Consider the following 143,055-nt stretch of genomic DNA (forward strand, 5'->3'; position numbering starts at 1 on the left):
TTTACATATTTTGAAGCCATGGAAGTGAATAGGATATAGCTGCAGCTATCTCCTAGTACTGCAGCAAAATAAAGATTATCCTTTTCATTGTAAATATGATGCATAGCACTGTTTTCACCTTTTATCATCTATGGAGTTACATATAAAAGCTGTATTTTCAGGGCACAATGCAAGGCATCCAAGCAGAAACACCTCTTGTCCCAACTTAAGTTCTATGCCAAAAAAGGGCTTCAGCCTTCAGAATCCTACATTAAAGCTTATGCTCGGATGGCTTTTAAACAATCCATTTTCCCTGGCCTGGATTCCCAGTCTCTCATCATGAAGTACCACTTACAGCACTAATTGGAATTAGAGAATGCATCATTCAATTATGCTGTCATACAAAAACTATCTGTCTTCTGAGGGTTTTCTTTTAAATAGCTATGGTGGGTGTTCCTAGCACTAATGCAGACGTGGAGTGATTCTACTCTTCAGATATACAGTGAGGCTATTCTCACATTAATCTCAAAAGTGCTTTTACACTTCATGAGTCATACCCATAATTACAAATAGCTGAGTAAAAAACCCAACAGATGCTTTCTTAAGCAGAAGGCTAAGGAAAGCTGGTAGGGTTCCACAGCAGAAGAATGCAAGAAAAGATTTGGGGGCATGTCCAGCATACTCTGGTAGAGGAAGCAAATCCTGGTTTAGTATTACCCTGAGGTTTTGCAAAACTTAAAAATAATTAAACTTCGACCCATACAAACTATTCATATACTTCCATTTCTCTTCATGCACAGAGCTGGATTAATAATTTCTTGTGCATTTTTTTTCCCAGGTGAAATAAGAAAATATAAAACCTGCTCAAGTTGCTGGAGAGGGTCAGCTTGGTCCTATTTTCTGTGTATGTGCTCTCCAGTGACCTGTAAGTAAAGGTGCAAGATGTTATTTACACCTCCTCAAATACAGACAGCAGCAGTTTGTCCTTTTTAACAATCTCCCTACAGACCTGCAAAACTGTTCTGTGTGGTCTCTTTCCCTGATAAACTTTCTAGAGTGCACAGTGATTACTGAACACGTTTTGCACCAAGGAGTGCTACAGAACAGCAGGAAATGGAACAGATATTATGGGTGTAATATGCATCTGCTGTATATTCTCTGTGTTTCCCAGGGGAAATAGAGGGAGTAGAAATAGATGATTTATTTTACTGGCCACCATCTCAGAAGTAATACAACATATGCCCCTAATTAAAGGAACAAATATTGACAGTAATTGTTCAAAATTTAAGCATAATGAATATACAAAGAATATACTTAGAGGGACAGGGTATAACTGACAGAAGGAAACTCCAAAAACAAGTACTTTTAAAATTGCCACATTAGCAGACAAGGAGTGTGTGATGTAAATTTGCAACAATGGAAACAATTTATTTCTAACAAAAAAAAAATACAGGTGTATCATAATCTAGTCATTTATTTCTCTGACAGTGGTATAGTCCCTGAAGAGAAACAAAGAATCTCTATAATTAGTAACACTTAAAATCAACACTGCTGGAAACTATGCTTGGGTCAGAGTAGCTGTCACAGTGGCAACCACAAGTGACCCCAGAATTGTTCTGTGGATAATTCCCAGTGAAATCTACAAGCACACGTAATGTTTAAACTCTTGAGTGCTTGTGATATGAAAACATCAAAGCAGAAGGGTGTGCTTTAAATGACAGCATAAATTCAGAAAAGTGTCAAATCTCTTTATGTAAGTTATGAATATTGAGGAAGAAATTGTATTGATAAACTTGTAATTCTTCTCCAAGGAAGAGAAAAAATATCTCCTGTAGTAGCATGTTGCATGTTTACAGTTGTACATTAGTTGTGCACAGCCAAGGAGCAGCATTAAATAAATGAGAGAAAACTCTTAATTTTTTCATCCTTAGCACAGATGAAAATCAAATTACTCAATTGCTTTAACTGAGTATGCTTCAGCAGCTCCTGGTGAAGCATATAGTGGGTTCTTTGCTCCCCAGGTGTGGATCTGAGATCATTAGAGCCTTGCCCCTGCTAAAAGCCTTAAATGTTAACTGGGGATGGGTGAAGGTAACAAAGTAAGAGGAGCTTTTAAGCAATTTTGAAGGATTAACAGCCCTGCACTTTCTCCACAACAGACTGGAAATTTCCCATCCAAGCCTGCACAGAGCAAGCAGCTCATTTACAAAGATAAGAAACTGATGTGAATGAACCCACTTTGTTCTCCATGCCATTTACTAAATATGAGATACAAAATGACTATTAAAACTTTCTCAAAGGCAAAAAGTTTTCAAATTATACCAAAAGAGATTGCCAGTCTTCTTCTCTTAAGGCTGTGCTATAATTGGATGGCTTTTACCAGTCAGCTTTGTCATAATTGCATTCATGATTTTTGTACAAAAGGGCATGACCCTTCTCCCTGGAATGGATTGGGACACTTACATACAGTGGAGATTCCATCCATGGTTATGTAAGTACAGCAGGCATCTCTGGGGAGATTCAAGTAACAAAATGAGATTTAGCTATCTTAGTAAATTACTGGCCCAAAGGCTACCTCTGCATCTGCTCCCCTCACAGAAGGTTACAGCCATGGCCAATGGTACTTTGCCAGACTATTGAGACCATTAGCTACCGACAGGGGAAGTAAACAGTGTCTGCTTACTCTTACACTTCTTTCAAAAAAGATTATGAGCTTTTAAGGTTTAGTAGTGTTTTATCATCTTTTCTATGGTAGTTCAGTCATAAAGACAGTAGAAACTGATGCTGTACTACACTTATTAGATCCAAAGCTTAAACCATTATTCTTACATTAAACAATGACTTCTATAAAAATGTTCTTAACTGGCTGTGGTATCTCAGATATTCCATGCCACCATACATTTCTGATTAACCAAAATACAGGATGGTGTGCTTGGGGCAGTGTGTACCATGAAACAGCTGCTCTGCTAATGCAGTAAACTGGCTAGATGGGATTTGAGAGCAGTCCAGAGTTACCTGTCATCTTAGGAACGTCTCCTGACACACCAACATATGTAAGGGGCTGTACAGCTCCCAGGCAAAAGATGACTTGTGTCTGGATGGCTTAGAGAGCAAGTAGAGGAGGTGAGACATCCATGGGGGTACTGGGCCATATTTAGCTTTCCCGTGAACGAGAATGGAAAAGAGACCACGCACCTTGTTTCATGCTTATGGTGGACACTGCATTTAAGGAAGGAAAAATTAGTTTTACCCCATAGAAAATTTTGCAGTCAGGCTGGTTTTGATTAGAATAGAGTGAGTTTTCTTCATAGTAGCTAGTGCAGGGCTATGTTTTCAATCTTCCTTGAAAGCAGGGTTGATAATTAAAAGAGAATAATAAAATGAAGTAATCTGATTCTTTCCCTCATCCTGCTAATGGGAAGCTTGTTTGCTGACTGGGGTTAAACCACACTATAAACTGTGTGTAAAACAAGTTTTTTCTGGAAGTTATAGTGACTCCCAAACTTGATCTTCTGTCACAGTCTATTTCTTCAAAACTCATTCTTCAAAACTCAGAGGAGCCTCAAACAAGTTGGGATCTCTGTTACCAATAACTATACCACATCAGAGAAGTCGCAATATTCTTTTTTACTCCAGTAACGACCAACCTCAGCCGAAGGGTGACAAATCCCTGTATTGAGCAATTTCCTAACTGCAGCACCATGGCATGAATTACCGAGTAAAGCTGGTATAGTGGGAATGCGACCTTTCTGCAGGTTTGAGGCAGACGCCCTCAGGGAGGCCGGCGCTGTCTGCTCGGGGCCACGGAACGAGGGCTGGCCGGGCCCTCAGTGCCGCCAACACCGCGGCGGCTCAGGCGTGGCCTCCGCTAACAGCGCCCCGTCCTGTTGCTGCCCGGTGAAACCAGAAGGCGCCTCTTGCAGGATCACAGAGGTGTCTGAGGGCTTATAGCCCGGCGGGGATGGCGAGAAGAGCGCTGGGGCTGGGTCAGCGACGTCCAACGCCCTCAGTGCCTGGCGGGGGCGGCTGTGCCCTCACGCCCTCGCCTTGATGCCGCGCGGGGCTCAGGGCTGAGGGCTGAGCCGCCGCGGGGAAGGAGCGCGGCCCTTCAAGGGAGCCCTTCAGCCTTCCGCAGGCCGCCGGCCCCGAGACCCACCAAGCAACGTCTGGAAAACATGTCCTATGGAAAGTGGCTGAGGGAGCTGGGTTTGTATAGTCCCGACGAGATTCCGGGCGGACCTCATCACTCTCTACAACTGCCTGAAAGGATGTTGTAGTGGGCTGGGGGCCGCTCTCTTCTGTCGTGCCCACAGTGAGGGGAGCAGAGGAAATGGCTTTAAGCTGGCACGGCGGCTGTTTGGGTAGCCAGGCAATGGAACAGGTTGCCCAGGGCGGTGGTGGCGGCACTATCCCCGGTGGTGTTTAAGAGGAAGAGGCGTCTGGATGTGGCGCTGGTTGATGTGGTTTAGAGATTTTGGGGTGATTCTGAAAGTGCTAGATTGACGGTTCGACTGAACAGTATTAAAGATCTTTTCCAACCTCGATGATTCCACGATTCCATGCCTCTATGATTCTCCGACTCTGTGATTCTCTTCTGTGATTCCATCCTCACCCCTCGCGGCGTGGGGCGGGACCCACGGCGGCTGTCACGGAAAGGGAGGGAAGGGCCGCGGGCGCCCCGCCCGTCAGCTGTTGCTGCCCGGGCCCCGATTGGTGCCGCGCGGCGCCGCCCGGCCCCCGCTATAAGGCGGAGGCGCGGGCGGGGAAGGAGCTGCCGCGGCCGCGGCGAGGCTGGCGGGTGCGTGGGGCTGCTGCGGGATGGTGACCGCGGGCGAGCGATCCGGGGGCGGGAGAGGCGCGGCTCGGTTCCTTGCGGGGCGGGGGTGGGCGGGCTCGCCGTGCTGTGAGCCGGGGCGGGGGGTCGGTGAGGCGGGCGGGGACCCGCGCTGGGGTCGGGGCCGCCAGAGTTCCCCCCGAGTTCCCCCGCCCTGGGCCGGGGCCGCCCCTTCTCGCTCTTTGTGTCCGCGCCCGGCCCTGCCGGGTTCCGAGCGGTGCTGAGCGCCCCGCAGGCCTCGCGTGGGCCCCGTGGGTGACTCGGGGCTCCACCGGCCCGCGCTGCCTCGCCCGGGGCTCGGCCCCGTCTCCCGGCGCTTTGCAGCCGCCCTGCCGTGCTGCAGTCACAAGGCGATGCCTCACGGATCGTCGGCGCCTGCTCGGGGTGGGCGCCGGGCTCCTCTCGGCTGGAGAGGCTCGTCCCTGCTCGCCCAGTGCGAGGAGTTCGGTACGTGCTGCAGGGTTATGTCCAAAGCGACCTTTGCAATGACAATCCGGGAGTTTTCGGTAACGCAAGTTGCTCAAACTGAGTCTTGTTCCTTCCTCTGAGTATCTGCAGTGTACCGTGCCGTCTCGTGCTCTTCCTTTTCCTGACACAAGTGTAGGTGTAGACATTACACTTGTCAGTAGAAATTGCTTTTGAATAAAACCTAAAGAACTTGAAACCGCTTGTGAGACTGTTACCTTGATTAGCAGGTAAGTGGAACAGTAAGGGATCTTTCCCTGAAAGCTTGTGCCAGACTGGTTAGTAGTTAAACATGATTATGTCACTGGAAAGCTAAAAGTGAAAGGCACTCAGGATGCAGAGCAGCTAGAGACCAATGTGATCACTCTCCACAGGGGAAGAGCAAGAAGGAAGACTTGCCAGACAAGATCCAAAACCAGTGTGACCTTCGCCTTTAATAAGGTGATTCAGAAACTGTGTGCGTAGAGGACTCCTAGCCAGAGCTGCTTCCTGCAGGTATGTGACTGACTCCCGGCATACTTGCTGTCTAAAGTTTTGAGCTGTGTGTAAAAATGGTTTGACTGTCAGAAACATCAGGTGCTGTGTGTAGTTGCTGTTACACAAAGCCATTTAAAAAAACCCCAAAATTACACATTTGGAGAGCTACCTTGAATCTAAGTAAAAAAAACCCTGGTTTTATGAGCAAACTTAATGTTGGCATCTCAGTAATTTTTTAATATATCAAGAACTAAGCTATGCCAGGGGATATATGCAACGTAATACTTCTGGTAATCGAATGTCAGAAATTACTCTTGCCATGTCAGGACAGACTCTTCATTAGAGCACCATGTGGATGTGATACTGACAGATAAAATCTGGAGTCTGACAGATGTTTTGGCAGCCATGCAATTGCCTCTGAAGTCAACATAGTCTTAACACTGTAAGCCTGTTTCCAGTTCTGCATTAACTGGCTGACTTGCCTGTCAGGCAGTTACAGCATAAACCTCCTCCACTTACTGTGCTGCTGAGAGCCTGTCTGCTCTTTCAACTGTTGTCATGTCTGGAAAACATCTTAGACTACTGCTTTCTCATCTCTCCATCTTGCTGTCTTCTGTAAACTACCAACTTCTGTGTGGTTTAGCTTGGTGCAAAGCTTTAAAGTGACTCTTGATTAAGTCTAAGGTACCACTACACCTCATGTGGGAACTAACTGCTGTTCCAGCCAATGCTGATAGGTATTGGCTTTTGTTCCAGAGTGTCTAACAATTGCCTGAATGCTAAGTTCTTGGAATTCTGTCCACAGCTAATTAGCCACAGAAAAGCCCCGTTCTTCTATTCCTCATCAAAGCTATAGCAAGGGTGGGAAGAGATGATTTGCATTGAAACGTTCTACTAAACAGCTCCCTACTTCTAAAATAGCCTCTGGCCAAGCCCCAGCTTGTGCAAGGTAACTTGGCATTATCACAAGGAGGTGGTATTAACTGGAGTTAATGAGGAATAACAGTGATGCCATTTTTTTATGTGCAAGTGGTGAAGCCTGAGCACTCCTGTATTGTAAAGCCCTTGATTTCTATGGGTAGTGTGGGTGCTATACACACTTGTGTGCCAGTGGTAAGTGTACAGCACTGATCTTCCCAGTGGGTTCTCCCCTTGTCTTCCATTGGCAAGAGGTGTGTTACTGTGATGGGTATGCAGCATTCCTCTAGAGGGATTTTACTAGAGAAGCAGGAGAAAGCATTTTTCACAATTAGAAGCATGTTGATTTAGAAGCTGTTGTTGGAGGCTTTTTAAGGAAACCATTCTGATTCTTTTAAAAAAATTGAGCTGAAGGTCACTCTGATTAGTTTTATTCTCACTTCTTTACTGTGCCCCATTTAACTTACTTTAGGTGGAATACTGTAATACAGTAGTTTCCACCTCCTCCCCTTCCTGCCACCTCCCTCCCCAAAAAAGCCAAAATACTTAAACCTTGAACATAACTCCTTGATGAGGACTTCAGTATATCTGGTGAACTATAGTAAACTTGCTTTTGAAGCCTCTCCCTACAGCTTTGGCTTGAATGGTAGCAGTGAAACATGCCTGTGGGCATTAAAAATAGTGACCTTAGCAGCATAATGCCTGTAATAATGAAAAACTTGGTTTAGGAACTAATTTCAGTCTTGCACTGCATTTGTCCCCTAGCAGCTTTCTGCAGTTCTGACTGCCTTTTTGTTTTTCCTTTAGTTACAGCTTCTGAATTGGATAATAAATCTTCACAAATGAATTTCTGAGTAGAAGCTGATATTAAGCAAAAAAGAAAAGCAAGTTAATTATGGAAAAATGGTTTCTAGCTGATGTTTTCACTGCTTGATTGCTGTAAGAACTAAAATAGGCTATTTGCAGTTCACACCAGTCATCTGACTAATCTTGCTAATGAGTAAATATGCTTAGATGCTTAATTTGATAGCAATTGTGGTGGGAAGGGACATAGCTCTACAAGTGCCACCAAATATATGGATGGTGATGGCAATCCCTTTGAAGATCAGAATTTTACAGCCTCTAAGTGATGAACAAAGGCAGTGCTGCTCCTGGCATGCTCAGAGGGCCTTTTTAGCTCAGGTAGGCTTTAAGGGGAAAGTGAGTCTGAACAATTTGTAGCCTTTAAATCAATTTAAGGGGATCTACAAAATACAGTGTTTCCCCTATCAAGGAGAGTACAGAGACAGCTTAATCTGGATTCCAGTTAGTTGCTGGTGGAAAGAATGGTTGCAAGGTTGGAGCTGTCTGTCCAGAAAACAACACAATCCCAAGGCTTCTCCAGAAGTTCTTGCTGATGTAGTTACAACACGCAAATGTACCGTGCTAACACTGCAGGAGAGCTTTAGTTCCAGCTGTACAATGACCTAAAGCCAGAAAAATAGCAGTGTGAGCTAGCAACAACACTGTAGCTTCCAAACTATCTAAAGCTACTGTCACACACTTCTAACTAGTTGTTTGTGCCATCTGTACAGATGCTTAATACCTGACTTTACATAAGGTGCTGGCTCTCAAATCCCTGAGTGGGAAGAGGATATGCCTGAAGGAAGGATGCCTGCACTTTGTCATTGAGAGGTGAAGTTATTTGAATTCTAAATCAAATAGAAAACATTCAGAATTTTAAAGGTAACCTATGGATTTGACCAAGAAAGGCCTTGAAGAGGAATCTGTAAGTTGCTGTGTTGGACTCAAAATTGTCAAGTCATCATAAATCAATCTTGTGCATCCTGAAATAAGATTGCCAGAAAATCCTGGTGATGTGAAGTTTCATACTTTATATGGTTGATGCTGTCTAGTCACAGACTGGTGGAGGGGTAGCATCTGCAATAGTTTCCACTATGAAAAACTATTTTCTAGGTGACAGTAACTGCTTAATGTAAGGCTATATGCTGACCCAAAGTGCTGTAGAGGAACAGTAGGCTGTCACAATAGTGCAAGCTGCAGAAGAAGCCTCAGTGTGGCTGTGCAGTGTCTGCATGTGAAGCAATGTAAACTATCTTTTATGCTGATGCTGTACTGTTTTGGCTGGATCAAACAGTGCTGCTCTTCAGACATGCCCTGAGGAAAATGAACTACATGAAAGTCACTCTTAATCACCCTCAGCTGATCACCCTGTGTTGAATAAGCATTGCAGAACCAAGGTGATTATTGCAAATCATAGAATACTTGGGCTGCAGTGGGCACACAGCCCTGCTGAGGGTGTGTAGTGTGGTCAGGTTTGGTTTTACTATTTAGGCAAAACTGAGTCTGCAGAACTTGGCTGGTTGTATCAGATACACTACAAGCTATTGATTGCTGTAGTTTACAGGGCTGGAAATGTAACCAGAGTGCAAGCTATGTGACACTGGATTCTAATGGCACCTGCTGAACTCTATAGTGGTGTCCTTGCTGAAATGGTGATACACATGGGTCTGTTATTCCATGACACATCAAGGAGCAAACTTGGTCTGTGGCTTGAGCTGTCTTGGTAAGGATCCTGCACTGTAATTGCCTTGATTTGTGTTGAAATGCAGGTGAGACGTGGTGCAGTTGGGTGTCACTCACTGTGACCCAGTGGTCCTGGGTCAGGGTGGGTTAAGACTGACTCCTGAGGGGTTTTTTATGAAGATGCTGTACTTGCACAGCAGTGATGGTGAGGAGGAGCCTTTCCTGGATAAGGGTATGTGACCCTCATCAGACAGCAGCCAGAAGAGACTTGTGTTACTGCCAGTCAGTGGGAACAGGTCCAGAGACAGGCACATGTGCACTTGGAGCTGGCCTTAGAGCCTCTAAGGATTGCACCTTTGTACCTGAAATGGCAGCATTGAGCCCCAACCTGATTTTTACAGTAGTACAGAGGTAAGAGATGTTCCTGGCTAGGACTGGTCTGGTCTCTCTATAGTCTTGCATGAGTTTGTGTTTTGTTGAAGAGCTAGGGTAGTAGGAAAGAAACAAGCTATTCATTCATTACCTTTTATGTCCTAGTTGAAGGAAGGAAAGTGAAGCTGTCATCTTTATACACAGTAACTTTGAAACTAAAGACAAGGCTCACATGACTTTTAAAAATAGGGTTGTGAATTTGGAAGAAGTAACAAAAGACATTTACCTGTATATTTTTTCCTGCAAACACTATAGCAAACTAAGGTAGTCTTGGAGCTCTTCCAGTTTCCTGCTGCTGCCTCTCTCCCAATTCCAGCTGCAGTCCTAATGGACTATGTTTCTCTTGTAGTTTTAAAGCCACCAAGAGGAGCAGAAGCTTCCATTGTGCTTTGTTAGTTTTAAATACAGCTCTACCTGCTTTTTGTGAAAATAGCAACAGATGTTTTATGTGCTCAATGAACAAACAATTACCACGTACCCAGCCCTTGTAAGCAGATCAGTGTTATAGAAAGACTTGTAGTAATGCATTAGCACTGCAATTACCTTCACAATTGGCTTACCAGTCCTGGAATTGTTAGTATATAAGAAGGATGTTATTAAATTTTAAAAAAGGCCAGACACTCAAATGTATCTATAGAATTCCTTGAGGAAAATTAAAGGTAGCTGAATTGCTACCTTGTCACAGATTTGAGATTTCACTTGTGATACAGCATTTGTATGAACAGTCTTGAATCTCCCTGTGCTAAATCGTAATTCCATAGAGCTTTCAGTCTTGTCTTGTACCTCCTAGTGAAAATTGTTACCTCTTAGTAGGTTGACCATGTGCTATCTTAAGCATGTCAGGAGCCAAAACATGGTTCTGTGATTCTGTGATGAAGCAGCATAAAGCACTGGAGTGCAAGAGGCTCACATGCCCTTGTGGACAATACCAGCCATGAATATAATATTGCTGAATGCAGTAAAACTGCACAAATTCATTATTTATTTTTAAACCTGCAGGAGTTTGAAGATGCATCAAGACTGATAGTGAGGATAGAAAAATCTCCTGAAGAAGAGCAGAGCCTGAACTATTGGCCATGTCCATCACAGATCACAGCCCCAGCACGGGAGTGGTGACTGTCATCGTTACCCTGATCGCTATTGCGGCTCTGGGAGCGCTGATTCTGGGCTGCTGGTGCTACCTGCGCCTGCAGAAGCTCAGCCAGTCTGAGGATGAGGAAAGCATTGTGGGTGAGGGAGAAACCAAAGAGCCCTTTCTGCTGGTGCAGTACTCTGCTAAAGGACCCTGTGTGGAGAGGAAAGCTAAGCTAACTCCAAATGGCCCAGAAGCACACAGCTAACTCAGAGCAACACCTGCAGATGGGCTGTGATTATGATGTGTAACCAGCAGAAGCATCTCAATACTGTGAAGAACCTGGTCTCCTGCACAGTACTCATCAGAAAACATCCTGATGAGCATTAAATAAGCTTTGTTTGCAACTGCATGCACTGAGAAGTTGCATTTTGCATCAGCTGTGTATCCTAATTCCTCTGTGGCAGGAGCTGACTGGCCTGGTGTAATGTCCATTGCCGGCAATGGGCACAGGGATATACTGGTGTGAAGAGACTACTACTGTATTTTGTTACTTGAATGTTCAGCTGAGCCTATTTTGATGGAGCTACTACTGTAATGTGAACTACTTTACAACTGTGAACTGTAAATAGGCTGTCAAAACTTCTTGCTTTGTGTTCTGTAGCATATGATGCAACTGTATATAATACACTGGGACTCCTGAACCACTACCATGGATGGGACTCCAGACCTTCCAAACCAGATCTGCAGTTCCAGCTTGCTTCTGCTGCTAGATGGAGTGTGCAGCCAGAACTCCTTCTTTGAACAGTTTATTGGATGATGCAGAGTACTTCATTTAAAAAGAAAGGATAAGCCTTCAGTAATATACTGAAGTAGGAAACACAGGAGCAAGAAAGGAAAAGTTGCTTTAGCTGCAGCTATGTTGGGTAAACTTTTGGCTGCCAGGACTGAGTTCTCTATGTAGCTACTGCTAGGAAACTGCCATTTTGATGGATTCCAGCCTGGGAACTTGTGATGGATACTGAACCCTCAGGGGAAGTCCAGATGGTTTCCAGGTGTTTGAAATGGCAGTAGAGCAGGCTTCTGTCTTCCATAGGTCTGTGTGCTGAAACTGCTTAGTGGTTACTTAGCAGAACTGGCTTAAGTGCAACTAGTATAAATTCTTCCTAGAACAATGGTTTGTGTACTTAGAGTGTATGTTAACAGCCTGTTAAAAAAAGGCATTTTGTAATACATGCAGACTCTAGAATTCAGTTAATGCATCTTGTATGTAACTTTTGATGGAACTGTACTACAACAGGAGAAGTTTCAGTCTTTTCTACTATTGACAGGGGCAAGAGTTATTGCTGGTCAGTTTGTAGAAGTTTTTAGCAAGCAATGGCCAAGTCCTTTGAGATAACACATTTCCTGCTCTGTGCTGGAGTTCAGCTATAGGAACTGTAAAAAGATGTTAAATGGGAAGTTCTGGACTGCAAAGGTTTTGGGGAGAGAAGAAGGAACAACACTGAGCAGCCACTGGCAGCTTACGTATTCTAAAATTCTTCCTGTAGGGACACATGCTTTGAGGTCACTGGCCTGTTTTCTATTACTTTATACATGGCCTCCTTTGCATACTGATGTTTTTAAACACTTAATTACCTAGCCTTAATTCAGCTCCAGAGGAAGCATTAGACTTGCTTCTTGTACTTGTACATATGGAATAACTTAAGGCCTAGCAAGCTTGCTTGAGAATTTCAACTATATGCAAGGCAAGAATGGCCTAGACAAAAAGTTGTCCCCTTCTTCTACACTAAGATGTTGAATTGCTTTGTTAGTGCTACATTTGCCTTTTTAAAATTGAAAGCTGTAATTTGAAGCAAAAAATTGCTGTCAGTAGTAAAAAGCTCCTGCTGTTGCCTCTTGAGTACAACATATGGGGTACAGCTGATAATGTTCTTACCCTGACACATGCTTTTAAAAATACTGCTCTCAACAGACCTGCATGTACAGTCAGACCACTCCACTTAAATAGCTGTACTTGAGACCTCTAAAAAGCAAAGAAAAAAAGGATTCATTCAGTAAGACTTCCTCTAGTTTTCAGTAGAGGACAGTTCACACATGGCTCTTGTGGTTTCCAGACAATCAGAATACCTGTATACAAAAGTGATACAAAGTGCTGAAGTTTGAGAACAGAACAGTTGTAGCAAGATGACTTTGTCCATTCAAGTTTACTGATTACACAGATAAAGTGTCTATTTTAATTCAGCAAAGAGAATGCAGTGTAAAGGGCAAATTTCAGAAATTATGGAAAAGTATAAATCAAAGGTCTGATTTCCTTTCTAGCAGCCATAAGAGAAAGCCAGTGAAAACTAACTGGTCCTTAGTCAGAGGTGCTGCACACTGCTGCCCCTACAAACCAGTATCTTTCATTTAAATGGATAGGCGTTTGCAAGTTAGTGCAATAGTAAAGTGCAGAAAGTGTTTTCCATTCTCCTCTTCTCTTAAGATGGGGTATCTAATAAGTTGTTCAAGTATACAAAAATATTCCATTTGATTTTTCTTTTTCTAGATCATGTGGGGGGAAGTCTTTATTTACAATGAATGTCAATAAAATTTGCATAAATACCTACCCAATACTGCATCACTTGACTTTGTGTAAGCAATTATTCTGTCCTATTTCCACTACTGTGCTCTGTCTCTATGGTATCAATATTATCAATCCTTTTTTCCTCTAAAGCAGCAGTAGCTGTTGAAAGTGATATATCATTATCTTCAGGAAGTGTTTGCTCAGATTGAAGGGGTTCTTCAATTTCATCTTTGCTCTGTAGCTTTCCTCCTCTTGATGCCACCAGAATTCTCAGTAAAGCATTTTCTTTAAGGAGGTTTTCTGATGCATCAGCTAATTCTTGAAGCTTTTCAGCCATTTCTAACAATTCTTGATTCTTCTGGTCATATGTGGCCTGTAATTGCTCACTGTGGAGCTGCAGAGTCTTGTGCTGCTTTTCCAGTGTGTGTTTTTGCTGCTGCAGTCTCTGCTCCTCTCTCCTGGCTTCAGAGAGCTGTGCTTCAAGCTGGTCATGGGCCTGATGAAGGGCACTGATTTCTGATCTCAACTTCTGAATTTCTCTCTCCAAGTGTGAGATGTGTCCTTGCTGTAGAACTGACTCTCTATGTAGGCATTCTTTGGTACAGGGCTCTGATGGAGAAAGACTTGAATGATGTAAAATGAATTTCAGGAGATTGGGAAGGTTAACTGAAAAGTCTTCAGGGAACTTCACACTTTGCTCCTTCCTAGAAGGACATAACAAGTTAATAGTAAAGTACTCTGGAAGGTTAAGCATAATTTTACCTAAGCATCTGCTGTTTAACTCCAACTTGATACCTTATTTTTTATCAAGTATGGTTAGTACAGCAGCTAAGAGAAAACCTAAACTCATGTAATAGAGATAGATCACACAGATTTTCTTTTGATGTTCATTTTTCCCTGTGTTCCATCTGAGTGCTCTAAGCATCTCTGCATGGGACTGGTATTTGAAGAAAAATTCTGTTAAATCTCAGAACAGATTTAATTCTTAAAAAAGAAATATTCATGATCATGGGTTATGAGCTTCAAGTACATATTAAAGCATCACCGTATGATCAGAGTACAGTGCCATTAGTATTTGTAAGTTGAAGGATGATGTTTAAATGTTCTTAAGTGTACGTATATTAATTAGACTCTAAGTCCAGATATATAAAGCTACACAATGGGAAATCACTATTTTGATTAGAAAAAGCAGTAGCTTAGTGAGTTCCAGCACCTGAAAGCCATGGCAAGGGAGCAGTTTGCTTTTAAACAGTAAGTCACTTTAGTCAGCAGTAAGGCCTGTCAAAAAATAAATCTCTTCACTTGTTCCTTTTACTGCTTTGTCTTTATGTCATAAGTAATGAGGAAGCAAACCAAACAAGGTTTTTCTGTTGGTGTTTTTCCCCCCCTGAAGCTGTGAATACTAAGCCCAGCATATGGAGCAGGTAAGCCTCCTGGCCTTCTGCAACAGCACAAACTGTTAGAACAAGAAAGGCCAAGAACAGCAAGTACTGAATTTCTTCCTCAAGACTATCAGCCACTAAAAACCAGTTCCAGCTGTGACAAATGTTACAATTACTGCCCTTTGTGAACCCTATGCACACATATAAAGCCAACTATCCTCTAAGGACTAGACTGGAAGTCACTCCTGCTCTTCTCTTCCTGAACCAGTTCCACCTTCAGCCTTTCACTCAGCATGTTCCAGTGTAACACAATTTCTCTTCCTCCTGCAGCACAGCCACTTCCACCTCACCCTGTACAACTGGGAAACCACCTAATAGTTTATCACTTTGGGTCTGCTCCAGCTTTGCCTGTTGGCAGTGTATTCTCTCTTTCCTGAGGCAGCCATCAAAACAAGGAAGAAAAGCTTAGTTTGCTTCCATCTGGCTGTCAAACTGATGACTAGAGTAATGGTAAGTAGCATACATTCAGATATGGGTTAATTATTTAAGTGAGAAGAAGGACAGAGAATAAGCCCAAACAAAAATGATTGCAAAGCAAGAAAGCCAGATTCAACTACAAAGCCTAAAGGCTCATGGTGCTCTTGAACAACACAAACCAGATAACTCTTTATGTCCCCTTGTGTTTAACATCATGTCCTGAATTGGTTACAATGTGCATCTGGAACAGGGGAGTTCCTTCCTTACCAATTACACTTCCCTCAAAAATGCCTTCTGTAAAATCCAACTCATAAACATGTGGGATATAAAAACATTTCATTTCATTTACTGAAAACCACTTACTGTACAGCAGGTAGAAGACAGATACCATCTTTTATCAATAATTCAAGAACTTCAGTCAGATGAGGCTCCTGCTCATCAAGATTAAGCTATTTCTGGCAGAGTGAGCACCATGAGTGTTCCTCCCCTGCAGATTCCTGATGATGGACCAAGTTACTCTTGTAATTACCATCAGCAGTTGCTCAGCTGACTATCAGCTCCCATCCCAGATTAAAGAATCACAACATAATTTAAGCAAAAAATAGTCTATGCTAAATCAAAATTGACTCTCTATATTGTGGCAATGTTTTATTACATCATCATCTATTTTTATTGATCAAAACCACAGCATGTATCAAAGAAGCTAAAAGGCTATTTAAAACAAATAGCAGAACAAAACAATAACAGCATGTCGTGGAAAGAAATTGAGAACAGAGTTAATTTGCAAAAATTGTCTCATAAGGCAAATGGATAAGAAGCTGCATTAAAAAGCCCTAGTATGAGGCACCTTTATATCCAAAATGAATATGTGGCTACTCTAGTAGTCCTCCAGGTACTACAAATACTATCAGATCCTAATTTTCTTGATTACTCACATGCAGCAAAATATAAAAAACATTGGAGAGGAAAAGCAGGAGTGAAAGAGGTAAGGTACCTGTATAAAGCCAGTTGGAACATTATAAAAATAATAATAATCTTAATAAAATAATCTTAATAAAAGTACTCAGTCTGTCCCTCCAGAGACTGTCTAGAGCATTACAGAGACAGAGACCAAACAAGTACCTATGAAAAGAATCAGGGAACTGATCAGTTGGGGTGGCTCAGAACTGATATAAACAAAACTCACTCTGTATTGGATTAAAACATCTATGGCAAAACTTAAGGCACAAATTCAGAGTTTTTGTGGTACATAGCTGCCCAGTACCAGTAGACTGAATTCCCATTTGCTGATGGTAAGAGCCTTTGAGGGAGAAGGGTGGAAATCTGGGAGTGTTGGTTGGGTTATTTTGTTGTTTTCCTGGTGGTTTTTTTCCTTAGAATATGAATGTGGTAAGAATGCATCTACAGAAATGAATTAATCTTTGGCTTTTTTCTCTACTAAGACACGTAACCAGATAATTACTGCAGCTCAGTAAAATAGAAGTTAAAAAACCACAGGCACAAGAATTACTTTACCTCTGATGAGGAAAAAATAAAATGGTTGGGAGACGGTCTGTCATAAATTCCCAGGGAAGGTCATTTCGAGTCACATCAATTCTGTGAGGAAAAGACACACTGATGAAGAGAACAGGCAGATGAACAATCTGCATTTCCTTGTAAAACGCCATTTTAGGGATTGGGAAGAAGGAAATCTTAAGTATCTGTGAAAGAAGTCTAAATGTGTTCTGCCAGAAATACATTGTGCATGAGTCAGCAGAATTAATCACCAATATTCAAGCTGCTGACTCTCAGTTTAACAAATATCTGTGTGGGTTTTTCTCTTGAATAGTATGTTCAATTCTGCAACTGCTCTCAGCCAGCAATTAAACCCCAGTTGCTCTCTGTGTACACACAGTGCACACATTGTGTACACATCTTCCTTCTGAGACAGACACACCAAACATGAGACAAGTTATTTTTAGTCCCTAATTTGTTCCTCAAGTACATCTCTTAATATTGTCCCCTCGAGTAGTTTTGGGAGTAAATTATTTTGCTTCTTCCAAGGATAAGCACATGCTTAAAGGCACTTTTTTCCCTAAAGCTCTGAGTAGAAAGGAACCCATGGTTCAACTGTTTGTTACTGTTTTCTTCAGAATTTTAGGGCTTCTTTTCACAAATAAATTTCTTATTAATTACAAATAATTATAGAATAAAACAGACAATCACATCAGTAATACTGCTATGAAAATAATGGAGCAAAAGAGAGAACTTCAAAGTCAGGCAAGAGAATGGATGTAGCCTTGGGAACAGCATCACATCTGTGGCAATAAAGCCACAATTACAAACAGGGATAAAACCCCAGATTTTTAATTGATTTATTTTTTCTCTACATCTCATGCTGTCTCCTGGAGTAAGTTCAGTCAGAATCAAATAAAGATGCAATCAGAGCAGATGTTTTAAGTATTTAGGTATTATTATCACATACATGAACAAGAATGTTTCAGTTGCACCGAAATATTAATAACCCTGGAAACACCAAAGAAAACAATAGGGTTTTTAACATATAAATATATTTCTGTAAACTGGTTTGGCTGGGGTAAAGTTAATTTTGTTTACCACAGGATGTAGATTGCCATTTTAGATTTGTGATGCAAATGATGTTGCTAACAAATACATATACACACACACACACACACAAATAGCATATTACTATTTGCTACAAATCACCACAAAGTTATGGATTCACTTCCTGAAATTAGGAAGTTTCAAGGTTAATTGCACAGTTTAAAAATTAATTTTAATGAAAGTGGATAACTACTGCAGTGAGATTGAAAATCACCAAATATATACAAAGTAAAACAAAACAATGCATTCAAAGAAAAATGAAGCAGATGACATTCACATCTATATTGCATGGTTGTAGAGAAAAAAAAGTATTTATTTTCTAGGCTGATGACCTCAGTGATCTTAAATTATTCTGGAAAGATGAAATTAGAATCTTTTTACCTTGCCACAGTGAAACTGTCAGGAGGCAAAAGCCGAGCAAGTTGAATAAAGATGTGATTAAGAGAAGCACAGAATCCACACCACTGTGCATAATACAGCAGCAAGACATTCTGGAAAATGAAATGGAGAAGAGTTTGATTAGTTGTTGGAGGTAATCTGCAGAAAGGAAGACTAGCTTTCACACCATCTAGCATGGGAACTGTTGAAATATGAAAGCAATTTTTTCCTAATATTAATGAACTTTATTGTAAATTATTCACTGCTGCTCTCTGACCACTGAGTTAATACACAAAAATTATTGGGGAATTCTCTTTCCATAAAGTCAAAATGAAAAGATTTAGTTTAGGATCATTCCCTTTAAGTGAAAATGCACCAAACTTTACTACACTTCCCAAGATTCTTTTGCGATCTTAAATTCTATATATCTAACACTGACTGTACACTTCATATGGAGGGAAAAATAATGTCCAGACTTCTGCTTTCTGCCTCTGACTGGCAAAGCAGGGCTGGGGCTGCTGGAAACCAACTGGAGATGCATTCACTGCAGACTTGAATGACAATGGATTTTCCTTACTATCACGTATTTTACAAAATCAAGGCAATTTAACTGTACTCAGGATGACATCTGTTCTCATGGCACGCAACTGGAAAGCTTTTGAATTCTTACAAAACACTGTATTTTATGTTATAAGTAAGAAAAGCATGTCAATATTAAACATGCCCTTCCTAAAATCCATGCCCTGATCTGTGAGAAGCTGCAGGGTGACTTGGGGCTACCTTGGCACTCAGGAACACGGTCTGGTGGAAGGTGCTCGTGGTCACTTCAGTCACCACATGCTCCTCATCAAAATGGACTGAAGGGTCATCAACCAGATGCCTTTTCAAGGGACTGTAGAGAACGCTGAAGTTTTTAATGAAGGTCTCTGAAATGAAATTGATACATATCAAAGTTATTGCGGTTTTGCAGAGGTGATTTTGGTACTTTTTGCTTTAGAACTCAGAAGAACTAACAGAGAAAATACAGACTGAAATCTGGTTTCATGTCATTAATTTCTGACAGTTTGGTAACCACAACTGATGTGAAAACAGGATAAACCTTCACTGTTTGTTTTTTATTTTGCTCATTACAGTCTTGTCAGTTGCCACACTGGATTTTAATCTTGTGTCAATGTGCCATAATAATAATATTGTATTCTCCTAATGACACACCTGCTAAATCATAAACAGTAACCTCTCAATTTTTTGAACTTATATATATATATATTGAAAGGTTCCACTTAGTTCCACATTTATTTGCATTTTTTCTTCCATTTTTAATTACTTTCTCTGTAATTCTTTTCTTTTGACCTTTAAACATCTGCTATTTCCATGCCAATATCACCCATCCCCTTTGTCTACCAGTGACCACCTTCCTCTTTGTTCTACTTTCTCCTTAATTTTAAGATATTTAGCAAGTAGCTGGCAACTGGTAAAAATTTAAAATAAGCTCCAAACCCTCAATTACCTTCAGCTACACTACTCTGAGCCTGAACTACATTCTCAAAATTGCTGCAAGGCATCAGCAATATCCTTCTTTTCAACTTGGATAGAGAAGAATTATTCTGTGCATTAAGAAATAAGTATATTTAATAATCAAGAAAAAAAGGTAAAATATGAAAAAACATTTAAAAGAATTGTTTTATCAAACAGAAACGACTTTGTGCTTGTGTTTCCAGCATAAAAACTAGGCCCAAGTAAAAGTGGCACTTTTGTACAGACATACAAAATACCAGATCAGCAAGTTTATCTCTGAAATGTGATCAGCAGTACATTTAGTTCCTTATTTACTATTCAGCATTCCATTTAAATCTCACACTAGGCCAAAAGAGGATTTTTTTTCTTTTCAGATCTCCAGACTTGGAATACTTATTTTATTTTAATTAACGCCTTTCTTTCATTACTCTTTTATCATGCTTACATATTCCCGAATTTCTAGAAACCATCTATAAAGACTGAGATCTGACAAAAGTATTAAGCACCCAATGATTTGTTTTGATATTATGAAATATTAAGTCAAAATCTTAAGGAATTAAAATAAAAAGCACCAAACCCAATCATAAATCAGAGACTCCTTGATAAAATATGAAGAAGCAAAAGTTTTCTGGATGTTCAAATGATGGAACAGCAATGTACTGAATATTACTCTGCAGAGAAACCCTCATCATGCTCAGGAAATCCTGTGACCTAAAAAATGTTTGAGACACAAAGTACTGGGAGCACAAAGGGGAAGGAAATTTCTATGTCCTCATTCTGATCTTAATATTTCCTAAGCATCCTTTTATGGTCACTGAGGTTTTTGTTTGTTTTTGCAGAGTCTTTTCCTGGGTTGGGATAGAGACAGGATACAGGGCTGCATGTGATCCTTAATAAGAACATGGCTATTTATTCTATGTTGTGCATCTTTTTGTACTTAGATTTATGGCAAAAAGGAAATGTAATTGGTGCTATAAGAATTATAGAGATATATGTTCTTGAGCAATTTATTTTAATAGCTGAATTTTCTTCCATGTTTACTTACATAGCCAACATTAGGAAACTCAGTATTTTCTGAAGGTACACTCAGTTTTGCACATCAGCATGACAAGCAAATGCACACAGTTAGGAATATTGTGTCTTATTCACAAACTTGCAAATAAATCAGAACTGCAATCCTTGAGTTGTTTTGTCAGGTTTTTTTTGCTTTGTTTGTTTTTCTGGGTGTCTTTTTTCCCCTCCTCCAATTCAGACAGGAAATAACAATAACTGGCAGATTTGGCCACAACCACTTCAGAGCTCTACCTTGTTACCTTGAAAACAGACACACTTTTCAACATAAATTTAAAGCAAGTTGGTTTCAGAGGACAAGAGGATGGGGAAGTCTCTGCTGCTAAGTGGTCAGTATGTCCCAAAATTCTGTGATATTTCAGAACAGTTGAGCAAACACCAACACCATTATTAATATACAAGCATCTTCTGTAATCAGTTATTTTAGATGAACAGAAATTTTTTTCCACACACAAGTTAATTTAGATTTTACCAATTCCACCAATGCATGCAGTCAAGAATCACACATTTTAAGGTGAATTCTTATAAAGCAAATTACTTATGGTATAAGGAACTTAGCTCTTATGCCACCTAGAATATGATTCTATTCTAGCCAACAGAATCATTCATAAATGCTTAGTTAACTACTAAATAGAATAAAACAAATTACAATTTACAGTGTTAACTTCACAAAGTAGTCTCACTTTTACAATGGCATTAAATTTTCCATTCCTGCTTGGAAATACAATTTTCTGAATGCAAACATTTGTATAGTGAATACTGTACCTAGGGTAGGTCCAACAAGTGACTGATTCTGGTCCAGAACATAGTGCACTTCTTCTTTCAGGTCAACAATGGCAGCAAATTCCTTAAGATGAGTAGATCTTGATGCTCCTAGTCTCTCTGCATATATCCAAAAAAGATTTGAATCCAGTAGATAGAGATTCAAGGTTTTGTTGGTCCTGCAGCTCAGACCAGTAATGTTCATGCTACTAATATTAAGGTCAGGAATAAAACAATTCCTATCCTCAATGTGAGGAATAGAAAATTGAGTGTTATCTTTCTTCCCATGGGAAGAAAATGCTACTTTGGGGGTCTCAAAGATGGTCTTTTCAGAACTCATGAGACTTAAAAAATGCCTGTTTACTGTCCTGCAACATGCAGTGTAATAGCTAAAGGGACTATAGAAACTTAAGAAATTGCTGCATTCTATGGTATTTGATATTACTTGGAAAAAAGTATGTTCCTGGAGGTAGAAAGAGTCCAAAGCTGCTTCTATCTCTAAAAAGTTACAGTGTGGCACATGGACTTTATTTGGTTTGACACCAAGAGTCTGGTTAACACAGAGCTCACAGACATTGTGGGTTCTGGAGATGGAGTGCCACTGTGGAAGCACCACCGTGTTACAGCACGGGTACTTGGCTATGGGAAACGTTTCAGAGAACTTCAGCTGTGCATCTGTCACTGAGGAATCAAAAGCTGGTGAATCAGAGTCTCCTGCAGGCTGAATGTCTGCCTCAGCTGCCTGGCTTTTATTACACTTGTGGTATTCCAAGGCCACTTTGGTAATCTTAAAAGAGAGAGAAAAAAAAAAATCAAGATTAACTGTACATAGTTCATCCAAATGCAGTTATCTTTTGCAGGTTTAACAACATTATATGCAATTAGAGATGGAACTTCAGAAACACTAAGCTGACTAATCTTTGCTCTTTCAAAAAATTACAGGGGGCTCTGACTTAACAACAAAGTTGAATTTTCATATATTTCAGCATATAAACATTGCATATATAGAACAACAAAGTCAATTTAAAATATTATTCAGTTCATCACACTGACTGCAAGGTCCTCCATACAACAGATTTACTACAGTGCAGTAACACTACATGTTATGGCTAAACCCCACTACACAAAGCATTACTGAGTAGAGGTTCCTGAATTTCATTCATTTTCCAATAGGAGGAGAAAATACATGAAAGCATTCTCATATGAAAAGGGAATAGAGATTTCTTCTGGCACAGGTGGTAAATGGATTTTGTAACAATCACTGAGAGTGCTGAAGCAATGTTTGTATTCTCCCAACCATGGGCAGATAGTTGTAATACTCCAAGTGTATTCTGTACATTGTAACTTACTGGGAGAAGAAAGAAAATAAGAAAAAAACCAACCTGTTCCTCCAGGCAAACATTTCTATACTACATCACCAGTTTGCTTTTCATAACCAAGGGTAAACAAGCAGAGAAAAAGGGACATGTATGGACCATATAAGGAATTCCCTTTCTGGGAGACAAGTAACAGCACACGCAAGGAAGAAAAATGAGAGAAGAAGTTTCCTATCATTCTTATTAGCACACTAAACAAAATACAGAGCACCACACACTGCTTACAGGAGAACACTTTGACAGAAACCATTTAAATTATCAAAGGTATGTTGAAATGTCACATCCTGGAGGGCTGTTGTATCACAAGACCCTCAATATTAATGTGGTCTACAGCAATGCTTTGTTACAGTCTTCTAGAATTAGCTGTTAGAAATTTTCATCCTGAAAAGGCTTAACTGAATACTTGAAAAAAACTTGGCCCCTCACACTGTAACCTAGCCTGGAGATCTGGACTACCTAAAGAAGCTTGAGAAGAGATTATGAACAGAAAACCAGATGCGCAGTAAGAAATCTCATTTCAGCGAGCTGTAATCAGAAAAAAATTTTTGCTGTGAGATTTTTCAACACTCAACTTGAGAGCCTTGTTCTCTGCAACTGCCTTTCAGTCAAGTGGTTTCACTGCTTGATGAAACCCACAGGCTGGCTGCAGTAAACAGCTCTTCCCAGGGCAAACAAGTTGCATAATATCTCCCTGTCAAAGTGAAGCTATACAAGGACAACGGGATTATTTTGTATCTCATTTCATATTTTGATAAACACTGTTATTTAGCAGAATGAAATCTGAAATGGAACATCCACCTTCTGCTGCACTGATTTGGTAGAAATAAGTGGTAGCTGTTACTAGAATGTGTCATCTGTGACAAGCCCCACTGAACAAAGCCTGCCAAACAGAAGACAGGTTACTACAAGAGTAATGGCAGCTCTTCTCCAGGCATACACTTCCCCAATCCTATTTCATAGCAGTCTAGTGTACCTTTTATTGTGTCTATTTAGCTTAGCTAAATATTGTTTAATAAGTTACTTGAATTTTTTCCTTATTGTTTCAGACACTGCAATATTAATTAGGCCTCCTTGTGGAAACTGCACATTCCTGGACACAGATGCCAGGTAAGTCAGCACTGTCACAAAAACTCAGCCCTGCTTTTGGTCTTTCACAAATGATTGTCTGTTCCACACTGCTTAGAGCTACATGATCACACTGGGATGTGCAGCTTTGTGTTATACTAAATGGGATGATGGGTTCCAGCCAGAAAATAGCCCAGGGACAAAAAACTAGTTTTCATCCAAGTTAGTTTCCCTATCTCATTTCTCCACAGCCCCACAAACTCCTGTCTTAGGCAGTTCAGAGGAAGAGAAAATTGGTAGGTGATTAAGGAACACCCAGGATATAAAAATCAGATTGGCTCTGAGTAGTTTGATTGGTTATTTCAAATAACACTGTCTGGTTTTACAAAAGATCCACTCTTCATTGCACAAGCACCTCTGGAAGGACAAGAGAGGAGAAATAGAATGGGGTGGACAAAACACTCAAGTCTTCAGTTCTAGCTGGGAAAGATCTGCATCTCTTATGTTGCACCCACCACAAAAAGTAGGAGGTCAAGGAAGAGTTAGATACCTTTGTTCTGAACAGCTGTTGAGTCAGGCAAAGGCACACTGTGTGAGATGCAAACCAGTGTAAGGGAGTTGTGATAATAGAGCTTGAAAAAGTGCTTCTAAACAAAACCAGATACTTGGAACAGTGAGCTGAAATGAGGTATGTGTCACAATTAACCTCAGACCCCTGACCACAGCTCTCATGTTTTAGTATTTTTGAAGTAAAACAAAAAAGATTTCACTTACTTCATCTAAAAGAGGATGAATTTCTGCTAGGGGGTTATAAGGTATAAATATGAGAAGTGCTGGTCCTTTCTTCAGCTCATTGTTTAGAAGAAGGCTTTTCCCACCATGAGGTCTCAGCCAGCGGATGAGCATCTCCCGATTTTCCAGAGCCCACTTGCAAATGTTCTCAGCAGTGAAGTTCATGATATCTTTTGGATAGATCTAGGAGGGGGGAAAAACAGTTTTGTTCTCACTTGATTTAGTAACAAATGCAGTTCTTCAGTATGGTATGAGTTGTTACTGTGGTGATTAGAACTTTCTTTCTAAATGCAAAAGTATCATCAAACTGCAGCATTTCATACAAGCTTTCCCTTTGGGAAAGCTTTCCAAATGCTCATCAGATTACAGTAACATCCACAAGCAAAAAGGATTCTATCAGGGAAGCTCCTCCTTCTTTTACTACATCTTTGTAATCTTGACTTTTCTCAATACTATACATTTTCTTTGTAAGCAAAAGAGCTTTAAGCTGGTACCATCATTTATTTTAATTCATGTAAAGTTAGAACATTCTTCCCACTATTCAGTCACCATATTAACTCATTTTAAATTAGCCTTTTAAGACTCAAACATCAAGGCTGCATTTAAAACTGGTATTTCTCATTCCTGAATGCAAAGGAAAGAAGTATATACTAAAAGGTGCTCACAGGTTCTAGGATCAATTTTAATATAGTCAGGTAAGTTTATCTTAAGTAATTAGCAAAAAAAATATTTTAATGTATTTTATGCTATTTCGCCCAAAGCCCTGTTTTCCATAGTCTCAATTGAATAAAATACACATCACAATACCTGCTTTACACTCATGGTGCCAGTGTGGCTAGGTAGTGTCTCTATGCCAAATAGTAAATCTGAAAGTTAGTATTTTCAGCCTTAACTTTTCAAATGCAAGGCACATGGATTAAGAGTTATTATAAATTAATTTAATTTAATTTGGGTGATTTGTCTAATCAGTGCCATGTTATACCTTTAAGCCAAAATGGAAGTTTTCACCGTTCCTATTATTCCTCCACAAAATCATTGTCAATATCCTCATTCAAGTAGTTTTCTAATTCTGATCCCTGAGCATGCCTATACCACATCAGAGTCCCTACAGCACACAGCAATACTCACAAGAGATGTGTTGGCATGTCTGTGCAAATACACACTGCCAGAGTGCACCAGGGAGATCTCCTCTGCCACACGCTTATCCGTGACCACGCCAAAGCGCATTGTGCCAAGGTAATCTGAAAGGTTTGCAATCTTTGAAAACAATTACACACACTGAACTCCCCTGGAACACCACCCCCAAACCAGAACACACAACAGTGCTGGGTAAAGGCACAGAAATCTTTGAAGAGCTACTGCCAACATTGGTGATTACAGCAGAAGAAAGATGGCAAGAAGCACAAACGTGTTCCCCTCCTGCACTCCAGGTACAGAGACCTGTCTGTGTAACCTCAATTGTCCAAATTTGAGATGCCATAAACCACAGCAAGGTGCATCTGTGGTACCAGATTCTGTATTTCCTAAGCAAATAGTAAATTGTCTTAGGAAATAAAGAATCTGGTACCACAGATGCACCTTGCTGTGGTTTATGGCATCTCAAAAGCCAAGATGATACACATGCATGAACATTAGGTGATGCACATTTACAGTAAATATGTATCATTTATAAATATATATTCTACACTTATAAATATGTACACATGAAGAAAGACTGCTTATCTTTATGTTGCAAAGAACTAATACCATGTACAAATGTGAAAATCACAGAGCAAAATATAGAACAGGCTCTTTATCACATCAGTGGCACAGTAAAAAATAAGAATGAGTAAGTACAAATAATAAAAAATAAGTATGAATCTCCTTCATTGCTGACAGGAAGAAAAATTCAAAAAATATGTTAATTTTCAACTTTAAGAAGGGTCTATCTCAAATTGATGACCTAAAAATGAGGTATCAATCATCACAAAGTTTGCATGTTTAAACACAATCAAGAGGGTTTGTATTTTAGATTATCAGTGGGAGAGAATTTAGATTATAAGAGGGAGAGAAAGGCCCTTCTCAGGCTGCCTTGCAGCAGCTCTGTAACTCCACCCATCACTGAATTCAGTTTCCAAGGGCTGACACAGCCCAGTCCATCCCAGTGCCTGTGACACAGGACAAAGACTCCTGGATTCACTCTGACTATGGCCCTGCAGCTACACGTGGGGGTCTGAGGGAACTCTCTCCTGGTGTAAACCAGGCTGATCACATTGCAAACTTTTTATGTAAGCAATCCTCAACTGTAATAAGACAGTCCCACAGTTAGAACACCAAGAAACACTCAGAAGGGATTAATTCCTAAGTTAGAAAATATTGTAGAAAACTACTGAAGCACTTAGACATAACCCATTCACAGACACCTTAAATTATGAAAATAGAGCTTTTACCTTTCTTTAATGAATGTAATGCTGATGTGAAGAATGTTAAATAACCAGGCGGTTGAGGTGAAGCATTGAACTCAAAAAATCCCACAACTCCAGGCTGAAACAATAAGAATTAGAGTTAATTAAGCCATTTTCAAGTATAAATATATGAGACTACAATAAACACAACAGACTCTTAAAAGACAACAACGTTTACTGAAGAGCAGTCACTTTATGCTGCAACAAAAATTTTAATATTAAAAGACTGAATGGGAATCAGTTCTCATTGAAAGAATGAAGCTGTCATTCAAAAGCTCATGTAAGAGAGAGGGGCTTTATGGATGCTACATTTCTAATGGTGTTTCCCATGTTGAAGTTCACCAAAAACAATTACTATTTTCTTTGCAACTATATTTTAAACCAGTTCCAGCACCAAGGTAAGAAGCATAAACATCATAAAGGTTTTTTTAGAACTGGAATATCAAATACAATTTTTCAGAGTATAAAAGGCTTAAGCAATAACACTTTAATTGTTTATGTTGCACATAATTAGTATTTACACATGAATTCACACATTCAGTGTGTCAATACTTGACCTGCTAAGGTAAGTGATTATCCCATCTTTATGCTACAGTCACTGTAAATCCTTTCAGTATATCCTAAAGAGTCAGTGAGAGACCAACTGCACAAAAATCTTGAGAACTCCATATCCCACCTGCATATCCATAAAGCTCTTCAAATTGCCAGACAGACAAATTCCAAATTTAAAAGACTCATCCCAGAACAGGCCTACTGATTTTCCAGGTGAATGACTTCCTAATTAACTCAGGAGAGAATCTGGGAGAGGCTGACTTGGAAAAAAGAGGTACACACTAGATTTTTTTCATTCCAATATTTCAGTTAAGCTTTGGTTTTAAATTTTTAGAAATATAATCCATTAAAAATTATGGTTAATTATATTTTTTGACTCATTGCTCAAATGGGCTTAACTAACTTTCAGGACAGACTAAGTGATGGCATTTGGTTATTTGGTGTTATTTGTCCCTCATTTCCAGCAGTGCATACAGAAGGTATTTGACACACAAAGCAAGAGCACTCCAGGGACTGCTGTGGAACAGAAGATTCCAGACTCACCTGGCACCCATTTGTGTGGCAAATACATCCTCACACGAGGATTTTCATTTGGTACTTCAGAGACTGCCTTTTTTTTTTTTTGAGCTCTATATATAAAATTTTAAATTTCTTTTAAAAACATGAACGTACATTTACCTGTTATTATTAATATGAATTCAGTGATTCATATCAGCCTAAGACACTGATCTAATTCAATACAATTAGCAATCTTGAAAATGTTCACCAATGACAACATTTCCCATTCCAGCTCATGATTTCTCTTTTTAGGCATGAATGCTAACCATAAACCCCCTGTTCATAAGGATTCTTTGCAAGGTACCCCAAAAAATTATCAATAACAAAAATGAGTTACAAGCAATTAAGGAAATTTCTGCAACAATAATTACCAAGAAGAAAATAAAAACAGAAATAACATAGTAGCGAAAAAACACAATAAAATAATAGCACTCAGTGTTCTTTTTTAAACAACATACAGGTTAGTAATTAATGATCATCTTTTTCTCTTAGTTCCAAAACTAAGACAGTAAAAAGAAACAATCCCTTCTAAAAGACTTTGAAAGCATTCAACTGAATGAAAATAAGGAGACAGATAAAATAATCAAAATTTTCACGTCCCATTTCCCAGGACCATTTTTGAATACTAATCTTGTACCAAGTGAATTCAGGACACCAACTAGTGAAAGAAAGGAGAGTCAAAAGTGACAGTAAAGTGTGGCAAGAAGCCAGAAGTCAGATGCAGAAGTATTTATAATGTTATTTAAAAGGTAACATTCTGATTCAGAGTGACAGTTCTGCTTTACACTAACAGAAGCTTAAGATTTCCAGATTGTGAATAATGTTTCCCAAAAGATAATTTTTGTAAATTGTTTTTTCAATTAAAATATGTGTAGTTGGAGAATATATGCCACTATACACTACTATATATACTAGTATTTACTAATGCTCTATGCCTAATCAGTAATCTGGTTAAATAAAGTCCTTTTAATCATCATCCCAGACCAGTGAAAGTTTTTGCCCTGTTACAGGTGCAATTATACACAGGAGTAAAGGGACTAAATTACTGTATTTTTTCTCAAGTACCAAGAAAGTTTTCCTGTCTGTAAGAGTGAAATTTTTAGTAAGACTGAATGCTTTCAGGTATTGCAACTGTTAACAATTCTTGCTCTGTACAAGTGAGGTTCAAGTCTCACAGAACAGGTATCTCAATGTGAACAAGAAGTTCTTGGTTTGGAATACAAGTAGGCCAAGAAGAGCTGAACAGCAACAACTCCCACCTTCTTCCATGTAAGAGCCTCCAAAACTCAGGAACAGCTGGAGCAAACAGTTCAGGAGGAATCTACACCCAATGTGTTACTGAGGAGCAGCTGCTCCCAGCAGTGTGCAGCTCTGGGTACCCACCTTCATGTGAGCACTCAGGAGCCATCAGCTGAAGCTGCTGCTGACTAAGCCAGAGGAATAAACACTGACATGTCCAAGGGTGCTTAGGAGCATTAGGAGCATGGGCACTGCTAGAGTGGAGCTTGCTGCAGCTCTTCTTTCCAGGAAATGATTTTTCAGTCCCTGTCTCAAACCAAATGTCTGTAGGAAAGGCTTTGGAGCAAACCTGAGGATGTCCATTAGTGAATAGTTCTTAGTGCTATTTCCTAATGAAACTCACATATGGAAATACAAAATCATAAGTTGTAGGGAAGCCTATTTCTTGCTTGGTCCCTACACCACAGGAATGGAAAGTGATGTGGGATACAATTAAATCAAGTAACAGACTTACCAAGCATCTCAACAATTACCAAACAGCAAGTGCATGGAAACTTTAGGAATGAACAGAGATTTTCAGATGATTAATTTCTACTGGGAAAAGCTAGCAGTGTTATTACTGAACCATGCCTCAAACCTATCACAACTTGTAGAAGGAATAAGCAAGCATGCAGATGACTCCATGCAGCAGGCTGTAATTCCCTGAAGTCTAGAAGAAGTTACCAACCACTCCTGAAGAAACTAAGATGATAAGAAATAACATGAAAGGTCCTTTTCCAGCTTAGGAAAGTAGGAAAGACAAAAAACATTTAGAAATTATTGTTTTTCAGCAGTCAAAGATAGCCAGCCAGGATGTGTACTGATACTCAAGCACTTCAATATTTCCATAAGCACTTTAGAAAAGGGAGGAAAGGGTGAGTAACAACACTTGCAAAGGTTGATGGGAGTCACTGAAACTACAACTGCCTTGAAGAGTTTTAGAAAGGCAGCATTAAATGACTGTGAGGAAAAAGCTCTGAAATTTAAAAGCCAAAAAGAGTGAAATGATGGGAATGGAAGATATGAAGAAAACCCCATGATTAGTTTACAACTGCATAAATGTCTTTAGTACTGCAGTTACTTCTATATCAATTTGTAATTTTAAAAAAATGTTTTGGCTATATTGCATTGAAGTAAGGGAGGCGATTTTTTTCAGACTCTCAGGCTTGTGCAGGCAGACAATTCCTGCCTCATTTTATCTGTGAACATGGGAAGGCCAACAGCAAGAGGAAAGGAATGTGTCTTCTCTGGGGTACAGAAGAACCAATATTACATACCACTATATCTGTACTACAGAAATGCAAAGAAACTGTTGACCGATACTAGATTAAATTTACATTTAACATCATTTTCCAATGATGTTAAAATCATTGTGTACCCAGACCTGAAAGCAAATTTTCCCACCATCATTTAACATAGGCACCACATGAAAGCCAGCTGAATCTCTATCTGTGTCAGATCTACCCAGCTGCTGATGCTCAGGAAGCATTCCTACACAAAGAGAGCAAAGCAGGAAGCTGGCATGTTAAGAGACACAGCAGCCACCTCCCAGAGAGACCAACTCCTCCCTACTGCTCCTGAAGCCAGAAAATGATGGATTCCCTGAGCACATTTAATATTCATAAATGAGTGAAGCTTTTTGTCTAACTGCAGTGGCTTCCTGTTTCCTCCTCTGTGCCTCAGGAGGCCGAGGCCATTTCTAGCAGCTGGGGCAGTCAGATGAGCAATGAGACGTGCCAGTTTGGATTAAAATGAAACTGTTACATCTCTGCAGTTAAGAAAACAAAAGAAATTTGATTACAGGTATTCACAGGTACCTTGAGTTATGGCAGAAACTGCACATCTTCCTGCTCAAGATTTTAACTGCTTTCCAAATGGCACATTTTCCTTGCTCTCAAAAATTAATTCGTATCCATTTCTAGTTTTACACTAGTATCATTCCACAACCCCCAGAGAATGCAGGAGCTCAACTTTCGAGTCCTCAACCAGGTTTTTTCCATGAGGATTGAGCGCCCTCTAGTGAGAGCAAGTGGCATGTCACGACAGTCGTGATTCGGTCGAGGAAGGAACCAAAGACCGAATAACAAACACCATCGGTTCTTACATTTAACTGGATTCTGTTCATCAGGATCTCTTCTGGTCTACAGAATCCTTTTGCTACCAGAACACAGGACTGAAAATTAGATAGTGATGATGAAAAATCTTGCAAATTATTTTGAGCTTGAAATGAATTAGCTTTTCAGTGAAATCACAAAAACACGATCAACCAGCAGAGAGTTGCCAAAGTGCCCAACAGCAATCCTTGACAATCCTCTGTCCTTTCCCTTCTGCTAAAAATTAGTATTTTTTATACAGAGAAGATCAAAAGTCAAAAGAAGACACTAGCCAAGGGTCTCAAAATAGCAATTAGTTTGTGCCATACATGTCCCAACTGCCCATAATCTACTCCATTCCCCAAACTTTCTCACTTCTTAAACACAGGACTAACCCCTGGATTGTATCTTCTCCTACAAAAGGTATCAATTCCTAAACTCATAGGAAAAACATTGTAAAACATTCTCATTTCTGACTGAAGTGATGAAACAACCTGTTTATTTCCAGTTTAAAACTAACTTTTCCTTTGTGTCTACGGCTTTCTCTGCGTCCACCTTCATAAACAATTATGTTTCTTTCATCTTATCTGTATCTGTTACTTTTGTATCCCCTCCTTCCTGTCTTGCATAAATTTACAGAGGCAAGAAAGACATTGAGCACCTTGAGCTGTGGTCTGGGACAGAACCTCAGGCAGAAATGACTGTGGGGCAACATGAGCAGAAACAGCCTCTACCAAAAAACCAACAAATACTGAGCATAAACAGCAACTCAGCACTTGGAGCCACAGAATTTCAAGCACAGGAAGGGGGTAAGGCCTGAATGCAGAAACAAAAATATCCGTTCAACTGCTAAGCAGTATTTAAAAGTATCTTTGTTGCTCCTAAATTTGTCTTTTATCTTAGTCTTTTTCCAGTGGAAGTGCACCTCTAACTGCAAAGCAAATTTAAGCTTAATGACAATACGCTCATTGGTAACCTTCTGCAGTCTACCAAGAAATAACATAACACAAACCAAAAACCAAGCATGGCTTTCTTCAAATCTCTGTAAGAGGCAAAGAAATGTTTCAGAATTTTAGAACAGCAAAACGGAAGCGATGGAAGGACAAGAGAATTGCTTGTGATCACAGGAAGTACCAGCATTCAGAGACAGGCCACAACTCACGACTCCCAACTCACAGTCCCCACTTAAAACACTGGAAAACCAAAGCCAGTGGCAGCTCCTGGTATGAACAGCACAGCCCCTACCCAGAGGAACTCCCAGCGTGCGTCCCCTGGGCTGTGGCAGCTGCCACTGAGCAGCACAGGCCAGGCCCCATCCTGCAGCACAGGCAGGCACTGCAGTGAGCAGCACTCTCACAGACTCTGCTCCAGCCCCAGACACTGCAGGGTCCCTCCCATGCTCTGCCCACTGCCACAGCACTGATTTGTTGATCAGTTTTCCACACTGCTCTCACAGCTTGGGCTTTAGTAAGATTATGGCACTTCTGCACTCTGCACTGCGAGAATCAACAGTTATAAAGGGATTTTAAATGGCTCTGTTGTAAGCATATTTTGTCTGACTGGAAGTTATTATTCCACCAGTATTGCTACTAATCTCATCACCCCTGAACACAAGAGACAAAAATGAATAAAACAACATGTACCAGTGGATTAAAATCATCAAATTACCACATACAAAGTGACTAGGAGCCCTTGCTTCAACTGGTTTCATATTTGTTTTCAGTTAAAAGACTTATCCTACTAGAAAAGCTTACTATTCTTTAAAAATTAATGATTATATATTTCTCAAATGCTGTGCCAACTTAGACCACAAGATTTTTGTGAAAAGATTTCTCCCTTCTTTCTTGTTCGTACTTAACAGTTTGGTGAGATAACAACTTTGTTGTCTCTACATACTAAAGTAATGTAAATTAAGAGCATCACTAGATCATAATAGTAACTATACAGGGAATCAACATTATGAATTTGTCATTTCATATTTTAATGATTTTAACAAATTTATAGGGCACTGATTTCAGGATCCTGAAAATAAACTAGTATTTTGGAGCAGATCAAATTTAATCCTTAAACAAGTCAAACTCTTTCTGAACCACAGTGGTAAAGCTAGAGAAGAGAGACAAGTACCTCATAATTTGAGAGGAAATCTAGTAATTTTGATCGAGACGAGATGTAGAGTAGTGGTGTCATCACCCGGCGAACAAACTTTTCAATATAAACAGCACTCATAGGGCCTTTGTATTCAATTGGTCCAAAACTAGTACCAAAAAAAATAATAGAACATTAAGACTTAAATTAACAGTAGAGAGTCCCTCCTGGGGGTGGCAGATAGGAGTTATACAGACAGCATGCTCAGCCTCTAGGGAACTGCTCTCTGTTGTACCAGTGGCTGCTGTAAGTGATGAGGGAGTTGTGTTACCAGAGGGAAGCTCCAGAGTATCTGTGGAAGGGGCAGAGTGTTGGTGATATGGAGGGATGGAAATCACTTCTGAGTCCCATTAAAGAACTTGGTAAAACTCAGATATAAATTACATGACCATATACATATCTTTCCACTTCTTCTGAAGTAAACACACGAGACTTAAAAATATAGATCTGAAAAATGTCACTATTTTCCCTTGTTTTTCAGCAGTAAAAACAGTATCAGTCTGAAAAGTTGCAATGTTTTTACACAGCCTTTTATGAGCAGCAATCAGTAAAGCAGGGACAAATTCAGTTGCACTGCTGATGAAGAGACTCAGCAAAGCTCCAGTTTCCCCTTCAGCCATATGATAAAACAGCTCACACAACGTTAGTGCTAAAACAAGGTGGGCTGGAGCTTGCAGCTGTGAATTCCAGAGGATTTCCTCCTAATTATAAATGGACTGGGCACAGAATCATTGTCCCACATGAAATCAAACACAAAGAGCATAAAAAATTAGTCCATTTCCACTGAAGAATTTAATGTGATGCATTTTTAATATAGCTTGTACATACAGATACACTGGAAAATACCCAACTCACACTGAGATACCTGTATTGAGGTGCTTCAAAATGGTCTCCTAGAGCCCACTAGATCATTCTACATTCTACATCAGTTTATTACAAACCTCTGTGTTCACTGCAATACTCACTGCTCAGCATGTCACATGCCCAGGGCACCACATGTGAGGTTTAGTATCTGAGGCATGAGGGGTGCACTGCCCTTCAGGATTTTATGAAGTATCAATAGGGATTTACACCTCATCTTGTTACAGCTCTGTTTAAGGTTACTGATGATACCAAGTGCATCCATTTACTGTGTTGTAATTTCAAGGTCAAGTAAGTTTCAGTCAAAGTACATCCAAGTGGGATTGTAGGGTTCTTTTATTACAGCTTGAATTATGCCAGTGTCTCGTGTCTATTACACGGTCAGCTAACAAAGACCAGGACTGTTCCTCCTCAATGCATAAATTCCACCCAAAAAACAAAATCAGCCTCTCTAATGAAAGAGAGATGCAGTTCAAGACTAGTAAAATAAAAGGTAAAATACAAAGGATAAACACGTTTATGTAGTGTTAGAAACTGTGTTTCCTTACCTTCTGCTCCACACCGAGGAAAAAAAACAGATAATACACACAAATACTAAAAAATAAAAGTGAGGGTATGTAAATTTTTATACAATGATATCTTGGCTTTGGGGGAATAAAAAAGTGAGTGCAAAGTTCAAAATTAGAACAAGGTCTTCACTATGTAGTACAATTTAAATATGCACTTAAATTCCACTAACTTCAACAACCCTTAGGTACATTCTTTAATGCTGTCATAAATTAGGACCAGTTGTTATAATCCATCCAGAGAGCAAGCAGACATCTGAAATTAATATGTAACAGTGAATTCTTTTCATTGGAGGCAGAAGTTCCAGGAGATGCACAGGCAACCCAAAATTTCCATAAGGATGACGAATTGCCCAGTGTGCCATTTAACTGACAATTACAGCCCTACCTGGCACTTGAGCAGCATACAGGATGAGCTCACCTAGAATCTACCCAAAAACTATTTACTGAAGCCAGAAATGTAACATTTTCACAATGCAGCACTTTATATGATACCTCTGTTTCCCAAAACAATAAAAAACCTAGAATTGTATATATGAAATCTTACCTTTGATGGTACAAGTGTATCACAGGAAAATAAAAGAAATGCTTCTGCTTCCTGCATTTCCCTTGGTTCCACCAGCAATTTACAGCCACAAACAGCACCTGCAAAGCAGGTAAAAATTCACAGCTAACAAAGTACTTTACTGTGACCTACTTTATCCAAGATGTACTTCATGTACTTTTTCCGATCCATTTCATCTGATATTTCCAGGGCCTTTTCAACTCAGTATTCCATATCTGTCACAGACAGACTTTTTAAAATTCTTTTTGTCATTTTGCAACAGCAATCCTTTTGGTCACCGTTCTTCTTAGCTCTTAAACTAAATTCTTCAAATTTATTAATTTAATCATAACCCACATTAATTACTTTTTCTGCAGAGTGGAGCTCAACAAGTGGAGGTTTAGGACAGCTGTGCCTTTGAAATATTCACAGGCACTCAACGGTCTGAAAGCACTGTTATGGTTACAATATTTAAATGATTACCAGTGTCTCCAAGGATCCCAGAACTGGAAGCAAACTCCAGGGAATTTCTGTCTGAAGGTAGGTGAACAAATCTGAAAACACTTTACAACAAGAAAGTTGTAGCCTTCCCCCTTTAAAAGCAGAAATAACAGACAACTGAGCAGGAACCACAGGCTGTCTCCATTTATTGTACCACTCTGTATGCTAAATTAAATTTAAGATGACTGATGAGTTTCCCTAAAATGTGAGTGTTCAAGTCCTACTGTTTCTCATGAGAAGACAGACAACACCATCAGCTTGGACACTGAAAAGCTCCCAGGTGGTGTTCAAGATTGGTACTTTCTCTGGAGTTACCTGGTCTGACAACCTGCTGGCCACGTGTTCTATCTCCTCTCTGGCTGCGATGGACTGCCCGCACCAGGGCGCGTAGAAGAAGTAGAGCACAATTTCTGAGTCCTGCCGGAGCTGCTCCGCGTAGTCCAACTGCCCCCGGAACAGATCAATCACTGCAGATCTCGGGGAGAAAAAATTCACTGGAAGCTTCGCTGGCATTGTTACATCTTTTGCTCGGCTGCAGGAAGAAAATTGAGTGGTTATTGAGACTGTACAGCAGCAGTTAAAAAAGGGGGCCCAAAGCCCTAAGTTTTACTCTTAGCAAAAGTCACACAATTACAAGATTGATGCAGAACGACTACAGTTTATGTTATCTGAGTTAGTTTCATGAAATACTATAAAAATCTAAAGATCACCCTTCACAAGCTTTAGAAAGTCACACTCTGATACCATGCACTGTGCTTATGGGTATGTTAGCTCACACTCTAATGACTGGTTGCTGTAGAGCATAAAATTACCAGGAAGAGTGATTTCTTTTGATTTCTTCCCTGGCCTCATCCTCTTTTAACACTTGTACCTTAGGTAACAGCAGCCTGATAAGAAAAGAGATACTGGTCATAAAGTTTTGTGATGTGTTGTTTATATAAACAGAGCCTATTACCCTGCCTTATGCTTTGTTTTACAGTATATGATACTCCTTTGCTTTATATTCTGTTAGGAAAAGATATATAAATGTGCACTGGTTTATTTTACTGATCAGAGCAGGGACTGCAAACTGCTCAGGGCACATCACAGTATAAACAAATAGTCTAAATTTAAAGAGATTATGAGATGGAGTTTTTTACGAAAAATCAGATTGGCCACTAAGTAATACAAAGAAATAAACCAAATACTCAGGAAACCCTTTCTATCCAATCAGCAACCAAACAATCCACAATTTGGGATTTCCCCGGTGTTCAGAAGTTGCCATGGTATAATCTGCCTTAAACACAAATGAATGTGTGACTCTCTTTTTATACAGTCTTCATTTTAAAATTTTTCCCTAGCTATATTTACACTAAAGTAAGCCAGACTGAAAACTGGACAACACTGTCATGCTCAATTTTGCCATGGTTCATAACAAGACTGGAAGTTTTAGGAAAGACTGTGTACTTCTTTACTTTGTGTGCATTTCTTTTACTTTCTTGCAATAAAAAGCTACTATAAAAATCTTATTATCTGATATTTGATCCTTGTGAGGTTAAAATTTTATTAATTGTGATAAAATTATTGAGCCCTGAACACTGTCAACCTCATATATTAAGCAACCTCCTAAAAACTCTGCCACACTTTCAAACTTTACAATCTATCTAATTTTTAAGAAGTATCTTTGTCTTTATAATACAGCAAAAAACTGTATTGTAGCTTGTCTCTCATTTCCAGGCTACTCACTTAAGCTTTAACATTTTAGAATTGCCCTCAGTACATATCACAAATTATAAAAATTCTTAATTTGTATATAAAATTTCTTCAAAATCAAATCTTCAAAATCAGAATTCTGAAAATTTTAAATGGTTCCTCCTGTTTATAATTCATTAATTCATCCAGTCACAACATTATGTTTTTACACAGATTATCAAAAATCTACTTTGTTCTATGGACTTCTGCCTGTGTTCCTTCCCTTCTCCCCCAGCCACCATCTCAGCACCTCCTTCCCAACCCTCAAGTTCTTCAGACACCTCAGAACCAACACCTCTGGTTCCCTGCCATTCCTGCACCCATGCTTATGCAAACTGCAGCTTCTTGCCATGATTTCTGCCTGCCAGCTGGACAGGACACAGCTCAGGTGTGAGCTCTGGCACTCACAGGCTGATCAGCTGCTGAAAGCACGACACTTCTTGAGAGACAGCAGCTAGAACTTCTCCTCTCCATCTAGTTTAATGAAAACAGACAACCTCAATATGTTTAAAACCTCTGCTTCCTCTACTGAATTAAATAGAAAGAGGATGATTGGTTCAAGAATTACAGCCTAAGACCTAAAAATTAGATAATGAATTGGCTCCAAATTTTAAGAATGGGTAGAACACATCAGCAGAAATCCCATGACATGAGTGAGTCAGAAACTGCACGACTACCTTCAAATATGACAAAAACTCCAGTAACTATTAAAATGAAAACATAATAAATCAATAGCTAACAGCTGCTTAAGGAGATTTGCTAAGCAGTGTCCTCCTCGGCAATACCAAACATATAATAGAATACCTTGACTAATTTCCCTAAGAAAACCCCTAAAATTTACACACATGTAAACTGAGGATTACATAAGAAACAATTACATAATAAGCACAAACTGTTTATTAAAACACTGATTGTGTTATTGAGCTGCTGCAAAATAGAAAAAATAGAGCCTACAAAAACTTAAGCTTTCTATGAGAACACCATGGTAATAAAGAGAAGCATATGCAAGTGCCAACAGGACCAGCAGCCCCTTTGATTGCACAATCCTGAGAGTGGGCTTGTTTTAAAGACATTTGCATAGTGCCAGAAATAATTCAGGTTCTAGACCACAGGCTTTCATACCAACCTATGCTAGGTAAGGTCTCATTTGGCTATTCCTTGAGTCACTCTAAACTTGCAAGACATCAAATCCCACTAATGGACTGCCTTGCAGTATAGGAATTTTCCCTTTCTGTACTTTTTATCCATTGATATCGAAAGCTATATATTGTAAGAACCAATGCCCTGGTGCTGTGTCTTGCTAGTAAATCATACTGACATGTGGTGAAAAACTATGTCCTGTACTTATAGTTAACATGTGCAATTAACCATGCTCCAAACTTCACAAGGAATGTTTACACCTAATTTTCTATATTTCTGACAGCAACCAAATAGGGAATACCTAACTGATATTAGTCTATTTAACCACAATCTGAAAAGCTGAACCCCATTAACGAAACTTCTAGACTACAAGGTAGTGAGAACCACATTCCAATCACATTCCATCGGTGAGCTTTCAAACACAACTAGCAGTAAAATGAAAGGAATATGCAGGTTTTGAATACAGGAGAGCAGGAAGCATCATTGTAAGTACAAAAAAAAGTATTATTTTCTTAGTAATGTAACACCAGGGAGGTCATTATGTTCAGAAATCCTTCACCACACATTGTGAAATACGGCAAGAGCTTTGCAATTTCATCTACATTATCAGGTCACTGTGAAATACAGCCTCCTGGAATGGAGGCACAGCTCCTCTGAGGCACTTATTACTTAAAATTCCCTCTGATTCAAGTAACACACCCTTTGTGGACAGGTAAGCAAAGAAAGCCTTAGCATTTTTCAGATGCATTACCTGTGAGTCAAGTGTTTTGTGGAACAAAATTTGTCAGATACTGGGGAATAGGGACATAATCAGCACCTCGTAGCCTTCTCCTAATCTCAAAATTAAACCCCAAGTGCAGTAGATGTTCTTAATATAGTGTGACCTGGAGCACATAACAGTCACATTGACCTAAAACCCATGCAGAATATTTAGAGCCTGGTTTAGGCTCCAGAACCGAGCAGCCTGTGCCCACCGCTCACTGCCGCTGCTCCCCGCCCTCCAGTACAAACATCCCCTGGCTCCACGTGCACCAGCTCCGGGCAAACAGGAACTGCAGAGCCCTTTGCAAAGAAGGAAGTTCCAGCTCCCAAGAGGAGCACCACCAGACTGGGAGGGAAACCACGAAACATCTTCGTGTCCGAAGCAAGTGCAGGCAAAGGGATGATGTGACAGCAACACCTGAGCCAGGACAGACTCGTTTGGCCCCGCCGATGCCGAGAGCGCTGAGAGCAGGGCAGCGGCCCAGAGCCCGCTCGGCGGCAGCGCGAGGTCCCAGCTACCTCCGGAGATGAGCAGAAGCAGCTCCATCTCAACAACGTGCCTGTCACAGGGCCTCAGCACGGGGCAGGCTGGAAGAGACCACAGTAGGTCCTTTGGTTCCACCTCCCCGCTCAGAGAGGGTCATTCCAGAGCACATGGCAGAGGATTATGTCCAAATGGTTCCGGAATATCTCCAGAGAGGGAGACTCCACAGCCTCACTGTACAATCTGTCCTAGTGCCCTGTCACTAACGAAAGAAGTTCTTCAGGTTCAAGTGGAATTTCCTGGGCATCAGTTCCTGCCCATTGCCTCCTGTCACATTCCTGAGCCCCACGGAGCAGAGCCTGGTTCACCCCCTGACACCGCCCTGCATACCCTGATGCTGCCCTCAGAAGTGGGTGCCCCGCGAATCTGCCGCCACAGCACGACACCCGCGGTGGGGCAGATGTCTCTAAAACACTCCGCTCCCTCCCCACCCACGTTCTTATCGCCCCTGCCCGCCCCGCTGCCATCCTGCTGAGGGAGACATGGCTGTCCCCCCGACACGCGACCGGTCCCAGCCGCCCTGAGGACCGCACGTGGTGGGGCCCGGGAGGAGGATCTGTCCCCCAGCCCGGGGATGCCTGTGCCCGACGCGGCCCGGCCGCAGCGGGTACACGGCGCCGCTGGGCGACCCCGGCCCTCCAGGCCCCGCCGGCGGCTCTGCCCCAGGCCCCGGAGCGGCATCGCCTCTGGGAACGGCGGCGGACCGGCGGCCGCTCCCCCCTGGCCAAGCCCCGGGTCCGCCCGCTCCCCCGCCGGTACCTGCAGGTGACTTTGAGGGCGATGAGGAAGGCGCAGCCCAGCACGATGGCCGCGCCGCACAGCAGCTCGGGCCGCCGCGCCATCAGGGCGGCGCGGGGCCGCAGTCGCGGGGCCGCCGCGTCGCCGGGGCCGCCGCACACCGACATGGCCCGGCCGAGGGGGGCAGGGCCGCGGGGCCCGAGCCGCTCCCGCTCGCACACGTCTCCCACCGCCCGCCCGTGAGGCGCGCCGGGCCGGGCGGGGCGGCCGCTCCCCCCACCAACCCGCCGCCGCCACGTCCGCCCGCCCGAGCAGGCGCACAGCCCGCCCGGCGCTCCAGGTCCTGCTCGCGGCGCCGGGAAAAGCGGGACGGGGATTGCTGTGCTCGCCTCCTGCGCTCGGCAGCGGGAGGAACGGGACGGCGATTGCCGTGCTCGCTTCCTGCTCTCGAAATCGGCACCGTTACCAGGCTCCCGGCCGGGATCAGCCCGTGGATAATCCCCGACCCCCCAGCAGCTATTCCCCAACAGCCCCCCCCCCGCAGCAGGAAAGATTTCACACCGGCCTTAGAGAACAAGGGTGTCATGTTTAGTTTTGTCTAGAATTACTTCCAATGATTTACAGAGCATTTACATTAAACAATGAAAGCATAAAATTGAGAAAACAATTCAGAAAGGCACACGATACAATCAGGTTTTGTCACACAAATAACAGTGTCCACAGTACTCTGTCTCACACTCGCTTTATTACAAACAATGTAAAAAATCAGCACTGCAGCAGGTGGCATTTCCAGCACCAAGCTCGTGTCCTACTCCAGTGTCCCGAACCAAGCCTGGGAGGCGCAGTCACTTCGCAAGAGCCCCAAGCTAAGGCTGAAGCACACGAGGGGTTGGTTTCAAAGTTGTTGTGCTTTTGTGAAGTGAAAGGGAGACAGCATCCATGTCATGTATGGATGAACTTGATTCAACATGATGTTGAACTTTGGTTCAACACTTTACACAGCCAATATATGCCCAATGACTACGTTCGAACTACTGAGGTCATTGTTAAAGCTCTTCTAATTATGTAAGGAACAGAGAAAAGTAACCTGGGTGGGGAGAATGAAGGGAAGAAACCTAGTTTTAGTTATTTTGAAGGAATGGCTGAAAGTAACTTAGTTGGGGAAAAAAAAGGAAATAAGTAAACCCAAAGAAAGCAGAAAGCAGGATCTGCAGAGAAGCCAAAACACAACACAAGCTCCAGGGACTGGAAAGCCCAAAGGCTCAGCAGTCAGGAGTCACCTCAGCCTGCAACTTGTTTTCCATTTCCTGTGCTCTGCAGGAAAGGCAATGGGAAGCACCATCCACCGTGCAGCTGAGGCAGTGGTTCATGTGTTCATGTCCATGTCCAAGGCTGAAAACGTGTCCCAGCACCAGGTAGCTCCAAACTGCTTGCCCATATCACAACTTACTGGCCATTTCTGTTACTTCAGCGATGCCATGAGCTAATGACAATACAGAACTGCAAACGAGCCACTAGCGACACAAATACCAACTCAGTGAATGTTTAGCTACAGGTGCTCAAGCTTTTGCTAACTGGCAAATCATTGTTTTTACAAAATCTCAATCCTGAGAGGCTACATGCAGAAAACAGCTTTGTGTAAAGTTCTCTTTATTACAGGCAACATTAGTCCATACAATAATACACAATACTGACATACAAGTGTAATCTTTCAAAATCATCATTTAAACAGCAAAGACCAAGAAACAGAATTTTAACTACTTCATTTCAAAAATTAATACTTTTTTCCTCTCAAGATCCTTTTTCAGTAAATTATATTGAAACATACAAATAGAGAAAAAATACCCATTCAACGTATATTGTAGTTAAATGGTTATTTTGTTTAAAATCTTTAATAAGAAAATCATTTTTAGCAACCTACATATAGATAAGTAGCAAACTTTGTTTTAAACAAATCCTCTCCATTAAAAGATCTGAAGAATTTTCATCCATCATTTTCTTAGCCCACTAACACTCTCTTTTGCAATACCTTGATACCTTGAAGTTTTTCAACTGAAGGTCTGAGACTAGGGGGCTTCCTAGATATTATAACCACTCTTCCCCCTTCTATTTCCTAACTTTCTGTCCAACAGGAGGTGAGTAAGCACATAATACTTCAGATTTTTTTAATCACCACTCTGTTTCATGAGAGCATAGACAGGTCTGCTCCATCCCCCTAAATCTACCATACTTTGCTGTTCAGGAGGAACAATGTATGCCAATAAAAGCAGAAAACCTGCAGCTTTTCTGTCACATGCTTTTGATTATTGTCAAATTTTCTGGTTTATGCTTCCAGCTGATAACATGTATGTGTCATCTCAGTATTAGTTTAAATCTTTAAACAAAAAACTATATTTTCCAAAGTCATTATCACTGGGAGCAATCAAGTGGTCTTTTCTTGCTTTGCTGAGTTTCATTCTTAAAACTTGTCTTCGTTCTTCCCACTCACGGAGTTCAGCATTTCCATGGGCAAATTTACAGTTGTTTCCTTCAGTGCAAGTACCAGCCATATATCTGTTAAGACAGATTTTGAACAGTGTTTTCACAGAACTACCATGATCTCTACTGTGTCTATCTTTTCTTCAGGTCAAGTTTTTCAAATAAACTGCATAGGAAGGACCAAAAAAAAAAAAAATGGAAGCGTATATACTTTTAAAAGTTAGATGACACTAACTCTGTTTAGCATTTGGTTGTATTTTTGTTTCCCAGCTGACAAATATATACAGAGGGTAACAGATGGCTCTTTTCTTTCTATTCTTCATGTTCCTACTTAGATTGAGACACTTAATGCTTGAAATCATCAAGTTCATCATGTTAATGAATACCTCATCATTTAACTTACTAAAGAACGACTATTGTTTAAAAAATCCAACTAATTAATTACCTTTGTTAACTAAATTTGAGGTTAGAATATTCAGAGCACCTTAACATGCCAGTTTGTATTCACTTGATGCTGCATATCCAAGGTCTGTTACGTTCAAAGCAAATACATTTAGAATGCTACTTAAAAATTTAGTAAAGGGACATGTAAGTTTCCATGCAAAGACTGCAAATAAAAAATAACTTGTTTTCTCTGCTATGCAATTTCTCAAGATATACCAGACACTCAAAATCTTCAACTGAAAATGGAATAACAAAGGCATCTGTACCAGCAAACTGAACCTTAAACTCCAGAATTCTTGATTCAAAAGTTTTTAGCCTTCCAAAAGGACTCCGACAGTGGAAGGAATTTACAAAATATTTACAAACAGATTTACAAAAAACATCTAATGAAGTCAGGTAAAACAGGCTGCACTGAAGAATTAAAGGGAGCAGCAATACAACCAGTTCTGGAAAAATACAACAGATCTTGGAAGTCCTCTTCCACCTATTCATAAATAATTTCTAGTGACAAATACTTAATTTTAACAAATTTGATTTGATGCTAACATTATTTCTACTTGCCTTAAAGCTCCAGTATCACTGTCCAGCTAGGCACTGTTCTTGGGCTCTAATTAATACACAGATGCCTAAGGAAACTTGTAATAATACCAACAATATTCACTTCACACAGCTGCAATGAACTTGCTACCACCCATTAACATCACACAGGCAGTTAATTTTGTTCCAAAATTAGGCACCTTGTCACTCCCTGAGTTCTATCATGTTGAAATACTGTTAATTACTTAATTCCTTGTTGAAAGATGTATGCAAATCAAGAAATACTAGAAACTTTGTCAGAACTAGTAACTGCCTTAATTATTTAAGCTATGAACTGTAATTTCTCAGTATTTTTGCCATCTTACATACCTATCACAAATGCTAAAATATCCAGTTGGAAAGCGATACTGCCAGCAGTTCTGATCATCCTCAGTGTGGAAAACCTTCTCCTTATGCTTTTCTGAAGCAATGTGACCCTGCCATTGCTTCTCACTATTACAGTTCTTCCCACACATCCAACAGTGAAAGTCCACCTGTTTTACAAGGAATTTGAAAACAAAACATTGCAAATTCAATGCTGTAAGGACAGAACTTCTCCTAATACATTTTGAATGTTTTCTTTATGTTGGCCAGCAGGATATTGTTTACCTAAACAGACACAATTATTTAAACAATCACCTAAAGTTTATAATCTCCACTGGCTTTAGAAGAACTGATGCACAGTGTCAGTTACATTTAGTGTAGTTATCTATGGTCTAAGGAAGCACCAAGGAAATAAGGGAAACAACCTTAGTTACTGACTGGAAAAAAAAAAGCCCAACAAACCCCCACATGCTTGGATTTGAATTATACCCATGATTACTTACTGTAACTTCAGCATAGTCAGTTGGCATATGAATTTGCTTCCCATTTTCTCTGCTTGCCTGAGCAGCTGTATCATCTCCTTTTTCTGGTTTTTGAGTTTTTAGCCATATGTCATACAACTGCTCCAAGTCTTGAACTAATGAGAGCAGAAGCTAAAATAAGTAATTAGCAATTAAGGCAAGAGTTTGAGAACACTAGATAAACGACTGAGTTTGTGAGCATAATTCAATCCCCACCTATTCTAAGAACAAAAAGGGAAGGAAACAAATGTTGACAGTTACACAGTTCAGAGATTAAGAGCAGGGGAAGAGGCATCTCTGGCTCCTTACCAAAAGCCCTCCATGTCTCTTGAGGGGACAGCAAGAGATTACAGGTTTCTGAATGGGTACCCAAAGTACAGACAGCAACTCTGCTGCTGCATATCAATACTGAATTTCAAAGACTAATCCCATGTGTGCTACAGCTTTTGGTAAATTTAGCTTGCTTTCTTGCAGACCGTGATCTGATAATTTATGTCATTTATTACTTCTGATTTTTGATGCTTTCTCCCTAGTAACACTGATGGGATAGTAAAGTCAGCCACAAAAAGGGAATGGCAATTCCCAGTAAATACACGGGGGGGATTGTTCTGCAAATAGTTTCCCCCATATGTAATTCCATGAATCCATGTGTGTGCACATGGCAATACAAACACCAACTGATATTGCTGCAAGGATCAATATTTCTAAGACACCTAAAAAAACAACACAGGCTACTTTATTGTTAGAAAACCCATCAAACAGTGAATACACAACACAGCTATTTTTATTTAATACTATTTTTGAATGCCTGGTCTGGGTTTATTTAATTTCAAAGACAAGGGCACCTGCAAGATTTACTAAAAGAGATAATGAAAGAAATTAGATTAAAAAGCAATTAAGTACAAAAAGGAAAAGAACAGTTGGATTTGCAACATGTTATATTTAGTCTTCTACTTACTGCTGTTCTCCTTCATATAGGTCCACATCTCTCTCTCCTCAGGACTGTGAGCAAATGAGCAGTTTCCATCATACTGACATTTCTTGCCTGAAGCAATATGATTGCACAACTAGAACATGAATTTAAAGAAATCCTTAAGAATATAAAGCAGAATGGATGCTAGTAGAATTTTTGTATTTTTTTTCAGTCTTGGATAGTGTTTCCCCTCCCAAACATTTATATAATGTGAAAAATAAAATGTTTATTTTACAAAAAACCTCGTTTATAGTTAGAAAAAGAGAACTGCTGGAAGCAAGTACTATGAGTGCTTTTTGCCTCCTACCACACTAGCAGACCCCAGATATGTATAAATAATTTCAGAATTATTTTCTTCCACGGACAAGTAAGGACTTCAGTAGTAACATGAGATCAGTGCTTTCCTAAGGCTGAACATTGTAGGAACACTATGAACATTTTCCTACCAACTCCCATGGGAATTTCTACAGAACTGATGAAACCAGCCCAATTGCCAGCATTTTCCAGTGATTATTATCTATTTTCTTAACCAAAACATTAGTTTTAAGTTAACATACATCAAACTGCAGAGGCACTTGTTTCTTTGCAGGCAGAGGACGAATGGTCATCCACTTCTTCCGTTCATTAGACATCACCAGCACCACACGGCGATCCTTGCTCCATCTGGAAACCACAAGCATTCAATCAAAGAAAATACTATTAAAAAAAAAAAGCCAACACAATTTCTGCACAAAAGCACAACCAGGAAAGCTCAGACAGTTTATTTTTGAAGCTTTCACCATGTATTTAAGATTTAATGAAGTTCTACAGAACATTGACCAAAACTCTTAATACAAAAAGAACCCTCCAAAACCAAAACACAAACACTTTGGTAGCCATTAAAGTGTTCTCTCAGTACCAATTATTAGCATACCACAGAAGAGATAACTCTGTTTTACATCACTATGTTTGGGGGTTTTTAATTCCTTGTATGACTCTTTCCTAAGAAGCAACATCTTCCCAGAAGTGGTTTTAAATGGCAGACTAAACAGGAGAACTTTCACTGATCTTACTTACGGGTGTCTTGCCTTTGCACTACAGTATTTTTTGTTTCTGTCTGGCTCACTAACTTGACCATTTCTCCAGCACTGCCCACAAACAAACTTCATCTTCAAATTAAGTGATCCATATTTCATTTGGTTCCCAAGAATCTTAAGCAAAAAAAAAAAAAAAAAAAAAAACCAACAACAATAAAAGGTATTTTTTTATCTGCAAAGATATCATACATAATTGTTAATTACCCCCTATGGCAGAGATTCCAACACATGTTGGGAAGCAGATATTACACTGCATATCTTGTAATAGCTCAGCTTGTCATTTCAAACTAGACATTTCTAAACAAACGCATTTTTTCATTGAACTTATTTCTGACTTAGGTATATGTACCCTGAAGTTGTGATAATGTGTACAAACTAAACACATAAAAGTGCTACATATTGAAAAGATAATTAATTGCCCTGGAGCAGCTGACTTTGAACTTATATTTATATTTTATGTTCCACTTGGGACAGAACAAGCAAAGTAAAAAAGGAGATGCACAGCAACAAAGCAGGCATTTTAGTCCAAGTGAGCAAGCTGAAGAAAGCCTATACTGAAACAGATTATTTGGAAATAATTAAAAAAGTAATTTCTAAAATAAGCTACATTATATACACACATTAAAAAAAGTATTACTACCACAGTCACTGCAAAATTAGTTGAATGGAAAACTGAAAATACCTGTGATCCATGTGCACTAGCTTCCATGTTCTGCCAGTACTTCTTTGATTCTTGAACTATAGTGTCATGTGAAATACCTGTAAAGGAAGGGAAAGAGTCTTTGAAAAGTACTTATGACTGTTGCAGCCTTACAGACAGGCTCAAACTGGAATGCTACTGAAGCCCCAAATCTTTGATCCATTTTTCTTTTTGTGTATTGTGTAAGTGTTCACACATGTGTGATATACGTGCTATGCCCTTACATCACAGATATGATGTTATGTCCATACACACACACATACACATTTAAGAACACTGTGAGGGCATCCAAACCAGAAATGTTGGCTGTATCATCCCAATGGAAAGCATACAAGGTTTTTAAATTACAGACTGCTCATATAAGTTAAGGTGCATCTTTCAGTACTTAAATGTAATGTACTAGAGCTCTAATGCCAATGTAATTATAAAACCTACACTGTTTGTACCTCTCCAAAATGCAAGCTGAGAGGCACCAGGTTGCTCCTGCTTGCTTCCTGCACTGATCCCAAGCTGCTAATTTCAGAGGGAGTCAACAAAAGGAAGAGGTAGCAATACAATGAAGAGCAAAATGAGCATTTTACTAAACATACCTGATTCCTTTTGCATTATCCAGACTTTAAGCTCTACCAGACTGTGAGCATAAAAGCATTTATCCTCTCGTAAGCAGCCATAGTTCACCTCATGCCTGCACAGGTCCAGCTGACACCGAACTTGGAAGGGGCGGATTTTGGAATACTTCACCATAGTCTCTCGCAAAATGTGGACAAGGCACCTGATTTGAAAACAGTTTTAGATATTCTTTAAAATAACCATCCTTCACCACAGCTTGTTCAAATATCCATTAAACACTTTTTACTTGAAATCAGAAAGCAAAGTTCCCAGAAGGAGGTCACACCTAAGCATTGTTTCGAGGCTGGGTAAACACACCAAACAGCACTGGGAACCCAGAGTCCCTCTTCTGCAAAGCATTACTGAATTCAATCCAGCTGGATCACTGGTTTCCAAGAAGGAAAGCAGGTCATGCCCACTTTCAAGTATATAGCCTGATCTAATTACTAACCCATGTACTATAAAGGAATATTTATAGAGCACCATTTAAGGAAGAGGTGATGCAGAACAGTAACAGCCTAGCTCTTGCAGCAGCAGTGCTTCCTCAATACAGGGAACTGCAATACAAACAAAGCAATCCCAGTGCTCCTACTTACTCTTACATCATACAAAGACAAAAGTCTCTTAATTCTCCAAAACTTAATTTATATTATTACAACAATAAAACTTTTTAAACTTTCCAAGAACAATTAAAAACACTCCTCTCACTTTTTTATCAAGTATTTTATACACTGTAATTAAGGTAAGCCTGAGTTAAAACTACAGCAAAATTAGCAAAACGTATCAAAGAAAGAGCAACTTTCCTGTTTTAATTTAACATTACACATCTATTTTGAGCAATACAGCTCACCAGGTAGATAAGCTATAAACAACCTGACACCAAATCCCATATGATTCAAAGATGAGGGTAGACACCACTAATTTTGAATGACTGATAAAGAAATAGCTCACTTTAACTTGCTTATATTTGTCAAACCTTGCTCTTTAAGTCTGTCTTTCCTATACTGCCAAAGGGTAAGAGTTAGCAGGGAAGTTGACCAACAGGTAAGAAATCAAAATCAGTATTAAAAACTGCCCTTGCTTTTAAATTGCAACTTATAGAGATGTTACTTCAAACATACTTGTTATCTTCAAAGTCATGCATAGCAGGGTGAGAACAAGAAGATGAGTTATCTTTGTTCCTTTTGCTTATTATTCTGGGCTTGTGATCAAAACATTTCTGGAATAGAAAAACAAGTAATTTTATGGTATATATTGTAGAAAATTAAAAATATGCCTTACACTAAAGATTTTAACAGATACTTCATTTAGTCTCTAATCTAAAGGCAGCCAGATAATTACTGAAATCTGCTCCAAAAGTTACAAAACAATCATTCACGAACCAAAGCATTTCTTTCCACATATTTTAATTATCTATTACCATTTTTATTGCGTTACAAGAAATAAAGCAGCACCTCACAAAGAAACATAAATAATCCGTGGTATTCTTGAAGAAGTTGGGACACAGTCAAGTTGATCTTCCCAGGTCCTCCAAACAGAGCTTCTCTGCTGAAGGCTCCCTTGCGCTCCAGCGTCCACACATCGATCTCCTCCTGGCAGTAGGCAAAGGTGCAGTGCCCTGGGTACCTGCACTCCTCCTCAGCAGCCACATCTCAAAGGACAGCATCAAACAGAGCACTGCTTTTACACAGCTTTTCTTGGAAATTCATCTTAAAACTTCCATTATATCAGTTTCAAATACTTTTTAATAAAGAAGTTACAGAAAGCTGCTGTAGATTTGTCACTTAAATCTAACAGAACTAAAATATTATGCTGAATGACTTGGTGAAAATGTAAAACTCATCAAAACAGCTAATGCACACCTCTATCAATTATCCTGCACTAATCTAGGGCAATGATGCCAAGAACCAAGAATACCCTCTGCTCAAATAAAGCTGCTCATTAACCCACAAGTCATCTTGCTTACATCCTAATTAGAGGTTCACATTGCAAAAGTCTAACAAAAATGCTTATTTTTTGCTGTGTTTAACCACCCAACACTCAAAAGCAAAATTATTCCTGATGGAGAACAGTATAGAAGTAGACTGCCTGTCCTCTGAATAATCATATTAGTGGTCAAGATATTGCTCTCCTTACACCCTTTGAAATTATAAACAACCCAGAACTTCCTTCTCCACCTCCCATAAGCATAAATAAAAATTCCTTCTATACTTCACTATGGAAAAGCTAAATTGTATTACTTTGAGCACAGGCATTACCAGGCTCCCTCTGTAACACCTACCTTTACATATATGATATGGCCCCACATACTGTGTCTTTGTTGGTCTTGGACGTATTTTTTTCCATGATTTATCTTCGGAGTTTTTTATTCTGCCAATTAAAATATCCTTCTTACATTTATGTTCTAAATTTGGATGGTAAGCATAATCCAATAATTTAGGACCTGAAACAACCACAGAAAATTGCTTGTATTGGCATAAATTGCATCAAACATGAACATGTCCATACACACACTGGCACAGAAGCCCAAAAGCAAAGTAAACAAACACATTGTATTGAATTCCTACTTGCAGCAGCAGCTCTGAAGAACCAAAAGTCATTAACCACCATGTTGAGCAAAATAGAAAAAAAGAAAACAACAAATACTTACAAAAGGAAGTCTCAGCAAGAAAAAACCCACAAGTTATTTTATATTTGGGGAGGGATGTTGTGATACAACCTTAACGTTTCTTGGGGTCAGCAAATTGCTGCATTTTTTCAAATTACAAAGTATCCATTTCAATAAAAGTTGTTTAAAACTTAAATTGCTTCTGTATAGTAAGTCAAGGCAGGTGAATTCCAGTCATCAGTAAATGGCTCTCTTAACCTTCAACATTTATTTTATTAGGAGAGGTACTATGCTCAGGGACAAAACACACTTGGTAGGAAGTTCACATGTGCCAAACAGATAAATGCCAATCCCAGAACTTTGTGATTTTGGAACTAAAAATACACCTAGCTTCACACTCTCTCTTTAGGATGGTACTAAATGAAGACATCAGGAAGAGCATCTGAAGATGAGCAAGGCTCAGTGAATTCTGCTATTCATGAGACTGAAAAACAAGAGCATGACCCAGTTTTCTCTGGACAAGAAGATGATGGAACAGTGTAATTTCAAGAGGCAGTAAAAGCAGGAGACACTTAAAAGCTTTGATAGAGATGGAAAGAAACAGAGGAAGCAGATGCATTGACACAAAAAGTGAAGCTAGGAACATGCTAAGTATTCTCACCAATATGTTATAGCTCCAGCTTTAGCAGAACATGTTCTATGGTTTTTCAAATGTCATTTGTGGATTTTTCTAGTAAAAATAATTTTAAACTAGTATGGAAATTCTTAAGGGTACAAAAGTCATCCCCCTAAAGATCTCAATACAATTCTTTATTAGTATGTTGATATCAATGATACCTGTAATTTCAAACACAATGCTAATTTTTAAGATTAGTTTTAATAGAAGCTATTGCCTTTAAAACATGGCTCTGTGTAACAGCAACAGCTCAGGCCTAAAAGATTAGTTATATTAATGACCAATACTGGTTAAGCTCCTTTAAGTCAATACAGTGGAGTTAATTATTACTAAGGTTTGGAAGTCTCATGATTATGATTTAGAATTAGTTTGAAAGAACAATAAAACAGATGGGATGTGAAGGTTACCAGGTACTTTGAACTGCAGTTCAACTCCCCATGGCCAATCAGAGAGAGTATTGCAAGTTTTATTTAGTCTTGAGCAAAGGTGTCATTCTTCACAGTACCCTGGGGTTTGGGAGGAAAGGGGATACAGAATGTGAATGACCTTACACACAGGGAAAGCGTGGGGTGATTTGTGCTGGGTTTAGAAATCAAGAAATCTATTAGGACAAGAAATAAAGACAAGAGGAAAGAAGATAAAACAGTGGTTGAAATATTTCACCAATCATAAGATCGTGCTACATCTGCAAAGAACAAGTCAGGATTAACATGGTTTAGAAGCCAACAGTGTTAAATTAGGAGCACTAATATTTTAAATATATGTTTTTAAATTAAAAGAAAAAAAAATAAATCAACCCCATCAAGTCCAATAGCTCCTTACCTTTTTTGACAAAGCATAACTGGCAGGCCTGTCTTAGCTCATGTGTGCCTTCCAGTGGGTTCCTTCCTGCCAGTGCTGGAGATACAGGTATATTAGCAGTTGTACTGCTAAAAACATTGGAAAAGTCATTTCTAGTTTGGCCTGCAATTCCCATGTAATTTTCAGATCCAAACAAACTACTAGGACCATTTATCTGTTGAAAGAAAGCATATTTTACTTGATACAGAGAATGTATTTATCTACAACTAAAATTGAACCTACAGAAATTTTTCTTCATAGCCATAATATGAACTTCAAACACACATCTGAGAAATGATATGGAGATTTTACACAGGCCACATACACAGCACAAACTAAGCATAAAACAGGAGTCAGCCAGGTACAGACAGAACAGCAGCCTTTGTGAGGCTAATTATTATTAATTATTACTAATTACTCCTCCCTCCTGGCTCCTGAGGATTCAATCCTTCATCCCACCCTTTCCACACAATCAGTGCCAGCAGCGTGGCTGAAAATGCACAGCACGACTGCAGCGCAGACACAGCCAGATCCTCAGACACAGGGGCATCTGCTCTGTTCCTCTGCTAGGACAGCTCTTCAGGATGCCTAGTGCTTGGTACTCAGATCAGAAGGGATTTTATATTAGTTATTTTACAATTCAACAGTATTTTACAGCAAGTTCCTCAAAACAGAATAGTGGTTGTGACATCAGTCAAAATCTGCATATATAAAACAACCTCCACACATTTTTTCTTTTGTTACCATTCCCTAAGTTCCCACAGCCAGAACCCACTTTTAATGGTAGAAGTGCTGTTTTTCTAGAAATAGAAACTTCAGCTGTAAAAATGCAGATCTGTGTAAAGCCTCCAAGGGTGTGAGCAAAAACATGAAAAATACGTACAAACAATGGGGAATTACTGCTGTTAAGTGTTGGTGTTCCATCTCTAGGAGCTGAACTTGAGATGTCTAAAGAAATAAAAAGATATTTTAATTAAATGAGTTCCCAAGAACATCCCATGCAAAAAATAATTTATCATTCCTGAGAAATATCAGAGGTTTGGGTTTTTTGACAAACACCAACCTTTTTTTTTGTTTGCTACAATAAGTTTTTTTTTTAATTATGTAAAAGCCCCTTGTAAACATCTGGGCTGAAAAGTTATTAGGCAATTATTTTCAAAATATACACCTGGTTACCACCAGCAGTGCTGGCAGATACTGAAGGCAGATACTGAAGCAACATGAAAATACTTGTTCAGTACAAAAAGGGCAGCAAGATAAACAATATCTGACTATGAAAAAATGAGGAGATGAAAGAGGGGTAAGAGGATTCTTTAACTTTTTATTTTATTTTGTAAATCTGGCTTTGTTCTGAAGACAGCATAGTCCTGTAACTCTGATAATTAAAGACAAAACTGTATTTTATCTTTTGTAGTTTGTTACTTATATCTTCTTATTTCACATACCTGATTTCACTACATAATTACAGTCTGTGCAGTTTGAATCCAAGCATGCAATACTGGTACCTTTTCAGAGTACATAGTTACATTACCCTTTTAGAATTCTTGTTTATTGCCAAATCATGACAAATGGTTTAAGCAGTAAGAGTAACATTGTTTAAAAAAAAAGTTTGAGGGAATAGTATTTCTTCTTTAAACTTATTCACTTAAAACAAATAAATTTAGATAATGGATACAGAAAAACTACACAGAGGGAGCTTGGAGCATGCTTATGCAGACCCCAGGGAAACAAATGCTTTATTTATGAATTCTTATATATAACCAACACTCAAAAACTATTAGCACAGCTCAAATGTTACGTGTTAAATGTAACAAATAGCTGTGAAAACTAATTTGTTAAAAAGGAAAATCACTTGGCTCATGCACAATTCTCATCATCATTAAAGGTTACATATTAAGACTCATTTCTTACCTCTTTTTGGGTCACTGATTGAAAAAGTGCTTAATGGCGAACAGAAGTTTTCCAGTGATGAAGCCAAAGGCTGTGAAAAGATTTCTGAAAGAGAAGCTGAAGGAACAAATCCTGCAGTAACTGGCAGTGTCCCCAGCAAAGAGGCAGAGAAAGGTACACTAGGAGCTACGCTCCCTGCAGGAATGGGTCCTCTGGCTCCTGTAGTCTGCTGGAAAAAAAGTTTTAAAAGAATGTTCAGACCAAGCAAGAAAGGCCTCAAGAACATAATCCACCACAGTATTTCTTTTAGTCACGATTCTGCATAGTTTTTGTAAACCTACTGAAAAACATCAGACAGGTACACCACAGTCCTGCACAGAGCTGCAGTACCCAAGCCCCAAACAATGCTCCAGCTGCAAGGCATTATGCACTGAGCAAACATTTAAGGGTTCAGTTACCAGACACTAAGTTAGTAAAAGATCTGGATTTTTCAATCCATCAGATTATGGCTGAATTTCCAAATTATGTTAAAAACAGAGACACCAGGAAAGAGTAGGAAGAGTCAGATATCAACAGGATTTGTTTCTAAATAAAGAGATATAATTCAAACTGTAGTACAGCAAAAGAGGTATGGGTTGGCTTTGAGGTAAGTCCTCAGATCAAACAAATGATAACACATTCTGCAAAGGCCAGGTCACATTCCTTCCTCCCATGGAAAGTAACACATCCCTCTGTACATTTCTGTTAAGGACATACCAAGTAGGGGAGTTTTCCCTTCCTTCCTGCCATGCCAAGGAGCTCCCTCCTTGTCTGGCTGTTGAGTGAGTAGGCCTGCACAGAGTCTGCCCAGTGGGAAACTCCATGTTCCCCCACTTATCAGTCTGCAATTCACTCAGTACAGCTCACTCAATTCTACACTCCATGAGACTGCAGTCTCTCTTGGAAGACTGCATTTCCTTCTGGCTTTCACTATGGCAAACATCCTGGGATCTCTTAAAAATAATTACTTTCTCTATTTCTGACACATTTTCTAAAACATTAAGTGCATAAAATAGAAAATCAGAAACTCAAGCATTTTTGATTTAAAGATTTGCAACTGTAAATCAGAGTTGAATGAGGAATTAAAATCACAACTGCAGAACTGAATGTGCCACAGCCTCATTTAACACTGCAATACAAATACAATACAAAATAAATACTCCAAATGACTGGCAGGGCCAGAGCAGCGAGTCAGTAACCTTGGTAATAGGTTCAGACATCTCTGCTCATCAATCAGAGCTCTCATTTTGACTAAAAACTGAAACTCTGGAGGCTTCACAGTCTGCTCTAGGTCTGGCATAATGGTGTAAGTAGGAACAACACTTCACAGAACTGCATTTCTCTAATGTCTCTTCTGAAAATACAAAAAGTCAGGCTCACAGTGGTCTGTCTCTGCTCAGGCAGGTGGTGGATCTGGACCAAGTTCTGATTGCAGAGACACCACTGAGCATCCCAGAAGGACACAGCCCAAGTACTACTCTGCTGCAAAGCTTTTTGCTTATGTTTAACCATAGTTTCTACACCTAGAGGGTGAGCATTCCAACACACTGTTCATGTTCTAAGAGGGTTTATTGGCACAAAAAACCTCCCAAAAAACCTCACTAGCCCAGACTTCAAATGTCCAATTCGCTTTTCACAGTACTTCTTCTAAGTAGCATGGGTAGTAGCATAACAGTATTTTTGAAGTAGTCCTCCTATCCTTACAGCCACATTTAAAAGAATCTGAACCTGAAAAAAAATCAACCTGACTATGCCCAAAGACAGCCCACCTGATAAAAATATGAGATCCCACTCCTAAAGAGAGTCTTTCAAGAAAGAAAACATAAAAAAGTCTTACCATTACACTTTCATCTGGATCAGGCACAGAATCAAGTAACTCATCAAGTTCTTCTCCAATAATTATATCTCCATCTCCACAATCTAAACATGCTTCTGGCATAGGGAAAGAAACATTGCCTCCATTTGCCAACACTGCAGAAGGCAAAGGAACCTTTTCCATCTGAAGAGGCATAACAGGAGGTAAAGGTGCTACAGGTACTGGTGACACTTTGGACACTTCAGAAACAAAGTTTGATGAAGAAGCAGCAGAAACCATCTCTTGTTTCTGGTCAGATAAATCTGAAATAGGTAAGATGGGAATGACTGGAACCTTTGTAAGATGTGAGAAGTTCTTGCATCACTTTTACCCTGACAAAGTGGAGGGTGAGAGAGTGAAGAAATGTGAAGAATGTTTAAGCAAAACCACATTAAATATTTCCAGCTTCTATCAGCTTCCAAATTATGTGTATCTTCATCTCAATGTTTATTTATTACTCAAGCTAAAACAGAAAGAAAAGGCTACAGACCTGATACTTTATTCAATCTTTGGCATATTCTCCCCTCCCTATTTTTTCAAGCTAAAGAGGATACTATGGACACAATCACTACAGGAGCAGTTACAACCATATCAGGTTGAGGAGGCCAAAGTGAAATCTGCTCAGCCACTGAAATATACAGTTTTAGAGATAAACAGATCAGACTTTACCCCAGTACTTTCAAATGACCAGATGAATTTTCATCCAAATTTTCCTAATACAATGAGATATGTAGGGCATATCTAGCTCCCTAGCATTAGTAATGTAACACAAGACTCACCTAACTCAATATCTTCTACAGAAGAATTCTGTAAATGAGAAAAAATATCTCTCAGCCACAAGAGCCATTAAAATTTTTCAAATACATATTTACAGACAAGAATGTAAGCCCTCTCAAATTTAGGTTTTATAAAATCTCAAATTTACAAAGTCTAATGTAATGTAAAGTTCAAATATTTTTTTTTTAGATAAAGCATCCATTTGCAGACTGAATTCCACTCGTGGTATCACTGAAAATTTGCAACCAACCAACCAAAGTGAGAGTGACACTTTAGGGAATGAAGGAGTCTAAATGGTATCTTAAATGAACTGTTCCTTCATTTCCTCATCCCTTTACAGCTAAATTGTCTATATTCCTGTGAAAGAAGTCTGTAAGATAAATTCCTCTTCACAACTGCTATTCAGACACATTACAAAGAGCAAGATAAATGCAAGTTCAGCTGCTAATAAAGATCAAATTTGGATAAATACATGTAAGTAAAAGGGATTCTATCCCAGCACCCTTCATTTTGAAAATTGTCAACTAAAAAAAAAAAAAAAAAAAAAAATCAATTAACTTCATTCTTGCCTCAGGACATGAAAAGTACATAAATGCATTGCACTGGATTTAATCTTTTAGCTAACATTTATTCAACAAAGATAACTCCAATAATAATCTTATGTCCTAGTCTGCCACAGGTGTCCAGCAAAACTGAACATAACAGAACCCCAAATCCCCAAATAACAGCCTCTCATATAAACTGTCAATTGCACCACTGTCTCTTTATCATCATGAAATAATGAAACAATTATTCCCTGTAGCTTACAGGCAGCTTGAACTTGGAACATGTAAAACCTTACCTGAGCTGATACATCACTAGAAACTGAATTTGATGAGGGTGGCTACAAAGAAAAGATATTTTCATTAAATACAAATTTGATATCAAAAGAGGGAAACCTTAACATAAAATGTTAAAATAAAATCTTACCTTTGCTCTAACATATGCTTTCCTTATTTTTAACCCTAGTTTTTGAGCTAGTTCTTGAGTAAGCTTAATCACACTTTCATCCTAAAAGACATAAATAAAATTTCATAATTTACATGTACTGTCATCAAGCAAAGACATCTGTTTATATCTCAGTCTGTATTCTGCAAGATCCCTACATGCAGGATGCCTGAAAATGCAGCTTTATTCTTCCAGAAACACAGAACTGAAACCTGTAACTGAAATGACAGCTACCCGCTGAAAATACAGCAACCCTCAAGCAAAAACTATGTTGACAGAAAACGGACAGTATCCTCCTTTTCCTTTTATCTGAATTTAAAATAATATAAAGGCTTTCCAAAGACAGAGAAATTCAAATAAGTGTTTTGTTGGGGTTTTTTGGGTGTTTTTTGTTTTGGTTTTTGGGGTCTTTTTTGTGGGTGGGCATTTTTTGTTTGTTTATTTGAGGGGGGCATTTGTTCCTTAAGGGGATGGGGGTTTATTTTGTTGTTTTGTTTTTAGAGAAATTGAGAACCATATTCCTGATTAGCATATGAGCTAGTACATGATACTGATGAATATTTAATGAGCACTCTGTATTTCAGGAGGCATTGCATCATACTACTAGAATTAAAAATGTCATTGTATTTCCCTCTGTCCTACAGTTATAACTACCTATTTAAAATATTTTAAGATTTAGTATTCAGATCACATCCTACAGCTAGAAAAAGCTATTTATAAAACTTACATAAAGGCATATTAACCTTAAGCAAAAACATTCAGATCTGGAGGCACAAAGTGAGGATCCAAAGTCCAAAGTTACACATTCAGATGAACTGTTTATGTTTTTGGAAAGACAACTGAAACCTTCTCTATCAAGAGGCAAAACTTATGCCCAACACTTTGTCTAGTGTCTCCCTGTGATTTTGATGCAGCAAGGTGAGTATGCAGCAAGTCAGTATTTTATCAGATCAGTCTATTCTGAGCAAAGCATGTAAAGATTCCATAAGCATGTAAGTCCAAATCAGAAATTCACTTCATTTCTGAAGTGAAATCTCTTAACCATCCTCACTCACAGCATTTAAGTTTGCATTATGAAGGGTCCCAGAGAACCCAACTGGGTTTGGATATAACTAAAGCCCTGCAGGAATGCACTTGATGCACTCCAGCTCCTAAAAAACCCAAACAAATAAAAAAACCACAACCCAAGCACACAAACAATCAGGGAAAGCAGATCCTCAGGACCAGCATTTCAGTCTACAGAGCATCTCCTCCACCACCCAGTGCCTGCTAACACACCCAGAGCCCAAGAGTCAGGGGGCACAGCAAGTGATTCACAGAGAACAATGCACTGGTAGCAATGTTAATAAACACTTGGAGAGCTAAAATGCAGTTATCAAAAGAATAAATGTATATTATAATTATGGTGGGGTTCTCTTCACGTCATAGAGGATTTTTAACAATTAATTCAGTGGTTCTAGTGCTTTTTGCAAACTGAGCTTGGGGACTGTAATCTCTGCCCCCAGTCTGTACTTCCACAAGAAAAAAAATAATGCTTAGAGGAATAAAAAATATTTTATTGCATTAAAAAACCCCAAACTAGAAGAAACAACCTTGGTATTGAAATAAGTGTATGTTTCAAAACTTTAAAAATAAACAGCAATACACAATTTACCCACCTGTGGCACAGCAAGAGAACATTTTGCTACAGCATCATAAGCCTTCTTAAAGCTTCCCAGCTCATTCAAAGCTTTGGCTTTGCGATAGAGAGCTCTGAAATTGTTTTCATTCAATCTTAATGCTACCTCACAGTCCTCTAGAACTTTTTCATGCAAACCCTAGGAGGAGCAAAAAGAAAAAAGCCACTAATCAGAACTATTATCATGGAAATAGTGAATTTGAACTGCATTGGACAAAGGTATTAAAACACTATCAAACACTCCCCAAGGCCACTGCACAGTGCATTTGTAAATTTTGCTAAATCACCAAATTAGGCAACTAAAACAAGCAGTGCCATCATTACGTAAAACCCAGTAACAAAGAAAATGTAACTCTTTCACAAGAGCCATCTTGTTCCACAGAGAAAGCAAAAGCAGCCAACTCAGTGCAGTCAGCAGTGTAAATGCATAAAAATTTGAATCCATCAAATTCCAAGCCCAGTATGACTCTTTTATGTTAATTCTACTATTAGTAACTAAAATATCTCAATTACACATGTAAAAAGCTTTTCAAGAATGTGCCAAAGAGATGATTTGAAACATGTCAATCTTCAAACTGCCATCAAAAGCTTTTCACTCACTAGACTTTGTGTCTTCATACCCTGTTTGCATCCTGTTCTGGAGAAATCCTAGTTTAAACAGAAGCTTACCATATTTGAATAACAGGCAATCCTGTTCACATGCAGCTTCTCTAAAACATCATCAGAAACATGGATTTCTTCTGAATTAGCATAATCAGCTATGTTTATAGCCTCTGTATAATGACTCAGTGATCCTCTCCAATCACCTTCTCGATATACATCATTTCCTTCATGAAAAAGATTTCTAACAAGATCTCGTATAAATAACTGCAACAAAGAAAACAAAAACTCATCAACAACAATTGCTTGTTTATCTTCCATACTCCCAAGGAAAATTTTAAATACAAAATTTGTACTTGTAACTCCGTGGAATCGGAGTGAAATGCAAAACTTTTGTCTACACTAGTGCTTTTCTTCTGACATTTTTCCAAGAACATCTCAAAGATGTATATATATTTTCCATATATTCTTTCAGCAAGCAGCAGCCATAGCAACTGACAAAGCAGAACACAAAAGCTGCTTTGCAAAAGGGGTTTTTTCATCAAAATGTGAATGGCAACATTTTTATCTAATACATTCTCAAATCCAATGAAATCACCTACCACTGGAAAAAGAACTAATAGGACAAGTCTGAAAATATAAGCCAAAATCATTGCACATACAGAAATAAAATACGTTCTGAGGCTTTCTGTGACTGAAGTCCTTTTATTTTACTTTTGCTCTGCTACTCTGAGCTTTACTCAGAATAGCACATTGTTTTACTCAATTAATGCCTCAAATTCATCCACAATACCAGCAGAGAAATACTTCACCTCAACTGCTGTATGAGTAACTTCAGGACACGCAAATATCTGAATACCTGTATCATAATGTTAGTAGTTGTCCAGTTTCAATTTTGAGACTTTTAAAATTACCATTCATATTATATCATCACCTAAATGATGACTAAAACCAAGATTAACTGTAATAATACAGACCAATTTAAAAACCAGTCTGGAAATTAAAAAGTCATTTCATTACCTCATATTGTTCTTGCGTCCCTGGATAGGGCAAAGTGGATCTAGAAAAAAAAATTTCAATCTTCACTTATTATACATATTGCTTAAAAGACAATCACACTGAGGAATGCTGGTTCTTAGTAAAAGCAGCCTTGCTTCTGCAACAGGCAAATCTCTGAATGTTGCCCATAGCATGCACTGAACGAGGAAAAGTGCTGTAGATGAGTTTTGATTAAAAAACGGAGCTGTCTCATTACTAATGGCTTACTTTCTTTTGAAGTTACATGGTCAATCTGAACTCTGCTGCTCAAAATGTATTAAGGTTTTGAATGCTTTGAGAATTTTAGACATCACTGTTCTTTGTTTAAGAGCAAGCCTTCCTCTCCTTTCCCCTGCAGAGCCATTTTATAGATGAGAGAACTGCAACATTCTAGTAAGTACTATAAAATGACAAATTATCTATCAAAAACCCACATCAATTTTAATTAAGTCATACCAATGACACAACAGGAATTTTAAGAGTCCTTCTGTATGACATGTAATAGAGATTTTCTCTAGGACAGAAAGGAGGCCTTTACTTCTACATTTCCAGGAAGAAAAGCAGAAATCCTTTCCTTCTACATACAGGTTAACTGAGATTCTGTTTTTAAACAGTTTTTAAATGGTCAGGAGTTTGGCGGGGGAAAGTTTTGTTGGGTTTTGTGTTGGTTGGCGGTTGATTTTTTGTTTGTTTTTGTTTTCTAAGAATGCCATATATGAGCAGTGAACAAGTATGAAATTTCAAAATTATTTTAAGATAGCCAGGATCTTAAAAAAAAGTTGGCATTGACCCAAATGAAAATTACTTAATGATTTCTCAATAGCTTAAATTTTAGCTCCAGAAAGTTAAAACATTTAGGTAGTGGTGAGCAAACTCATCTGTTTCTGTAGGAACCTAGTTTTAGGTGTAGTTCTTCTTAAGGTGGATTATCAGGCTACCAACATTTTCTACCCACAAAAAAAGATTAAATGCTATTTTTTTCCTCAAAGGCAGGAAAGAAATAACCTCTCACCTTGCATTTGCTCTGTTTAGGAACAAAGAGAAGCGCTGTCTTTTCTTTAAAGCTGTTCCCTGTTTAACATATTAGTGCTAGCAAATATGCCAAGGAAAAACACAAAAGGCCTTTCTCAGAGCCATCCATCTCATAGAAATATATATAAACATGTAAATGAAAATACAAGAATAAAAACCACAAAATCATACTCTATAAACTGGAGTCCTTTCTTAATGTCCTGTTGTCTAGTGCTTCTCTCTTCCGAGACATTGGACATGTTATCCTGAACATCCACTTTTGGGATATGCCACTCCTCAAAAAGGAACAGAGAGAAATGGCTGTTAGAATGTGTGCACCTGGCCCAGAAGGAGCCACTCTCACATCAAGTCCATTGTACAAAGATGATTCTGCACCAAGCTTCAGAGAGCACTGCAGAAACTCCTGACACAGCTGAAGCACCCAGAGCAGCACAGGGAGAAGCCCCAGGTGACAACCAACATCCCCCCATCAGTGCCCAGTTACACAACATTCAATATTTCTGCAGGAAACCTTTCTTCCAGTTTCTAATTTATCTTTGGTTTCCACTCACTTCCTCCAGAGGAGGCAGAGTCCTGTCAGTGTAACTGACCAAGCTCCAAGCCCATCTTTTCAGGGATTACTGCTCAACTGAGCTGCAGTTCCACACTGTCCCCTTGGAAAAGCTTTACACCTCCTTTATTTGCTTGTTCAAGTGGAAGTAAACTCAAGATCCTGGTATATTTATTAATAAAAACCAAACTGATAAGAAAGCTACCATGAAGTCTGGTTCTACAGCATCTCATCATCCCCCAAGCACCAAGGTGAAATTAGAAGCAAACACTGCTGCTTTATGAATATCTAACAGTCAGCCAAGGTGAGAACCTTGCACACTTTACCAGTAGCAAAGACTACCTACCTCACTTGAAAAACTGAACTACTCAAAGGTAATTCCACATCATCAGCTTGACATTTCGATTCAATTTGTTTCAATCACTGATTTTTTTTCAGTTTGTGTCTTTAATTGACTGGATTTACAAATACTCAAATTTAACAAGCTAAAATGATCTGCATAACCTTGCATATAAGGCTGTTTGAAGGCTGTCACAATTGTACTTGGTTACGCCAAATTGTCATGTAAGAATACACTTTATTTTTCCAAAAAACTACCAGTAGGACAAAGTTTTAGTCTGAAAATACGCAAGTTCAGAAAAAGGCTTTTAGCTAGAGGAACTGTGTATGTTTTGTGAAGAAAATTACTTTTTGTAGGAATTTATAGTTAAAAAAAACCTGAACTACATGCAGTACAATTCTGTTAGTCTTGAAACTAAGTTAAAAAAAGCCAGTATTTTGTGCCAGGTTGCCATTTCACATCAGTGGCATAAGAATGAAAACAAAGTAAAATGAGAAACAAACTAACCTCAGCAAACTCCAAAAAAATCCCAACTGAGGACAGAAACATGCTGCAGAAGATACCCTGCTTTCTCTGAATGACTTGGAATAAAGAAACAAATTGAAGAATCTTCAGCTCTAATAATGTTTACAAACCTTTTCAAAGCCCCTTAAACAAATGTATGAAGTCTAGACTACTTCAAGTACTACAAGTTACTCCTATTGTAATACATTCCTAAAATGAGCATAAAAATGAATAATTTTCTTAAGGTCACTAAACAAGTTATTGCAAGCACTCCAAGGTCCCCATTTCACCTCACTGTGACCTCAGAAAGGGCAAGCTTTAAAAAAAGCATGAAACTAAAACTCAGTTTTTAGATAAGTATCATGGACAGTTCTGATAGCTCCCTAACAGGAATTTCTCAGCTTTCTAGAGAGGAACTAACTGTTTTTCATGTCATTTTATGCATCACCTTTTCTTCCATGAATTAATAATACACACTATGATTTTGCTGTATGATAAAGGTTTTAATAAATAACAGCATATCCATGAAGAAATTAAAATGTAAATACCTAAAGACATTTTATTTAGCATCTGAATAGTTTTTATTTACTCACTCATGGATTAGGTTTTAGAATTCAAAGAAAATCTTGTAAGAATAAGAAATTATCACACTAACCAAAGAAAGTAAGAATAGTAGCACGTTTTCCCTCAAAAGTAAGCTCTGAAAAACACATTTTAGTCCTGTGAATTAACAGCTAACAATGTAATACCTTGCCACACAAGAGTCTTGCATATGCCACAATCTGGGCAAAATTAAAATATGCTTTACTAATTTTAAAAAATCCCAGTATTCCACCCCAACTTGCAATGACACAAGAAAAGTCCAACACAGTGACACCTGCAGTTATTGATCACCTCCAACAGAACATTAAAGAATGATATATTGAACTTGAGGATGTGCAGATCCCAATTCTCCACAACAATAAAGTTAATGGAAATGTTACAAACAGGCATTGCATACATAAGAATAGCTAGCAAATGATGAACATATGTGAGTGCTGGAATTTATAATTCAAAGCAGTTTTCTATTTTTTCCCTACTCATCTGCATACAAGATATTCAGGCAAAAATTATCTTTTCTTAGAATACTCTGACAATTAAATTGCCCCAATATTCGACGATTTTGCAGAGAATTTAAAATCATTTCAGACAGCACCTTTAACAGTATCTCTTCCCCCCAAATTTTCCTTATATCCTCTGAAGCAACCAGAAACAGGTTAAGGCTCAGTTATATACAAGGCAACTGACAATCATGTCTTGCCTTTTAATGTTATCCATCCACTTCCCAAGATGAAACCCCACTTATGTAGCAACAGCCCTTCCCCTTCTGCAGGGACAGAATTTAAAGAAAGATAAACTTACATACATTGAAACAGTCTAAATGTTCCTGCCATGTATCAGCGAGTTCACTATTTACACATTTACTGGGTGACAGGAATATCGAATTTCTATACAGTACAAACACATTGAAAATTTTGTCATTACTGCAGTTGAAAGATCTCCACCAGCCTCAGTGGTTCAGCTGAATTAGCGAATAAAATCACACCAAGTGAAGAGACCCCTTCTGTATCCTAGCATCAGCCTTCTCCCCCTCAACTCTGACAGAAATGATCTCATCATCTACACCATCATATGTCAAAACTTTGTCAGAATCTGTGAAACCAAAAGCCTGTGTATAAAACAACACCAACAACAGTTCACCACTGTTTCCATATAGGAAAACTACTCCAAAGGAGAGAAGTTAAACCCTAGAATAAAGGGAATGCTGCAAAGGGAAGAGCAAGACTGAAACAGAACAGCAGGAGTGAAGATATGACTAAGAGGCAGGCAATATAAATCCCTCTCACTCACTAGAAGCAAAAGCCTACCTCTGCTGCTACCTCCTGCACCTCCAACAGCAGCAACAAGCACAATCCACTCAGGCATTTGGATCCAGAAGCTACACAGGTGTAATTCCCAGCCCAGGGGCACAGGAAAGCAGAACTCTGCCTCGACAGAGCCAAGTGAGAAGTGGCATCAACACTACACCCAAATCGCTTCCCCAAGAGATGCCACCCACACAAACATCTCCAGGACCCCCAGCTCCAGCCCAGCCAAGGATCCAGCTGGACATGCAGCACACAGAATAAACCTTGACAGAAAGCAGACTTGTCAAAGCCCTTTTATTGCCCGTGTCAGTCATCTGACAGATTAAAAGCATAATTACAGATAATAAACAACAGTGCAAACTAAAGCATGCCTTACAGAGATTGTAAACTGCTCATCAGACTTGGAGTGGCATCAAAATAAGGAAGGGAAAATAGAGACCTTAATACACAATCTGTAAATAATAAATGTGTTCCTGAGACAGCAAAAGCACAAAAGAGTTTATGTTCATATTTACACATAATTGAGCTGTTCTATGAGACATTTCAAACATGCAAGATGCTGGGGGAGAAACAGGAAACACATTACACAACACGCATTTCAATAGTCCCAAGTAAACTTCTCTGCTTAATCTCGTACTTCTGGCCACAATCACAGAATTCTGTTATGTCAGCTCAAAAAACCACCTCACACAGACATAAGGCAGTTCCACCTTTTAGTTCTAAAAAGTGAACTTGACTGTAATCAAAACGAAGTATCTGAATAAAAGAAAACAGAACATATAGCAGTAAATTAAGACGTCTTAATTCCCCACTCTTTACTTACCTTCGGTATTTAGTTGCATCTCCTCCCACTTCTTCCCTATCCACAAAATAATAAGATAGTTTTCAAGATTTATTTTTTATTTTCACGGCTTTACTACATTTTTTTAAAATCCATGTAAGAAACAAGAGAGAACAAAAACGCTTTGTGAAGTCATTTCACTTCCCTAGGAGATTAAGAAGCAGAGCTTGAAGACTTCGGTTTACAGTTCTCTCAGATACTTCAGTAAAGGACAGATCCCAAAACCTAACCGCAGGAAGAGCATCTCACCAATAAATCCAGATTTATCAACAGGACTTAAACCAAGATAAACTCTGATACTCGATTTTGGTCACTACAATCGACAATATTCGAGTTTCGTTGCTGGTTTAGGTTGTGGGGTTGGTTTGGGGTTTCTTTCCCACTTCCCGTAAGACAATTCTGACTTTGGGTAACAGAACACTTGCAGCGCTGCCTGCCGGGGCTGCCCGGGCACACCGGAGGCACCGGGACCGTGCCCGGACTCCAGGAACGGCCGAGGTCACCCGCACCTGTCAGCGCGGAAAGCCCAGCAACTCCCGGGGGGCCGCGGGCAGAGGACGGGCCCGGCCGGGCGCTGTCAGCGCTCCGCGGGGTCTGTTCCAGTCACGGCGCAACAGGAGAGCTCCCACCCGCGGGTTGCGCCGCCCCAGCGCTCCCGCCCGCCCGCCGCCGCCTTTGTTCGGCTCTGGCAGCCGGGGAGAGACCTCCGGGGGGCCCGGCCCGGCCGCGGCTCCGGCGGGACCGACAGCGGCCACGGCCGGGAGGACACGCGACCCCCGGCGGGAGGGGCGCGGCGAACCAGCGGCTCCGCCCGGAGCGGGGAGCGGCGGCCCCGCGGCGTGGGAAGGGACGGGCGGGACCGGCTCCCCGCGCCCGGAGCGGGGCGGAACGGCAACAGGGCCGGCCGCGGCTGGGCACTCCTTCCTCGGGCGGAGGGTGCCGCGGAGGCACCGGGATGCGGTGTGTCTGTCCCTCCCCCCGCCCGTACCTGCTGTGAGGCCGCGGGAGCGCAGCGGGAGGCGGGGCCGGCGGGACGGGCGCGACGGCGGCGACGGCGATAACGACACCGAGAGCGGCGGCAGCGCCTCCTCCGCGCCGCCCGCGCAGCGCCGCCGCCCCCGCGCGCCCCCTGCTGCCGGGAGGCCGCGGGCACAGCCCGGGGGCGGCCTGAGCCCAGCGCGAGAGGCGCGGGCTTCCCATTGGCTCGCCACGACTGTTTTGGGAAGCGCTACTTCTGATTGGAGGCGGCTGGGAAGCTCTTGGCTGCTGATTGGTTGCCTGCCTGCGGCCCTCCTTTCTTTCCCCTTCAGGGGGCCGGACTCCCCCCGCCCGGTTTGTGGCCCTGTGCGGGTGGTGCCGTGTGGCCGGTCGTGCAGACACCGGTACGACCGAGCCCGGAGCCGCTACTACCCGGAGCCGCTGCGCCCCTTTAAGGCACTGGTTGGCTCTCCCGGAAGCCGCCTGACGTAAGCAGCTGGCGGGATTCCTTCCGCCCAATGACATCACTCCTGGCCGAGAGGGAGCTGCGCGTGCGCGTTCCGCCGTGCGCGCGCCCTGCTGCCCTGAGGGCGGTGGGGCCGCCGGGTCGTGCTCAGCCGAGGGGAGCGCGAGTGAGCCCCGGGGCTCGGTGTGAGCTGGGGTTTCTCATGTCGGAATCCACAAAATGAAAATGCCTTGCCCGATAAGTGTCCCTGAGTGAGCACGAGGCCCAAGGAGCGCTGTGTTGTCGTTCATATAAGCCTCGGCGGGGACACCATCCCTGGGCCAGGCAATAACGCCATCCCTGGGCTGAGCAGGTGGCACACATCCCCTGCCCACGGAACGGCCGGATTGGCTCTAATGAGAGGAATTGGGTTTTCCCCTCTCTGTGGACATAGTTATGTTCGATAGTATCGTGAGGAACATTGTGAAGGGTCTGGAGAGGAAGCCATTTGAGGAGTACCTGAGGTCACTTGGCTTGTTCAGCCTGGAGGAGACTGAAGGCAGGCATTATTGTGGTCTTTGAGCTTCTCCATGAGGGCCAGTGGAGGGGCAGACACTGATCTCTGCTCTGGTGACCAGTGGCAGCACTCAAGGGAACGGCTGAAGTTGTGTCAGGGAAAGTTTAGGTTGGATAGAAGGAAAACGTTCTCCCCCAGAGGGTAATTGGGCACTAAAGAGACTCCCTAGGAAAGTGATCACAGCACCAAGTCTGACAGAGCCCAAGGAATGTTTGGACAGGGCCCTCAGGCCCATGGTGGGATTCTTGGGGCTGTCCTGTGTAGAACCAGGAGCTGAACTCAGTGATTTTTGTGGGTTCTTTACAACTAAGGATTTTCTGATTCTGTTTCCTTTTATTCAGCAACATTAGTGATGGCAATGTCAGTAGTGCAGTTGACCAGTCTTGTACAGATGCCCCCACAAATACTGTGGTCACTGATGTGACCTGTATGGTAGGACTGCATAAAGAAACCTTTAGAAGTTCTAACCAGTACAGTATGAAGATTAAACTGCCACTAATCAAGACAGGAAGGAATGCAGCCAATTAGTAGTTTATCAGGTGAAGTTATGCTGATGGAAAGTTTGTTGACCTTGTGAGACCTAAAACATTAATTATTAAAAAATTAATGTATTAAACATTGTTCCAGTCTAATTGCTCTAGAGAAACTGAGTCCAAATTGTTGAAATGTTGCCTTGAGGCTTTCCTCAGTTCCAAAGGGTGAATTACCCCCTGCTCATCTTAGCCCAGTGATTTTTGAGACTCTGACAATTCAATCACAGCAGTCAAATATTAAATTGTGGTGCTTAAGTGTATGGTATGGCATTTAACAGATCCCTGAGAGTCATGGTGAAACTGGCCCTTTGCTTACTGCAGGATCTAAAGGGACATGAGAGAAACAGAAAAAGTGATCATGCATAGAAGAACAGTTATATCCATGGATGATAAACCATGAAATAGACCATAAAATGGTAAGAAGGCTTGTCCAATTCCAAATTACAATTGTTTAAACACTAAGCAGCTTAAGAAAGCAAGCAGTGTGATCATTCTCATCCAGAGCAACAAACCACTGCTGAGGCAAAACCTTTTGGCTGGTAGTAACACCATGGAAATATTAATCTTAGCTGTTAATCCTTTTGATTTCTAGGTATTACATAAATCATGCTGATTTTTCCAAGACTGCTGTTAGATTTGCTGCATATTATTCACCTGGAGAGAATGGCCTGTTGGGGATTCCTGACTGCTTTGGGAATATTTCAGATGTAATACAGCAATGTAAGACTGAAAATGTGAGCTTGAAAATCATATCAGGTAAAGTTCAGTTACTAAAATGTCTACATAAATATGCTGCCTTTCAAACTGTTAGAAAACAAAATAAATTTTGGGTTAGAATTAGGAGGTTATTGAACAAATACCTGACTTTAAAAGTTACATTCCCGTAAAATCTGGAATAAATTTATGAAACAAAGCAAATAAAGGGATTTCTCTTGAACTCTAAACACACTTTTGGAGAGGAGACAAAACCAGTCTGACGTTTTATAATTCAACTATTATAAATTGTTTTGGAACCCATATTTATTATGTGCTCTCTGATCAAGAGGATTACATGGGTGTGAATGATTGTTCCAGATGAGTGGAAGACAAGCATGTTTTTCCAGTGTATTCCTTAATCTGCAGCATGGCAAGTCCCTATCATGCAACACTTTCTGACATGAGGATTACAGTTCACTGGAATTTCTGATGTGCATAATATTTATGTATGGAGATAATTTGAGGAATGTACTCCCTTCAAAACACTTTTGATTTTGCTATTTAATTTTTTTTTTCAATTTGAATCAAGTTCTTGAACTTTCCCAGGCTCAGAATTACATACTAAATATATGGCTGGTGACATTGCTCTCTTTCCTCAAACAGTGGTTATGGAATATATGGTTATTCCAGCTCTGCATGTGTCATGGGCAGGAAAAAAATATTTTTGAATAATTAAACTAGAAAATTTCCATTTTTTTCCTTTAAACATCTTTAAAAATAGTCAGACGTGATCAGACATGAATTTATGTTATTATTACTACCCAAGGAAATATTCCACAACAAAGAATCTATACAGTCTATACATTTCACCAAAACAGAGCTTTGTACAAAGCAAAAGTATGAAAAGGAAAGTCCCTTTGGTGAAGTCATACTTGGGGTATTGACCTGCATTAACCAAAGTGAAATACTTGAACCATATTAAAATCTATGAGAAGAGAAACCTGCAAAATGAAACTGAACTAAATTTAGATATGCACAATTCTCTTCCAAAGGTGACTTAACTGAAATACTGCTGTTTAGTCAAGGTAATTATGTGTATGTGAAATGTAGTCTAGTGTAATCCATTCTAAGAGTCACTTTGCAGTGGCTCTGTTCAATTTGCTGCCACACTTGGCACAGCTCTTTGCTCAGGATGCCCAGAGGTGAGTGAGCATTTCTCTGGCCAGAACAGGAGGAGCTGTGGCACATTCCTGTGGCTGGCCAGCATATGGAGGAGGACTCTCACTAAAGGTACTGCCAGGATTAGGGTTTGTGTCTGCTTTTTTGTTGGTAGTGATGGATTTTTAATATCTCTGTGACAAAAAAATTGAGTATAGCATGCAAGTTATGCTCTTTGTGGTACTTTATTTGTTCTGTCATGTGCATACCATGCTTTTGAAAACCCTGACCCACTGCATCACTGAAACAGCAACAGCTTTTTCTTTTTAAATGCTAACAAAATTATACATTATAATTTCCAGCACTTACCAGTCAAATTATGGGTTTGAGCCATGAAAATAGGATGGATTTTACTTTAGCAGAAGCTACACCAGTCTGTATGTTTTTCTAAATCCATACAAGAAAAAATATCCTATAGCAGACACCACTTACTTGTGTATGAATGAAGAGCTTGTGGTGGGTTTTTTTTTTTTACTTTTTTGCTTATTCTTTCATAAACATCTATATATTATAACTTGGTTACCCTCTGACTTGAGCTAAACATTGTATCAGTATCTTCTAGCGGCACAAATGGGACGCTGCAAAGCTGTGTTTGTGACTTGTCAGTCCAACAACCATTGAAGTTCAATTGCTCTTTACATCCAACTGCTGCCCTGGCAGAGACTGATTGCTGCTGTCGCTGGGAGATTGACGGTGGTGGAGGGAGCAGAGTATTTGACAACAGGCACAGGACAAGTTAAACTGTAACTTTTGTGGTATGAACCCGAGGTTGCTGATGAACCTTTAGTTTCCTTGGGAAACTATTAACATTTTAAAAATTAAATTAAGATTTCTTGCATGTTAAAATTGTGTTGGAATTGGTGGAAGGCACTGAAACACCTGTAGGTTTTTTACAACAAATAAAATCTAGGATTGATTTCAATGTCTCAATGGTAATCCGCGGCAAAAATTAACCCTGTTAAAGAGCCGCTCCGTCCCGCCTGGCCGGGATTATCTCACCCGATCCAAGGGGAATTTCGCCGCCACGGGCCAGCAGGGGGGGGCGAGTCCCTCCCGGGGCGTGTCTGACCCGGCCCTCGACAGGTGAGGAACAACCGAAGGTGCAACCTTCAAAAGGATGGCTTGAATTAAAAAGTAATAATAATTTTAAAAAGTCAAGCCGTTTCAGTGCAGTGTTTGAGCACACAGAAAGCAGACATACTGAGCAGGGCTAAGCTGGGATATGGATGTCAGCCACCATCAGGAGCATCAGCTTCAGGCCTCAGGATAGCCTCAGAGAGAGTCACGAGTAAAATACGTTGCATTGTGACAGAGTCATGGATGACTGCTCTAATGTGAGCAGAAGAAACACAAAACCATTTTTCAAATGGGTGAATGGCTAGAGATCTTCTGTTAGCCAGAAATAAAACAAAAAGGGTGTGGAGTACTGCCAGTCTCTGTGTTTAAACCTTCTCTAAAGGGTGGTAACAATTATAATGGCCAGGTGGGAGATGGATCCAGGTTTTTTTCCCCAGCTAGCTTTACTCTCTGAGGTATCTAAGTTACTCAAACCTCTCAGTGTGTTTGGCACCAAATCAAACTGCACCATCTCACTTTGGCAGGGGGGTGGATAAGAGACAGAATCATTTGGCTGTGGGTGGTGTTACAGCTTAGACTGTCTCCTGATGGTGACACACACACTTGGACAGGAAGAGGGGCAAAACTGAAACCATTCCTGAAAATGCCTCTACAGCAAATAGCCAAACCATCTCTTCCAGCACACTGATCTAAAACTGCAGTAGTTAATATTTTAATTGTTACATTCAAGGTGCCTAGCTAAGATAGCCTTTCTAAGCATTAGTTGTCCAAAGTATGTAAAAATTTGCAAATAAAGCTTTTTGCTGGACTATGAAATTTAAGATTCATTTACAGAGCCACACACACAGAGAACTTTGAAAATTAAATTCAGTTTTCTACCTCACTGAGCCTTGACACTGCATACTCTGAAGATCTGTAAATATTTTAAAGTGCTTTACTATTTGCTTAAGAGAGTCATACATTTGCAAAATTTCTTACAATTGGAGAAGTGTATCTGTGTGGACAAAAAGGCTGTATTTCAATAGGAATCATATCTACCTTGCTTCAATTCTTGATTTAACAATAACTTACTTATCCTAGCTGTTACAGGTAATGAGCAGTCAGAAGTTCAGATAGTTCTGTGAGCAGTTCTCACTTCATGTCCAGTGAGATAAGGACCCTTTCTGAAAGTGCAGGATAAGCACCTAATGTTGTTTTTAGTTTGTCAACTCTTCTTTCAGAGACGCTTCTCAGTTTGTTAATATTATGTTAGTCTTTCAGTTTCTCTAAAAAAAAATGGAACTTTTCCTACCCTTTAAAAATAATCCTTTTTTTCCTTGTCATTTATTATCATTAGAAGTTATTAAATGTAGCAATCTATGTCCTATGTTACTTGATTATTTTGTTCTATTCCATTTTCTCAGAGGTGCTGTCTTATTTGTATGTAATAAAACAGGCTTTAGAGATTAAGGTGAGGAAAATTACACCTATTTTCTGACCTGTTTGCTAATATAATATTTACTCACTGTTGTAACTAGCTAACCCATTATCATGAGCTTCAGCTGTTTACATCACATCTCAATTTTAACATTTGCTTTTCTGTAACTGTGGCTGCACTAAGTAATTTAGCAATATAAGGTGTGTCTGATTACTTCCTTTGGGAGACAGAGACTGTCACTGCATCCACTGCTAGCATGAAACTCAGGAAGTGTTTTGTTCAATGTATAGTGCTCATTGCAGCTGTACTTTAGAGCTATGTTTTAGTTATCTTCAATATCCTGATTTTTTACCTGACCTTGTCCATATTTGCTTTGCTTTCTATTTAGAGGTTAACTACAACAGGTTCTTTAATGCTAGAGAACTCTGCTATGACTTGAAAGATGGAATAGGGATAAAGTGAATTGATCTCTTTTCTATCACAGGTTACATATAAGATTTAAATCTGCCCATAAAGAAGATGGGGAGGGGGAAACAATGGTTTGATGTCTAATTCAGTTAAAGAATGGTGCTTTGCCAAGTAACACAGCAGAACTGAGGAATCCCTCTGTCCACAGGGAGTTTCCTGCCAGAATAAACCTTTCTTTGGTTTTTAGCTTTGCCAAGATCTAGAAGATCTCAATCTCTTGGTAATGTCAAAGGAAGTTAGTGTGCCTTTTAGGAGTGTATATTTAGTACAAGCTGTCCAAGAGAGACCAGAGAGGAAGGTGTGCTGGTGCTGCTGGTTTTGCACATCCTCATGCCTGTGTGCAAGCAGACTCATCCAAGTGAAGCCCTTTCATAAAGCAAATGTTGTGTAGCTCAGCCTCAGTGCACATTTCAGGGGTTAACTTTGGAACAGCTTTAGTCTAAACACACAGATTGAATGTCATGGTTGGAGGACACCTTCCTGTCTTATTCCCCAAAGGAGTCCCATGCTCTGAGACAGCTCCATCAAACAAACCAAAGCACAGGGCATGAGGACAATCAGTTTGGCTCAGTTTTGAGCCACAATGAAGTGCTAAATCACACACTTGGTGAGATAGATTGCTCTGAGCATGAGTGAACTCTCTGAAGCAAGTTTTGCAGGAGACTGCTAAGGGTTGTTTATAATCCTCTTGAAGCTGGCAAGCAGATTATCCTTTTCATAGGTGAGCTAAGTAGGTTAAACATCTTCAAAGCCTCTAAACTGTTTCTCTCCTATCCTGAAAGCTATTAACACATCAGCACTCAGTCTGCTTCCCTGCTGTCTTAGCTCAAAGAGGCTAAATGTTACATCGCTCTTCCTTGCTTAACCATATCCATGTGGCTAAAACAGAAATTTTCCAATGATCATATTGGCTCTTATGAATTCTCAGCTCTCTCCATGTACCATGGAGGAAGCTCAGGCCTTCTATAGAGAATGCCACCATGATGCTCAGTTATAGACCAACACCCTAATTCCTGCAAACAGGATAAGCATTTCTTCATCAGCTTATCTTAACTGTCATACTTATTCCAAAAGGTCAAGGAGTCATCCAAATGGCAAAGTATCTTCAAACTCTCTGTGTATAAAAACATACTTAGGGAATTCTTCAGCTTCGCCTCTGCCACTTTGCAAGCAATTGGAGTTTGAAGTCCCTAACAGTAATACTTGTTTTTTGTTTTCTCATGTTGCAGAAAATACTGAAAAAAATTAATAATGTCTCCTGAAATGTGGTGAAACAAAAGCCATGCTACAAAACGAACAATTTTATATATACATTGAATAATTCTGAATCTAAATATATCTTTAAATAAGGAGTGGCCAGACTTGACTAGGATCTTTCAAAGAAAATACCTCTGCAGAAACACAAGGAGAATGAAGTTAGCTGATGCATTCAATGTACTTGCTTCTGGTTTTATGTTGCTGAGCATCAAATTGATAAGAGCTTTCTTTGTTTTCTTTACAATCATTACCAAAATACAGGATTCAAAATGCATCTTCTTCAGAGGGCAGGGGTGAAAAGAGTCCTCCCACCCTCCTAAAACACTCACACTTCTCCAGATTAAACTTCTTTGTAGAATTCATCTTTCATTCCTTCCTGGCAATCTTCATTTCAATTCTTGACTCTTCTTGGGCAAGTAAGTGTTTTAAAATACAAAAAGGGTAAAGAGAATTTTAATTGTTGTTTGTTAAACTAGTTTTAGGAAACTTTTTAAAGGAAAGTTAAGGAAATCACACAAGTAGAGCAGGAAAACATGAGAATTCTTTGAATGCATCCCTAAAGCAACCTGTGCTAGTGGAATTTGTCCTTGCCTGTGACAGAGGGGGTTGGAACAAGATAATCTTTAAAGTTCCTTCCAACCCAAACAATTCCTTGACCCTGTGAATGCTGCCATAGATACAGTAGAAAAGTGTTTTCCATAGAGAATTGTGCATTACATCCCTCTGTCCTGCATTCCAACCAATATGACCCTAAAATGATAAAATCTCAGGCTAAAATTGATTTGCCATATAAGCAACACAATGCTTGGAAATTAGTGGTTCCTCAGAGAATTATTCTGAAGAAATTGATATATCTAAAGATAAAGTTAGCATATTTTATTCTTCTTTGAAATAGTCAGTATTCCCCAGAAAGCACACTGCTCGAGATTTTGGGAAGCAAGTATGAACTACTGTTTTAGCACTGCCTAATTTAGTAGTGCTGCCATAACTGCAGCTGTCAGCTGGATTGGAAGCATCCCAGGATATACAGATTACTCCTACAAACTGGCATTATCAGAAGTGATAAGAGTTCCATGACAGTGGACTGACAGACTAATTCAGTATCTGTGGCTCGTGGAGTTCTAATGCAGAAGTGTGGAAGAGAATCCAGAGGCACACACAGTTACAGCAGCCATTACCCATATGGCACTGATGGAGCAGCAGAGACCTTTCACACGGTGCACACAGCCATTGCAAGGTAGGACATAGGTAAGTGGAGTCATGTTTTCAAGAACAATTTAGTTGCAACACAATTGCACTGCCATTAAGATTGAAGTTGCTACAACAGGCAGAGTCCTGCTGTTTCTCATACTTCACTCTAATCAATTTTTCACTTTTTACATGCTTTTGAAATATGTTTTATAAATCCATTTTTGTGTTTCTAACATTGTAGGCTTTCACAAAATTTAAGGTTTGAGTTTGTGTGCTGTAAGACTCAAAACAAACCTTGGATGGTTGAGGTTTTAACTTGAATGCTGCACTCTCAATATGGCACCCCACCCACTGGCTGCATAAAAAGGAGGTTTTTGATTGACAGGAGAGTTAATGTTCTTCCAAAGCTCAGTCTGGAGCATGTGTAATTATACTAAAGCATTGTTAGAAGCTATTTTAAAAGGAAATGTTGCCTGCCTTCTGAGGTTTTTCTATATTCATGTAGTCTGGGCATGTCAGCCTTTCTTTAAACCACAGCATTGTTATTCTTGATCAATAAGCAGAACTAGCACAGTAGAAAATGACAAGCAGCTGGGCTCTTCAAATTTTCAGTTTGCCACTGACTTTGTAGAGAACTTCAGTTATCCTGAGTCTCACTACTTAAATTTGTAAAATGGGACTTAGGCAGCTGTGATTATTTATTTACTTTAAAGCGTATTTTCTTCTGTAAATGGCTGAATCTCAGGCATTAGATAATTTTATACATTTTTGTTACCTTTTAGGTATGTACTGGTTTAACTGAGGTCAGAACCTAACCTGTAACAAATGCTGTTTATATTTTCTGAAGACTAAGCCTTCTCTGACTGTCAGTTGAAACATTTTAGTATTGAACTTACTACCATTCCTTCCTTTTCTCAAAGGTCCAAATTATTGTTTATAACAAAGATTTCAATTAACAGCCTGTCTTTTTTCTGAGGAGTTAAAAAATTGTGTTTATTAATTTTTTTTTTTTTTGCTCTAAAAATATGACACACTCTGAATGGCTGTAGTCCCATTTTACTGTAAGTCGATCAGTTTTAAATAAATCTTTCCCTAATTAGGTTGGTCTGTCTCTACCTCTGGTGCCTACTCCATTCAGCCTTTTTCCAGTCACAGGCCCCTTACAAGATGCTCTTCTGATAACAGAACAGGAAGTTCTTTATCTTCTAATGTTGTGTGACTCCAAATTTAATTATGTGCTTTAAGCAGGTAGAAAATATGCCTTGCTCAAAGAGAAATTACTTGGGCTGGTGTAAGAAATTTCAGGGCCTGTGGCATACAAGTCAGATCAGGTGATCTGACCTTCAGCTCCTTGAACAAATGACAAGGGACTTAAGAAGCCAAAGATTAAAAAATGGTGGGCAGAGGCCAGAAAAAGTGATGGAAAACAAAATTCAAAGACCAAAAACTTGAAAGCAGCAGCACAGCAGTAAGCAGTGACACTTGTTTCGAGGCCAACCCTTCTCCAAGGGATTGTGATGCTTGGTGTTCTCACATAGGTTTCTAAGTCCAGTATTTCAAGTAAAATTAGGACTGCTGCAGCTCCTCCTCTTCCTTCAACTTGCTGTCATAATGATCATAAAAGGACCCTCGTAATTCCAGTCCTTCCAGTTGGGCAGTAATCAGCTAACTATGCAGATTACAGAAAACTGAGGGAAGGGGGGATGCAATATATGTGCTATGGTAGAAAATGTTTCTCTCCATACAGGAAAGAAGTGATCTTTCAGTGCTTGTATTATTTAGATCTTAAGATGCATTCTCTCCCCTAGGAACAGGAATTAAGTCATTGCAGAGAATTTACTCCTTTACATTGCTTTACATTTGAATTCAACTTTATTGTATGAATATAAAACTTGTTTGCACACATCCATAGACAAACTGTGCGTTGCTTCAACAAAAATAAGTACATGAAAAAACCCAGTTGATGGTAAGAAAAGGGATGTTCAGCAGCATCTCTGCACACAAGTATCTGTGAACTTCCCTGCATTTGGAAGAGTGCTGTGCAGTACTGACTGTTGGGTTTTTTAACTACACAGGTATTTTTGGTGGCTGTCAGAAAGAACCAATCTAAACAAAAATTCAGTCTAGTATTTTACAGAATAAAAATTAGGCCTGCTTATATAATTAAGTTGACCCTCCATTCTAAATAAGACTTCAACATAAGTGAAGATTATCTGTCCCAGGCAAATCCTTCCTAGGGATTACATGGTGCATAAACTAATAAGGCTTTATCTTCTTGCTGAGAGGGGAGATAACTAGAGGAACTTTAAAACATTAATGTGGCATTCAAGAATTGCAAACAGAATTAGGAAATTAGATGGTTGTGAGCCTCAGAGCAGCATCAAATCACCATTACATTGCAATATGCAGATCCTATGTGCAGACACACAAAATTCTGAATACTCCATGTACACAGAACTGTTTTTCTCTGTGAAGTAAAAATGTCAAGTACGCATAAGCTGTTTATTTTAAAAGGTAATCTGAATATGGTCAGCATAAAATTTTGTGTGTACCATATTACTCCTATTTTTGAGGTATCATAGCCACAAAAAGAAGCTAGACAAAATTTTTATCACTCAGCATAATTTAGATGAAGACACTTTTGGTTAAGTAACTGAGACACAATTAAAATGTGCTGGTTTACACCCTAAAAAGGTAAAAATGTATTTAGTATCTACCATCTGAAAGACTTTTGTGAAGACTGCAATATGGCAATTTAGGAAAATGTCTGTTTATTTAAAAGGCTAATCAGTGAAGGCTGTAACCTAGACTTGAAACTAGAAAGCTACCAAAGAAGGAGTCAGAGGAGTCAACTACTTTACTTTGTAAAACCAACAGCCACTTTTTGACTGCTGGTTTGAGATCACCCTTGATTGGATGCTACATATATGTATTGCAGGATAAGTACTACAGAAGAATTTAAATCTGTTTAGTAAGATTCACACCTCTAACACCTGAAGATAAAAAAACTAATTTTAAAGCTTTCCTGGGACTGGTTCCTCACTCCCTTTTTTCTTTCTGCCTTGCACATCCTGATGCCAGTTAGCAAGGCCTGGTACACACAGTACAGCAAACTCCCTCATTCTATACAGTAAATGCAAGGAGGCATTTGGTATTTGGTATATTGCCATTTCATGGCATTTGGTCTCTTCATTTTATAATGGCATTTCATATGCAATTAAAACCTTTTCTCCTTTATATGTAGGAACAATAGTCTTCATACTTGTTATTTGAAAGAATGCAGCTCTACTTGTTTAGGTTGGTATGAACTTTATTAGTCACAGGATCTGTAGATAAGAGTTTTTCTAGATGGCTCATGATGAAATTCTGTACATATAGTATCACCATGAGGAACTTGTTTTATATTAAACCAAGGAAGCAATTTATGTATTTGGATCAGGTCAGAGAATCACAGAATGGGTAAGGTTGGAGGGGACTGCAGTGGGCCATCCAGTCCAACTCCCCTGCTCAAGCAGGATCACCCTGGAGCACATGGCACAGGATTGCATCCAGCTGGCTCTGGAATATCTCCAGTGAGGGAAATTCTGCAGTCACTCTGGGCAATCTGTTCTGGTGCTCAGTCACCAGATGATCATCCTCCTTGTATTAAAATACAATCAAAAAGAATGGCCAAGTCGAAGACTGCCAAACCCATTGTGCTAGTTTTCAGTCTGTGCTATGGAAATTATGCAACAGTTCTATTTGTCTTTGAAGATTGATTGAACTCTGTAAGAGTTAATGACATGTACCAGGTACTGGGATTTCAATTCAGCAGCTTCCTTCACACTCCACTGTTTCCTTAGCTCCTTGTGGCAATGAGCCTACAAGTCTTTTGCTCATAAGTGTCCTGAATATGTCTTCTTTTGTCCATAACTGATCTTTTAAAATGAAATACAAAGTCTATAGAATTATAAAATCTTTCTTTGTTTTAGGAAAATGTATTCTTAAGACAGTAATTGGTACTCCAAAGAAGCATAAGCTTAACTCTTTATAATTATAGGTTATATAAATAGTTCTAATTTGTTTATATTGTATAGTACCCATGGCATTTGTTGCCTTCCAATGCAATACCGAGTCCCCACTTCTCACTGAAAATCAAGCACCTCCTGGTGCCTAAACAACATTTTATTGAGCATTAGCCTTCCTGTTGTGCACTGGCACTCTGTGCCTGCTCTCAGCAAATGACTCTTGCATCTTGTGGCTGATTTGAAGTGTCTGGTTTATTCAGATATAGCAAATCATTATGTGAGTGCTGACAGATCTCTGCTTCAATTACCCCTCATCCCAACCACTCTGCAAAAGCAAAGAATAAAAGCTGGGCTCCATCCCACAGAGACCTGGAGATGAGAGATTCAGAACCTACTTGACAAGTGACACTTACTCAGTTCTTCAGCACTATCCAGCACCTTTTTGATCTTACATGTCTTAAGATACAGGTTTTCCTGTACTCACATTTTTCCTACTCCTAAATTCTCTAGCTAATCCCCGTGTTCCCTACCCCTCAGTATTTCCAGGGATTTTTTGACCCTCAACAATAAATTCAGTAACTTCCCAGTTCCCAAAGCAGTCTGGATGGTGTTTAAAGACAGAGGGCTCTTGTGCAGATTAGCCTGGAACAATCAAGGGCTACATTCCTTTGATGGACATATTATTTAGGGATTTTATCTTGATAGGTTCAGTTGCTATAAAACTGCACAGATGCTCCTGAAAGAAAGCGGCAAGACAAGCAGACCTGACCAATAGGGTGTTCACTGTTAACAGGGTGAAGAACAAAACAACTAAGTGGACAAATAAACAGGTAATGAAAATATCTTAATTTTATTTTCAAGCAGTTTAAAACATTTAGAGACAATGAAAAAGCCAGTAGACATGTAAAAGTTACACAGAACTGTGAATTCCTTTTTCTTCTCGCTTAAATGAAATATAGTCTGCAGTCTTTATAACTCCATGTTCTGTCTCTACCCTGGATACTGCATTCAATTCTGCAGCCTCCCCCCAGCCTTAGTAAAAATAGAACTGGAAGAAAATTCAGAAATGGTCAACAAGGACAAAGGCATAGAAAAGGTATTTCATAACAGTGAGTTAAAATGGTAGGAAAATATGAAAAGGGCACTGCTTCTGTTTGTGACAAAGCTGTCTAGATAATAAAAGCAGGCAAAATCTCAAGTCTCTTTGAATTCAGCACAGATGATTTCCCCAGTGCATTTGCATCTTTTACTTGGTGATATATGGAAAAAATTAGTATCAATTAATCTGTTATTGCAGAACAGGCCTACTGCCTTCCCTGCCTACAGGCCATGGTTTCATAAAAACCTTTAGGCAAAAGGAAGTGATATTGGAGTCTCCTTCCCTGGCAGGGTGGAACTGCTAATTTGAAGGTATCTCTCTCACATCACAATATCAGAATTGTGTAGGTGACATGGGACTGCTGCAAGTTTTGTAGTCCAACTTTCTCCTCATGGCAGGTCCCATTAAAGCAGGTTGCTTTTAGTCAATTCAGATGAGTTATGTGTATCTCAAAAGATGGAGTTGCCATAGCCTTTCAGGGCAAATTGCTTTAGTATTTGATCCTTAAAAAAATAAATTGTTTCCCATATTGAATTTCTGTAGGTTGTGCTCATTGCTTCTTGAGCACCTTTGGGAAAAATGTGGCTGCATCTCTTCTACACCCTTCCATTGCAAAGTGCTTCACAGCACGATTATCTCCACTCACCATCTTCTGAAATCCTGGGCAAATCCAGCTCTCTCATCTTCTTGTATCACATGATCTGCAGATGCCTGAGCAGTTTGGTAGTCTTGCTTTAGTGTGGCTTTCTTAAAATGAGACACAGAGCTCCAGATGTGGTGTCACCAGTGTCAGATGGAGGGGAAGAATCAGTTCCCTCCAAACCTACCAGTGGTACTCAGCCCAGTTGGCAGCTGGGCACATTAGCACCAAGAGCACACAGCTGACTCACATTCAGCTTGTCCACCACAACCCTCAGCTCTTTTTCTACAAAGCTGTTCTCTATGCAGTCAGCCTGTCCCACTTGGGGGGTTATGCCCACCCAGCCGCAGGGCTTTGCATTTGCTGAACTTTATGAGGTCCCCAAGAGCTCATTTTTCCAGTCTGACTAGGTCTGTCTGAGTAGCAGCTCTGCCTTGCAGTGTATCAGCCACTCCCCCCAATTTGGTATCACGTACAAATGTGCTGAGAGGTCACTCTATCCCATCATCCTGGTCATTACATCAGCCATTTCAAGAATCCAAGTTGATGTAACCTTTATAAAGAAAGCAAGTCAAATATCCTTCCAGAGATATGCTGGAGACTTCAAATTTTGTTTTAGAAACATGCACGCATTGCATTGCCAAGTCTTTTTCTAAAGATATAAAAATAAGAAGTAGCCCTGGGTTCCACAAGAAGCAGGCCATGAGTCTTTTTTTGGATGCAAATGCTGAATGTAGAACTTGACTTAAAGATGACTGTCAGAACCTAAGAGCTGAGCAAGCTGCAAGTTATTTATAGAGTCCTTCCCCAGCATCCCCAGTGTGTGCCTTTGCTCAAAGACAGGCAATGTATTTCCATGCCATAAAAATGGACAGAACTGCATTGGTAATGGTGATGCTCTGAGGATGTTCTTGCAATCTCACTGCTTGCCTGGGTGGTTGGATGGATGGAGTGGACTCTGTGCTAGCAGCTCTTGTACTAAAGGAGCAGAGGGGAGAATGGGGATCAGGAGAAAAACAAAACTAGGAGGAAGAGAGAAGAAAACTGTAGGAGTAATTCAGCTCCTCTGCAGACATTATAGCAGTTTCAAGAACAATCTGTAATAACAGCCTTTCCAGCACACAGCTGCCTGTTATGGGCAGTGACACACTGCATGGTGTTTGTGCAGCATGGACAGAGTGACACTGCTGCCAAAGGGTAGGAAAGGACAACACTACAGACATGATCCCCAGAATTCTCTTGGGACATAATGTGCTACTCAGAGACATACTGTTACCAGAGACATTACAAGTTATGCTATAGGCTGGTAGAGTCTTACAGTTGGATTTTGTTGTGTATGCTAGAACTGGATTTGAGATAATACATGTACAGTGCAAAATACTATAAAATGGCTTAGCAGAATGTTTTGTGATCTTCCACATGGAGCTTGTCTCTCCAAACTTGGCTTTATAACTCTTGTCTGCTTTAGGACAACATCTCTAACAACATGAGCTGAAGAAAACATTGGTAAACAGGAAGCATTGGTTGTGAAAAGGAATTAAGAGAAGATGGAAGGTCATGAAAGTGAGGAAATCCAGCCAAACCTCCAAAAATGGGAACAAAGGCACTGAATGTTTCCAAGCACTCGGATAATTAAGGCTGTTTGGTTTGGGTTTTCTATGGAGACAACAATGATAAAGAAGTTGTGTACTACAGGGACATTCAATATCTGAAGGAACATACACTTGTAAAGGACATATTCCAGGCAAAACCTGTGTCCCAACCCAATGTTTAAGAAGATGTGGGATAACTTGGAGACATTTACCAAGTATAGCAACAAGTAAACACAGTCATTTGACTTAACTGCTGGGAAGCAACTCTTCAGTTCTAATTATTCTGATCCCCTCACAGTAAGGCATGTGCTTCTTTCCTTATTTTCCTCCAGGAGACAGTGCCACAGAAGAACCTAATCTGGGACTGGGATGCAAAACATCGAATTCCTGTTTTCCAGCTCTGCTACAGCCATCATAAAGCACCTTAAGCAAATCATCCTGCCTCCATTCCCATCTCTAAAAATGGGAAAAAACCCATTCTTTATTAGTTCATTGATTCAGTGAGGCAGCAGGTATGCCTGATGGCTTAAATGCTATGTGCTATATGCTAAAAAATGCTCTAGGCATTTTTTAGGACTGTGCTTGGACACCTACAGACCCTAGTACTTCTGTACTCATCAGCAGCAACTTTACATTGGTTCACAATAAGCTAAATGCAGAGTATTTATAAATTTGACCAAGGTAGGTGCCATGCTATTTCATTTCTCAGGAAAAATAGCTGCTGTTACTAAATAAAAAATTTTAATGGAACTATTATTAATACAAAAATACAGCTTTTCAGCTGTTAAGTCAGCAGTAAATCTACTATTACACTTCTCTTAAGATCACCACCTTCACCTGATCACAGGGTAGTGGATAACTTGCACTTACATTAACTATATTTTAGACCATGGTAGCACTTTTCATGAATATTTTAACATTTTGGGTTATTATACTCTGTCATTTTCCTGCATGTACATAATCCTGCACCCTGAGAAATGAGGCTTTTAGAACTCATTTAACAAGTTTCCTTATAACAGTGTTATGCTGTGAGAATGTTCCTCAGTAGAGCCTTGTGTCTCAGTTATATTAATCTATTTCTCAGATTTAAAAACAATTAAAGCAATCATAAGGCTCATGCAGCCTTTTTTGAGAAAGTATATTTGAAAAGCAAACACTTCTCCCCGCCTCTGCACAGCTCCAGCTGACAGACAGAAAGAATTCATCAGTAAGAGAGAAAATGCCATTTGTCACATAGGACTTAGGCCAGTTTCCAAGTACTTCAAATAGAAGAACAGAAACACTGCAAAAAAGAAATATGATAGGTCTACACTGCTACATAAGTTTTTAAATTAAGAAATTTAAAGGGAACAAAATCTAATTTTAAAAATATGACTCAATCATTGTAATCCATAGGAACTTCCAGTCTGTTACTGGTATATTTTCTAAGACATATGCCTGGCAATTAACTGGACAATCTAGCTCTGCCTCAATAAAAGTATTTCCTTCTATCAGATTTCCTCCTCTCTCACCAATTTCACTGGATGTTCTCCTTTGAACTTTTACTATACTCATAGGAATCAGAACTCATTACTTGCATTCCTTATTTCATCACTATATACAGTTTCAGTCCCTACATATCTTTATGTACTTTCTGTGTAGTTTGAGCATTTCAGTCTCATTTGATTTTTCAGTGGTTCTAAGGCAACTTTCCTTTTTCAGAGAAAAACATATCAGCTGCACTAACCCATTGCATCAGTCAGCATCCTGAAGACCAAGATGAAATGTAATTCATCTTGCTCCCTTGGATACTGTTTTCATTGTCATATGCAATGGTATGCTGGATGGGACAGTGTTCAAGTGGAAGTTTCATGAGGCAGCTCTTGGACACCACTGAAGTGCTCTAATAGGTGTGACTTATTGACCGGAAGAGTGGGTAAACAAATGAGGTGTAAGTGACAGTGCCAGACCAGGGTAACTGTAATTAGCAATGTGACTCCATGAGTAATAGCAAAATTGTCCTGACCCAGTTGATGGGCTCCCCACGCCGGCCAGAGCAGGCACAGGGGTGGAAGGAGAGGGACGGGCTGGCAGCACTGTCCCAGCACACAGCACCTGTGGCTGCTTGGTACAGATCTGCAGGCATCAGGGAAGCCTCCAGCAACCCTCCCCTCTGCAAAACACCAGCAGAGAACCCTGCATGGGAATCCTGCTTATTTCTGCTGTCTGGGGTTCCCACAGGCACCCTCTGCCTTGCAAAGTGCCATGCACAGTCCTGGCTGAGCTGCCACACCTTGCCTGGTGTTCTGCAGGGGTTGCACAAAGGCCCACCAGGTGTTCAGTGGCATATCAACATCCTGCCTTCCAATCAATGTTCCACATTTATTCCATGCTACCCTCACTTCAGTGCCAACACAAACATTTCAGAGAGCTTGGATTAATGAGAGCATAACAAAAACAAGTCTGATCTGTCTGTGCATGCTTTTTGTTTCTTGGAAACATATCACATGATTTTCTACCTCTCCTGAATAAAGATGAATGTTATAACACAGAAATCAGAGCATTTTAATGCAAAAATAGAATTATTCCTCAGTACATGCATGAAAAAATTATCTTATTTCTTTGATGAAAATACCATTCACAACCCCCCCCACCAAACTACCAGTTTCTCTCCAATAGTAAGATGACATGACAAATAAAAAATTCTTTGTAAGTTCCATAAATAAAACTAGTTTTATTTCTCTTTCCATATCCTAGCAGTGTAGGCCTCAATGGGATCCTATGGGGGTAATATCCTAGAATATAATAATGCCAATAAAAAAAAAAGAAAAAGTATGAGCACCACAAGACAAAACACATGCACACAAAATCAATACTCTAAATTTCAGGGCTCCTGATTGCTTGAACAACTGACAGGAAATGCACTGGTTTCAGTGTAACAATAAAAGGTCTGAAGAAATAGTTGGAAAGTATGAACACAGAAAAAAAATCACATAAAAGCAAGTGGTATTGTCTGTGTGTTGAGAGAAGCAATGAAACTGATTGTAATAAGACACCTAGTTGTATGTTTTACAAAGTAACACAAGAGTTGGAAAGGGAATGGAAAAATATGCAAATATACAATGTATAAAAAAATTACTCACTTTGAGAGTTTATTTTGTTCGCGGTACAATTAAAAAGTTTTTATCAAGATACAAATATCCGCAACCGGTTTAGGAGTTGGTTGTCCTTTAGTCATCCAAGGAAAGGAGCAATCAGTAGATGAAGTCTGGCTGATGCAGACTCCAGATAGAGCACGTCTTCAGCACTGGTTATAATTAACCACTAGACTAACTTACAACACAGTTCCTGCTTTCCTCTTCTAGATCTGGATGAAATTACCAAGGAACTGCTGTAATTCAAAGAGAAAATACAGCTGCCAGAGCAGGAAGGTGCGGAGGAGCGGAGAGGCGGCCCCGATCGGAGACCCGCGGGGTGTGACCCCCGCCTGTGCCCGCACCGCGCTGCGCTGCCCGAGTGACAGCTCCCAGCTCCCGCCGGCTCCTCCAGCGGCAGCTCCTCCCTTCTGGCCAGATGGACAGCACAGCTCGGACCTGGGCTCGGGGGGACCCGGCTCGGGGCAGAAAGCCGCCTTTTATAGCCGGGCTGCGGCTCACACCTACGCACTGCGCCGCCGAGCACAGCGCCGCTGCCGGGACCCGCGCCCCCGCCCGTCGCTGCCCATGGCGCCGCTGCCCCCGCTCCTGCTGCTGCTGCTGCTGCCCGCGGCCGGTGAGTAGAGCCGGGCCCCGGGCCGGGGCTCGGCACCCACAGGTCCTGCCCGCCAGGGCAGCGGCCGCGGGCTCTGCTGGATGCGCTGCCTTGGTCGGACCCGGCCGGATGGGGCTGGCGGGTGGGAAGAGGGGTACAGAAAGGAGTGTTAGGACAAACACTCCCGGGAGGTGCCTGTGTTCCAGGGAGAGCAGTCCCTGTGACAGGGGGCCGGCGCTCGGGCACAGCGGGGTGGGACTCGCCCAAGGGAACCCCCGGTTTGCCGCTGCCAGCGGCGGCCGGAGCTGCCCCGACAGCCCGGCCGATGCTCAGACCGCGCCTGCACACGGCAGCGGGGCTGGAGGGGCGCACATGACTTCTGTGAAGTTCATCGGTAATGTTCAACTCCGCTAACGAAGTTCCGTGTTTCAAATCAGATTGCAGCTTGCACGTGCAGTAACAATATTTCTATAAAGTCAGTAGCTTTACCCCTGCCCTTCTCTGGGTATTGGAGTGAGCTGGCACGGAGCACTTGAGTTACTAAGCAGTTCAGAAGCAGGAATTGCTAGGACTTAGATTGCCTACAAAACCCTAACTGGGTTATTCTGAACAATGAATCAGTCTTCATGAATGAGTTATGATGTGAGAATATAATTAAAGGACCCCTGCCTCACACCTTCACACGCCAATTAGTCACTTAGCAAATATTTAATTATTTTTTTTTGTCTCCTACATCCTATTTATTAATCAGTGTTAAAGACTGGTTGTAAGAATTCACAGTCCATTTCCTCATAGGTTTTCTGAAGTATTCATCAGTACACTATCTGATTGTACTAATTTCTCTGAAACTATATTATTGTCCCTCTTTTTCAGATAGGTATGTGGGCTGATACAAAAAAAGCATCCTCTAATTTTAGGTTCCCATGGTGACATGGTAGAACCCAATTTAACTTACAACTACATAAAATTATGTGGAACTGCAACTACTCAAAGCCTGGTTCTCACTGAGTGCTGTGGTAGCTTGGTACTCCAACCCCAGGATATTCAGAAGGTTGGGAGCCTACTATTTGTAAACATCAATAGGCATTGTTTTAAAGTGATTAAATTAACCTCATGCTGAACCTTTGTGACAGCTGTAAGGATAAAATCCTATCTTCCAGAATAGCAATCAGCTGCCTTAAGTAAAAGATTCTCTTACAGGTTTTTTTATACATTTCTACACAGTTTGCAAATTCACCACACCAAATCTTGCAAATAGCAGGATCCTAAAGAAAAGAGCCTTAATTAATTCCTAGCACAAATTCTGGGGACAGAATGGAGCAGGGTCTGGGGCAGGCAGTCCTGTGATTAAAGCCCATAAGGTAAGGTGCTTGCATAATGGGGCCAACTTAGGGCCCACCAAGCTCCCTGCCCCAATTCTACTTCCTGACCTCAGATTGCCCCTTTGATTCCTTCTGCATTTTGATCATCCTCCAGACTCCGTCCTTTGCATGGGACAAAGCCCAGAAGAACATAAAGGAAAGCAATGAAGTCAGTGTTTCTGCCAGCCTGGAGTGCTCATTACAGAGCCTGGCTGCGCTCCGGCAGTTCTGAGTCAGGCACCTCAGTCACCCACTCCGTGGGCAGTGAGCAGCACGGGAAATGCAATTTACCTGTTTCCCAACTGGTCCAAAGTATCAAAACAGGCAAATTTAACCTTTCAGAAAATTTACATGTGACCAGAGTTTGTGGAGATAGCATGTAAGTTGTGTGGGCAATAAAATGAGGTGAAAAAGGCCATTCCTGATGGCTTATGAAACAAGAGGTAAAAAGATAAGCAAAAACTAAGGTTTCTATAAGGCACAGAGTTATTTTTTTGCAAGATTTTGAAAATGCATCAGAAAGTCTGCTTATTCCCAAGTTTCAAGTTCAGAACTACTGGAGCACTATGACTGGAGCATAGAGATATCCCTAAAGGAAATTTTACACATATTTATCATAAAAAATGTTCCTGTACCCTCAGTCTTTGAAAGAATGGCTTAAAAATTCTTTTTAAATCCACAGAACAGCATATATACTATCATCATCATCAACATACTGATACTCTGATTGTTTCCATAACTCTGCGCATTCAAAGATAGTATTTCATTGCTTTTATTAACTCAGCTCATAAAGCTGTTGAAACAGAGTATCACATTCAGAGTATCTGTGCCATGCTGGTTTACAACTGGATGTCCAGATGCTGTAACACAAATATATTACAAGGACAAAAAGTTTATGTACTTTGCTTTAAGACACATGGCATATTATACCTGAGCTCCTCAGGTCAGAGAGTTCATCACTTCTACTTGTCATGGATTTAAATCAAGGGACTGGGAATTGTCCCAAGTTAGCAAACAATTCTCTGATGAAACCAGGAATAGGATTTGGAAATTCTTATTTTCCTCTTAATGACTTGTATCTCTCCTACACCATCCTTCCCCAGTTACCAGGAACTGAGACACAAAAATTCTTCACTTTTTTCAGCATCCCCAAGGTCACGCAGAACAAACACAGCTCTGCCATTAACCATGGTTCCTGCAGACATTACTGGCTGTCTACAAGAGTAACCATCACTGACACTGAGGAGCATAACCAATTGTCACTTGTAATGCTGTGACCTTACTGCAGGGTTTTCAGCTCAGAATTTACTGAACTTGTACTGACAGTGAACATAACATTCTCAATGCTATCATAAAACAAATCTGTTTATACCCAAATGGATGCTTCTGCTATCCAGAACCAAAACTTCCCACTAAACATACAGGTGATGTTCAGGAACAGGAGCCATGCACAACAGATCCTGGGCACTGTCTCAGCAAGGAAGTTCAGCGCCAACTCAGCAGTTTTGAAATGAAACTGTAATCAACTACATAGCAAGGAAGCTTTTCTTAATTCCTCAGGATATGATTGCTTTTAATCAATGGCCAAAGCTGCATGTGCAAGTTTAAACACCCTTGTTTCAACACTTCTGCCCCTAGATCACATGCCCAGAAAGCAGGAGAGACTGGGAGTGGTCACCAGCCAGGAAAGTGATGCTGCCTCAGATTCTTCCTAAAGTGTTTTTTTTTACCATTCTCACACACAAACCAATTGTATTTCTTACTGAGGTGATTTCATGAGGTGTTTAAATTCCATTGTTTCATGGCATTACAAGCCAGAGGTCACCAGCATCCCACACATTTCAAGTTACTCACCTGTGCTGGGACTGGTATTTTTTCCGTCAGATTTTCCATTAACTGATTATAGTTAATTATATAATCTATTATGATATAATCTATTACAAAAGGTTACTCTATTATGCTATTATAATAGATTATGTGCTTATGCAGATTATATAAAAACTGCATAATCATATAGCTATTTTGTAGGAAAGTAACCATCAAAGCCTTCAAAAATGAAGTTTATTTTTTTTCTGCTGTCTGTCTCCATCACAGGTATTATCAATTATTAAATCTTAATGCCTTTTGGAATCTGTAACTAGTACTGCAGTTTAGGTTTATAAACTGTTCTCCCCATACCAAAATATGTAATTAGTTTAATTAATAAGAAATTCTAATCAGAAGCCTTCTAAAATGAATTTGTTTTGTAGCCATTCAGCTTCTTAAAATTTGCTGTAATTTTAAGAAGCTGCACTGCAAGGAGCGGCTCCCCATCACCACTGGGGTCTTCAGTATGTTAGTTCAATCTCTCAGCATGACATGAACCCCTAAAAATGTCACCTAGAGCCTCAACAGTTTTCTGCTGCTTGAGATCTCTTGCTTTAGTACTGATATGGGATGGTTAAAATAGAGTTCCTAAAGTAAATTTTGTTCTGGAGAAATGTGAGAATCACTTCAACAACAACAACAACCCCAAAGAATCACTTCAACAACAACAACCCCAAACAAAAGTAAACAGGAAAATAACCAAACCCCACTTTTCTCATTTCCCTGGAAAAAACTCCAAGCACCCATCTATTTCTCTGCCTTACACCCACCACACCATCCCCACCAGTTATTTGGCTTTGTCTAAAAATGAGGAAAACCAAAACCCTATAATAAAGGACCTTTTCCTTCCAATGTAAAGCACTGCATTCTACAAAATAATATGGGCAAAACTGCACATTATGTAAAAGAGAAAACACTGGAGCAGCTAATCTTAGCAACTGGGTGGGCCTGGGCCACAGAACACATTGGCCCTCAGCAGCTGGAAGACTGGAAATGACTGGTCTGCCATGGTACACTGCCTCCATGGCAGGAAAGCACTGCAGCTGTTCTCAGGGCTCAGTATTCTGCTCACTATGGACTGGGTCATGCAGCGTGGCCCCAAAGTGTCAAAAATCAAACCGGATTATTTTCAAGTACCGTCATTTATTATCAACTCTTTAAAAAACCCAAGCAATCCCAACTATTTCATATTTGCATGTTGGAGTCAATAACAGCTTTTCTTGCAGTTTCTAAGGGCACTGTTGAAGGCCGTGTGAGAAGCCGAAGGGGAATCCTGGAGCTGGCCGGAGCCATCAGGTGCAGCACGGGGCGCTCGCCCTTCGCCTACCTGCGCTACGGCTGCTACTGCGGCCTGGGGGGAAAGGGATGGCCCATGGACAGAGTGGACTGGTGAGACACCTGCTTAGCTCAATGATTCAGTGCCCAATGCAGATCACAAATGAAAGGACTAAAATATAAATGACCCCTATCTGACAGAGGGAACGAAGTTTAAACACAGCTCAGATTGCTAAGAAATTCTGAGGCATTCAAACTGTGGTGCTATAGATCTACGCCACCTTGCCTTTAATTCAAATTCTCAATGAGTTAGTACAGGATTCACAGTACAACTGAGTTTCTTTGCTGCTGTGTTTCAGCAGAGTTAAATAACTAAAGTCTTGTTGGAGAAGCTTTAAAGTTCAAACATTGAAGTTATCTAAAGTAAAAACTAAAAAACAAAGGCAATAAAAAAACCTTTTGATTTTACATCTTCCATGTTATTAGTATTCAAAATAATACAGAAGAATTATGCAAAATTCAACTGCTGAAAAATAATTCTAAAACCGAAACCTTTCCATTTAGAACTAAATCACAGCATACTGACTATCATCAATGTAATTTATAATTGAACATTAAATGACAAGAAGATGATTTTGGGTTTTGTTCTGGATTTGTTGTTGTGTGGTTTGAGGTTTTTTAAAAATTTCTATGCAGGAAATGGATTTACTGAGCTGTGTTGTTCAGCTGTTATGCACCACAGGATCTTTACACAATGATTTGTGGGGAATGACCAAGTAATTACTTAATAAGCACAGGAAAAACAGTAATTGCAAAGTGAGAGCATTAACTTTTCCTTTTGCAGACACAAGTTCCTCAGGCAACCTAAACACCATCTACCTACTACAATCTGATGGTTTTAGTCTGCCAGGAGGAAAGTGAATGAGTGAGTGAATGAGTGAATGAATGAATGAATGAATGAATGAATGAATGAATGAATGAATGAATGAATACTTTGTGGATACACCCAGTTCTTCCAGCAAGTCAAAAAGAAAGGATGTCATTAGTTTGCAGCAAAAAGCTGCATCATTACAGGTCCTCTCCTTGCTTTTCTGGGCTTGCGATGATTCCACAGCAGAGACACTACACCAGCACATTTTAATGCCTTTTTTAAGCATTAAATGCCATTAGTTCTTACCTGTACTGTTCAGTTTCACAATGTCAATAGAAAGCCTAAAAATTCTTTGTGCCAATTAAGACAAGAACAATTTTGAAACAATTTTGAGCAACTTTCCAAATTTTCTGATGATAATGAGCTAACAGTTCATTTTGTGGAAGGGGGCTAGGAGAAAAGCATTCTCACATGTAACTGAGAACACTCTGAGGATTCAATTAGCTCAATGTATATCAGACATTTTTCTCATCACTTATTACATGAAAAAGTAGTAATTTTTTCCAGGTGATCTCTTAAACCATGACCCTGGTTTGGTTCCTGAGCAGGTAATGCTTGGACACTCAGTGATGTTGAGTGTTTTATTATTCCACAGCTGTAGTAACCCCACCAGACTGTGTGACCATAAATCACCATCTCTGTTCCTCTCAGGTGCTGCTTTAACCACGACTGCTGCTATGGGAGGGCAGAACAAGCAGGGTGCCAGCCCAAGACTGAAAGTTACCACTGGGAATGCAAAGACAATTCTGCTGTGTGTGGTGAGTGAGCACTTGGGAGTTTTTTGGTGTTGGGTTATTTGTTTGTTTGGTTGTTTCTTAATTCTACTAATTATCTCTTTAGAAAGGTATTTTCTTAATTAACTGTAAAACTCTTCGTTTACCATCCTTCCTTTTGTAACTTTTTTTGCCAGGATACACTGTGCCTCCAGAAAGCATAGCTAAACCAATCAACTGAAAGCAGTTTCTTTTTCTTAATCCTCCCTCTGACTGACATAAGGAAACAAAACTGTGAGCTAGAAGCATCTATTACCTTTTCAGAAAACACAACCACAACCATCCTTTTACTCAGCATTTACATTTGCTGAGGAACCCATGTTATGCTACTCACTGCAAGGCTTCAGCTGGAGAGCAACTACAAACAGGAGATAGGAAAATTGTAACAGTTTAAAAAAAAGGATGTTTACTTAGCAGAAAATATTCCCCACTATTTGTAAGTTTATAAAGGACATGGTTTTGGCATATTTATCCTGGATTAGTTGCACTGATGGCTGCAATTTATGAATGAATTGATAATTACAGGTTACAGTTTCAAACAATGAGGTAATAAAATATTTGATGAGTATGTTTATTTCTGGAAGTTAAATTAACAAATACTAATTTGAAAGTATCTACATAACACAAGTGTACAAATTGCAGCAGATTGCCAACAACATCCTGATAAATTTTGTTGGATTGTTCCAAAATATACTTGCCATGCTGAGGTAAGGGAAGGACAACGAAATCACAAAGAAAGAAAAACCCCAAAAAATGGTTAACAGGAAAAAGCAGCTTTTCTTTTGCATTATTTGTTCATAACTCTTAAAGTTTTAGCAAATGCTTTCCAATATATTCAAAGACTCATTGAAACTGTAGCTTCTCACAAGCCCCCAATATTTACAGGGTGGTTTTTTTGCTACATTTTTATATTGGTTTTTTGTTTGTGTGCTGTTTGGGATTTTGTTTGCTTGTTTTGTTTTAAAAATCAGATGCTCAGTCAGTTACTTTACATGTAATTTTATGCTTCTACCTAGAATGCAAATGAGCTTAAAAATTGGTTATTATTTGCACTACAGAAATGCAAAACCCTTTACATAAACTTGTTTAAAACAAGTCTGAGTTTCTGACTACCATGGTTTACAGGCAACAGTTGGCTATTTACACAGAACACAAAACCCTCTCATTTCATACTCAATTTAGAATTTGCCTGACCTGAAAACAAATGAAAGTTTGGACATTGCTTCCTTTCCTCCTTCATATTCAATCTTTCCTTTGCCCAAGTGTCTACCTCATGCAGAGTCTCTACTTGCTCAAATCTTCCCCTGCCCCAGATGGACAAAACATCTCTCACCCTAATTAATCACATCACAGCCCACCCTTATTTGGCTGTAAAGATTTTGCTCCTGACAATATTCAAAATACTGGCCAAGATATCAGGCAATGTGTCAGGAAACCAAAGTCTGGAGCAATACCAGGAGAAGAACAGAAGAAATAGTTCTCAGTTAACATGTTTTCATTTTTTATCCTATCATGTTGTTCATGCTACCTGTGCTACTGAGTAGCTAGCTGCAGCATAAACACATTTACATTAAGAATACTTCTCTTTCATGGCAGAATTTGAATTCATTCACAAAACTGAACACTTGTTCTGCTCCTGGACAAATCTCAAGCAGTGATTTGGCTAAGCTTTTAAAATGGTAAACACGCAGACAAAATGTAATCAAGGATTCTTCAGTTTACAGACAGTTACAGAGAGAAAAAAACCACACACTTCTGGGTTGGCACACGGAACCCAAAATACATTGCTGTAGAAGAAAATGTTCATGCCAAGAAGAAACACTCATGCCAAGAAATCTGTTAAGTTACAACACTACAGTTATAAAACAAACATGGCAAGACATGGATTAATCACACAAACACAGTTTTCCTAACTTCTTACTGAACCCCTTAATAAAAAGGTGGGCAGTTTAGGCTGGACATGGAACACCTTTGCATGCCATGCATATATCCCATGTATTATTTTTAATGCTATATCCTAGAGTAGATTATAAAGGGTCTGTGAATGGAATATCTTCCCAAAATCCAGTTTTACTAGAGGAAGAGGAAAGGCAGGGAGGATCCCATACCACTTTCTAAAGAGAGATCAATTATCAGAGTTCCTTTATTAAAAAACTCTAAGAAGAGTATTTAGACTTTATCTGGCTGTCGTATTTTCACCTGCCAAGATCAGTGATTGGTGACTGATGCACAGCTTCTCAGTCTTACCAAAGCTCAGTTCCTGTTGCACTTGAAATGTAAGGCATTTGTACTGCAAATATGGAACATGAGGGAGCAATTCTTGGTATTCCATTGGAGATTTTTATTTCTTCAGACTAATATCAAACTCACTGTGTTTTCTTTCAGACTCACTAGAAGACAAATGTCAAAAAATGGCATGTGAATGTGACCGTGAAGCTGCCAAATGTTTTTCTAAAGCTCCCTACCACAGAAAATACCTTTTGTGGCCAGACTTTTTGTGTGGTGAGATTCAGCCTTTGTGTAGGTATCAGATACATGACTCTTGAATATATTTAAATCTAAAACGACTTTTTTTTTGGCCACAGTAATGACAAGAAATTATTTTCCCCTTTCTTGATACTCCTTCATTCCATCTCAGCCTCTCAACCTCAAAATGAGCAAAGTAAACATTTTTCCTGTTATTTACTTTCTCCCATGCACTTATTATTGACTAAATAGAAATCTGAGTTTATCAGCTTAAGGAGTAACTGACAATGTTATTTTTGTTTAATTCAAATTCACAGATTTTTCAGATTGATAATATCATTCACTATGAACTTTTTATCCCCCCTCCACTGGCTATAAGATACAAATCAAACTTCTCCACTAACAAATCTTAGCATTTGTTAACTTTGAACTGACTGGAAAAAGTTCATGAAGTGACAGTGTCAGCACAAAGAGCCCTCTCATCTACATTAAACACTTAATACAAAGCCTAATTGAAGTGTTGAATTTCATTCACCTGGAGTAATGCTACCTGCATTGAAGAATCATATAATTGGGTTTTTTCTAGCAATTACTTTTTAAAATGAGTTTTTTAAACAGCTGATTATTTGATAAGGCTCAGACTCCTTACTCTATGTACACCCTGCAATTCCTGCAAGCACAGGGAGGAATTCTACCCTTAGAACTTTAGAGCCAGACTTAAAAAAGCAAATGCAAACCATCACCAGAACAGAAACATGAAAAAAATGCAGAAGTTGTTGGGACCAAGGGGCTTTCACACAAGTGTTTGGTCCTGCACAGCAAGAGTTTATGAAGCTCAGAAGTATATACACCTCATCAGGGTGTAAAGCTGGTTTTAGCTAGGGTCACTTCACAGATAATTTTAACCCTTTGGGAAGAGAAATCAGTACCCTGAACTGATGAATAATCCACTGGTTTGTACCTGCTGATTTGAAGAGTTATAGATCCAGGAATGTTTTATGTCTGCTTTCACCCATCTCAACTTACTCAAAGATGCAGGGCTAAAAAACAGGTTTGCACAAGTCAAAGCTAACGACATGTACTTCAATATTAAAAGAAATAAATAAAATCAAAACTCAAACAAAAATCAAAACCCAAATTCTCTATAGGAATAGTGAAGATTTCAAGAGAGATCTTTAATCATGAAAAATATTCATAGGCAAATTTAGTTCACATTACTGACACAAATGAAATAAACAAAACAACAAACCAATGCAGACTGCAAGGGGACAAAGTTCTTGAAAAAAAATCTTACCTTTTGATTCAGTCAAAGGAACATACATTAACAAATGTCAATCCTGCTTGCACAAATAACTTTCCAGTCAATATTTGCTCACAGAGATACACACATTATATTGCCATAATGTTAAAGTCAGGTCACTTTTCCAAAATAATCCTTTTTAAGAGATATTTAAGAATTAGCAACAGAATTCAAGAGAGAATGGAAGGAGCTATTGATGAAGTCTAACTGAGCTGAATAAAAAATTTCCATGGTAATTATCACATTTTCCAAGACACAGGAAAATTCAAGTAGCCTTTGCCTTCAGCTGCAGGAATTTTGGAACAAACTCTACTGTGAGATTCTACAGGGCAGTTACAATGCTACATGTACAGGAGACTGAGATAAATGAAGTTCTTGCAACATCAAGCCTATCCAGGAAGGGCATTCCTTTGGCAAACTGAAGTTGAGGAATACACTGCTGGTATGAAATGCTAAGTTTAAAAAGAAAAAGAAAGAAATCACTGTAGCAGTGCAGAAGACACTGACCTTAAGGCAGGCTTGAAAATACACAGAATGCTCAGGACAGAATAGAGAAATTTATCTGGTACAAATAGGGTGAGATGACTGTATGAGTTTTACATGGCTATACAGGAATGTGCTTTTTTTTTTCAACAGAAAATTCATTTTTCCTTCATCCTCCAATTTGGAATCAGCTGGCTTACGAGTAACTTATCTTAAAGCTTTTTCACATGTTTAAAATAACATAATCCATGATTTTCACTGCCACGTACATAAAGAAGAAAAGCAAAGTTTATTCAAAATGTCCATTTTAGAAGCTAAACAGCTCAAGAGTTCCAATGCCAATCACTGCACTTGTGTCTCCAGACGCCTTATCTCTGTGACCACAAGATCAATGTTTATAACTGGGTTAAAATACAAGGCCCAGTAAAACAAACAATTGCAGACAAACTGAGGAATAAAAGGCCAAAAAATGGCAACAAAAAGTCCCTGGGTTGAGACTTTCCAGAAATGTCTCCACATTCTGTGAGGAATAGTCCTGTGAAAAAGGAAAGGGAAAGGCTTAGAGGAACTTTCTGGTTTGTTTTTACCCAGCTCTAAGAAAACCTAACAGGTGCTACAGCTTTGCATTACCTAGCCCTTCCTCGGGTACCTGTAAAACACCATCCTGCACTCCAGGAAAAACTTTCCTAGAACCCAGCAGCAGATCTGAGGAGGAAGCACGGTCAGTGCACTCAGACCGCAAAGCCCAGCGGGTTCCAGTGCCCACCACAGCTCAGCCCAGCGGGTTCCAGTGCCCACCACAGCTCAGCCCAGCGGGTTCCAGTGCCCACCACAGCTCAGCCCAGCAGCTTCCAGTGCCCACCACAGCTCAGCCCAGCGGGTTCCAGTGCCCACCACAGCTCAGCCCAGCAGCTTCCAGTGCCCACCACAGCTCAGCCCAGCGGCTTCCAGTGCCCACCACAGCTCAGCCCAGCAGCTTCCAGTGCCCACCACAGCTCAGCCCAGCGGCTTCCAGTGCCCACCACAGCTCAGCCTCAGGCTCCCCTGCTCCCTGCGCTGTTCCGGGCACGCTCTGCCCTCTATCGGCTCCCAAAGGGAAAACCCGGTACAACCAAAACAAGAATTTCTCCCATACCAATTCCAAAGATCACACCAACTACGAATAGTAATATGCTTGAATTAAGACTGAGGTAGGAACAGAAAACAGAAATTCTGATAAATTATCAAACTAGTATCAGTATAACTGAACTTATTTATGATTCTGAGGACTCATCCCATAATAACCACACTCTATCATGACTAAATTCTAAAAAATATTTAGTTCTCAGCTGACAGCTAATACCAGGCACCATAAGAGCAGTTCTCAAGGTAAGGTTTAATATCTCCAAGTGGTTAAGAACATGCTTTTTGCTGTTTCCACATTTGCTACATCTGATGAGAAAAACCACCTCTAAGAAACCCTTGGAAGCATACACAGAAATAAAGATATTCAAGAGCAAGCAGCAGCAAATGTGGGAATGCAGATTCTCATGTTATTAACCTCAGATTTTGGGTTAGACACTCATTCCAGTGAACAACTGGGAAATTGTAAGGCTGTTACTTTCTAAGGCCTTGTACTTCCCACCCTCTTCCACAAGCTTTGTAAGACTTACTTCAATTCTCTTCTTGACCACAGCCTCCAAAAGGAGAATAATTCCAGAACAGAGAGCAACATGGCATTTACAATTATAAATCTTGAGGTCCAGTAATGCACATCTAGCCAATCCCAAGCAAATTCAGCTATCAGCTGGTATGGCAAAAATAAATACTTTACAGTGAATTCTCTCCACTGCCTCCAAGAAGGATCTTTAAGGTCCTGTAAATTAGGATAAAGAGACTGTTAATCAATTTTCTATTAAACTAACTTACTACTGGCTTATTTCCACTAGTCTTTTGTTGAAAAGCTGGGGGTTTTACACACTGAAAGCAGTAATTCATTATACTTGCTAGTAGGTAATACTGTAATGCAATAATTTCCATTAGATTAGAACATCACTTTCTGTAGTCATGTGAGGTTCAGAAGAATCAGTTTCACACATTTAAAGTCTTAAAAGCCTAAAATCAATCCTATTAAAGGTAATGGTTGCAACACTGGTGATTGCATACAATAATATCAAAGAACCACTTACTCTGTAGATGTTGTTTTTAAAGTCACAGTGTAAGGAGATGAAATGATGAATAATTACATCATGTGTTTTTATGCTGCTAGTCTTAAAATGCTTACTAAAGCAAGTAGCATATTTAATGTTTTGAATACTTACAAGTAGTTTTGTGACAGTATCTTCATACTTGTCTTCTTGCATAGGACAAATTGTGTGGATGAAAGGAAGGAAAGCTTCTGTGTAATCAAACAAATACAGGTATAACATACTGAGTCTTGGAGAACTCTTCAGTGCATACAGAAGAAAGAGTGATTTTCCTGGGTTTACAGCCTAAAAGACATCAAATTATTAAGTTTCAATCAGTAAAAAAATAATATGAAAGGGACATGCCACTTCTTAGATTTTCTGACAATCAGTTTTCAAAGGGTTTTTTTTTCCAATACAACAGGTCACTTAAACTGAGCAGTTTTTACACAGGTAACTCCACTACTTTAACACTCCTCCTGGTTTTAAGAGAATCTTCTTTTAAAGGTATTACTTTAAAAATAATTAATATACATGACATGACACAACACACTTTATATAAAATTTACCTTGTATTCCCAAAGGTTCTGTGGTGGTTTAACACCTAAAGTTTTCACACATTCCAGTTCTGCTATAAGAGCTCTCCTGTGGTTACTGTTCTCTATACTGTAAGGCTCTTTGGTGAAATCCTCTTCAGTCAGTGTTAGGAGGAGTCTACAAAAGCAGAAGAATTAAGAAGGTAAACAGTGCCTATTCACCAAAAACGACGACTAACAAATATACACAGCTGCAAACTGAAACAATAGGCTACTGATACAAGGTAGCACCTTTTGGGTTAAAGAATCAGAGAATACTTTGGGTTGGCCAACTTTAAAAGATCATCATTACATTGCCTATCAAGTGTCCTATGCCAACTGCATCTCAGAGCCTGGGTTTTAAATTTCCTTCTTTTCCAGTTTCCTCTTGCCTGCTTTCAGCATGGCTCTTGGGTGGAATACATATGCATAGAGCACATGCACATTTCCACAAGAAAGGAAAGGTGCAAGGGGTGGATAATACATCAGTAGAGTTTTACTCTTGTTATTATTTCAGTCTGCATTGTCAGCATTTTAACAAGTTCTTAGAAAATTTTCAGGTAGCTTGCTAGGTATCTACTACTACAAGTTTTCAACGGCAACTGCTAAAATTTCTTCTGATACATCAACAGAATGTTCCCACAATCTATGTCACACAGTATGATCATTGCACAATAAGCCACCCCTAATGAATCTGTCACAGTCCAATCACATAATAGCTGTCCTTGACCACAAGGCCTCTCACCTTCCATTTACTTTCTCCAGTAAAAATCCTTCTTTGTAATGTGAAGCCCATGGGCCCAGCTGCTCCAGCCACAGGATCACTTCCTCAGCAGTCCACTTAGCAACAGGCTTGTGGACAAGAAGATCATCTTCAAATTCTCTGCTACTCCAGTGATAGCCAAGTAGAACTACCTACAAAGATAAATGAACAAAGATCCTTTACTTGCAAAGCAAATACATGAATGATATAAATAAACACACAATAGGAGGCTCCACACGTAGAGTCTTCCATTTCATGGAGACTAGAACATTCAGGTTTTAAGAAAGTATTTAATTTTCCATTTGCTGTTCACTGCAGTTGTAGTTCCTGACAGACAGCTCTGAAGGCCACTTTACTTACTCTGCCCAGCTGGAGTCTCTTCTGTGCTGACAATGTTTTTACTGTGCATGTAATTTAAGAATATTTGATTGCATGCTTAAGGGAGCAAATAGGGAAAACCAACCAGATGAAACTTACTGCTACACAAGTTAAAGCTGTCAGAACACCTGAGAAAAACCCTCCTCGAGGATTAATTCTTCCTGTGTTTGGAACTGTAGGCATCTGGTCGTTCCCATGCTTTTGGAAAGTTGCTAAGCTGCGTGCTACATCACTGTTCTGTTCAATATCTTCTTTTCTTTGTTCAATGGCATCAGAAAATAGCTTTTCAATAACATCCCTGATAGGAAAAATATTTGTCATTATACTGTAACCACTGAAGCTTAATATTCAGAAAACAAAGTAATTTTTTGATTTTTGTTTTCCAGCCTTTACTAAAGACTTAAAAGCAAGAAAAAATTAGTTATTTAAGCTTAGTTAACTTAGAATTTTATCAATCTCTGCCAAAAAACCATTTTCCTTAGCTTCTAAAGCTAAAATATCACATAACTCCCAAGTTATTTCTTATATAAAATTAGAATTCTGTGTGCCACTGGCAAGCCTCAATTATTAAAAAATGCTAAACAAAAGACAAAATAAAAGCCTACCATCAATCTTACCATCTACTTATTTAAACATTATTAACTCCAGATAAAGTATTATTAACAAAACAACTTGTGAGTAATTCAAGACAGCAAGTAGATGTTTTTAGTTTTGTTCTGCAGTACGATCACACTTCTTCCAACAGATAATTCCTGTTATAGAAATTACTATACAATTATCCAAGATCCATCTAACTCAGAATTATTAGAAAACAACCAGCTATATTACAAGGATGAGGATCCTGCCTCTCCATCTCCCGAAAAATGTAGAAGGGAAGGGGAAAGCCCTCCCCAAAAAAACCTTCTCCCTGAAAACAAAACCAACCAACCCCACCCCTTAATTCCATGTGCTTGAACAGTTCATTACAAGTGCACAATCTGAAAGTCTTTAGGATTTAAATTTCTTTGTGACAGTTCAGATTACCAATTATCTATATCTGCAGCAAACTCAAGAAACCAGACAACTAATTTCTGTGGTTTGATTTATGTAAAAAAGACATTCACAAAATAGTTCCCTCACCTGAGGAGGATGTTGACTTTGGGGAATCCTTCCCATTTTTCTCTGCATTCCGGGCATTCATTCTTCTTGGAAGACACCCACCACAAGGCCAAGCAATGCCTGCAGAAGCTGTGCCCACAGTTCAGGGTGGTGGGGTTGATCAGAATGTCGTAGCAGCAGTGGCACAGGAACTCACTGACTGATATCTGCCGGCCCAGGCCAGGAGCAGCACTCGGTTCAACTTCTGCCCTCTCTGTTTCCCCTTGTAAAGTCTCACCTTCTTCCATTTTCCTTTATGCCTTACACAAACAGGAAGCTCTCTTAGCTCTTCAAAGCAGATAAGGCACTACTTCTGCAAAGCAACATGAACACAGCAATTATAGAAGTTTAGAATTGTCAGCAATGTGATTTATCATTGCACCGCTTTTGACACTCAAATGGTTTTAAATTTTTTAAGTAACTCAGCCCTCCCCAAAATGAAACATGATCAACTTTTTCAACAATATATTCATTGCCAACTACAATCAAAAGCAGATTCTAGATGTAAATAGCTGGGCTCAACCTCCCTATGTTTTCTTCTCCCATGTTATAAAACACATGAAAGGGAAACAGAATAATTCACTATGATTCACATGACTTTTGACTGTAGCTTTAGTCAAGGTTTTAGTAAAAGAAACCAGTCAAATAAAACACAATTAAAAAGTATAATCAGCACATACAAAAATAAAATACCAGTATATTGTAATGATCTAATTCACTTCATCCCTCTTCTTTCAGGGCATATGGAATAAAACATTACTAACAGAGGTCAATGCTAGACATTGCTGGGCAATGTCAAAAAAAAAAAAGTTTGATCCACCAAGTCGTATGCTTCAGAATCATAAGGGATTGATCTGCACACCTTGTCAGCCAAGGTCTAAACTCCACATTAACTTTACTTGTAGTTACTTTGTTAACATTACAGAAAATGCACAGATAAGAGTTTAAGACGGTTGCAAGTTTACAGAAAATATATTTGCTTGATGTTCCTACTCCATTCTCTTAGTCAGCAGTATATTTATTAAGAAAAACACTGATCCAGTTCACTCATCACTCATGATATGTTAGAGGATACCAAGAACTGGACAATTTTCTCCTCACACACTACCAAACCAAAACATAATTACACTCTCCACCTTGTGGCTCCTGCTTACCACTAAATTACCAACTTGTCACCCAGATCAAGCACGAAGAGGTAAACACGCAAGCAGGTAAAAAACAGAAATTACGGGAAAAAAAAACCCCACAAGTTCAAAACAGAAACCGATAGTGAAATTAGAATCCTTAGACTCCCAAACCTGTATTTCCATGGCAAAGCACAGGCTGTTTGCTTTCTAAAACCTGAAACAGCACTTGTAAGAGGAGAAATAAAGACAAGATTTTGTCCCTAAAAACATTTCTTCTAGTTTTCCTGAAAGAGGCAAGAGAATTTCTGTGGAAAATACAGGAAAAAGATTTCACCGCTCAGTCTGCGCCAAGTAAGAGGCAGCAGCAGAATAATTCCCAGCTCCCCTGCTGTCTCTTCCAGCTCCAGTTTCCTGCACTCCGCGCTGCTTCCTCAAGCACAGCACTGCGGGTCCGGGCCCGCGGCGTTTCCCGGTCGGACCGGCGGGGGCGACCCCAGCCCGATGCCGGGCACACGCTCGGGCCCCGCGGCGCCCCGGCTGCAGCCCCGGGCCGAGCAGGGGCCGGGCCCGCGGCGTTTCCCGGCGGGGGCGGCCCCAGCCCGATGCCGGGCACACGCTCGGCCCCGCGGCGCCCCGGCTGCAGCCCCGGGCCGAGCAGGGGCCGGGCCCGCCCCGCCGCTTCCGCCCCGGAGCGCGGCCCCAGCGCCGCTCCTCCCTCAGCGCGGCCGCCGGCCCACACCGCCGCCGCGCGCCTTTCATTTCAAGCGTTACCACCGGACATGAGCACTGCTACACTCCCATTTCTGGGAATACACACGCTTCTGTATTCGTGAGAACTGAGGCACGCTTGCTTTCGGTACACTCGCACCCAGGCAGCATTCCTTCGCAGAAACTATTCAAGGCTGATTTTACAGTGGAGATTCGAGGTGTAATCTTAGGAGTAAATGAGACTTTCAGGTGCTAGTTTTACCGCAGTGCTAACGCATCGTGCACAGACACTATTCTTACCACATAAGAGTCAGTCCACACATGCACAATTACCTCCATCAGTCTCTGCTCCCTTACTGAAATTCTTTTGGCTAGTCCAAAAAAATTTGATTCACTCTACAATACCCTGACGGGAGGTTGTAGCCAGGTGGGGATGGGCCTCTTCTCCCAGGGAACGAGTGACAGGACTTAGCTTTACTCTGCACCAGGGCAGGCTTAGGTTGGGCATTAGGAAAGGGTATCAGACACTGGAATGGGCTGCACAGGGACGTGGGGGAATCACCGTCCCTGGAGGAGTTTAAGGACCGGACCAAGCTCGGAGTGCCACGGTCTAAATGATATAGTGCTGTTTGTCACACGTGGGACTCAATGATCCCAGAGGTTTTTTCCAACCTAATTGATTCTGTGATTTTTAAAGTATACCTCTGAGATGTACTTTTTCAACTGTCAAAAGTGATATTTTAAGATTTTGTTTCAGTTTGATACAAACTACAAGTCCAGTTCAAATGATATTTAATTATTCCAGCCTATTTCAAGAAAGAAAATAGTCTCTCATTGTTTTCTCTCTCATATTATCTAGTTTTTTTCCAGTGAACCAATCAGCAGATCTTTAAACTACTCTAGCATGAAGGAATTCAACCTCTTCTAGATCTAAGGAAGTGCATATAGATCTACCTTGGTATGCAAGGTGAAAATGCAGCCCAGAATACTTGTTGTAGAATATAGTTTTTTGCTACTTTTTTGTGGCTTTTCACTTAGTTTCACATTCAATGTTCAGAAAAGTAAAAGAGCATACAAGTGTTTGATAGTCTGTGCAGCAGACTTGAATGATGTGAAAACATGGCCTTTCTTTTCCAGTTTATAAAACTTTTGACATATAAAAGGCCATGGAATCTTGAACTAACTGCTTGTATTGCGCTCTCATTTTTAGGTGCTCCTTCTGCTTACATAACAATACGTACCTGTTGAAGTAAGAAATGTCTAATCTGTAAGACATAGTACTTCAACTCCTATTGAAGTACTTAATTACAGTACCTTACTGTTTGACTCACAGTTTGTTTTGTGGGTGAGGGAAGCTAAGAGTTCCCAGATTTGTCAGCTACTTGTGGGAAAATGTCAGGCTTCTAAAACAGCTATCAAACACTTTAAAGTGTCACAAGCACTTTAATTAGAAAGTGCAGAAATGCATCTTAAAAAACTGAGGAGTAACATAAAAATTTTAGGCTTCAGCCAATTTACTGCAAAATAAAAACTTCTCTGCCATTTTAACTAACATCTTACTGGGAGTCATTTAATCATACTAGATGAATTGCTGGGAATGTCTGTTGAATAAATTGCTTATACTGAAAAGGCAAAGCTTAATATTGAAGAACCTCTAAGAACTCTCTCCACTACATCCTGAATAATTATTTCTCTTTTTCTGTATGCAGAAATTACCCCGCACAAATTGTGGAGAATTTTTCATTTGTTTCCATTATGCCGGAATTCTGGAAAAGATGCTTTATGAGCCGTGTGAACTCCAGCCCTGCAGCACAACCTCTGAACTCTTCTGCGGCCCGTGCCCACAGCTCCTGCCCCGTGTCCCTGTGCAGCACCTGCTCTCCGGGGCAGCTCTTGCTGGCACGGCGCTGCCGCGGGCCCATCCTGCTGCTCTTCTGCAGCGAGCTCTCAAAGCGCCGCTTCTAAAGGAAAACGCTCCTTCTGTAACACGGCACGGCCTCCAGTTCCCCTGGAATTATCATCATTAAGGCACCGTCGCTAGCAGTTCTCCACCGTCCTCCCGGTGTCTCCTAGGCAGAGTCCCATGTCTTCCTCCTGGCTGCTGTTAGTTTCGTATTTCTGGCTTTGAGGGCGAGGCCCACATCTGTGACATTTCACCACAGAACCGCGGCTGGTGTAAGACTTCCTTCCCCCCGGCAGCCCTGCTACTGCATCCGCTCCGGTCGTGCGGCCCGCTCGGAGCACAAGCCAAGCTGCTGAAGGCGCCGAGCCCACGGGCGCTCCGGCCGGTGCGGCCCTGAGGGCTCCGCCCCGGTAGGAAATGGCGGCGGCCCGGCCTCACGTGCGCGCTCACGTGCGGCGCGCGGGGCGGCCCCGGAAGCGCTCGGCGGCGGCGGCGGGCGGTGCCGGGCCGAGCTCCGGCGGGCGGGGGCGCGGGATGGAGGTGATCAGGAGCAGTGAGTGACAACCCGGCCCTGCTCCCCGCTCTGTGCCGCTGGCGCTATGCTGTTCCGGCGTCCCGGTGTCCCTGCCCTGGGCTGGCGGCCGCTCCGGCCTCAGCCTCTCCTTCATGGCGAAGGGGTCCCCACTGCCCCGCTCACCCATGAGGCGCAGCCCTGGGCGGGGAGGCGCGGCCCCGAGCTGAGGGGGCGGCGGGCAGGCCCTGAGGGGCGCCGGGCTGCCGGAGGACGTCGTTTGTAGTCTCAAGTGTGTTTTAACCCTTTACCCGCAGATTTTAAGGATAACCTAAACAAAGTGTACGAAGCCATTGAAGAGTCGGACTTCCTGGCCATCGATGGAGAGTTTTCAGGTACAGTTGCACCTGTTTTGTCATTGTGGACTGTTGGCAATCTCTGAGAGGAGGTGGTTTCACCCCGGTGCCCGAGTTCGCTCCTGTGGTGTGTCTCAGTTGGCTTGAAAAAGCTAAAGCTGAGCTACCACAAAGTGATTAAACCACCTGTTACATGTGCCGTAGCAAGGCTTTGGTCAGATACATGTCATACTTGTACTCCCACAGAAATCCTTCAGCATGACAACTGATAGTTGTTGCAGCTCAAGGTAAAATACCCAGAAGGTTTTATGTGTGCCATGAAAGCACACATTGGGATAAATGAGGGAGATCCTGCAAGTGTTTGGACAGGGAAAGGCAGCGCTAAGAACGTGTGTGCTTGTGAAACCCTGAGGGTATGTGCAGCAGAGAGATGCTTCAGTCGGTACTTTGCTTTTGGGATGCAGAGTTCTGTTCATTGATGAAGCTTTTGTTACATGTGGTGTTTGTGGAAGTACAGTTGTTGCATAGTGCTTAAGGTGACTAAGTTATTCAATAAATCTCTGGGTAACACTCTTCCCATTTTTAGTTTGGCTTTGATCCTGCATTGTGTTGTGAAGCCCATTTACATTAGGGTACTGGTAGGTCTTGCCTGCTACTGACATATTGAATAGGAGCCAGAATACAGAGCTTTTGCAGAAGAGTTTTAATTCTAGAATGCCCCTATTAAAATTAGTGGCTTATTGCAGTAGTATTTTTCTCAAATTAAATAATTGTAATACGTGGTTTAAGTGAAAGCAATTGCCAGTTGTTGCATTTCTTTGCTGTAGTTAATTTTGAAAAGCTTACCCAAAGCAAAATATGTTCTGCTTTTTCAGGGATCAGTGATGGGCCTTCAGTTAGTGCATTAACAAATGGCTTTGACACTCCAGAAGAAAGGTATCAGAAACTTAAAAAGGTAAAGTCTTTACATGGACTAAAATGAAAACTGAAGCTGCCGCTGGTGCAGCATCGTTTGTGTGATCAGCAGGAGGAAAGAGAGATGGAACTTCCTTCCCTCAGTTCTTGTCTCTTTGTGGAATGGAACTGCATACTAAAGTTATCTTGGGCCAATAGTATGATGATTAAATGGGGATGAAAACTAGCAGAAAAACTCTGGCGTGTCTACTTTCAAATTACCAGCAAAACAAACATTAGTTAAGAAGATTCACTTTATTTTGAAATGGAGAGAAATCATATTTGGATGCACCCTGGTAATGTTTAAATGTGTACATGTTTTATTCTCATGCAACATTTTTCTTTCATTTTACAGCATTCCATGGATTTTTTGCTCTTTCAGTTTGGCCTTTGCACTTTTAAATATGATGACACAGAAGAAAAGTATGTTATTATCTTATTTCTTGTTTTCTTAATTGAGGATTTTCTAAGTACTGACAAGCTGTATTGACATGTAACTCATCTTTTCTACAGGTATATAATGAAGTCATTTAATTTCTATATTTTTCCAAAACCCTTTAACAGAAATTCACCAGATGTCAAGTTTGTCTGTCAGGTTAGTAGAAAAGCAGTTTAATTTTATTTGGTTAGGGTATACCTGAAACAAACTTCAGCTTAAAAGGTAGAAAAATGTAAATTTCTGGGTTGGGTTTTTTTTCTTATAAAATAAATAAGAATCAGTTAAGAGCAGTCACAAAAACGGAGCTTTAAGGAAATGTCCTTGACTTTAGTTTTTAAATCTTGTTTTGTGTGATTTCTGGAATTTGTGATAATATTCCAGACTTGGCAAGATGATTCTATTTTTTTCCCCTCTTCTCATTGAACTTCCAGTTTCCTTGCTTTTTTAATCCTTTATTCTCATCTGCTTATCTTGCTTTCACTGCTTCCTAGGCAATTGCCAACATTTTTCTGGTTTCAGATTTGTTCTCCTGAACCACATTTTGCTTTCTTTTATTTCCTCTCTCCACATAGTTTGTTCTTTCACCTTTATCCTTTACCATATTCATGGTTCTTGTACCTTATGGAAGTTGAAAATCAATAAGAAAAGTAGCAGAGCCTCAACTCTCAGTGGCTTCTCTGGGGTCTCAGACTTGGTTGTTCTTGGCTTTGGACTTTGTATAATTTGTTAAAAAGTGTGAGAATAGCTTAACTGATGCCACAGCTGCTTTTGCCAATTGTAAAGCCTTTTTCTCTTGTTGCAGAGTTCAAGTATAGATTTTTTAGCAAACCAAGGATTTGATTTTAATAAAGTTTTTCGCAATGGTGAGTTGTTTTGGTTTGTTTTCAATTTCTTTCAATGCCTGCAAAATTTGTGATGACACCTTTCATTGTTTTCTGCAAAAGAAAAAAGGCTGCCATCCATGATACTGTCTTAACACATAATGAAGTTCTTGAATTATCCTTACCTGCTCTACTGTTGTGCCAATGGTAACTTCCTTTCTAAGAATCACTGGAAGGAAAGGGTTTGCTTTCAGTCTGCAGGGGTGTAACAGAGGCAAATGCCTGAATCCCTGTGCATCCCTAATTAGTCTCTAATTATTATGAGCTCTTTCTTTTTTTTCCTTAGGAATTCCATATTTAAATCAGGAAGAAGAGAGACAGCTAAGGGAACAGTATGATGAAAAACGTTCTCAAGCCAATGGTGCAGGATCTCTGTCATACATTTCTCCTAATTCCACAAAGTGCCCTGTAACAATTCCTGAAGATCAGAAAAAATTTGTAGAGAAAGTAGTGTAAGTAACCCTGTTTAATATCCTCTGATGTTGTTAAAACTAAAATGTGAACAGTAGTGATATTTTCACATGTTAAGGACCATGTCTGTTATTTGACTGTTTGTAAAATGCTGCTCTTTTTGTTATGAAGCATTTTCTTGTCTTTTGGAGAGAGCTGTAAACTTCCAAAAAATAGAATAATAGATACAGAAGCAAATAATCTGTTTCTTCCAGGGAACAGATAGAAGACTTATTAAAGAATGAAGAAAGTGAAAGTTTGGAACTGGAGCCATGTACAGGGTCAGTTTCTGAAATTGCATTTCTTCTAAAAATTATTTTTTTAGTTTGGTCATATAGAATTAGGGGAGTGACAGAGAAGAATATGTTTACTTGGGTTAACTGTAGCAAAGTCTACATTTGACTAATTTTTGAATGTTGAGAATACGTGGTAATATATACAGGGGTTGTAATTTATTTTGAGCTGTAACTTCTGCATGTAGTGGCAAAATATTTTCACTATAGTCAAGAAATGTCTTGTATGTGTGAGCTGCCTTTTGTTACTGCTGAAGTGATCCAGATGCATTTTATAAAGAAACTTTTCAAATCTTTTGAGCTATTGGTTGTTCACAGTTGGCAGTGTGTGACTGTTTGTAGTAGGTTTCCTTCCCAAAATTCTATTTAGCTTTGGAAACTAGATATTTGGAGAGTATGATTATTTAAAAAAATTTTTATGAAGACTAATTTAGGAATAGTAGAACCTGGTGAAGCTGGGGATAAGGTACCATCACTGTGTCTGTACTGAGGGATCATGGCTATGCAATACTCTCTGATGAGAGGATACATGGGTAACTTTAAAACATGATGTACATGCTTTTACAGTTTGGCAGCTGAACATCAGAATTCAGTAAATCTCTTCCTAGCCTATAGTTCTGCTAGCAGTGACTCTTGCTTTAAAAAACTTTCTACAAATGAACACTTAGAGTCATCTTAAACTGGAAATCATTCCTAGGACACACTCTGTAAAAGGATTATGAGTAACATGATTGTCTTTTGGTTTTAGATTTCAAAGGAAATTAATTTATCAGACCTTGAGCTGGAAGTAAGTTACTGGTAATACTGCCTTACTGTATATTTTTAGTACTTTTGATAAAAAATCTGGGTAAGATATATCTACTTAACCTTGGCGTGATTGATTTAGACTTTATTTTTCCCTTTAAAAAAAGAATTCTGTAATGTTCTGAAGATGAATTACATTAAATTATTTGTGATGGTTAATTTAGATATTAAAGCTTAGTATTTGTTTTGTCCTGTGTAAAATCTCTGAGTAGATCAGCACACAGCCTAGAATTATGTAACAAATGCAGCATGGCAGGGTTTTAGTGAGCAGAAAGTGCATGTGCTTGTACAGATTGTGGGCTTGAACTGAAAAAATAGCAGTTCTGTGCTAGGTACAGGTGTGGGTATAGTTTTCTTTTGGATACCAAGCATAAGCACTTCTGATAACTTCATATATTGCCTGAATGTATCTCTTAAGGCCTTAGGGGAAACTCCAAGGCTTTAGTGTAAGATTTTCACTGATGTGACTGCAGGAGTAGGATGTAGAAAATATGCAAGTCTTTTTTTGTTTGTTTAGTTAATTCAGTGTTTCAGCACTGAATCTGGCACTCTGATACTTACACTGAAAGCAGATAAAATAAAGCTTCTCTCTAGAAAATGGGATCTCAAGAAGTGAGCTCGAGAACTAATCTGAAAAAAAGCAGTTGTGTTTTCTACAGTTTTTCAGTGTCATTTTTAAACGTGTTTATAGCTTCCTGTAGCATGTAGCTTTATGTTTGTCTGATACTTATCCTTGCATCTTCCCTGAGTGGATGGAAGAATGTATTCTTGTGGTTTTTTAACATTCAGCAGTGCTGCTTTATGAGAGCACAGCTGTGTACACTGTGTGTGTGTGTATTGGAGAGAGAAAGCCAAGCTGTGAAGGTAGCATGGAGCTAATTAAAGCAGAAGAGTGAAGTTATTGATTGCCCTTGTGTCCTGACCTCTTCACAGGTTTTTCTCTATTGAAGTATTCTCTTGTGCATCAGTGTTTTGATGCATCCAGGGTTTGTGGCATGAGGCAGCTCACAAATGAGATGGAGATCAAAACTGTGTGAGAAATCAGGGTGGAAAGGACACAACAGTGTTTGGAGTGTGCTCTCCAGTACTGATTCTGGGAGTAGCCAGAGGCCAAGGAAACTTGCTGTTCTGAAGTGGCTGCACAGTTGTGGTTAGTTTATTATATTGAGATTATGAGAGTAATTGCTACTGGTTAAGCAGGAAAAGGCAATATTCTCTTACTTTTGCTATCAGTTGGATGCTCTGTGTATGGTGTTATTTTGGAAATTAAATGGGATTGTAGTGATGTGATGCAACCCTGTAGCAGAGGTGATGACATTTGAGTTAATAATTCCTACTAAAATCTGCTGGTAGCAGAAGGTTCAGGGTTGTTAATAAGTCCTCAAATAAGTGATGTATTAAAGAGATGCCATCTTCAAAGGAGATGTCTTGGAGTTGCAAGTAAATGAGAGCATTCTTGTTTTGGATTTCTTGAAAGCAAAGATTCTAGTTTTTTATCTGGATGATATTTACTTAATATCACCAAAATAAGAAATTACAGGTTCCACAATAGCATGGGAAATTGTGTAAATGCCAGTTACTGTTAGGTAATGTAAGGAGGCCAGTTAAATTAGCCTATTGCTTGAAATTTTGCACAATTAACATTAAAGAAAAACGTGTAATAGTTCTTTTATGCCTAAGACTTATAGAAATAATTAGACATGACATTACTAAATTACTGTTGTGGTTTCAATATGCTAAATGCCAAGTGAATAACTATTAATATTTACTTTTCATTTGTTTTGATGTAGGTATCCAAAAGGTATCCACGTGGAAACTCTGGAGTCAGATAAGGTAGCTAGGCCTGTTACTGCCTCTAACATTTGTTCTGTTGAAAGGAAATTGTATTTCTCAGTTCCACTATCTCTCTGATTTTTAGATCTAACTTGAGCTTTTTTATGCAAATTCAAAGCATTTTAAATTGAATACAGTGAACTAGTTTCTATCTGACCAACATATGGATTGTGGGCATGTATTTGTGTGCCTTAATATTACTTTTCAAATGGATACTAAAAGGTGTTTTAAAATACAGTGGGTCTGATGTGCAGTATTAGTTCAGGTTGTGATCTCAGAGGAAAACCAGCAGCATCATGTGCTGTGTCCTCACTTCCCAGCATAGATCTCTGCTTCAAAAGGTATTTGAAGCAAACTCTTTACAAGGAAATGCTGATGATCTTTTTTGAGAAGTAAAAAGTGGGTTTAGGAAAAATTAGGTTTGGTGGATGAAGCAAATACAGCTTTCTAAAATAGGCTTCTGGGAGTAGGTGATAATGTGGTGCCTACAGTAGAAACAGCTGTGTTGCCAAGTAACTGCTGCTGAGGTATGACAGTTTTCTTTACAATGTAAATTTACAGAAACTTGCAGCAGCTTTAAATCTGAACTTTTCAGTGTCATTCCTCAAACTATACATTTTTTGTTTCAGAAGGAGAGATATATTGTTATTACTAAGGTGGATGAAGAGGAACGAAAAAGAAGAGAGCAGCAGAAACAAGCAAAAGAGCAGGTAAATAAATTCAATTCCATTAGTTTGTGTGACAGAGGAAGGGTGAGAATCTCTGACTTCACTCAGCAATGCAAAAATGCAGCATAGAGTTTGGTATTGTTTCCCTTTAGCTTGCTGTGGCTGGCTGAATTTGATTTTATAAATTCTACCAGATAACTTAGGCCTTGCAATAGAGCAAAAAGAGTTGCAAGACACTCTAATTTTTTTTAAAAATCAGAATTTGTGGAATACTGAATGAGTATTCTGGAGTAGTGACTACCTCCTCATATGACTCTCTGCTCTCACAAAAGTGTGTCCCAGTAAGAGGAAACATCAGTTTCTTGCAGAAATTCTTGAGCAAGTTGTTACATGGTTTGGATTCAGTCTCCCCTTCTCCTACAAAGCTTGCTTGCTCTTGGTTGGCTGAGTTAGTGTCCTGTGCAGTGAATGTGTCATTTCTTGATTAGGGATAGACCCACACTGTGCACTACTGCTGTGGTGACAAACTGACCAGGAGGTCACACCTGGTGTATTCAGACACTCTCACTGTTTATTAGACTTTTATTTTGCTTACTGAGTGATGCAAATTTCAGGAGGTCATAAGACTTGAATTGTGGGAGTTCATGATCAAACTCCTGTCATTTGTGCTTTCATATATCAAGATAAAATCAGTTTGGGTGGAGCAAATAATACTTCTGTGCAGAAATCCTTTTAAGAGGAAAAGAGATCTCTAAAGAGATATTAACTAATATGACATGTCTTTATCAAGAGGGCAGGCTGGGAGCAATTTACCACTACAGTAGGGTTTTTAGTGGGGGTATTACTTGCTCAAACTAGCAGCATTCAGAGCTGAACTAAAGTAACAGTGAATGTTTTTATTGAATTTTAGTTCTGGTTGAATAAAGACAGATAACACAAGGCAGAAATTGCTTCCTTAGACCTGAGAAAGAAAAATCTCTTACAGAACAGTTTGTGCTGTAGTCAGAAACCCCCAAATTAATCAAAAGTCAGTTTATACAACTACAGTGTTATATAATGTGAGTTGCACATTTTAATGTTTCTCCTTGTTTTTTTTTAATATAAATAATGAAGAATGTTTCTTTCTTCCTCAGTCTGTGGTAGCATAAAAGTATGGTCTGATTTAATAGGAGTGACAATCAGGATTCAACCTGTTGCATATGTAACAATGTATGTAAAAAAATACAGCTGAAAATATGTAGGTTAATTTTAATACCTTGTGAGCTGTTTGCAGTGTCAGAGCTGCTGAGCACTACTGGGGATCGTGTGCTGACAATGAACTGAGTGCTCTGCCTGGGGAGAGGTTTCCTTCCTTGCAGCAGCCTGTGTTTTGCTGTATTTTGCTTTGTGGCTCAAACACCAGTGATACCATCCATGTGTTTTGTCTGCTGCTGAACAGCACTTGCACAGTGCCAAGGCTTTCCCTCCCACCCTCCCCCAAAAGCCAGGAGGCTGGAGGGGATGGGCTCTCATTATCCTTATCCACAAATCTTATTGTCTGCCTTTGAATTTTGGGTGAGGGGAGTGAGCAAAGGGCAGAGTGGCTGCTTGGGGCACCCCAGGACAGCAGCTTGTGACTCCTCCTGCTTGACAGTGAACAAGAACTACACAGAAAATGGAAATTCTGTGAGCAGCATCCTGCTTTAACCTTTTGTGTCTTCCAAATATTGACATTTCCTTCATGGTCTGTTCTGGGTCTGTTTGAGGCAAACTGGGGGCATCTGGCAGTTTGCAGGTACAGTTGTGGCAGTTTTTGTATTTGTGTCTCACTAATGCCAGAATCTTTCTTACAGGAAGAGTTGAATGATGCTGTAGGATTTTCCAAAGTTGTTCATGCCATTGCTAATTCTGTAAGTTAATGTGATTTTTAATCTACCTTTGTTTGTAATAAAAAAGAAATATTTCAAAGAAAGGATTCTTTTGGTGTTACATTTTGGAGGAGAAGATGAAATACAAGTTAAAGTGACATTTTATGTTTTGTGTTTTACAGTGGTTGAGTGTAGTAGGGTAAGTAAGCTCAAACTAAAGAATGACATGAAGAATCTTAGTATCTGGAAGAGTCAAGAATAGCAATTTCTTAGGGCTCTTAGATAAATAAGCTTGGGTGGGTTTTTCTTTCTCTCTTCCAAAAATATTTTGGTGTTTTTTTCCTTTTTTTTCTTGGCAGTTAAAGGCTGTCAAAGGACTGTTATCATGTCAAATGAATCAAAGTTAACATTTTAAAAAACTGCTTGAGCTTTTTCAAAGAGCTTGCTTGTACAGCATCTGGCATGAGAGGTTCTGCCCTGTGAGAAGCCAGACCATGCCCTTAATAACTATTGTATATTATAACCATAAGGAATATATTGTGTGTTGTTGTATAAGCAAATTAAAAGGTGATGAACAGAGAAATGCCTTGACTTCAATCTTAAATAGATTACATTTGGAAACCAAGTTGTAAGTAGCTGTTCTAGTGCATGTTCTCAGCATGTGAAGCTGCTGTGAAGCCTGTGATAAACAGTGGGAGTAGAGTTTAAAAAGGAGTGGCTGCTCTGAGAGAATGAAGGTGTGTGGGGCAGGCAGAGAGCAGCTGGGGAGGTTTGATGTGTACCTGTTCCTGTGTGCCCTTGCTGGCAGCTGGGATAGGGGCTTTCACAGATGCCCTTTGCCATGGCCAGGACTGGAAATGTACCAGACATTTTATGTTATTTTCACAGGGCAAGCTTGTTATTGGGCACAACATGCTGCTGGATGTTATGCACACCATACATCAGTTCTATTGCCCCCTACCTGATGTAAGTAATCTTTTGAGTGTTCAGATGATGAAATAAATGCCTTAATGTATTTGTCTTTTAATATTATCTCCACACTTTCTTCTGAATGGAAGAATTGGTTGGCCTGTGAACAAGTGTTGAAAAGTCTTTTAAAAAAATCTGTTTGGTACTTGTGGCCTTATTGTCATAAATATTTATGTAGAAAGTTTAGTTGGATTGTTCTCCTTTACATTTTTAAAAGGTTCAAATCAGATAGTAGAATTGTGGTTTTTGCTTATGTTGGGTATATTTAACTGACTGACGTGTTATGATATACTGGTGAGGAGCTGCAGCACAATTATGTGGCATTTTCTCCTTTGTAGTTTACAAAATGGGAATGTGTGGTTTTAAATAATATAGTACACTTTCTAAAATGATAAGCAGTCTTGTAGCAGGATGATGTTCACTGGGATGAAGAGTTATAATGTCAGAATAATTAGAGGGAGCACACTTTGACTGCAGCAGGGCTGTCTAACAGTTCATGACTGGACTGTTCAGTTAAACTAAGCAGTGTATTGGCACCAAAACCATTGTCTGAGGAAGCCAAAGGTCTTATTAGAAGGATGGCTCACGTGGTGTTTGGGGACAGACTTGATCATAAGATGGGAAGAAGAAGTTTGGGACCAGTTTGGATGTTGTTGGAATGTAAACAATTGTCAAGAGTTCCTGTATTTTTGACCCTTGGCGGATCTAAACCTGTAGTCTGTCCCTGCATACCTGGAGTGACTGCTTATATTCCATTGAAACAGAAAATGCTGGGAACACTGAAGAACTGTTAACTGGGCTGGAATCAGAAGTAGGGTATAAAACAGGATAAGGTGCTGGCAGTGAGAGAACATTTTATTACTAATGACAGACAAATCAGGAATATGTAGTCTGTAGTTGTGTGTAATTGCAGGGGGTGTCTGTGGTAGTGCTGACAAACACATCTCTTCCAGTGAGAATTCAGTTACTGTAGCTCACTTTTAGAGGCTGTTTGGATAATTGTAGCTACTGCTCTCTGTCCTCCCGAGACTGTAAACAGTTCACTGACTTGGATTTTATCTTCTGGTTTAATGTTAAATTAGGACCTAAGTGAGTTCAAGGAAGTAACATCATGTGTCTTTCCCCGGTAAGTTCTCAGTTCAAACTTTCATCCATTTCAGTATAGTTGTAGCAAGCTGATGTTTTTTGTCCTAGCCCTGTACCCTAGCTGTTACTGGAAAAGAAATGGGGATCAAGTTAGATAAATACCATTTTTCAAGTAATTTTGAGCAGCTTTTTTCAGAAAAGCAGTGTTGTTGGTTCACTTCTTGGCAAAAGATGTACCCTTGCTGTTCCCCTGGGTTTGGCATGATGTTTGGTGTTTTGAATCTACACTTCATTTGGAACAAGATTTATTTGCTATTAGTTGTTTGCATCTCTTGCTGTTCCTTGGTTGCTGTCCTTTTTCATGCTGAACAAAGCCAAAGAATGTTTTGGCTCTTCCAAATCCAACAGTAATTTTCAGTGGGATGTGTCTGCTGTTTCCCAGCTAATACACTGAAACATGTTTTGAGGATTTGACAAAATGGGCATTCTTCTGTTTCAACTTATTTAGCTCTTATTTTGTTTCTAGGTTACTGGATACTAAACTGATGGCAAGTACACAACCTTTTAAGGTAAGTGAATATTATAGAATGATTTGAAGATAGAAAATTACATTAATACAGGTGTACTGAAACAAATGATACTGCTTTGTGGAGAAAGATGTTGAGTAATATTTTCTGTGATGCTCCTTTTATTGTAGATGAATTATTTTTCTTTACCCCTAATCTAAACTTACAGAATTTACAGAATGCAAATTTTTACTTTCCTACTATTGGCTTTTGTCACTTTTGTTTGAAGTTTTATGGTAACTTGGCAGCTTTGAATTCCAAACTATGCAGAGTTTTTGCTAGGTAAAATGTGATTAGTAGATTTTCTTCTTGTTAAGTAGCATGTGCCCTCAGGAGATAAAAAGTGCTGTTCATGAACAAATAGGATCTGGAAGCTGCTTGTATATTCCAAGCCTTAGAGTACTGTGAATGCTGACTTAGATTTGTCTGGAAAAATGCTTTATCATCATTAGGTTCTCTTGTGGCCTTTGCTCTGTGGGTAGTCAGCAGGAGGAAAAAAATTACAGGTTTCTCTTAAAATCTCTTACAGCCTGAGTGTTATTCCTCTAAAGAAGTATTGAGACAAGTGTTCATGAGCTCTTGTTCCCCCATGTGCCCTTGAATTAATTAAAAAACATGCTGAGGAAGCAGCATCTCTCTCTGTGCATAGCTCTGTGACTCCAGAGCATTGCATAAAGAGGTGCTATTGAATGCACTTGTAGGTATTGTCAGGTTTGTGTTGCACACTGCTGTGGTTAGAATGGAGGCTTTGGCATTCTGAAAAGTAGGAAATCTCCATAAGTTTTATGTTTGGTACAGCTGTGTTGATATTTGTGATTCTACAGCAGATACTTGGGTTTTTAGCCTGTTGTTATGAAGCCCTGCTTTTGGGATGCCAAATGAATGCATCATTTGAGCTTGTTCATTGTACTTAGTTCTTGATAACTTTTCAGTCTGCAGATCTGATGAGTGTAAACAGCTAAGTTTGATTGAGAACCAAAGGAAATCTGGTCCTCATAAATCTCAGACAACTTTAAGAAAGATTGTGTGACGTGTTTTGCTTTCTCTGGCTGTTGATTCTGAATGTTTCCATTGTACTGATTGACAAAACATATTTGATTCAAGAACTTCAGTAAGGAATTAATCTATAATATATCTTTGTGGCTCTTTATTTTATGCATATAATTCATCAGTAGATTCACGGATGCTGCTCAACTAAGTTGATGTGTAGGAGCAACTTTCTGATTGTCAGACTTCTTTCACTGTCTCTGTTACTTTAAATCAGCAGTATTTACATTGTAAAACTATTCAAGAATGTCTAGTCAGCAAGCACATTTCAATACTCACCTTGAATGCCTTCAACCATTAGGATGAGTATTTAGAATATTTGCCCTGCTGTTTGTGCTGCCTTTAACTTGGCACATGTACCCTGCATGAAACCAAATACAAATAGAAATATTACTTTGGCATAATCCCTCAATAATTCTGAGCAGCATTAATAAATGCTTATGATGTAAGTGAGGCAAGGTAACTGAAATTTGTCTTGACACGCCTCTGGTGCATTAGTTTGAAATAGGGCTTTGTGTAAATCCTTGGAGAACACCAGGTGGCAGCAGTAAATACTCATTTGATCCTGTTTGATTTCAGTTTCCAGGGAAAATGTGCTTGGCATTGGCAATTAATGATGGCTTTTCTTGCAGGAGCTCATTAATAATACATCACTTGCAGAACTGGAAAAACGTTTAAAAGAGGTTCCATTCAGCCCTCCTAAAGTTGGTAAGGATATTTCAAAATGCTCTTATTTCTGAAATGCTTTGATTATGTTTGTTCTTGGTCTGAATTATAAATTCCCTGCTCATACTGAGTGTTTTGATGAAGAGACTTTAAATGAGGGCACTGTACATACAGTGCAATTATATTTAGAAGTATACCTGGAACTTCATAGGAATCTAGACAGAAAAGAATGGATGAGTTCAGTGAACAGCAGTTTCACCATCTTCTAAGGATGGATTTGTTTTCTTTTAGGTTGATTTTTGGGGATTAATATGAAATTTGTTTAAAACTTTCATTTGATGGTTGTTCTTTAGATCAAAGCCAGAGGCACTTGGACAGGAGGCACTTGGACAAACAAAACTAAGAAAACTTCTACAGCAGTGACCAGTTGTGTGTGTTCTAGAAATTACTACAGCTCTTTTAGTAGGAAAAAGGGCCTTGAGGTGAACAGAAGGATATTTAATCAAAGGGCAAGCTTCGCTCAAGGTTCTGGAATTTTTATTAAGCTGCTAATCTAGAAAAGGGAGAGCAATACTGTAGAGTGGAGAATGTTGAAAGGGAAAGTTTTCAGTGCTTGATCAAAATCAAGATGAGCAGTACTTTTTTATATTGCTGAATGTGCAGAGCATCAACCCCAAGTGTATTTGTCAATAAAGACATCTTTAAATCACTCAGTTTAGTCTTCATTTAAATATCCTGAAAAATCTGACCTATCTGGTTAATAGTGAAGCTTTTAATTAGACTGTTCTCTTAAATGCAAGTCAGGAAAAAAGAGACTTTGTGGGGAATTCCACTGTCACTGTCTTACAATTAATGCTCCATTTTGGCTGAGCAGGTGTGGGGATTAAGGGCTTTTTAAGAGGAAAGACTCTCCATCTTAGAACCTATTCTAATTTTAAAAAGCAAAAAAACCCTGCTTTTTAAAGGACTTAAGAAAATTAGAAGATTCTGCAAGTTGTATAAATTTCCCCAAATGATGTTATGCTCAAGCAAAATAAGCCTGTGGGTAAGCATCCAGGACTAGCTTTATCTTCTCTGATAGTTATTTATAAATGTCTTTTTCTCCTCAGAAAGTGCAGAAGGATTTCCAAGTTATGATACAGCATCTGAACAACTCCATGAAGCAGGGTATGATGCTTACATTACTGGACTGTGCTTCATTTCCATGGCTAATTTCCTAGGTACATGTGAAATCTTTTCCAAACCTTCTTCCTGGTGCTCTCTGTAGCTGCTTATTACATACTGAATTTATTCTTCCTTCATCAGGTTCATTCCTCAGTCCTCCGAAAAACCATGTGTCTGCTAGATCAGAACTCATTGAACCTTTTTTTAACAAGTAAGTCGTTGTATAAATCCTGCTAACACAAGGAAGTACAACACCAGCTTCAGCAGATCTACCTCTAGCCATGGAATCAATAGCTAACTGCATTTTTCTTTAAACTGAAGTTTTTCTGGCTTTCTGATTCATGCTGGTAATGCTGGAGAGGTATGAAGTGAGTACCTTTTGTTTTGAGGAGGATGGTTTACTTTCTGCTGACCTGTGAAAGGACACTTAGAGTACCTGGCCTGCTTTAATGGCCTTGCCATTATTTTTGGAGTAAGCTTTGGAAGTGGTGGAACTGAAGAAAAAGGTGTTCTTTATGTTGTAGAACCCTTAGTAACTGGTGATAGTGAAAACTGAGTGTGCTCATCAGGCTGGAAAAACTAAAATATCCCTGTGGTGTTCAGTCCAAATAACACAAAGCATTGGTATTGACATTGTTGGGTAACCCATTTTTAAGATGGCATAAGAAATATACATGTATGATTTATGGGATGTTGCTATAAACATAGCAAATTTGGTTTTGAATTGGATCTTCATGCAAACTCCTTGAACAAATTGAAGTAAAACTTGGGGAATCTAGAATCCTTTATGCACAGAGTCAATCCTTTACATAATTAATCTGTAGATTTTACCTTAGGAAACTTCTAAAGATGCTGCAATCTGTCACATAAAGAACAAGGAGTTTAAATTAAAAAGATTCTAGTGTTTACTCTGTGTAAATTCAAGAGAAATTCTTGAATTTCAAACCTGTAATACAAGAGTTGGCAAAATTAATTATTTTATCTTCAGATGGCCCACACAAATGAAAAAATCATTGTGATCAGTGGTGTTCACCTTTCATTGTTCTGAACATTTTATCATTATAGTGACAGCAGTTGCTATGTTCTCTTGACACTGAGACATGTGAGGCAGTAACTCCATATAGTTTAGCAGATGCTACAAATATTCCCTAGATGGAACATGGACCCACAGTGACTGCTTGATTTGAATGTGAGGGTAAAGATAGAATTGATCATCACAATTTCATTTTGAGATGGGATTTGTCACTAGGTTGTTGGTATACACATGCCAAGTAGTAAGTGCCAATTGAGCAGGATAATTCTTCAATAATAAACCAAAATTCTTCCTAGAAATGCATATTTGCAACAAGTACAAACAGCAACTTCAAGAGCTGTCACAATAGTACATTTCAATTTAAGCTTTTCAAATTAATTGTGTACTTGAAATGTGACATTCCTCTAGGAGTGGCATTTCAAAGTTGTGAGTGAGTGAGAGAAGCCTGCTGTGTCTGTTCTGGCTTCAGGGTTAACTGCCTGACTGCAAAGAAAGGGAGAGTTTACAAACTGTAGGGAGAACAGCTGCCTTTTTTTTTTAAACTTTTTTAAGCAAGAAATGAAAATTACTGTTTGCAAGAAAAGAATGTTTGTCCATTCTGCCATTATTGAGAACATATAGTTTTAGAAAAGCTATATATTGTTTTTAAATCATGGAAACTTGGAAGACTTGCCATGTCTTGCCTTCACATAATTTTAGAAGCTTTGCCATATTCTAGCTAACATCTGCCACATCACCCAAGTCAGAGCCTAGAGGTGAGACTCTCACCTTTTCCTTACAGCAAGCAGACCAAGGCTGGTATTTTTCAAGCTAGTTTTCTTTCTCCTATAATGTAAAACTAGCAAACCAGAATAAGGCAACTATTTTTTTCTTTTTTTTTAGATAAAGAATGTTTAAGTCCATGTCAGAAGTCAGAGCTGTGGGGTGTTTCAATGAACAAGTCTTTTGCTCTGTTCAGTCAGTCCCTGCAGGTCTCCGTGTGCAGCTTTTGGTGTTTTTAGCACCTGTAGAGGCACCCAGGGCTCTGCAGTTCAGAGTTCCCTGATATCCCCTGGTGAGTGTGCTGCTCCTGGGCCTTTTTGGCAGGTGTGCCCTGGGCTGCCAGCCAGCTCCTGCTGCACCTGCTTGGCTGCAGTTTGTGGTCTAGACTCTTTCCCCAGCTGAGCATCCTCTTCCTGCTGGGGAGGAAAATAGAATCTTCCTCCTTCCTCCAGAAGTCCTACCTGATCCTCTGGGCAGCAGTCAGAACAAGGAAAGCTTTTCCTTTGTAGTCATATTCTTCAAGCAAAACACAAACTACAGCATGCAAACAGAAAGCTGAACAAATGGAAGTTATACCTTGTGTCCCAAATTTTTCCTGAAAGAAGCTGAGCAGAGGAGTTTAGTGTAAGGCAGATATTTAGAAGCAGTGTTCTCAGTTTGAACTATTATCCAGACAGTCTTGAAAATGTTCTTTAAAACAGACCATGATTTTTTGGGTTGTGTATAAAGTCTTAATTTCAAGATATCTGTGTATTAGATGTTAATATTTAACTACAGTTCAGTGATTAAACTTTCACATCATTGCTAGGACTTTGGAAATGTTTCCTGTTTGAATGGGCTTGCACTAATGTGATTTAAATTAGTAAATTTGAAATGAAAAAATCAAGCTTTGATTTTTATGAACTTAGCTTTCAACTGAAGGTAGTACTTTTTTCCAGAGTAATTTTGATGTCTTTCATTATGTCAGCAAAATTATGGAACTTCCTGGCTGGCTGTTCAACAGTAATGGCCAGGATATATGTTAATGTTCATATAGAATAATGATGAACATAGGTAAAATCTTTAGTTTTAGGGCTTTTGTGAGAGTGGAACTGATTAAGAACAGACTTTTCCTTAGGGTTGTTTGGCTCTTTTAGGCATAATGCAGTAAGTTATATGATAAACAACTCAATAAAGCAGGAATTCCAGAGATGCATTTCTGTAATCTTTATGCTTTATTGTATATACAACATCTTTGAAAAATCCTGTTTGTCTGCTGTGAGTAATCCCCAGTGAACATTTATGAGTTGAGATGATGGGACTCTTTATTGCAGTATCTAAACTCTTGTGTGTATAATTTGGATACTGTTATTGTCTCATATACTTTTGAGTTGGTTTGAAATTTTTTGACTGGTTTAGGGCAACGGCTCTTCCATTTCTTCCTGCCCCCACCCACAAGCCCCACAAACTTTTAATGACAATGTTCTTTTGTATCTCCTTGGGTTGTTTGAATGCTGTTTATTCTTTTGCTGTAGCTGGAGGCAGAGGATGCAAGAAGTGTAGAGAAATGAGAACACCATATTTTATTGAGATGAATAGCATCATGGCCTGTAGAAATAGAAATTAGCTTAGAAATGTTTTTTATACAATGGATATCAGAATCCAAAATCCATGCAAATCACTTGGGTTTGTGCTATATTTCTAGAAAGTTTCTCATAGGGAGCTGTGTTCTCTGGCATGTACTGGAAATCCCTCAGCTTTTCTATATTAATTTACTTTTCTTTGCAAAATTACTGCAAAAGGAGATTGGTGTGTTTTTGTGCAGTTTTACCAATAACTTCTTACTCTCACTGTAGGAATACTTGCAGCCACGTGTGGCTGCAGTAGTCACTGACCTGGACTGGTAAACTGAGCTGGGTTAAAAGAAATCTCTTTTCTTTTTTCAGCTAGATCCATTTCTCTGCACAGTTCACCACACACCTGTGAAAACTTTCATGCTAGCTCAGTGCAGAGGAACAATGTTGACTCCTTGAGATTATTTCTGCACTGCTGTGACTGGCACAGTGATGGCCTTCCTCTCCTCCTTCTCTTTGACTTGCCACAGAAACAACTGTTTTCCAAGTAGCTCCCTCAAAATACCCCAGAGTTCTTACTGAGAAGTGGATTTCTGTCCTCTGACTGTGTGATCTGGCTGTAGTCCCTAAACAGTGTAGGAAATAACATTTTTTTAGCTTGGTCTGCTTAGCTTTTAAGGAAGTACAGCTATGACACTGATTCTCACAACACTAACTCACAACTTCATGAATCCAGCTAATTCAATATAGAGCTCATGCTGTCATACAGAAAAGTCTTATTAATTTAAATGTTCTGCAGTTAGATGAGGAATCCTAGAACCACAGTTATGGATACTTAATTATGGATTATGTTGGGGCTCAGTGTTCATAATCCATGTGGTGTAAATTGGTGCTGCAAGCTGCAGTTACTTCTGTTACACACCTGAAGTGCTCTTAATACTAAAATCAGTATTTAGGCTACAGGGAGTATAGTTGTATGTGTGTGTGCTGTTTAGTGACATAATTGTTTGGCCAAACAAATAAATGTAGGATTTGTCTCAGGGAATAAAAACCTGATCCTAATTAATTTCAGGTAAATGTATTTTTTTTATCAGTAGTGTGTTCTTGCAGTTGGCCACTGTATTGCTTTCCTCAATATGATAAACCCTGGGCAGGGAAGCTTAACTAGTTTTCTCCCCAGAAGTTTTTGTTGTGTTTTTAGTAGACTTCATCTTTATTTTTATGAAAACCTACTAAACTTACTATTTGAGTGCTTTAAAAATCAATCCCAAAAAACTTGGCAAAAGTTTGTTCAGATTATAACTTGGCTTAAAACAAACCTACCTTTTTTTTTTTTTTAATAAAACTTCCCCCTTTTGCTGAGACTCAGAGGATAAATTAGGTGGGACAGTGTGTGGCACAACTGGTGCAAGTTCTCACTCTTAGATAAGGGATTGGGCTTAGAGGGTCTGTTTTGTTTTAACATACCTTAGAATAAATTTGGGATGGTTATTCTGCTTCTTTAGAAGAAACATGTAAAAAAACCTATAAAAAGGAAGAGATCTTCAGGCAGAAATTTGCTAATGGTTCTTTTCCATATTGCTTTTAGGCTATTTCTTATGAGAGTAATGGACATACCATATCTCAATTTGGAAGGACCAGACTGTAAGTAGCTTCTCTCATTGGAAAAGTAGTACCATTCTGACACACTTCCTGGAGAAGGAAGTGAAAGATTAATTATGTATATCTAAAGCAAGGATATCAGCATATCTGTTAGCTGTGTTTAGGTTATTAGCTACTCATGAAATGATTTAAATGTGTCTGCTTCCTTGTTTTCCTTTAACAAAATACTAAACCCAGAAATTCTTCAACTTTGACCAGAGAATCTGTATTATAAAGGGGGCTGAAGAGAACAAATTAAGTTTATGTAACTAAATGAGAGAGTTTGAAATTAACAGCTTTATTGTTATTTTAGGGTACTATTCTTATGTACCATATCACAAAAAAGTGGGCTCTTCACACTGTCCCCTCACCCCAGCAGTAAATACAGAATGCAAACTAATGAGTAGCAAATGGTTCTGAAATCTTGTGGCCACTTTGTTTCTCAGTTGCTGTGCAGTAGTACCTCTCCTTACCTTCAGCCTGAACATCAGGATTCTTTTGCCACGTGGGATTATGATAATGGAAAAATATGACTTAAAATATTTTTACCTTTCTGGTTATTTCAGTTTACAGACCTGGAGCTGTAATTAATTGATAATATATTTAAATTAAACTAGATTCTACTGCTGTAAATGTCCTTTCTTTTATGGGATGTTTCATTATGAGGGGGAAAACTTTAGATGAGAGTTCCTACTGATGCCTTGACTTAATAAAGTGTGAAGCCCTGGAAGTCAGTCTGGTCCTTGATTAGATAAATGCTTAATTTTATATTGAGGAGTCAGATATGCAGTGTCTTGAAAATTGTACCCATTTGGAAGCAGTACTGATGTGGAGACATTTTCCACTCCTTGCATTGGAAAGCTCAGACTGGGGTGTGGCTCTATTAGATGCCAGTGTAATAGTAACAGAATGCAGGTCTAGAGAGATGCAAGTAACTGTTGGAAAGTACATGCTGTAAGGGCATAAATTTAATTTTAAATTCAGTTAGGTGGTCAGATCACTGAGCTCTGGCTCTGCTGGAATGGTAATCTAATTACATTGCATCTTCCTTCCCCAACTGTTTGATACTGAGTGGAAGAATGGGTAAATACTGTGGGTCATTGAGAGAGTGCCAAAGCTACTAATTTGTAAAGATGCTACTTCCACTTGCTGGCCAACTTACAGGATTGTTTTGATACTTTGCCAAGAAGGGTTGCCAAAAAAGTCTGCCTCTGAAAGTCTGTCTCTTTTATCTGAAAGCCACTCCTGTAGAACAGACTGATGCAGATATTCTAGGAGAACCTGAGCCAAGGAGGCTCTCTAAGGCTCTAAACAGAAAGCATTGCAGGGGGGGCACATTTTAGCCACTGGGCTGGTTGTTTGGGCTGGCTGGTTTAGCCACTTCAGTTGCTTTCTGAGATGTAAACCCCACTGTGGGTTCAGGAAGCAGTCTGGTGGTTGTTTGCAGAGAAGCAAAGCCACCTGAAGAGTACAGCCAGGTTTCTGTGGGAGGTGCACTTGGGGTCTGTATTTTTAAAAAAGAGATGAGGCACAGCTGACTAGGTGACTGTTGTAATTTGTATGTTTCTGTTTGTCACATAGTGAAATTGCAAGTTTGTGCAATTTTTCCTTAAATAATGAATTTCAGTAACATGTGTTAAGTTAAATAAGATTGAACATGTGAATGTGACTTTCATCATCTTTTGTTAAAATGTGTGTTAAAAACTCATTTAAAAGAATGAAGTTGCTGCACAAGATAAAAAGGAAAGGGAAGAAAAAAACCACAAACCACATTAGATGACAGTTTTAGGATATTCTAAAGATACAAGCAGTGACTCTTATTTTAACAAAAACATTTTTGTTTTGTAGTGCAGCCCAAACGAGATCATGTTCTTCATGTTACTTTTCCCAAAGAGTGGAAGACTAGTGACCTATACCAGCTTTTTAGTGCCTTTGGTGAGTGATATAGTCTGTCTTGGTGGTGGTGGTGTTTTTTTTGGGGATTTGGTGGTTTTTTGTTTTGTTTTTTTGTTTGTTATTATTAATAAGGTAAACTTCTGGTTTGTTTTGTTATTTTTAGTCTGTGGGTGCAGACTTAATGCTAGCGTAGGTAATGATGAATCTCTTGTAATGTTTGAATTTGATGTCCTGTGGACTTTGCAATGATGTGTTGAAAAGTACTGTTCTTATTAACTGCTTTTTAGAACTCTTTATTTTGGTGCTTGTTGAATATTGTGGATCTTTTATCCTTTCATCTACAGCCTCTTCTGATAGGAAGTAAGAATTTATATAGGTGGAAAAACAGAATGGGATTGGTGTGGGACAGATGGAGGCTTTAGGAACAGGGTTCATCCTGCAGCCAGTGTAAAGCCAAACTCCAGCATGTGAGTCCAGGCAAGCAATTAAGCTTGAAAATAACCAGGTTGATTTCTAGATTGTGAACCATCCAAGTGAGAAGAAACAGCAAAAAGGGTAGTTAATAACTGGACCAGTAGTCCTGTTGCTCTACTTAGTAGAAGTATGAAATGTAGGTATCTGGAGAGGTGAAGTAATAGATGATGTGGAAGAAGAGACCTTATCTCTTGTGGCTTGGTGCTCTGTCTGTGCAGGGTCTCTGGAGCTGCATCCAGCTCTCTCAGTTCCTTGTGAGCATTCGATCTTCACTGCAGCAGGGGTCAGTGGAGTGGCTAGGATTTAATAGCCCCGACTGGGAGATGTAGGAGAGAGAATGTAGAGAATGAACAGCAGCTCCGCGAGAATGTAGAAATGGCAGGATTCTCGGGAAGCTGCTCTTCGGGGTGAGGAGCGCGCTTTGTGCCCCTCGGCTCCCGGCGCTTTGTGCCCCTCGGCTCCCGGTTTCCCCCCCTCGGCTCCCGGCGCTTTGTGCCCCTCGGCTCCCGGCGCTTTGTGCCCCTCGGCTCCCGGCGCTTTGTGCCCCTCGGCTCCCGGCGCTTTGTGCCCCTCGGCTCCCGGCGCTTTGTGCCCCTCGGCTCCCGGCGCTTTGTGCCCCTCAGCTCCCGGTTTCCCCCCCTCGGCTCCCGGCGCTTTGTGCCCCTCAGCGCCGCCGCTTCCCTACGTGGGACGGGCACGGCCGCCAGGGGGCGCGCTCATGCGCCGCTCAAGGCTCGCTTTGGGACTTGCCGATTCCCGCACCTCTCCAGATTTTAGAGCTGAATGTTTTCATATTTCCATTTACAAGCTCCATGTTTGTAATTAATCTATATTTTTTTTGAAGTCTTTTTGCCGTGGTATTTCAAAAAACCCTGCAGATTATTCCTTCCAAAATTCTGGAACACAGAAGTACCCATGATTTTCCAGTTGTAGGTGGATAGGGGCAGAGTGGTATAGTGTGAGGTTAAGCGATTTACCAAAAAGCTACAAAAAAAAAAAAGGCAGTAGCAGACATGAATTATCCTAAGGTATTACATCAGTTAAAGCAAAGTGTCTTGAAATCCAGCAGTATTAGTAGATTTTTACAGAAAAATTATTTTAGAATGAATTCAAGCAGAATTATAGTCTTCCATGGAGCTTCTAACAAAATATGGTGAAACAGCTGAAAGGGCTGCAGTGTCACACTTGGAACTGGTTTACATTTGCTACTCTAGAAGGGGTGTTCATGATTCTGAAATCCTTCAGGACTGCCTGCATACCAACTGGACACCTGTTCATGCAAGATGTTTGTATAGTCTCAGGGGTGAATGTAGTTTCACTGTACCAGTACTTGCAGCACTATGCAGTCTCTTAGAAGACGTTAGATTCTTAAATTTGCATTGTTTATTTGGTCATGCTGATGTGAAATAGGAAGTCATTAAAACAGGATTTGCTGGAATACAGCTTCGGTGTATAGCTTTAAGTTCTACCTAAATTAATGTCTTTGGGCTTTTGATTCAAACTCATACTATTGAAGTATTATAAAGACTACTGCTTAATTACCAGTAGAAATCATGTAGGAGATGTACAAGAACAGAGTATAAAAAAGAAAATGTTTCAATTATGTAATCCATCAGTATGATTTTATTCTGTGGACTTTATCTAGTTTGCATGTTTGAGCTAATATGTGGAGAATTTTCAAATTTCTTTATAGAAGAAATACATTTTACTTGCGCCTTCATGTCATTGTCCACCCGTGCCACCACCAGTGGCATTCGTCAAAGTATTGAAGACTTGATGTGCAGAGAGAGAGATTTCCTGGTTTATTTCTCTAGAGCTGGTGTTCCATTACATTGCTGTCCATGGCTTATCTGCACTGGCCTTGCAGTGAGCTGGCACAGGGCTCGGGTGATTGCTAAATAGTGTACTGCAGCTGCATTTGCTTTCCAGATCTTTATTTGCATTTCACCATACTTCTGAAATGCACAATATTTACTGAGTGCTTAGCAGTATTGCTGAATGATTTAATTTATTAATCTTATCTCTCCTAAATTCTTACTTCTTAATAATGATGAAATGTGGCAGTCTGAAGAGAGCATTTCTTAAGCATGGAGAGTTGCATAAGAGCATTTGTTGTGGTTTGCTTCAGATTGGAACTCAGTGTCTGCTATTTAATGTTTGACTTTCTTTAAATTCTGTATCTAAAATTTATAAATCTGAGTATAAAAGCAAGATATGTTGGCAGGTGTTGAAACCCTTTATTAGCTAAAAATGCAAAGTCAAAAGTCATATGGAATGCATCAACCTTTCTGCAACAATAAATAAGGGTCTCATACTGAAATTATGTGCCACCAATAGGTTGGATTTTTATTAATTTATTTTTATTTGGCACTTAGTGAAAATATGGATTCTGAAGTCCATCTGAATAATAGCTGAATTCCTTTAGGAATTTTTTTTTTGTCTGTTGCTGATCCTATTTTATACTGAGGGCACAATTGCAAGGTATTCAGGAGAATTTTTCTTTCTGATCTATCTTTCAGTCTGCTCAGGTAGTTTGAAATTAATAAACTGTATATATAGGAAGAGGACACAATATGGACAGCATTTCTGTGTTCCAGAGTTACAACAGAATATGGTCTCAGATGTCTGAAATGATTGTTTAGAAAATTTTGTAATTAGTAATACAAAATTGGAGAACTTTATACACAAATAATTTTAGAGCAAAGACTTAGCAATGCATATAGAGCAATATGAATTTGTACAGTAATTTCTGTCCTTTAAAGGAAACTCCATGTCGGGGTCCTGCCAGATTGCACTGAAGTTCTGAGCTGCAGTCACAGCTCAGGCCTTGCTTGTGTTGGGAAATGTTAATGTCCTGCCAAAAGGAAGTTCTCCCTACACCAAAGAGACTTACCCATAGGCAGCAGAGTTCTGTGTTCTTCAAAGGCAAAATTATTAGAAATTGAATTTATGTGCCCTAAAATATGTTTAAAGAAATTCTAACTTCATGGTATAGGCTCATCTTAATAGCAACCTTAGCCCTTCCGTACAGGGAGATGTCAGAAACCATACTGAATTAATTATGGTTTTGGCAATGATCAAAATTATTATAACTTAAACTCCTAAATAGCTGGCTACTCAAATGTATAGCATGCAAATGAAATCTATCTAGGCTTTTATTTTTTTATAATTAGAAAATCTGTTTATAATCTGGCTGGATTTCAGAAGAGATTTCTATAACCTTGTAACCCATAGACTAAATTAGATTTCAATAGATTAAACAACTGAGAATAAATGTATTTTAGCCATTTTGCATCGTTGTTTTTAACCTTGTAATGTCTGAAGGTTAAATGGTGGTGTAACATTATATGTAACTTGATTTTGTAGTCTACATGAAAAAAATGGCACCAGTTTTCAATATCTGAATTGTACTAACAGTAAAGCACTTAGATAAGGACAGGAGAGGTAAGCACAGGAGATGTAAATGGATTTCAGACTATAATAAGACCTTGTGTCTGGAATGGGAATCCTTTCCTCTGCTTTTGCTTGATTATGAGCTCTTTTAGTGCTAATGTGACATTTTAAGCCATTCACATAGAAAATGCACTAACTGCTTGATGAATAGGGGGACTTATTTCCAGTCACTGTTCCATTGTAACAGCTTCCAAATGAGGTCCAGATTTTGTGCATTTGTCCTCATATTGACTCAAATTAAGTTTTTAGTTCACATCCAGGAAATTATGTATAGTGGGATTCAAACAAATCAGAGTTTGAAAATTTAGTATCTCAACAGTGGAGTTCTCCCTTGGTGTGATCAATCCTCTACCTACTCCTTTCGACTGGAATTTATCATCACTCAAAGAGCTGTTATTTATTTATGTAAAGGGCTGAAATTCCCAAATAATCACTTCAGTTTATTTTGTAGACTCATACATGAAGGGAGGATGTGAGGGTCTGGGATGTACAGGATGCTCACGCTGCCCTGACTTTCTGGGCAGTTCCAGGCCCTTGTGCAACTGGGTATGAACTACACACCTGTACAGTGGACAAAAGCCTTCTCAAGTGCAGTTACTCCTAGTTTTCTTTTTTATGTCATGTCATACCAGATAAAAGTGTGTGACTAAGTCTAAATTAAAAGTAGTCTTAAAAATTTCTTTTGCTTTTCTAGGTAACATTCAGGTTTCGTGGATTGACGATACATCAGCATTTGTCTCACTGAGCCAGCCAGAGCAAGTACAAATAGGTGAGTGTTGGGTTTACTTCAGCCTTAAGACTTTAACTGGCTCCTGCAAAATGCTCTGAGCCAGCAGGGTCTGTGATTCTAATAGCAAAACCACTGACTTGTTTGGAGGAACTGGACTTCCATAGAGCAGCACATGTGTTGGCAGCAAAGACAAGCCCAAACTGGACTTGCTTGAGAGTTTTGTGTTTCATTCCATGACCCTCCCAGTACCTAAACCTGTATGTGGAATAGTGCTGGTTTCTTCACTTGGGGCTGTATTTATTGAGGCTATTTACTGTTACTTTGCACAGGGTATAACTGTCAAAGACTTTAGTGGTTTTCACCTCCAAGTACCCTTTGGACTGATGCACATTTGGTTTGGTTTACATTTACAAGGAATAAATGCAGTGAGAAGCCTTTTGGTGCTATTGTAGAGCACATGCAAAATAAGAGTGTCCAAAGAGCCTGGACTGTTAATATGCCTACAGTCTGTGTAGGAACAATGTGCAGTCTCTCCAGACATAAGTTTGTAAATTTTTATTTGAACATTTGAAAATATTGCTGTTAGTTATGTGGGAAAACAGTCTTCTTGGTGTGTTGGGTTTTAGGTTGGGTTTGTTTGTGGTTTGGGGATTTTATGTTGTTTTGGAGGTGGCTTTGGGGTGGAGTTTTTTAAGATTTTTGATTGACTGTAGTGGAATCCAGAAGCTCTTAGTGGTTTCTCTAGTTGTTTTGGGCATTTATTTGAGTTCTGACCCATAACCTTACTTCAGGGAAGAATGGCTGAAATTTAAGGCCATTATAGATGATAATTTGGGATATGTTGAGTAATGTCACCCCCATTTACTGAAATGCTTGCATCAAATGCTGTGGGGCCAGTGAGAGCAGCAGTATATGTAACTCTTCTGATTAACTGGCTAAAATTTTGTTGCACTTAAGAGCTTTTCAGACAGAATTCTTACAATTAAAAAAAGATATAAAGCAGATTAGAAAACCCCACGGAGTTTACCTCATCTATCCTTACTATGCTCAACTAAAGAAGCTTTCAGGGCCTGGATGTACAATCAGTGCATCTCTGTAATTCCTTATGAACATCCTGGGAGTGTTGTTCATACTTCCTCATACATTCATAGCTGTGCAGAGGATATTGAGGGCTCACCAGCAGCCTCCTTATAGCAATTGCTCCATAGCAGCAAGAGCCATTGTTTCTTCATCCATATATAGATATAAGAATGAAATAACTTCTAATGAGAAGTTCCAGATAAAGAATTATGTCAATTAAAGCTTTCCTAGATGCTGCTGCAGTAAATTCCCCACTGCTCCTCAGGCATTGTCTAAATGCTTGGCATATACATTGTCACCACTACTTTTTGTAGTTTTTGTTCTTAGGTTTGGTTTTGGTTTTTTTGTTGTGTTTTGGTTATAGTAAGTACATATTTTGGAAAGAACTGAATTATTGAAATTGAATCTTTCTGGCACTGCTCTGTGTCTTTTTTTTGTGCTTTGACAAGCAGAAGGCTTGTTCTGTGGCCTACATGCTGGGAAATGTTATTTGTTTGAAAGCACAGGTGATTATAGTCTTTCATAGATTTTCATGAAATCAGGTTAGTAGATATTCATATACTGAAAGCAGTGAGTCAACCAAGCTGATAAATTAGAGTAACCTCAATTACCAAAAATTGCTTAAAATTCTTGGTATTTCATTGGTTTGGGACCTGTTTGGTTTTTTTGGGTTTTTTATTGTTTTTTTCTGTAATAAATGCATTTTAAAATCAATTCTGTTATTCTATTCCCTATCTTAAATTCTTTAATGAATTGTTTTGGTAATAAAAGTCACTGTTTGTACTTGTGATTTAGTGAGATATGCTTAAGTGAAGAACCTAGGAATAACTGTAATGTGGCCTGGTTTTTAACCTGTTCCTATAAATGTCTGCATCTTCTGGACTTTGTAAAAAGCCTTGGAGGACTGTGAAACAATATGAATACAAGGCAAGATGTTGCTATGGGTGTACTTCTATGCTTATATCTTGAAGAGATTTATGATTTTGAGCTGCTGTTTAGAATCTGTATAGCCACCTTCTATCTTAAGCTGATACAGGAGAGGAGAACAAAGGGATGGGCAGCACCATGTACAAATTGGTGTTATCAGTTTGGGTACAGCCTGCAGATAGTTGCTCTTATCAAGTATACTTGAGATACTCTGGTCAGCTAATTAGCCACGTGTTAACATTTTAATGCCTTGCAGCAGAAATTGTCCAGATATGCTTGAAAGACTGAAAACTGTATATAGGTTAACAAAAGGGGCCATTCATGTTACATTGAAAATTTCACTAATATTTAACAAAATATAGTTGAATTCTGCTTACACCTTGGCAATGTCCATGGTTACATCATCATGTACGTTTTTTTAGGATTTATGGCTTCTCTGGGAGTAAGTTTGTACATTTGCTGTGGAAGAGCTCTGCCCTGAATGTTGTGTAGGGGACAATTGAATTCTATTTAGGTTAATTTAAAAGATGCCCTCTGATTTGGGATGTTGAGTCTTCTGCTTTCTGTTGATAAAATAGGCACACAGCCCTGCTGCTTCCACTCCTGAGTTTTACTTTGAAATACTGGACTATGCATGTGCCCTTTTGTCATCATGGCAAACTTCTGGATTGTTACGTGTGTCATGAATAGCCCTAGTAGTCAGTAAATAAGGCTGTGGAACCATATGGTGAGTATTGAGAGTAAAACAAAATGCCTCCTTAGCTACTCCTAATTGCACACTGTTGCTGTGGCTGAGGCACTGCTCCCATGTTTAAGGAGAACATGGTCAGATAAGGTTAATGCAGCATCCATACAGAGGTCACTTAAAGGCTTCACAGGTGACATTTTACTGAAGTATTTCATAAGCTTAAGTGTTTAGCATTGCAGCCTTAATCTGTAGAGCTCTGTGTGTTTATTGTATTTATATATTGTGGCTTTTCTTTTACCTACATGGTTCACCAACATATTTGTCTTTTTATTAAGAGGCTTAATATTATCAGTGGCCATCTGTCAGGATGTTGCTCTCCATAAAAGCAAGGACTTGACAGAAAGGTGTCTTTGTAAACATTCCTCTTGGACCACTCAATGACAGTCAGCCTGTTTGATGTCTTCCCTAGTAATAAGGGAAGGTGCCATCCTTTAGAAATGCTTTTCCTAAAATAGTTTGCAGTTACTGTTATTCTGCTATGAGATAGAAAATTTGGGGCTGCAGTTAATGTGAAGTGCAGCCACATGGTGTTGGTTACTAGGTTAGGTGTCACAGAAAGATTAGTCTCATCTCTTGAAATTTAAAGAAATAAAGAAATACCCCCCCAACTTCTCTTTAGTTTTTTAGAATTCACAGAACATTCTAGCAGTGGATTTCGTCTCCTGGGAGTGCAGAACAACCTAACTGTATTTGCTTTGTTGGCAATATGGACAGCATCCATCAAAAAAGCATCAGAGGAGCTGCTCTTCAATTCAAGATCATGCAAGATTGTTTTATCTCTGTGGCTCCTTAGACTTCTCCATATGGCTTCATTTCAGTTTTTCAATGATGAAGCAAAATATTCAGCATGTAACATTTTATATTAAATATATATGCTATATATGTATATACATATATTTGTGTGTGTGCCATATGAATGGATTGCTGTAAAATACATGCCTTATTTCAAGAAAGTAGACTTGACTTTGTACAAAAATACTGACTCTTGCACAGATTTATTTTAGAATTATATTTAGGCCTCAAATTATTTGTTTTTCTTCCTTGAGAAAGGCCTGAGTTTATCAAGGAATTAAATGGCAGACCCATAACTTTGGCTCATATCTTGTAGCAAAACAAATAATGTTATTGTATTTTAACAAATGAGTATGTATCAGATGATCCATGGTAACTTTGTGCTTGATTTTAGCAAGTAAAAACATGCTTGAGTTTAACTAAACAAATTTTCCCCCAAGGAATGTTGGCTGGCATGCAGTAAACTCCAGTGAGCCTTATTAATTCATTCATGATGCCTGCCCCATAACTTCATGGGCAATAAATATTGTCCTAATTCTTACAAGCAGATCCTGTAACTTTGCAGTTCAAAACAAATACAAGAGGGATGAAAGGAGGTATGTCTGACACTTGTTGGTTAGTGCAACTATCTCATGGGGCTGTTAATCAGAACTACTGCTGTCTGTACTTGGGATTAAAATTAAATAGTCAACACTCCTGCCTGGTCTTATGTATGTTGCAACAGCAGCATCCATATACCATGGCAGGTACTATAGATACCTGTTTTACTGTTACACAGCAAATACACAGAATGGATGCTCTGTCCTGAAAGAGGAGAAAAAACCACATCCACCCATCTTCCTCTCCTTTCTGAAATTTGGTGTTGGAGCTTGCCATCTCTAGTGCTTGCACCAGAGGTAGCACAGAATAACATGTATTTATAACAGCTCAGCTAGAATCCCAGAGTGGGATATGCATCTGAAATGGCTCTAAAAAATTGGAAGTACATAATAAAATCAGGATTTTTGTCTCCACTACAATTGCAGTATTTTAAAATATGCAGGAAAACAGTCTGAGGTTGGGGAGGGGGGGTTGTTGTGTTTTGTTTACATTTAAACTGGTTTACTGCTTGGTTTACAATACTTTCTTTCAGAGAGCTAGGCTGAAAGCAGCAGAAGACACCAGTTGACAGTCAGTTTAATTTGCTGATTCATCTGTTACAGGGATGGCGTCAGGCCAGAGCTTGGCTCGCAGAGTAAAGGCTGAGAGCTGTGAAGATGCTGGGGCTTGAAGGAATGTTGTTAAATTGTTACTGAGTGGAGGCAGTGAAAGTTTTTTCTTTAGTTTTAAAGTGCTTCTAATTTTGCATTGACAGAAATCTTTCTACCTTGAACTCAAAGTGGTTTTTGGTTAAAGGGAGATCAGACATTAGAAAGATACAAGGATGGAACAGCTGGCTGTTAGTTAAGTGCTTCTTCCATGGATATCTTGTGCAACCAAAAATGCAGCTCAAATAAGCTTATGTTTCACAGCAATCAAACAGAGTTTTGGCAAAGGCTTTGCAAATGTCGTCTTTTCCTGGCAGACTTGCAAAATAAACCTGCTGGGTTAAGTAATGAGACTAAAAGGGAAAAAATCCAGGAAATCTTTTCTTGCCAACAAGCAATCTGGAAGAGGGTTACGACTGAAGAATTGATAGTTTCTAATTTAAAAGAAATGTCTTAAGTAGATTTAACTCTTTTTACACAAAGTCTGACTTTGAGAAGAGCTTTGAGCATCTAGTTCAGGCACTGTGACTTCTAGAGAATATGGCATTTTGGGTTTGTTTTGTTTTGTTTTTTTAATTGCTAACAATGGAACTAGAAATTGTTTTATGAACAGAACAAATAGCTTGCAGCCTTCTGCTTTTCCAAATAAGCTATTTCAGTAGAGGGCATGCTGTCATTTAAGTGTTTTGTATATAATATCATTCTCCTCCTCCATAGCTGTAAACACCAGCCGGTATGCTGAAAGTTATAGGATCCAGACATATGCAGAATATGTGGAGAAAAAACATGAAGAAAAACAGACCAAGAGAAAATGTACAGAAGATAGTTGGAAGGAGATGGAGAGGAAGAGGTTAAAAACCCAGTGCACACCTTACGTTTCCCAGAGTCGGTACTACTGTGTTAACAGGTGAGATGTCTGTGCTGCCAGCTCGTGTTCTTACTGCATTTCTGTACAAAATCTAACAATTTTCAGATAGTTCTAAACTAATCCAGGACATTTTTTCTGTGTGTATTTCTTTGCATATAAATCAGCAGTGGTACATCAGATGTCACAAGACAATAGGTAAAGGAACAGAGGGAATTTCATCATAAATGTGATCAGACAGACTTTTAAATGCTGGGATCTTGAGGGCAGGTCACATCACAGCTTCTGAGCTTGATGTAGCTGCATAATTTCTTATAACCAAAATTTCAAAATTATTTTCTTTAGTCATATTACACTTGTGAATGGCTTGTGTCATGTGGACACTTAGTTGTCATCATGCATCTTTTAAAGACCATGTTGGTTCTGGGCTGACTTTCCATGGTGATAATAGTGCCACAAAGAATGGTATAAATTCTCTTCTAGAGCAGTCTTGATGAAGTTGTCCTTGTGCTTCAGAAATAGGATGGCAAATGATGATACTTGCATGGCTTTAAGCTTTTAGTGTAAAGCTTGAAAAGGGCTTTAGTTCATTATTTAAGGACAAAATTAAGTTAGAACATGATGCTTTTGGTTCTGGTACAGTATGTTCCCTGTGTTGCTGTATGTATTTCTTGATCCATATTTATCTGCTGATATTAATGACAGGTTTTGGATATGATGGTAACAGGCAGCTTCTTTCTCAGTTATCTGTGTAGCTGAGCATGTGAAGAGACTTTTAGTGTTAATATAATTGTATAAATAACTTATCAAGTTATTGCCATTCTTCCCCCTCCCTTCTCCTGCACTGTCCCACCAGTTCTATGAATTCTGCGTGAGAATAAGTTTGAGTGGCGTGTCTAAGTTACACTTCTCTAAGCAGATGTTTTGGTTTGTTTTTGGGGGATTTTGTCTCCTTTTCCTCCCTGCCCTGTGGTAACACAAACCAAATTTGGTGGTCATAAAACCAGTGCTGAGGTATTTCTGCTTTATCTTTCTTGGAATGCTACATTAAGTTCTAGTTCTCATTACATCTTCCTGTAAATGTTGATCTGTCAATAACAAATTCAGTAAAATTGTTCTGTTCTTTTCATGACCTTATAATTTTGCAGGTGTGTATTTTGGCAAGCTGTCAGATCTTCATGGCTTTTGTCATGCTGGGAATTCTAAATGTGTTACAGACACGTTTGATTCAAAAAAACATATGGAGGGATGATGATACAATCCATATCAAATGAAGTTAGTTTAATGGAACTGTTGTACTCAGGGATCCTGGGGAGTCCATGCTGTGAGGAGCTGAGGAGCTCTAAGGATTCTCCTGGCACAAGGCTGCACGTGGCTAAGGCTTAGCACTAAGGTGGTGGACTATTAAATAGTCTGGAAACACTTACTACACCTTGAGATGCTGCAAAGAAACACTGAGTTCTAGTCTTGTTTCTGCCAGAGGAAGTGTCTCCTGTCAGTGAGTGCTGGGGTTTGGGTACCTCACAGGTTGCAGGCAGATGGTAATGATGGCAGCTCATGAAGAACAGGAAATGCAGAAAGCTGATTTGCTGTTGTCTTGCAAAGAAGTTTAAGATCCACCACAAATGTGTCATTTGGAAAATTGCTGAACAAAATTTTCAGTAAATTCTTTCCCTAAAAGTTTGACATACCCTAGCGAGTTGTTTGTCTAAGTACTTACTCTCCTTGAAATTTTTTAATACCTTTTCTTCACCTAGTGTTGTAAAATTCTACAAGAAGTAGCTTTTTCTTTTCACATGTTCAACAACTTGATAGCCTTGGAAAGCAGCCTTTATTTTGTTGACAGATCTCTTATAATTGATGTTACATAATTTTTTGTTCTCTTATTATTCCATTAATAAAGTAATTTGGTTCTGTCCCACGTTGCCTCTCATGCAGGTCTTTTGACATGTTTTTCTTCACTTAGTTTTATTTTTTACTAGTTATATTTAATTCTTTTGTCAATTTATATTTTGTAAATGCTTCCTCTGAAGTATAACCTGTTTAGTTAGAACGTGGAACTGCAAACCATGATCTTTGATTTCACTCAAGATGAACTCTATTTTCCAGAAGAAGGTATACAAAAATATTTCTATCTAAAGGTATATAAAATATTTCTATTTTATCTATTATATACAATTAATATGTTTATTATATACAATAAATAGATTTGTTTTCATATGAAATATAATATCAATGTTTATATAAACAATCAGGACAAATATGTATGTGTGCATGTATATTTGCCCAGATTAGTTGAAGTCGTATCTAGCTGAGCACTCAGCACTGTGATGTATCCAGCAGCTGATCTCTTATAATAGCTTCATGTTACTGCATCCTTTATTTATTTATTATTTAATGAGCTTGCTGCATCAGCTTCTGCCAAGGAGCACAGCTGCAGGATAGCAGTTTGTCTCCATGATGACAATGTGTCCTGGTTACTTTTTCATTCAGTAAAGAAGTTGTTGAGTATTTCTTGTAAGGAACTTTTGTCTTAAATTGACAGATTGATAAATATGTAACAAAGGTTCTTTAATTCTTGTCTTGTTGATAAAACTGTAGTTCTATATTGTAGAGGAATTTCTCTTCAGAAAATAAAGTTTAATAGTGTTAATAGCTGTCACAAGGTAAAACAATTTATAATTAATATGTATCCCTTGCATATAACTTAATATTACCCTTAAATATAAAAATTGATTTCAATGGAAATACGGCTAATTATGAATGTTAGATGGAGAAGTAGATGAAAAAGTGTTGCATTTGACAAAACTTCAAGTACTAAATAAGATCCCCTTGTCCAGATCTGTTGCTATTCAGAACACACATAGGAAACAGATGGAACTGGCTGTGTTGTGCTTAGCAAAGGACTGCCTGCCAGCTCTGCCATGACTGTTACATGCATGGCTTTAGGAGCTTTTCCTTAGCAAAACAGTGTTAAACCATGGCAGGAAAAGTCCAGTGGGGTTTGCTCTATGGAAAACTAGGTGCCCTGCTCTGTTTGTACTTAATTATTCTCCTGATCATCATCTGGAAAGAGTAAAGAAGAGTAAGGGCAATGCCAAAAGGCAGTGTATGAAGTACAAGGAAAGGGTACAATTCTGCCTAAAACTGTGAGTGCTGCATCTTCTGTCAGGTCAGGGGGCTGTTTGTAGCACCACTTCCTTGAATGTCTTCATTTTGCCAAAGATAGCTAATTCTTGAAATGTGCAAGTGTTTCTACTTGGTTTATTGATGATGATTCTTTTTGTTTATTACAGAAATGGTTTTTTACAGTGGTTTATTACCCCCTAAAGAATAGGAATTGCAAAAGCTGAGGTATTAAGGGTATAGATAACAAATATTGCAAGTAAATTATTATAGTGTTCCTGCTTGTATTGTTATTTTAGGTGAATTCACCTGCTCTTCAGCTGAAATGACTGATTTTTATGATGGATCAGTATCTAGTCCCACCCCTCAATGTTGTTTCAAGTGTCAAGAGAACTTAGTTTTGTGTAAATTAAATTTATTTGAAATTGTAGGTCCTCATACATCCAGGCCAGTTACAAATACCTTGTTGTCGTGAAGTGTTTCTTTGAAAAATCAGACATCCTTTTCCAAAAGAGAAAATGTTAAATGCTACATCATCATAATTGTTTTCCTACTTTTTGCTCCCCTCCATGTGCTGATTATTTAAATTTAATTACCATAGTGGTAATTGGATTGCTGCTATTTAGTACATCTGATAATATATTCTTTAGAAAATAAAATGAGTTATTGCCTGGATAGCTGTTGTAGAGGTGTATTTTGAACCTTGAGTGTTGCATGGTTAGAGGATGGGGTGAATCTGTGTCTCTAAATGGTCATAAGGATCATAAGAGAAGTCTGTCTGCATTGGGCAATGACTGAATGCAATTATTGTGTTCAGTCTTTAACTTTGTTCAGTTGTTTGTCAGCTGAATGAAGAAGTTGAGGCAGATATGTGCACACATCCAAAATAACTGTTATAAGTGGAAAGCTGAACTTTGAGTAGTGCTCTAACTTGTGTATGCAACCATACTCATTTACTGCTTGGTACATAAATGATGTTGCTGTAATCTTAAATCTTATTCAAGGTTAAAGAAGAACAAGACATAAAACAATTAACCCTTTCCCCTCC

General features: G+C 39.5%; 6 protein-coding genes across 18 annotated transcripts in view; 3 read left to right on the forward strand and 3 right to left on the reverse strand.

Moving 5' to 3' along the window:
* Window positions 1-5,651: 5,651 nt before the first annotated feature.
* Window positions 5,652-13,308, forward strand: SNN (stannin). 2 transcript variants are annotated; one of them, XM_058815925.1, is made up of 2 exons: window positions 5,652-5,767; window positions 10,625-13,308. In XM_058815925.1, the coding sequence occupies exon 2, from the start codon at window positions 10,708-10,710 to the stop codon at window positions 10,969-10,971; it is 264 nt and encodes an 87-aa protein (XP_058671908.1). In that variant the 5' UTR covers window positions 5,652-5,767; window positions 10,625-10,707; the 3' UTR covers window positions 10,972-13,308. The 2 variants fall into 2 exon arrangements, with proteins under 2 accessions (XP_058671908.1, XP_058671909.1); XM_058815926.1 differs by lacking the exon at window positions 5,652-5,767 and adding an exon at window positions 7,620-7,855 and having other exon boundaries at window positions 10,631-13,308.
* Window positions 11,177-41,370, reverse strand: TXNDC11 (thioredoxin domain containing 11). 2 transcript variants are annotated; one of them, XM_058815923.1, is made up of 12 exons: window positions 41,170-41,370; window positions 36,549-36,765; window positions 35,736-35,833; window positions 33,741-33,870; window positions 27,121-27,214; window positions 25,820-25,932; window positions 24,674-24,874; window positions 21,462-22,245; window positions 18,891-19,036; window positions 18,114-18,223; window positions 16,644-16,724; window positions 11,177-13,973 (listed from the first exon to the last, which is right to left on the reverse strand). In XM_058815923.1, the coding sequence occupies exons 1-12, from the start codon at window positions 41,313-41,315 to the stop codon at window positions 13,346-13,348; spliced, it is 2,748 nt and encodes a 915-aa protein (XP_058671906.1). In that variant the 5' UTR covers window positions 41,316-41,370; the 3' UTR covers window positions 11,177-13,345. The 2 variants fall into 2 exon arrangements, with proteins under 2 accessions (XP_058671906.1, XP_058671907.1); XM_058815924.1 differs by lacking the exons at window positions 33,741-33,870; window positions 41,170-41,370 and having other exon boundaries at window positions 36,549-36,759.
* Window positions 41,371-42,768: 1,398 nt separating this feature from the next.
* Window positions 42,769-68,113, reverse strand: ZC3H7A (zinc finger CCCH-type containing 7A). Of its 3 annotated transcripts, XM_058815777.1 has the most exons (24): window positions 68,000-68,028; window positions 66,994-67,029; window positions 63,041-63,144; window positions 61,820-61,859; window positions 60,869-61,066; window positions 60,180-60,338; window positions 58,504-58,584; window positions 58,376-58,417; window positions 57,537-57,564; window positions 56,740-57,020; window positions 54,885-55,092; window positions 53,857-53,921; window positions 52,956-53,148; window positions 51,131-51,292; window positions 50,304-50,500; window positions 49,971-50,068; window positions 48,831-49,012; window positions 48,223-48,299; window positions 47,521-47,654; window positions 47,022-47,127; window positions 46,450-46,558; window positions 45,474-45,607; window positions 44,977-45,140; window positions 42,769-43,701 (listed from the first exon to the last, which is right to left on the reverse strand). In XM_058815777.1, exons 3-24 carry the CDS (start codon window positions 63,106-63,108, stop codon window positions 43,512-43,514), a joined length of 2,916 nt encoding a protein of 971 aa, XP_058671760.1. In that variant the 5' UTR covers window positions 63,109-63,144; window positions 66,994-67,029; window positions 68,000-68,028; the 3' UTR covers window positions 42,769-43,511. The 3 variants fall into 3 exon arrangements, with proteins under 3 accessions (XP_058671760.1, XP_058671759.1, XP_058671761.1); XM_058815776.1 differs by lacking the exon at window positions 66,994-67,029 and having other exon boundaries at window positions 68,000-68,113; XM_058815778.1 differs by lacking the exon at window positions 68,000-68,028 and having other exon boundaries at window positions 66,994-67,447.
* A 24,122-nt stretch (window positions 68,114-92,235) lies between these two features.
* Window positions 92,236-97,110, forward strand: LOC131565155 (phospholipase A2-like). The gene is given in 4 exon segments (XM_058815878.1): window positions 92,236-92,355; window positions 92,358-92,551; window positions 94,020-94,126; window positions 96,527-97,110. Coding segments are annotated over 4 exon segments (582 nt in total). The 3' UTR covers window positions 96,688-97,110.
* Window positions 97,111-97,761: 651 nt separating this feature from the next.
* BFAR (bifunctional apoptosis regulator) lies at window positions 97,762-107,536 on the reverse strand. 5 transcript variants are annotated; one of them, XM_058815874.1, is made up of 8 exons: window positions 107,118-107,536; window positions 103,391-103,721; window positions 102,371-102,569; window positions 101,876-102,045; window positions 101,125-101,269; window positions 100,691-100,861; window positions 100,043-100,245; window positions 97,762-98,925 (listed from the first exon to the last, which is right to left on the reverse strand). In XM_058815874.1, the coding sequence occupies exons 2-8, from the start codon at window positions 103,654-103,656 to the stop codon at window positions 98,733-98,735; spliced, it is 1,347 nt and encodes a 448-aa protein (XP_058671857.1). In that variant the 5' UTR covers window positions 103,657-103,721; window positions 107,118-107,536; the 3' UTR covers window positions 97,762-98,732. The 5 variants fall into 5 exon arrangements, with proteins under 5 accessions (XP_058671857.1, XP_058671858.1, XP_058671856.1 ...); XM_058815875.1 differs by having other exon boundaries at window positions 106,960-107,536; XM_058815873.1 differs by lacking the exon at window positions 107,118-107,536 and adding an exon at window positions 104,870-105,132.
* A 103-nt stretch (window positions 107,537-107,639) lies between these two features.
* Window positions 107,640-143,055, forward strand: part of PARN (poly(A)-specific ribonuclease) — a 39,910-nt gene continuing 4,494 nt past the window's right edge. Inside the window, exons 1-23 of one of the 5 annotated variants that reach the window (XM_058815740.1) lie at window positions 107,640-107,699; window positions 107,975-108,052; window positions 108,889-108,968; window positions 109,323-109,390; window positions 109,481-109,562; window positions 110,209-110,269; window positions 110,574-110,739; window positions 110,953-111,018; window positions 111,779-111,817; window positions 113,625-113,667; window positions 114,297-114,377; window positions 116,168-116,224; window positions 117,071-117,148; window positions 118,234-118,277; window positions 118,764-118,806; window positions 120,483-120,558; window positions 121,626-121,736; window positions 121,822-121,891; window positions 126,617-126,672; window positions 128,518-128,604; window positions 133,187-133,261; window positions 138,734-138,923; window positions 140,915-141,002. In XM_058815740.1, the coding sequence (XP_058671723.1) occupies window positions 107,681-107,699; window positions 107,975-108,052; window positions 108,889-108,968; window positions 109,323-109,390; window positions 109,481-109,562; window positions 110,209-110,269; window positions 110,574-110,739; window positions 110,953-111,018; window positions 111,779-111,817; window positions 113,625-113,667; window positions 114,297-114,377; window positions 116,168-116,224; window positions 117,071-117,148; window positions 118,234-118,277; window positions 118,764-118,806; window positions 120,483-120,558; window positions 121,626-121,736; window positions 121,822-121,891; window positions 126,617-126,672; window positions 128,518-128,604; window positions 133,187-133,261; window positions 138,734-138,923; window positions 140,915-140,954 (1,710 nt within the window). In that variant the 5' untranslated portion in view covers window positions 107,640-107,680 and the 3' untranslated portion in view covers window positions 140,955-141,002. Of the gene's footprint in view, window positions 107,700-107,974; window positions 108,053-108,888; window positions 108,969-109,322; window positions 109,391-109,480; window positions 109,563-110,208; window positions 110,270-110,573; window positions 110,740-110,952; window positions 111,019-111,778; window positions 111,818-113,624; window positions 113,668-114,296; window positions 114,378-116,167; window positions 116,225-117,070; window positions 117,149-118,233; window positions 118,278-118,763; window positions 118,807-120,482; window positions 120,559-121,625; window positions 121,737-121,821; window positions 121,892-126,616; window positions 126,673-128,517; window positions 128,605-133,186; window positions 133,262-138,733; window positions 138,924-140,914; window positions 141,003-143,055 lie in introns of those variants that run through there. The other 4 variants (XM_058815736.1, XM_058815737.1, XM_058815738.1 and 1 more) reach the window with 4 other exon arrangements.

This window comes from Ammospiza caudacuta, chromosome 17 (genome assembly GCF_027887145.1).
Source record: "Ammospiza caudacuta isolate bAmmCau1 chromosome 17, bAmmCau1.pri, whole genome shotgun sequence".
Classification (NCBI taxonomy): domain Eukaryota; kingdom Metazoa; phylum Chordata; class Aves; order Passeriformes; family Passerellidae; genus Ammospiza; species Ammospiza caudacuta.

Coding starts and splice junctions, on each gene's coding strand:
- SNN (XM_058815925.1), top strand. CDS start 10,708: ATGTCCATCACAGATCACAGCCCCAGCACGGGAGTGGTGACTGTCATC.
- ZC3H7A (XM_058815776.1), bottom strand. CDS start 63,108: ATGTCCAATGTCTCGGAAGAGAGAAGCACTAGACAACAGGACATTAAG. Junction 51,293..52,955: donor GTTATGCTTTGTCAAAAAAG/GTAAGGAGCTAT, acceptor TGGTTGTTTCAG/GTCCTAAATTATTGGATTAT. Junction 45,141..45,473: donor CTGACTATGCTGAAGTTACA/GTAAGTAATCAT, acceptor CTTGTAAAACAG/GTGGACTTTCACTGTTGGAT.
- TXNDC11 (XM_058815923.1), bottom strand. CDS start 41,315: ATGTCGGTGTGCGGCGGCCCCGGCGACGCGGCGGCCCCGCGACTGCGG. Junction 22,246..24,673: donor TTCATCCTCTTTTAGATGAA/GTAAGTGAAATC, acceptor CTCTCTTTTAAG/ATTACCAAAGTGGCCTTGGA. Junction 13,974..16,643: donor TTATTTTTTCCTCATCAGAG/GTAAAGTAATTC, acceptor ATGTCCTTCTAG/GAAGGAGCAAAGTGTGAAGT.
- BFAR (XM_058815874.1), bottom strand. CDS start 103,656: ATGGAAGAAGGTGAGACTTTACAAGGGGAAACAGAGAGGGCAGAAGTT. Junction 102,046..102,370: donor CAGCTTTAACTTGTGTAGCA/GTAAGTTTCATC, acceptor TTATCTTTGTAG/GTAGTTCTACTTGGCTATCA. Junction 101,270..101,875: donor CTGGAGAAAGTAAATGGAAG/GTGAGAGGCCTT, acceptor CTGCTTTTGTAG/ACTCCTCCTAACACTGACTG.